Source organism: Heptranchias perlo, chromosome 36 (genome assembly GCF_035084215.1).
Source record: "Heptranchias perlo isolate sHepPer1 chromosome 36, sHepPer1.hap1, whole genome shotgun sequence".
Classification (NCBI taxonomy): Eukaryota; Metazoa; Chordata; class Chondrichthyes; order Hexanchiformes; family Hexanchidae; genus Heptranchias; species Heptranchias perlo.
In genome coordinates, this window is record NC_090360.1 from 18,016,483 (window position 1) to 18,160,661 (window position 144,179).

General features: G+C 44.8%; 1 protein-coding gene across 2 annotated transcripts; it reads right to left on the reverse strand.

The window, feature by feature from the left end:
- Positions 1 to 3,216: 3,216 nt before the first annotated feature.
- On the reverse strand, positions 3,217 to 112,635 carry zgc:154058 (Transmembrane protein 150A-like). Of its 2 annotated transcripts, none has more exons than XM_067972660.1 (8): positions 111,060 to 112,635; positions 110,627 to 110,750; positions 92,465 to 92,512; positions 65,956 to 66,039; positions 61,598 to 61,665; positions 45,069 to 45,196; positions 11,067 to 11,244; positions 3,217 to 6,232 (listed from the first exon to the last, which is right to left on the reverse strand). In XM_067972660.1, exons 2-8 carry the CDS (start codon positions 110,689 to 110,691, stop codon positions 5,988 to 5,990), a joined length of 816 nt encoding a protein of 271 aa, XP_067828761.1. In that variant the 5' UTR covers positions 110,692 to 110,750; positions 111,060 to 112,635; the 3' UTR covers positions 3,217 to 5,987. The 2 variants fall into 2 exon arrangements, with proteins under 2 accessions (XP_067828761.1, XP_067828762.1); XM_067972661.1 differs by lacking the exon at positions 111,060 to 112,635 and adding an exon at positions 110,866 to 110,981.
- Positions 112,636 to 144,179: the final 31,544 nt, after the last annotated feature.

A 144,179-nucleotide genomic window follows, 5' to 3' on the forward strand; every position in this document is an offset into this window, starting at 1 on the left:
GTTCAGTACTCATAGGATCATAGAATCGTAGAAAGTTACGGCACAGAAGGAGGCCACTCGGCCCATCGTGTCTGTGCCGGCCGAAAAGGAGCTATCCAGCTTAATCCCACTTTCCAGCCCTTGGTCCGTAGCCCTGTCGGTTACAGCACTTCAAGTGCTCGTCCAAGTACTTTTTAAATGAGTTGAGGGTTTCTGTCTCTACCACCCTTTCAGGCAGTGAGTTTCAGACCCTCACCACCCTCTGGGTGAAAAAAATTCTCCTCAGCTCCCCTCTAATCCTTCTACCAATTACTTTAAATCTATGCCCCCAGTCACTGACCCCTCTGCTAAGGGAAATAGGTCCTCCCTATCCACTCTATCTAGTCCTGTCATAATTTTATACACCTCAATTAAATCTCCCCTCAGCCTCCTTTGTTTCAAAGAAAACAACTCCAGCCTATCCAATCTTTTCTCATAGCTAAAATTCTCCAGCCCTGGCAACATCCTCATAAATCTCCTCTGTACCCTCTCTAGTGCAATCACATCTTTCCTGTAATGTGGTGACCAGAACTGTGCGCCGTACTCAAGCTGTGGCCTAACCAATGTTTTACACAGTTCTAACATAACCTCCCTGCTCTTATATTCTATGCCTCGGCTAATAAAGGAAAGTATCCTGTATGCCTTTTTAACCACCTTATCCACCTGTCCTGCTACCTTCAGGGGTCTGTGGACATGCACTCCAAGGTCCCTTTGTTCCTCTACACCTCTCAGTATCCTCCCATTTATTGTGTACTCCCTTGCCTTGTTTGCCCTCCCCAAATGCATTACCTCACACTTCTATGGATTGAATTCCATTTGCCACTTTTCTGCCCACCTGACCAGTCCATTGATATCTTCCTGCAGTCTACAGCTTTCCTCCTCACTATCAACCACATGGCCAATTTTTGTATCATCTGCAAACTTCTTGATCAAGCCCCCCACATTCAAGTCCAAATCATTAATACATACCACAAAAAGCAAGGGACCTCGTACTGAGCCTTGTAGAACCCCACTGGAAACAGCTTTCCAGTCGCAAAGACACCCGTCAACCATTACCCTTTGCTTCCTGCCACTGAGCCAATTTTGGATCCAACTAGCCACTTTCCCTTGGATCCTGGTGGCTTTTACTTTTTTGACCAGTCTGCCATGTGGGACCTTGTCAAAAGCCTTGCTTAAATCCATGTAGACTACATCAACCGCATTAACTTCATCGACCGTCCTTGTTACCTGCTCAAAAAATTCAATTAAGTTAGTCAAACACGACCTTCCCTTAACAAATCCACGCTGACTGTCCTTGATTAACCCGTGCTTTTCTAAATGACAATTTATGCTGTCCCTCAGAATCAATTCCAATAATTTCCCCACCGCCGAGGTTAGACTGACTGGCCTATAATTACTCGGTCTATCTCTTTCTCCCTTTTTAAACAACAGTACAATGTTAGCAGTCCTTCAATCCTCCAGCACCACGCCTGTAGCCAGGGAGAATTGGAAAATGATGGTCAGAGTCTCCACTATTTCCTCCCTTGCTTCTCTTAACAGCCTGGGACACATTTTATCCAGGCCTGGCGCTTTATCTACTTTCAATGAAGCTAAACCCCTTAATACTTCCTCTCTCACTGTATTTATCCCATCCAATATTTCACACTCCTCCTCCTTAACTACAATCTCTGCATCGTCCCCCTCTTTTGTAAAGACAGACGCAAAGTATTCATTAAGAATCATACCCACATCTTGCGCCTCCACACATAGGTTACCTTTTTGGTCTCTAATTGGCCCTACTCTTTCCTTAGTTATCCTCTTGCTGTTTATGTATTTATAAAACATTTTGGGGTTTTCTTTAATTTTACTTGCCAGTATTTTTTCATGCCCTCTCTTTGCTTTCCTAATTTCCTTTTTAATTTCACCCCTGCACTTTCTATACTCCTCTAGGCTTTCTGCAGTATTGAGCTCTCGGTGTCTGACATAAGTTTCCCTTTTTTGCCTTATCTTACCCTGTATGCACCTTGTCATCGAGGGGACTCTAGATTTGTCAGTCCCACCCTTTTTCTTTGTGGGAACATGTTTACTCTGAACCCCTTGAATCTCCCCCTTGAATGCCTCCCACTGCTCTGACACTGATTTACCTTCAAGTAGCTGTTTCCAGTCCACTTTTGCTAAATCATTTCTCAGCTTAGTAAAATTGGCCTTTCCCCAATTTAGAACTTTTATTCCTGTCTTTGTCTTTGTCCTTGTCCATACCATAACTATGCTAAATCTAACTGAATTATGATCACTACCACCAAAATGCTCTCCCACTGATACTCCTTCCACCTGCTCAGCTTCATTCCCTAAAACTAAAGCCAGAACTGCCTCCCTCCTTGTTGGACTTGCTACGTACTGGCTAAAAAAGTTCTCCTGAATGCAATTATAAGGATTATGCGTGTTCAGTTGCCAAGGCTTCTTGCTCTCTACAGATCCCCTCAGGCTAAAAATCACTTAATCAAACTTTAGTTCAATTTCTGTGAACCTGGCACATTTGTTTGTGGTTTGTGGTGCGTTTTGACGCTGCTGCCATACAGTGTGATGAAATAACATGTCTTTCCCTTGCATTTTTAGGTTGCAGTGGGATATCTTGTTATCGTTGGCCAGAGGCTACTTGTGCTTCAAAGGAACTGTGCCCTGTTTTTTTGAAAGATGCAATGTACTAATAAACACGATACCCTGCCCAATGTTATTCACCGTGTATTGTTCTGCTTTTTCCGCCTGGATTCCCCCACCCCCAATTTCTTCGCTCCTGAAGATTGCGGGGAGCAGCACCTCAGTGTTTCATCTAAGTGGACATTATTCATGTGTAAGCCAGAAAAAGGACCCTCAACGGGTTATTTTACCACAAAGTGCATCACAGCTGAGGCCGATCCTGTTCTCCCCTGATGCTCACACGCACTTGCATTCGCTGGAAAGTGATCGGGGCACTGAGGCCAACTCTAGCGCTCCCACTGTTACCCTGGCCAAGTTCAGCTAATTCAGCACACACTGGGAATCGAACTGGCAATCTGTTGGTTCGTTTGGCTCAGTGCCATATTTTGTTACCACCTGGGCTTTTCTATTGCTTCTGCATGAAGTAAGGGAACTGAAGCTGCTTTGTTGGTTCCCTGTGGAAATCTAGGAAATTAGGTCGCCATTTTGAAGTATAAGTACGTATGCTGAGACAGAGAGAACTTAATCCATGGAGATTGGCTATATTTGATCAAGAGCGTGAATTCTTTACACACAGTTGATGGGATATATCGATCAACCCAAGAAGATTGCTCAAAATGGCTGCCTCAACCCGATCACTAAGTTCTACAGCCCTGCTCGATCTTTTTCTACAAATGTTTGTCACTCAAATTGGGCAAGAGCCCAATTTTACCAGAATGTACTGAAGGAAGAAGAAGCAATAGTGCCCCTCCTTCCTTTGCTGGTGGTGGTTGTTGTTTTTGTATCTTCACGCTCTTCCCTTGGAGAATAGTGTGAAGTAGTGGACAGATTTGCGGGCTGATTAGCAATCTGACAGGGTGGCGTTGTCGTTGTTTTTGTATCTTCACACTCTTCCCTTGGAGAATAGTGTGAAGTAGTGGACAGATTCGCGGGCTGATTAACAGTCTGACAGGCCCGTGATGTGAGTGCTCCTTCTATGGCCGTCCTTTGCTGGTGGCCAAATATAATGCAACAGTTGGCTCTCTATAAGCCGCAGGGCTTCGGGCTGTGAGTAAGTGGCTGAAATTTGTCACTTGAGAAAGTTTCAGTGTCCTCCTTTAAGATAATCTCAGCACATTTGCTCGTAAGAAGTTGAAGAAATTTTTAAAAAGAAAAGCAAATTTCAAAAGTTTGCTTCTCAGATTTATGTCCAACAAAAACTTGCAATTTTACAGCATGTTTAACTTAGAAAAACACCCCAAGGCTCTTTACAGAGGAGAGAATGGAGTGGACACCAAGTCTTAATGGGGAGGTCAGGAGAGGGGACGGAAAGCTTGGTCCAAGAAGTGCGTTTGAGAAGGGTTTTAAAGATGGGAAGGGAGGTACAGAGATGGTGGGTTTGGGGAAGGAGTTGCAGAGAGTAGAGCTGAGGTAGCTGAAGACCGTGGAGCAGAGGGAGATGGGGGAGGGGAATGTACAGAACGTCAGAGTGAGGCACCAGAGGGCATGCTAAGGCTGGGGAAGGTTACAGAGGAGCAGAGGTTACAAGGCCTTGGAGGGTTTGGCAATGTACAACAAAGATTTTAAATTTCATCCATTGGGCATGTCCGCAATGGGTTGGATATATGGAATTATTACCTTCTCTGAAAAGTTAAAGTGGTTTTGATTGGATTCCAATACTACTGTGTACTGGCCCCTGAGGTACAAGCAGAATGTAACATTATAGTAGATAAACGGGAAAGTAGGGTTGAGGTCACAATCAGATCAGCCATGATCTTATCAAATGGCAGAGCAGGCTCGAGGGGCCGAATGGCCTACTCCTGCTCTTAATTCGTACGTATGTAGCAATTTCATATTTAAAATGTCACTTTGTATATTTTTAGATCTCGGATTTTTAAATGATGAGTTGGCTGGAATTGCAGTCTGTGTTTGCCTCTAGACAGGGGAGCTGATCGACATGCAACATTTCGGATAATTCGGCTGCTTGTTTTCACGGGTTTCCTGTCAGCTTGAATAAAATGTGCACACGTGCTTTAAACAAATCCAACTTCTAAAATTGACTTGTCTGTCACATACGAGAGTATGGCCTCATGGGTAGCTTAATGCTATCAGATGGCACCACAGAAAAATAGGACATAGCTCTCACTGCGCAGAGAGTCCCTGATCTCTTCAGAAGCTGATACTACAACAACAACTTGCATTTACATAGAGCCTTTAACACAGTAAAACATCCCACAGCGTTATCAGACAAAATCTGACACCAAGCCACATAAAGAGATATTTGGACGGGTGACCAAAAGCTTGGTCAAAGAGGTAGGTTTTAAGGAACGACTTAAAAGAGGAGAGAGAGGTAAAAGAGGCAGAGAGGCTTAGGGAGGGAATTCGAGACCTTGGGACCGAGACGTCTGAATGCACAGCCTCTAATGGTGGGGAGAAGGAAATCGGGGATGCACAGGAGGCCAGGATTGGTGGAGCGCGGAGATCTTGGAGGGTTGTACAGTTAGAGGAGGTTACAGAGATAGGGAGGGGCGATACTAATGGAGATGGACAGCAAGGATATTTATCAATGGAGGTGGGTGTAGACTCAATGCCAGATGCTTCTTTATTTGTAAAACTGAGAGAACTAAGGCCAGGCAGGTGCTCAGGGGGAGGGAGCATGGGGGAAGGAGGTATGTGCAGGGTCAATGAAGTGCACAGAGCCAAGGCCTGAGGCTCCAACTCTGGTCAACCTGCGCTGCTCTTGGACCGCTCCTGGTAAGTGGGATTGAAAATGTCTTAGAAACAGCATCTTGCCCCTCTCTGGCCTGGAAGCGGAGGATGACACAGAAACACACAGAATCAGTCGTTGAGTCGTCGATGTGTGAAATAAATGGAAATTGATTTTTAAAAAGTTAGTATTATAACTTCAATTTGGATGTTTAACTGTCCCATTTACAAAGGGTCAGTGCTACAAGCATCTCAAAGATATCAAGATCCTTTCTCAATACTCTAAATGGTCAATTCATTGCTCACATAAAATATATAATTCGTTCTTCTGTTATAAAAATCAAAGTTTTATAAAAAAAATGCAATTCCGTATAAATGTTCCAAAAATACCATTGGAAAAGGAAAAGCTTGGTCCTCTCGGGATGGCTTCTGTGTAACAGTATCCCTGATTGCTTCAAGAATCTGAGGTATCTAGTGATTTATTCTCCACATGGCATCAGGCAGTAATGCTCCACAAATACCCCGGACTCTTGGATTTTTATGGATGTTTTAAGGCAGAGTTACGGATGTGCCATAATAGTTCAACCAGCGTGTGAAGATCTTGAAGATTAGATCATGGCTATAGCTTCTTGGGTGCGGTTGATGCGCGTACTGGGGACTCTGTTGTTGTCTGATTTATGGGGGGTCCTCTTGCCTTTCTTTGCCAGCATTTCAAGGAAGGTGTTCTGAGTGATAGAGCCAAACTCCACAGCGAAGGTCCCGTAGAAAACCAGGATGATGATGGTGAAAACCCATTCGCATATTGCTGCCGCGTGCTGGAGCTGTGAGCTCTCCTGAATGAAGAAGACCCCACCTTGCAAGTTGGTTAAGGAATGTATATGGCAGGGTAAACTGGGTAATGGTGTTGCTATCATGGTGATTTTCTAGATTGCATTCCAGCTGTCCTTTCAGACCATATTCTAGGTGCTATTCCAGATTTGCTCTGCTTGACATTTCGGGTCACATTCCAGATGTTGCTCCAGATCACATTCTAGATGTTGCTCCAGGTCACATACTAGATGTTGATCCAGATCACATTCTAGATGTTAATCCCGATCACATTCTAGATGTTGCTCCAGGTCACATTCTAGATGTTGATCCAGGTCACATTCTGGATGTTGATCCAGATCACATTCTAGATGTTGCTCCAGGTCACATACTAGATGTTGATCCAGGTCATATTCTAGATGTTGATCCAGATCACATTCTAGATGTTGATCCAGATCACAGTCTAGATGTTGCTCCAGATCACATACTAGATGTTGATCCAGGTAACATTCTGGATGTTGATCCAGATCACATTCTAGACATTGATCCAAGTCACATTCTAGATGTTGCTCCAGGTCACATTCTAGATGTTGATCCTGGGCATATTCTAGATGTTATTCCAGGTCAAATTCTAGCTGTTGATCCAGATCACATTCTAGATGTTAATCCAGATCACATTCTAGATGTTGCTCCAGGTCACATTCTAGATGTTGCTCCAGGTCACATATTAGATGTTGATCCAGATCACATTCTAGATGTTGATCCAGATCACATTCTAGATGTTGATCCAGATCACATTCTAGATGTTGATCCAGATCACATTCTACATGTTGATGCAGATCACATTCTAGATGTTAAACCCAATCGCATTGTAGATGTTGATTCTGGGCATATTCTAGATGTTGATCCAGATCACATTCTAGATGTTAATCCTGATCACATTCTAGATGTTGCTCCAGGTCACATATTAGATGTTAATCCCGATTGCATTCTAGATGTTGCTCCAGGTCACATATTAGATGTTGAACCAGATCACATTCTAGATGTTGATCCAGATCACATTCTAGATGTTGATTCTAGGCATATTTTAGATGTTGCCCCAGGTCACATATTAGATGTTGATCCAGATCACATTCTAGATGTTGTTCCAGATCACATTCTAGATGTTGTTCCCGGTCACATACTAGATGTTGATCCAGGTCACATTCTAGATGTTATTCCTGGTCTCATTCTAGATGTTGATCCAGATCAAGTAATATTACACTTTGCAGCCTTAAACATACTTACGTGTTAGCAGCAGAATAATACATAATACAGCAGAATAATTCTAGATGTTAATCCCGATCACATTCTAGATGTTGCTCCAGGTCACATACTAGATGTTGATCAAGGTCACATTCTAGTTGTTGGTCCAGATCACATTCTAGATGTTGATGCAGATCTCATTCTAGATGTTGATCCAGATCACATTCCAGATGTTGATGCAGATCACATTCTAGATGTTGATCCAGATCACATTCCAGATGTTGATTCTGGGCATATTCTAGATGTTGTTCCTGGTCCCATTCTAGATCTAGTTCCAGATCACTTTCTAGATATTTTTGTACTGGAGGCAGAATGCCTGCATTCTAGATGTTGTTCCTGGTCACATTCTAGAAGTTGTTCTAGATTGCATTCTGCGTGACACTCTTAGGGATTCAATGGAAACCAGAAATGTAGCTCATCACACAGCGACAGCAGTCATCCCACGGAAGTGGAGCTGAAGCCTTGAACTAGAATCTTTCCAGTAAAACCAATATAAATTCCACTGTTAGAAACCAGCATGGAGCTTGTGTGAATACACAACATAACCATTTGTAGATTAATATTTTTGTCCTGCAAACTAGTAGGTTTCCCATGGCGATGCTCATGGTGGTCAGGGGATGCACTTTTTATAAGGACAGGAACATTATACAATGTAATGCACAATGTATTATTCTGCTGCTAACACGTACGTATGTTTAAGGATGCAAAGTGTAATATTTCTTGACATGAATGCTCGAGTCAGGCTGCAGATGAGAATATTGACTTTATTCACGGGGAGGTTGAATAAGAAGCTGCAGGCATTCTGAATCCAGTACTAAGTGCATTCGAAAGTGTGTGTCAGTACTAGCAGATTTTCCATGGCATTGCTCAAGGTGAATCAGAAGATATGCTTTATAATAGAAAAAGGAATGATAACAACAAAGTGTGAAAGGCGAAGTGTGACAGGAAGTAAGTGTGACACTTACAGGACATGTGCACTATATGCAAGGCTTTTATTGTGTAACATAAATAGATGCAGACGCTTTTCACTATACCTATTAATGACTTGGATGAAGGATTAGGAAGTTATATGTCCAAATTTGTAGACAACACTGAGTTTGGAGGCATAGTAAGCTGTGTAGATGGGAGCAGGAAATTACAGGAGGACATAGACAGACTAAGTAAGTGGGAAAACTATGGCAAATGGCGTTCAATAGGAGGAAGTGTGAGGTCATCCACTTTGGATCAGAGAAAGACAAATCGCAATATTTTCTTAATTGGGAGAGATCAGGAACTATGGAGGAGCAAATGACTATGGGTGCCCATGTACACAAAATGCAATCAAGATTGCATTTTGTATCTCAGTACTAGCTTTTAGTGATTTGTGTACATGGACACCCATAGTCATTTGCTCCTTCATAGTTCCTGATCTCTCCCAATTAAGAAAATGGAATATTGGCCTTTATCTCGAGGGTTGGAATACAAAAGTGAGGAAGTGATCCTTTCGTTGTTCAGAGCTTTGGTCAGGCCCCATCTGGAGCACTTTGTTCAATTTTCGGTACTGCACCTCAGGAAAGATATATTGGCCTTGGAAGGGGTGCTGAGCAGATTCACCAGAATGTTACTAGGGCGTAAAGGGTTAAATTATGAGGACAGGTTTAACAAGCATTGTTTGTTTACAGTTTAGAAGGTTGAGTGGGTGATCTAATCAAGGTCTTTAAAATGATAAAAGAATTCAATGGGCAGTTACAGAGAAACTATTTCCTCTGGTGGGGGAATCCAAAATAAGGGAGCATAATCACAAAATTAGAGCTAGGGCATTTAGGAGTGAAATCAGGAAGCACTTCTTCACACAAAGGGTAGTGGAAATCTAGACTTCTCTCCCCCAAAAGGCTGTGACTGCTCTGGTCAATTGAAATTTTAAAGACTGAGATCGACAGATTTTTGTTGGGTAAGGGTATCAAGGGATATGGAGCAAAGGCGGGTAATTGGAGTAGAGGTACAGGTCAGCCATGCTCTAATTGAATGGCGGAACAGATTCAAGGGGCTGAATGGCCTCCTCCTGTTTCTATGTTCCTACCAGGAGTTAATTCTCATCTTTAGTTATACAATGGCATAAAATTTCCACAAATGAACTATTTATGTTCAGATTTGGCTCTGAACTACAGTCTATGTGGAGAGGGAGAGAGAGAGGAAGGAACTTTAAATATGTTTATGCTGTTATGAACTTTGATGACACCTGGTTGGTGATTTTGGCTTCATACTGTTTCAGGGTTATAGTTCATAACTATCCCAGGCTGAGTCAAGAGGTCCAGAGAACAGATACTGACAGATCTCCAGCGTACATTAAGCAATACCATCTTACCGCTGTGACCAAGATACCGCCGTCTATTAAACACCTACAATGATCTTGTTTTAATATCTGCTTAAAACAGTTTGCACATCATTTTATTGCTAAGAAAGGTTTTTTTTCTACTTATTTCAGGATCAATCCTAAACCTAGTCTGATGAGAAGTGCCACCTAAAAGGGTAGGGATCTCACTGAGGCATATAAAGTATGAAATGGTTTAATTAAGGCAAGTCCAGAATGTTGGGGACACATACGAAACAAACATACAAAATTGACAGGCAGGAAAAGACCTGCTGGTCCATCAAGCCTGCCCCACACCATGGTGGCCGGTGCATCATGACTAAATAATTCCTCCCTCCCTCCCACCCTCTCCTCCCCGCCCCACTAATTCCATGAGTTCTCTCTGTTGACTGGGAGCCTTCACACTGGCCGTGCAAATCGGACATTGGGACACACGCTGTCCACGCTGTTCCAAAATTGTGGCCAGTGCGTGCCCGTATTTTCTGAATTGCGTTGCCAGCTCCCAGCCAGCAGTGTGGGCCCGTAGAATCACCGTGTCAAACCAGAGGACGTAAATTCAAATTGAAAAGAAAATTTGAAGCTGATATTAGAACTGTTTTTGCTCAAATGTGATAAATGTTTGTAATAATCTCCAGAGAGTGTTTTAGAGAGAGACGTCAGAAGCAGTCAAAATAACGGGTGGATAGTATGTTGGGAGTTAAGTTACTAGAGGGATGACCTTCAATGGGCCAAGGCTGCATCTGCAAATTAATTCATCTGTAAACTTAGGCTTAATAAAAACAGAAAGTGCTGGAAACACTCAACAGGTCAGGCCGCGTCTATAGAAGGGGATGGTGAAAACAAGACAAAGGGTGAGGTTGGAGGGAGGGATGGGGTCGGAAGAATGTGAAGGAGAAGAAGTATCAGGAGGGGCGTTGGTGTCTAAGAGTTGTTGAAGATTGCGGCCCTTGACACCTGAAAGAAAGTGTTTTGTTAAAGCGCCAGATGAGGCGAAGGATGAAATGGAACTGCGGACCAGGACAGCTCTGAGATAGAGTGAGTCGGTACTGCTGAAGAGAGAGGTGGAGAGCGGGCATGTGGCAGCGCATGGCGTTGAGCGTGGTAAACTTAGGGTGCTGTTGTACTACAGTCTGAGACTGGCTTAGAGGAATGTGTGGATGACTGGCCCAAGTTATACAGCTGCCTCCGCGCACTGTTTAGACAAAGTTCTCTGCATAAAGGATACTCAGAACAAGGGTGATGAAGGCCGCAATGGTCAGCAGGCCTCGGCAGTGGCCTATCCGGTAGTCCAGTGAGTTCTTTGCTATCCTGTAGGTGAGCACAGACTGCAAACAGATGAACAGCATACTGCTGGGAAATCCCACTCCAGCACCGACATAGTGTAGGACTTTGGCATTGTCAACCTGCAGACACAAGAGAACCAGTTGTTAGAAAGACGCCATTCTCTTCCCTCGACTTCACACGCTGCACTTTCAATTAGTCTTTCATCAGAATGTTAGTTCCAGTGAATGAAGCATTCCCTTCGCTTCAGGTCAAACTACACGGAAGCACCCTTTTCTAAAATCACATGATCAGCAGTTGCCATCTAAAGGTTAGCTCAATGACACCTATTTTCTGCCGTAAAGCGAATCAAAATATTAAAGAGCTACATCCTGTGGAGGGCATGCTGGTGCAGTGTGTTGATCTCACAGAATAGGGTGTTACACCGGAGGGCCGTTGTATATGGGCCAGTGTCAACCAACAACAACTTGTATTTATATAGCCCCTTTAACGTAGTAAAACGTCCCAAGGCGCTTCACAGGAGCGATTATCAAACACAAATGCGACACCAAGTCATATAAGGAGATTTTGGTCACCTATATTTAGGGAGGGAATTCCAGAGCTTTGGGCCTAGGCAGCTAGGATAAGAGATTATGATACCAGTAAGAGATGATTACAGCCTCTCTGATGGGAGTGACGGGAGGAAACAGATTCAAAGAACGAGGGAGACGGGGAACAGAAGGGATCAATGAAGTACAGCATGGAGTGGGAATCACAGCACACAGGAACTCCATCAGGAACACGTAGGGGCAGTTTGTAATGAGATGCACAAGCACCGTTGAGTAATGCACAGCAATCTTTAACAGCAGAGGGCAGTGTGCTCAGTGATCTCAACACATTGCACCAGCAACCGCGTGCAATACAAAGAGCTCCAGAAATGATCAATGATTATTACAGCAGTGTTCTTGTATCCACAGGAAATGTGCCCTACATATATACATATAAATATATAGATATATAGATAGATAGATATAAAAAGAGAAATCAGAAAAACTTATCATCTACAAAGGGATTGAAAGTGAAGTCCTGCTCTGCGATCCTCTGAGGACCCCAAAACATGTTAGGGTGCACTAAGCATATCGAGAATATATTTCACACAAACAGCAAGATTTGATTCTTCCCCATTAGGCAGGTTACCAGGTGTTGACAGAGATTTTCACAGTCTTGGGCCTGATAACAGAACCACTCAAGACTATCAACCTTGGCTCAGTGGGGAACACTCTTGCCTCAGTGTCAGAAGGTTGTGGGTGTCAAGCCCCATTCCAGTGACTTGAGCACATGATCTCAGGCTAACACTCCCAGTTCAGTATTGAGGGAGTGCTGCACTGCCGGATGTACGGTCTTTTAGATGAGATATTAAACTGAGGCCCTGTCTGCCTGCTCATGTAGATGTAAAAGATCCCATGGCACTATTCGAAGAAAAGCAGGGGAGTTCTCCTGGTGTCCTGGCCAATATTTATCCCTCAACCAACATCACAAAAAAACAGATGATCTAGTCACGTACCTCATTGCTGATTGTGGGACCTTGCTGTGCGCAAATTGGCTGCCATGTTTGCCTACAGTGACTACACTTCAGAAGTACTTAATTGGCTGTGAAGCACTTTGGGACGTCCTGAGGTCGTGAAAGGCGCCATATAAATTAAAGTTCTTCTCACTCAACCTGGATGTCGGCCCAACTCCTATACATGTACTCTTGCCCTGAACCCTTTCTCGTGTGATGGTTAGCAGCCAGCCCTGACATCGTCCTGCTGCACTCTCAATCCGCTTCATCACGACTATCAGCCTTTGTTCCTCTTTCCCCAGCCTTTGTAACAATTTCCCCATCCAAGTTTACACAAAACCCCGGAAATCAAAAAAAGCTCCAACAATTTACAAATAGGCGTCTTGCTATCATGAGGTATTTATAAACAAGGGCCTCGCCACCAGGGCTCCATTCAAAGAAGGGGACTTTCCTTTCAAGCTCCAGTCTTGTGTAAGATTGGAGGCAGTTGTGACACATTCAAGACTGCGGGAGTAAAGTTTCCACTGGTTTCCACCAGTAATATCAGTGCAATCCGGGCAGAATTGGCCGAACCAGCGCAAAAGATCGAGGAATTTTAAGCGTAAGTGAGTTACGCACAGAACCACTTACCTTCGTGTTTTCCACAATCTTTTACGCTGGTTTAAGATTCAATTCAAGTTATGGTGATAAACCCATTTTCAGCTGCATTAAGAAAACTGCACTAGGTTACCATTCTTAAATACATCAAGCAATACTTTTTAATGAAAAGAGAAAAAGAGAAACAATTCCGTTTTATTACGCCACCCGATTGCACTGGTCCGTTTTACGTTTGTGATTATGCAAATGAATTTTATGGGAAACTTGAATTGCAACCTAATCAGCGCAATTTCGAGTGCATTTTGGGCGCAATTTCCCGATTGCACCCAAAACAGAAAGTCTGGATGTCAGTCAAGCAGTCTGACAGCACAGAGGCAGTGGAGGGGTCGAGTGCGCTGCTAGAGAGGTAGAGCGGGGTGTTATTGACGTACCTGTGGAAACTGATCTTGTGTCTGCGGATAATGTCGCCAAGGGGTAGCATGTAGACGAGGGCAGAGTACTCTAAGGGTGAGGGAGGGAAGAGGAGGCATTGCTGGAGATGCATTGGCTGTGTTCGAGTGGGTAGGAATGGAACCGTCCAAGGGCACATCCCGTGGAGCTGGATGATGGAGGAGAAGCATTAGAGGAGGATGGCATGGTCAACCATGTGGAATGCTGCAGAGAGGTCGAGAAGTACAAGGAGGGATAATGAACCACAGTCATGGCCACAGCCACAGAGGATGTTGTTTGTGACTCCAGTGCTGTGAGGAAAACAAACTGGGTACAAATAGGAGATTACGGGCGAGATGGGCTTGGAGCGGGGCGATGAGGACCTTAAAGAGGAAAGGGAGATTGGAAATGAGGTGGGTGGCTGGCTAGTGGGTGAAGGGTGGGTTTTTTGAGGAGGGCAGCGATAACATGGTTTAGAAGGGGATAATGGCGGTAGGGTTGCCAACTCGGGTTGGAGCTATCCCTGGAGGTTTCACCACATGACTTCCCACCCCCACAGGTCTCTCCCAGTCAAACAGCACTTTTCCCATCTCCAATATTTTTATAGATAATAATAAACAAAAGTGTTCAAAGAAATTGAAAAGAACCCACAATTTGTAAAAATGCCCCTATATCTCCCGGGTTTGCTCCCAGCAGTGCCTAGGAGATTAATCTTTAGTTCCTGGAAATTCCAGGACAATCCCGAAAGGTTGGCAACCCGAGATGGGGGTCTTTCCATGCAGGGCTATGGGGAAAGAGTGGGTGAGTGGGATTAATTGGATGGATTCTTTCAAAGAGCCGGCACAGACATGATAGACCGAATGGCCTCCTTTTGTGCTGTAAGATTTGATGATTCTCTTTACAGATCCCGTCACGGACTTGCTGTGTATTTCCAGTAATTTTCTTTTTATTCCTACAGTTTGTATTCATTTCACATCATATTTTTTGGCTAGAATTATCAGGAATTTGAAAAATTGGTTCCCTCTATTCCCCAGAAAACAAATATTATTTTATAATGTCAACACTTAAATGTCATCTGACAACTGGCCTCTAAAGACTAGACAATAATAAACCTTTCCAGGGACAAGCTTTTAACTAACCTGCTGTTTGTGACTGTGTGTGTGGGGGAGAGGGGAAGTTGTATGTTTAGTTTCTGAGAAACAGCTGCATGTTCATTACTGTACTCGACGGCCATGAGATCTTTTGAGTCACACTGGGGTGTAAGGAGTTAGTGTGAAATGCTGGAAACCACAACCTAAGTGTAATCAGTGCACCAGCCACAACATTTAGCATCAAAACCTTTTCATTTTCTGTGGAGGATATTTAATGATTGCCTTCCGAAACATGCTTTCAAAAATGCCTCGAGGAATCTAATTATTTTTACGTGAGACTGTCGTAGTGCCTTACCGGAACCGGTTACTTTCATAATCATTTAACCTTGACCAAAAAAAGCCCACTTTTATCTTTCAGCTCGATCCTTTGATCTCATTCGAGCAGGCACAAGCCAGAAAGAAAAAAGTACCAAACTTTCTGTTCAGGCACCCTGTTGTTTAATATTGAGCCAGCAGATGGGAATCCGTTCAGACTGTAATCCCTTTGTTCCTTGATTTCATTTTGCACTCGCAATAAAGAAGCAACGAATGATTTTCACTTTTGAGGTGCCATGCTTAAGAACTTAGAAAACTCCATCTTGAGAAAGTCCTTGAGCTTCCTGGAGAGGCAAACAAGTTAGTAGCAAGTCTTAGTTAGAAGATAAGATGCTGCATTGAAAGAGGAACATTCTCTCAGACACCTTTTTATCCTCATTAAAGCTGCTTTTTGGAGCTAGTTTATAGAAACAGAATAGATTGAGGCTAATATATATGAACAATATAGATTGGGGTTGGTTTATAATAACAGTATAGACTGATATATATGAACAGTATAGACCATGGCTGTTTATAGTAACAGTATAGATTGAGGCTAATATATATGAACAATATAGATTGGGGTTGGTTTATAATAATAGTATAAATTGATATATATGAACAGTATAGACTGGGACTGGTTTATAGTAGCAATATAGACTGAGACTAATATACCTGTATATGAATAATATAGACTGGGACTGGTTTATAGTAGCAGTATAGACTGAGACTTAAAAATATGAACAATATTGACTGGGACTGGTTTACAGTAACAGTATAGACTGAGACCGATATACATGAAGATCATGGACTGGGGCTGCTTTGGATGGATAGTCTAGATTGGGGTTGCTAATTAACGGGGTAGCAGTGACAGTGGGTTCAATATCAATAAATAAAATGAGCATTGTGCTTTAATAGTAATAGTACAGACTAGATTTTGTGCTTTAATAGTAACAGTACAGGGTAGAGGCAGCTTTCTAAGGAAAATACAGTCTGGGGATGTTGCACTACAGGGAAAGTATAAAATGGCACTGGTGTATTCTCCTTAGAGACTAAGTGAAGTAGTGGAAGGATTCGTGGACTGATTAGCAGTCTGACAGGCCGCAATGTCAATGCTCCTTCCAGGGCCGTAACCATCTTTATACTGGATGATAGTCCTATACATTGGGAGGGTTTTATGGGCTCACACGAACAATATGATGAGGTGGGGGAAGTGACCCACACCCACCAGACACGAGTAGCTCCATGGACGTCAACCCAGAATTCAGAGCCGGAGCTCTGGTCTCCACTCACTAGGACTGTCTGGAGTGGGGTTTGAACCCTGCACTTTCTCACTCAGAGGTGGAAATGCTACCACTGAGTCAAAAGCTCATTCATGGAGTGGGATTGTTCAAAGGAACAGTGTAGATTGAGGCTGCTTTATAGGGACTGTGTAGAGTGGGGCTGCTTTATAGGGACTGTGTAGAGTGGGGCTGCTTTATAGGGACTGTGTAGAGTGGGGCTGCTTTATAGGGACTGTGCAGAGTGGGGCTGCTTTATAGGGACTGTGCAGAGTGGGGCTGCTTTACAGGGACTGTGTAGAGTGGGGCTGCTTTACAGGGACTGTGTAGAGTGGGGCTGCTTTATAGGGACTGTGTAGAGTGGGGCTGCTTTATAGGGACTGTGTAGAGTGGGGCTGCTTTATAGGGACTGTGTAGAGTGGGGCTGCTTTACAGGGACTGTGTAGAGTGCGTTTGTTTTATGAGGGCAACACAGGTTAGAGTTATTTTATAGGATCAGTGTAGAGTAAAGCTGCTTTATAGGTACAGAGTGAGTTTGTTTTATAGGAACAGTATAGATTGCGGTTGCTTTATAGGATCAGTGTAGAGTAAAGCTGCTTTATAGGGATGGTGTAAAGTGAGTTTGTTTTATAGAGTGGGCTGCGTTATAGAGGCTGTACTGCTAGAAGCACAGGCTCTGATATCTTGAGCAAGGTGGCACACTCCAAATCATTGACAGAATTCACTGACGGTGTGAAGGTGTAATTATGAGGTGTGTGTTGCCATTGCTTTAGTTTAGAAAAACACAGCTTTTGTACTTTCGCTTCATTCAAAGGCGCCATTTGTTGTGTATTTTAATTAATTTTAAAATAAAAGTCAGGCATGGAGTGTGATCCAATCCCTCAGGAATACCGAGCCTGCAATGGGTTCATTATTTCAGCTCTAAGCTGAACAATATTTAGGTATAATCCTTCAAGGGATTGGATGAAACAATCTAGATGGTGGTTATTATGGTATATTTACAGCCAGAAGGCAAACAGAACCAAAGAAAGGACAACAAAAGATTTAGTTTGCCCTTTTCTATATGTATTTTATTCTAGTTATTGGAGCTGTGTTAATAGATAGAGTTAGGAAGCCTGAAGTTATGAGCTCTGTTGTTTTTTTAATTAAGAAAACCAGGCCCACAATGCAGGGCCCCATCAAGGTTGAAAGAAGATGAGGTAAATTAAGAAGTAGTGATTAGGGGGACACTAAGATCGGGTTTTAAAACCCCGTAGATTGTGGGAAGAAGGGAAGACCGAGTGAGGAAAAAGGTTGGGAAACAAAGAGTTAGAGTAGGAGTTGATGAGGTAAATGAAAAAGAATGGCCTAAAGGAAAGGCATGAATGGGCTTGAAAGCTTTGTCAGTAAATCTGTCAGTCTGGTAAAAGCCAAAGGTGGAATTTCCACTTTTATTCCAGGAGCTCTCACTCTTTAATTTGTCAGACGTGACTTAAATAAACAAACAGAATCTGTACTTACATGTTAGGGCAAGTGTCTACCGCATAACCATTCAATGGAAGGCTCTGTGGCCACTGCCACTGATAACCTAATGGATCGGATTTTGCTGTGACTATAGCGGTGAGACTAACAGCGCTCACTGTTATTTATGCGCAAATCGGACAGTAACTTCTGGCGACCGCACATGCGCAGTTAAACGCGGAAATCCGGGAGTTGCTGTCCGAGATGTGCCACTCCTCTGTAAGCTGCGCGAAAATGATATCTCGCTGGCTTACTCCCCCAGTGTGAAGTTCCTGTACTGACATCGTAGACACGGACTAAACTCGCCACAAAAGGTTAGGGTTTATCCATTCCAGTCTAAGTACCTTTTTACTGGCATGGTAAGTCTTAATTACTGCCAAACAACCTCCCTGGCACTGAAAATTAACTTTTTACAAGTGTGGAGCCTCATTCCTTCAGCTTTTAATTATTGTTGGAAATTTTTTTAAAAATGTAAATAAAATTATTTTTCTTTCTGTCTCTTTTCTCTCTCGTTTAATCCAATCTGTCTATCCCTCTCTTTCTGTACCTGATTTCACCTTGAATTCACTATTCTAACTCACACTTCCCGGTTCAGACTCTGCGCTGCTCATTAATGATTCTTCAATCTGATTGGTTAGGGAGATACCCAGTCGCTTGCCCTGTTCACACAGGTCCCAGATGCCCTGTAGGGGACGCCGTGCTCTTTGGCTGTCCCGCTGACAGCAACTTGCCGTGCAAAACCCCGTAGAAAGTCTACGGGCAAGTGTAAGTCTGACCAACGACTAGCACCGTTCGTTTGCTGCTCACAGCAAAGTCCGGCACAATAAGGTGTCATCCAGAACCTTAACAAAAAACTTTATTACTTCCTTTCAAGGACCGGAAACTCAAGTAACTCTTGGACACCAGTCTACCTCCCGATCCCTCTTCCCGTTCATCTCCTTCTGTCTCGATCTTTCCCTCTAACTTCACCCCTTGCCGTATTTTCACCATTTCCTCTGACCTTCACCCTCTGACCCTGAACGATCTGCCTTCGGTTTCATTCCCCATTTGCCCCCACTCTAACGAATTCCGAGCTCAAGACAAGCTTGTCTTCTGCCGCCTTTGCCTTCAGGCTTTCTCTTTTGGCCGGTGTGGGTGGGGGGGCATGCATTGGACCCTTTCTACTGTCTCCAGCCTTCACTACCCTCCAGGACCCCACCCTCTAGCCTCTCGTGTTTTCTGAATCTTTTCACCAAGTACTGCCACCATGATATTGGCTATCTCAGTTTCTCCACTCCCCTTACTCACTCCAATCTAGCACCCTCTGAGCTTGCAGTGCTACATTCTCTTAGCAGGCCTGCTGACAAAGGAGGCGCCATTGTTATATGGCTGACGCCAATCACCGACTCCGATAACTCCTCCTACCTCTCCGTGCACTGTGACCCCACTTCTTTAAACACCCAAGCTAATATTTTGCTAACTGTGACCAAACTCATCTCTCCTGGAGATTTTCCCCCTACTGCCTCCAACCTCATAGACCCCTAACCCCATACGGCCAATCTTTACCTCCTCCCCATGATTCACAAAACAGGACTGTTTTGGTCGACCAATTGTTTCAGCTTGCTGCTGTTCCACTGAACTAATTTTCTCTTGACACTCGTCCCCCTCCGCACCGCCCCCCACCAGTCTCTATCCACCTCTCCTCTGCCGCTTTAATGATTTATCAGATTCTCCGGACCTCATCATCTTTTCACTAGGGACGTACAGTCTCCCCACACCTCCATCCCGCACCATGATGTCCTGCGACCCTCCACTTCTTCCTTGAACAGCGGCCCAACCAATCCCCGCCCACCACCACCCTCCTCAGCCTGACTGCGCTTGTTTTCACCTTGAACAACTTCTCTTTTGACTCCACTCACTTCCTCCAGATATAAAGGTGTCGCTATGGGAACCCACATGGACTTCAGCTATTCTTGTCTTTAGGTAAGGGATGTTTCTTACTCTCGCTCTGAATTTCATTAACTATGCTTCCAATTTCCACCCATCCCTCACCTTCATTGCTGACACTTCCCTTCCTATTGTGCACCTTCCTCTATCTCTGGAAATGAGCTTTCTACTGACATCAATTACAACCTGGAGTTTGCATCTTCCCAGTCTGCATCCTGTAAAGACTCCATCCCTTTTTCCCCGTCTGCTTCGAATCAGCTCTAATGGCTCCCACAACATGGCTGCAGAACCGTTGCCCTTTTTCTCAGCCAAAGATTACACCTATTCTATTGGATCATGGCTGATCTGTCCGATAGAAACATAGAAAATAGGAGCAAGAATGAAATGACTTAAGGCAGTCTCAACCCATTTACCTGGTTTTGATCCATGTCCCTTGATATGTAAACTTGAGCTCATCCAAAGCTCTGCCGCCCGTATCCTAACGCGCACCAGGTCCCGTTCACCCATCACCCTTGTGCTCGGTGACCTACATTGGCTCCCAGTCCTGCAACACCTCGATTTTAAAATTCTCATCCTTGTTTTCAAATCCCTCCATGGCCTCGCCCCTCCCTAGCTCTGTAACCTTCCTCCAGCCCTACAACCCTCCGAGATCTCTGCGCTCATCTAATTCTGGCCTCTTGTGCATCCCCGATTTTAATCGCCCCACCATTGGTGGCCATGCCTTCAGCTGTTTAGACTCTAAGTTCTGGAATTCCCTCCATAAACCCATGTTTATACAATCTGTCCTCATAATTTAAATCTTTAAGTCTTGGTATCATTCTGGTAAATCTGCACTGTTCCTCCTCCAAGGCCAATATATCCTTCCTGAGGTGCAATGCCCAGAACTGAACACAGTCTCCAGATGGGGTCTGACGAAAGCATTGTACAACTGAAGCATCACTTCCTCCCATTTGCATTCCAGCCCCCTTGAGTTACATGCCGACATTCTATTAGCCTTTCAGATTACTTACCCGTGCTTTTAGTGATTTGTCGACATGGACACCCAAATCCCGTTGCTCCTCCACAGTTTCAAGTCTCTCGCCATTAAGAAATATAGCACTGAAGTGTGGCCTGTGCACGCTGAGGTATAACCCATGCCAAGTGAGGTATAACCCACACACAATGAGGTATAATCCACACACACTGAGGTATAATCCACACACAATGAGGTATAATCCACACACACTGAGATATAATCCACACACACTGAGATATAATCCACACATACTGAGGTATAATCCACACACACTGAGGTATAATCCACACACACTGAGATATAACCCACACACACTGAGGTATAATCCACACACACTGAGGTATAATCCACACACACTGAGAAATAATCCACACACACTGAGGTATAATCCACACACACTGAGGTATAATCCACACACACTGAGATATAACCCACACACACTGAGGTATAATCCACACACACTGAGATATAACCCACACACACTGAGATATAATCCACACACACTGAGGTATAATCCACACACACTGAGGTATAATCCACACACACTGAGGTATAATCCACACACACTGAGGTACAATCCACACACACTAAGGTATAATCCACACACACTGAGGAATAATCCACACACACTGAGGTATAATCCACACACACTGAGATATAATCCACACACACTGAGATATAATCCACACACACTGAGATATAATCCACACACACTGAGGTATAATCCACACACACTGAGATATAATCCACACACACTGAGGTATAATCCACACACACTGAGATATAATCCACACACACTGAGGTATAATGCACACACACTGAGGAATAATCCACACACACTGAGGTATAATCCACACACACTAAGGTATAATCCACACACACTGAGGTATAATCCACACACACTGAGGTATAATCCACACACACTGAGGTATAATCCACACACACTGAGGTATAATCCACACACACTGAGGTATAATGCACACACACTGAGGAATAATCCACACACACTGAGGTATAATCCACACACACTAAGGTATAATCCACACACACTAAGGTATAATCCACACACACTAAGATATAATCCACACACACTAAGGTATAATCCACACACACTGAGGTATAATCCACACACACTGAGATATAATCCACACACACTGAGATATAATCCACACACACTGAGGTATAATTGACACACACTGAGGAATAATCCACACACACTGAGGTATAATCCACACACACTGAGGTATAATTGACACACACTGAGGTATAATCCACACACACTGAGGTATAATTGACACACACTGAGGTATAATCCACACACACTGAGGTATAATTGACACACACTGAGGTATAATTGACACACACTGAGGTATAATCCACACACACTGAGGTATAATCCACACACACTGAGGTATAATCCACACGCACTGAGGTATAATCCACACACACTGAGGTATAATCCACACACACTGAGGTATAATCCACACACACTGAGATATAATCCACACACACTGAGGTATAATCCACACACACTGAGATATAACCCACACACACTGAGGTATAATCCACAAACACTGAGGTATAATCCACACACACTGAGGTATAATCCACACGCACTGAGGTATAATCCACACACACTGAGGTATAATCCACACGCACTGAGGTATAATCCACACACACTGAGGTATAATCCATGCCCAGTGAGGCATAATCCACACACACTGAGGTATAATCCACACACACTGAGATATAATCCACACACACTGAGATATAATCCACACACACTGAGGTATAATCCACACACACTGAGGTATAATCCACACACACTGAGGTATAATCCACACACACTGAGGTACAATCCACACACACAAAGGTATAATCCACACACACTGAGGAATAATCCACACACACTGAGGTATAATCCACACACACTGAGATATAACCCACACACACTGAGATATAATCCACACACACTGAGGTATAATCCACACACACTGAGATATAATCCACACACACTGAGGTATAATCCACACACACTGAGATATAATCCACACACACTGAGGTATAATGCACACACACTGAGGAATAATCCACACACACTGAGGTATAATCCACACACACTAAGGTATAATCCACACACACTGAGGTATAATCCACACACACTGAGGTATAATCCACACACACTGAGGTATAATCCACACACACTGAGGTATAATCCACACACACTGAGGTATAATGCACACACACTGAGGAATAATCCACACACACTGAGGTATAATCCACACACACTAAGGTATAATCCACACACACTAAGGTATAATCCACACACACTGAGATATAATCCACACACACTAAGGTATAATCCACACACACTGAGGTATAATCCACACACACTGAGATATAATCCACACACACTGAGATATAATCCACACACACTGAGGTATAATTGACACACACTGAGGAATAATCCACACACACTGAGGTATAATCCACACACACTGAGGTATAATTGACACACACTGAGGTATAATCCACACACACTGAGGTATAATTGACACACACTGAGGAATAATCCACACACACTGAGGTATAATCCACACACACTGAGGTATAATTGACACACACTGAGGTATAATCCACACACACTGAGGTATAATTGACACACACTGAGGTATAATCCACACACACTGAGGTATAATTGACACACACTGAGGTATAATTGACACACACTGAGGTATAATCCACACACACTGAGGTATAATCCACACACACTGAGGTATAATCCACACACACTGAGGTATAATCCACACGCACTGAGGTATAATCCACACACACTGAGGTATAATCCACACACACTGAGGTATAATCCACACACACTGAGATATAATCCACACACACTGAGGTATAATCCACACACACTGAGATATAACCCACACACACTGAGGTATAATCCACACACTCTGAGGTATAATCCACACACACTGAGGTATAATCCACACGCACTGAGGTATAATCCACACACACTGAGGTATAATCCACACGCACTGAGGTATAATCCACACACACTGAGGTATAATCCATGCCCAGTGAGGCATAATCCACACACACTGAGGTATAATCCACACACACTGAGATATAATCCACACACACTGAGATATAATCCACACACACTGAGGTATAATCCACACGCACTGAGGTATAATCCACACACACTGAGGTATAATCCATGCCCAGTGAGGCATAATCCACACACACTGAGATATAATCCACACGCACTGAGGTATAATCCACACACACTGAGGTATAATCCACACACACTGAGGTATAATCCACACACACTGAGGTATAATCCACACACACTGAGGTATAATCCACACACACTGAGGTATAATCCACACACAGTGAGATATAATCCACACACACTGAGGTATAATCCACACACACTGAGGTATAATCCACACACACTGAGGTATAATCCACACACACTGAGGTATAATCCACACACAGTGAGATATAATCCACACACACTGAGGTATAATCCACACACACTGAGGTATAATCCACACACACTGAGGTATAATCCACACACACTGAGATATAATCCACACACACTGAGGTATAATCCACACACACTGAGGTATAATCCACACACACTGAGGTATAATCCACACACAGTGAGATATAATCCACACACACTGAGGTATAATCCACACACACTGAGGTATAATCCACACACAGTGAGGTATAATCCACACAATCTGAGGTATAATCCACACACACTGAGGTATAATCCACACACACTGAGGTATAATCCACACACACTGAGATATAACCCACACACACTGAGGTATAATCCACACACACTGAGGTATAATCCACAAACACTGAGGTATAATCCACACACACTGAGGTATAATCCACACACACTGAGATATAACCCACACACACTGAGGTATAATCCACACACACTGAGGTATAATCCACACACACTGAGATATAATCCACACAGACTGAGGTATAATCCACACACACTGAGATATAATCCACACACACTGAGATATAATCCACACACACTGAGGTATAATCCACACACACTGAGGAATAATCCACACACACTGAGATATAATCCACACAGACTGAGGTATAATCCACACACACTGAGATATCATCCACACACACTGAGGTATAATCCATGCCCAGTGAGGTATAATCCACACACACTGAGGTATAATCCACACACACTGAGGTATAATCCACACACACTGAGGTATAATCCACACACACGGAGGTATAATCCACACACACTGAGGTATAATCCACACACACTGAGATATAATCCACACACACGGAGGTATAATCCACACACACTGAGGTATAATCCACACACACTGAGATATAATCCACACACACTGAGGTATAATCCACACACACTGAGGTATAATCCACACACACTGAGATATAATCCACACACACTGAGGTATAATCCACACACACTGAGATATAATCCACACACACTGAGGTATAATCCATGCCCAGTGAGGTATAATCCACACACACTGAGATATAATCCACACACACTGAGGTATAATCCACACACACTGAGATATAATCCACACACACTGAGGTATAATCCACACACACTGAGGTATAATCCACACACACTGAGATATAATCCACACACACTGAGGTATAATCCACGCCCAGTGAGGTATAATCCACACACACTGAGGTATAATCCACACACACTGAGATATAATCCACACACACTGAGGTATAATCCAGGCCCAGTGAGGTATAATCCACACACACTGAGGTATAATCCACACACACTGAGGTATAATCCACACACACTGAGGTATAATCCACACACACTGAGGTATAATCCAGGCCCAGTGAGGTATAATCCACACACACTGAGATATAATCCACACACACTGAGGTATAATCCACACACACTGAGGTATAATCCACACACACTGAGATATAACCCACACACACTGAGGTATAATCCACACACACTGAGGTATAATCCACACACACTGAGGTATAATCCACACACACTGAGGTATAATCCACACACACTGAGGTATAATCCACACACACTGAGGTATAATCCACACACACTGAGGTATAATCCACACACACTGAGGTATAATCCACACACACTGAGATATAACCCACACACACTGAGGTATAACCCACACACACTGAGGTATAATCCACACACACTGAGGTATAATCCACACACACTGAGGTATAATCCACACACACTGAGGTATAATCCACACACACTGAGGTGTAATCCACACACACTGAGATATAACCCACACACACTGAGGTATAATCCACACACACTGAGATATAACCCACACACACTGAGGTATAATCCACACACACTGAGATATAACCCACACACACTGAGATATAATCCACACACACTGAGGAATAATCCACACACACTGAGGTATAATCCACACACACTGAGGTATAATCCACACACACTGAGATATAATCCACACACACTGAGGTATAATCCACACACACTGAGGTATAATCCACACAGACTGAGGTATAATCCACACACACTGAGGTATAATCCACACACACTGAGGTATAATCCACACAGACTGAGGTATAATCCACACACACTGAGATATAATCCACACACACTGAGGTATAATTCACACACACTGAGGTATAATCCACACACACTGAGGTATAATCCACACACACTGAGGTATAATTCACACACACTGAGGTATAATCCACACACACTGAGGTATAATCCACACAGACTGAGGTATAATCCACACACACTGAGATATAATCCACACACACTGAGGTATAATCCACACACACTGAGATACAATCCACACACACGGAGGTATAATCCACACACACTGAGGTATAATCCACACACACTGAGATATAATCCACACACACTGAGGTATAATTCACACACACTGAGGTATAATCCACACACACTGAGATATAATCCACACACACTGAGGTATAATCCACACACACTGAGGTATAATCCACACACACTGAGATATAATCCACACACACTGAGGTATAATCCACACACACTGAGATATAATCCACACACACTGAGGTATAATCCACACACACTGAGATATAATCCACACGCACTGAGGTATAATCCATGCCCAGTGAGGTATAATCCACACACACTGTGGTATAATCCATGCCAAGTGAGGTATAATTGACACACACTGAGGTATAATCCACACACACTGAGGTATAATCCACACACACTGAGGTATAATCCACACACACTGAGGTATAATCCACACACACTGAGGTATAATCCACACACACTGAGATATAATCCACACACACTGAGGTATAATCCACACACACTGAGATATAATCCACACACACTGAGGTATAATCCACACACACTGAGGTATAATTCACACACACTGAGGAATAATCCACACACACTGAGGTATAATCCACACAGACTGAGGTATAATCCACACACACTGAGGTATAATCCACACACACTGAGGTATAATCCACACAGACTGAGGTATAATCCACACACACTGAGATATAATCCACACACACTGAGGTATAATTCACACACACTGAGGTATAATCCACACACACTGAGGTATAATCCACACACACTGAGGTATAATTCACACACACTGAGGTATAATCCACACACACTGAGGTATAATCCACACAGACTGAGGTATAATCCACACACACTGAGGTATAATCCACACACACTGAGGTATAATCCACACACACTGAGATACAATCCACACACACGGAGGTATAATCCACACACACTGAGGTATAATCCACACACACTGAGATATAATCCACACACACGGAGGTATAATCCACACACACTGAGGTATAATCCACACACACTGAGATATAATCCACACACACTGAGGTATAATCCACACACACTGAGGTATAATCCACACACACTGAGATATAATCCACACACACTGAGGTATAATCCACACACACTGAGATATAATCCACACACACTGAGGTATAATCCACACACACTGAGATATAATCCACACACACTGAGGTATAATCCATGCCCAGTGAGGTATAATCCACACACACTGTGGTATAATCCATGCCAAGTGAGGTATAATTGACACACACTGAGGTATAATCCACACACACTGAGGTATAATCCACACACACTGAGGTATAATCCACACACACTGAGATATAATCCACACACACTGAGGTATAATCCACACACACTGAGATATAATCCACACACACTGAGGTATAATCCACACACACTGAGATATAATCCACACACACGGAGGTATAATCCACACACACTGAGGTATAATCCACACACACTGAGATATAATCCACACACACTGAGGTATAATCCACACACACTGAGATATAATCCACACACACTGAGGTATAATCCACACACACTGAGATATAATCCACACACACTGAGGTATAATCCACACACACTGAGATATAATCCACACACACTGAGGTATAATCCATGCCCAGTGAGGTATAATCCACACACACTGAGGTATGATCCATGCCAAGTGAGGTATAATTGACACACACTGAGGTATAATCCACACACACTGAGGTATAATCCACACACACTGAGGTATAATCCACACACACTGAGGTATAATCCACACACACTGAGGTATAATCCACACACACTGAGGTATAATTGACACACACTGAGGTATAATTCACACACACTGAGGTATAATCCACACACACTGAGATATAATCCACACACACTGAGGTATAATCCACACACACTGAGGTATAATCCACACACATTGAGGTATAATCCACACACACTGAGGTATAATCCACACACACTGAGGTATAATCCACACACACTGAGGTATAATCCATGCCAAGTGAGGGATAGTCCACACACACTGAGGTATAATCCATGCCAAGTGAGGTATAATTGACACACACTGAGGTATAATCTACACACACTGAGGTATAATCCACACGCACTGAGGTGTAATCCACACGCACTGAGGTATAATCCACACACACTGAGGTATAATCCAAACACACTGAGATATAATCCACACACACTGAGGTATAATCCACACACACTGAGGTATAATCCACACACACTGAGGTATAATCCACACACACTGAGGTATAATCCATGCCAAGTGAGGTATAATTGACACACACTGAGGTATAATCTACACACACTGAGGTATAATCCACACGCACTGAGGTATAATCCACACACACTGAGGTATAATCCACACACACTGAGGTATAATCCACACACACTGAGGTATAATCCACACACACTGAGGTATAATCCACACACACTGAAGTATAATTGACACACACTGAGGTATAATTGACACACACTGAAGTATAATCCACACACACTGAGGTATAATCCACACACACTGAGGTATAATCCACACACACTGAGGTATAATCCACACACACTGAGATATAATCCACACACACTGAGGTATAATCCACACACACTGAAGTATAATTGACACACACTGAGGTATAATCCACACACACTGAGGTATAATCCACACACACTGAAGTATAATCCACACACACTGAGGTATAATCCACACACACTGAAGTATAATTGACACACACTGAGGTATAATCCACACACACTGAGGTATAATCCACACACACTGAGGTATAATCCACACACACTGAAGTATAATTGACACACACTGAGGTATAATTGACACACACTGAGGTATAATCCACACACACTGAGGTATAATTGACACACACTGAGGTATAATTGACACACACTGAGGTATAATCCATGCCAAGTGAGGTATAATTGACACACACTGAGGTATAATCCAAACACACTGAAGTATAATCCACACACACTGAAGTATAATCCACACACACTGAGATATAACCCACACACACTGAGGTATAATCCACGCACACTGAGGTATAATCCACGCACACTGAGGTATAATCCACACACACTGAGATATAATCCACACACTCTGAGGTATAATCCACGCACACTGAGGTATAATCCACACACACTGAGCTATAATCCACACACACTGAGATATAATCCACACACACTGAGGTATAATCCACACACACTGAGGTATAATCCACACACACTGAGGTATAATCCACACACACTGAGGTATAATCCACACACACTGAGGTATAATCCACACACACTGAAGTATAATCCACACACTCTGAGGTATAATCCACACACACTGAGATATAATCCACACACACTGAGGTATAATCCACACACACTGAGGTATAATCCACACACACTGAGGTTAACGCTGCGGCCTTGGCCACTGGTGGTGCTGGAGTTCCCGCCGAAGGGGGTCTCCGCACATCTAATGCTCCTTCTCGTTTCCCACATCTCCCTCCTCCTATAATCTTTTCGGACTCACATGCACTCAGATGGTGGCAGCACACATGTCTTACTTGCTCCTCTCCCCGCTCCACAACTCAACCCATCTCCCTTTGTTATTCCAGATACCCAAGAACTGGAGCCGGCACCGTCCGAGGAGGAGGAGGAGGAGGAGGAGGGACAGTGACAATGAAGCCACACCATCACTCGATCGGTCACTCGCAGCCACCAGCTCAGATACTGACACTGCGCGTCCTATCGAGACTAGGTTAGAGGAGGGATTTGTACGTGGAGTAACATCGGCACAAGTGCGCAGGAGCTGGGGCGGGAGGAATGGATACCACAGGTGCCAGCTCGCTAGAGGGTGAGGTCGCACAAAGGTTCTGCTGCCGAGGAGTCAGATGAGGACTGCGATGGGCCAGGCTACAGAAGAAGGCTGATGGGCGTACACCACCAAATGCTTGGTGCACTGGAAAGCCTGCCAGAAAGCTTCCGCGCAATGACAAGCGGCATGGAGGAGTCCAGCTCGAACTTGGTACAGGGCTTTGCGCAGAGCTTGGAGCCCATTCTTACCCACATGGAACGGGTGGTCACCTCCATCAGCACACCTGTGGAACCCACCATGATACAGCGTCTGATGACTGATGTCACAGCTTCCATTGCAGCACAAACCGATGTCCAATGTCTGCATGCTTCAGTTGAAACTCAGACTGCTGCCATCACGGCTCTGGGCACCACTGTGGAACGGGGATTCCAGGGCATAACAGCACACCAGCAATCCGTTCTCCAGCCGTTCACCAGGATTGCTGAGGCGCCGCCCCGTGCGAGTGACAGTGGCACCATGGCAGACGAACCTGCTGTCCTCTCTCTGGACTACAGCATTCCTGCTCCCACCCCTGCCACTCCGCCAGTGCCCTTGCAGTTGCCTGTCAACCAGCCAGGCCAGACTGCTGCAGCCCATGCCGAAATGGCGCAGTCTGAAGCCGGGCCCTCCTGGCCCAGAGCTGCTTGAGGTCGTCATCCACGGCCATCTGCACGCTCCTCCATTGAAGGTCAGCAGCCTCCCACCACCCATGCTCCAGCCATTGGGGATGCACCTTGTAAGAGAACTCGGAAAGGCAAAGGCACATGAATGACAGGCACTGAGGGACTGCACAAGAGTGAGCAGTGTAATGTTGTATGCTTGAGTTAATGTGTTACGTTATAAATTTCTATTTGAAGTCGCAGTTGGTGGTGGTTTTTATTTTTGCAATGAGCTGCGGGAGGAAGCAATGAGTAATCATAAGGAGGACGATTTGATGGTCCTGTGGGAGAGGACGGGTGGGGAGTGTCGGACCGTTGATGACTTGGGAAGTGTAGTTGAGGTTACTGATATCGCTCATTAATAAGGTGAGCAGGCAGAGCCCTGTGCACCTTGTTGCCTCCTTGTATCTTCCTCCACTTCCTTCTCCATCTCCTCCCCCTCCTCATCAGCCTCTTCTTCTTCCTCTTCCTCCTCCTCCTCCTCCTCCTCCTCTGCCTCTGGCTCAGGGTCTCGCTGGATAGGCGGTGGTAAGGGCTGTCCTCTCATACAGGCGAGGTTGTGCAGCATGCAGCATACCACGACGAATCATGCTGAGTACTGCAGGGCTCCTCCAGAATGGTCCAGGCAGCAGAAGCATTGCTTTAGGACGCCTATGGTGTGCTCGATGATGTTTCATGTGGCCGCATGGCTCTCATTGTAGGCCTGCTCTGCACGTGTGCATACGTTCCTGACCAGAGTCATGAGCCACCCCACGAGGGGATAGGATAGCCCTTGTCGCCCAGTAGCCAGCCTTCGACTTGCCGAGCCAGTTGAAAGATAGGTGGGACATTGGACTGCCGCATAATGAAGGAATCATGACTGCTGCCAGGGTAGCGGGCATTGACCTGCATGATGTGTTGCGTGTGATCGCACACCAGCTGCACATTGAGGGAGTGGAATCCCTTTCTGTTCATGAAGATGGCCGAGTTGAGATGTGGAGCTCTATGCACGCAGTCAATGGCACCCTGCACCATGGGGAAGCCTGCAATGCGAGCAAACCCTCATGCTCGCTCGTTCTGCTTCTCTCTGACAAGAGGGAACATGATGAACCTGTTGTGCAGCTCCTACAGAGCCTCCGTGACCTCCCTTATGCAGCAGTGCACTGCAAACTGCAAGATGTTGCATGTATCGCCAGCAGAGGCCTGAAAGGATCCAGAGCCGTAAAAGTTCAGCGACACGATCACCTTGACAACCACAAGCAATGCTGTCCTTGCCGTGCTCTGAGGCCACAGTTACGGCTGCAGCAGTTGACATATCTCCGTCACAGCCTCTTTCGTGAACCACAGCTGTCAGATGCACTGATCTTCGCTCATGTTGAGGTAAGAGCATTGAAGGCCCTCATGGGATATGGCCTCCTGCTCAGTGCCCTGTGCCTCCTCCTCCACCTCCCTCTTGTCGCAGCTTGACCTGCTCTGCGTGGCCTCTCTGTATGCTCGCAGTGATGTTCTATGCCCAGCGGGAGCCTTAGCAGGCCACCCATGGTTGCCAGGAATCTTGTTCAGCACGCTGTTGTAAATGACACCAACAGTAATGTAGGACCTGCCAAACCACTCTCTCCAAGTAAAGGAAGCTTCAACAAACAATTGTACCAGCAGCCAGAAGCAGTAATCCAGCAACTAACCTGGAACACCTGCATGATCCCCTTAAATAACGCTGGTGGGGGGTCCTTCTGGCTGTCAAAGACATGTTCAGCTGTTCGTGGTTAAGACAGTGCGTTGGCTGGAACGCTGAGTGCCAAAATGGTATCTATCCCTTTAAATCAGCATTGCACTCTGATCTAATGCATATTCTCCTTACTTTACTTGATGCCGGCATTCGTCTGTGCGTGCCCAAACGCCTTTGCCAAGATGTCATCCGGTGCACATCATGCTAGAAGCGTGTGCACGCATTCCGGACGCCATTTTGGGACATTGGGAGGCCGCGTAGCGCCTCAAAAACGGGCGTTACATGGCCCAATATAGAGCCCATTGTTTTCACACTCTGAGATATAATCCACACACACTGAGGCATAATCCACACACTCTGAGATATAACCCACACACTCTGAGATATAACCCACACACTCTGAGATATAATCCACACACTCTGAGATATAATCCACACACTCTGAGGTATAATCCACACACTCTGAGATATAACCCACACACTCTGAGATATAACCCACACACTCTGAGATATAACCCACACACTCTGAGATATAACCCACACACTCTGAGGTATAATCCACACACTCTGAGGTATAATCCACACACACTGAGCTATAACCCACACACTCTGAGGTATAATCCACACACTCTGAGGTATAATCCACACACTCTGAGGTATAATCCACACACACTGAGCTATAACCCACACACTCTGAGGTATAATCCACACACTCTGAGCTATAACCCACACACTCTGAGGTATAATCCACACACTCTGAGGTATAATCCACACACTCTGAGGTATAATCCACACACTCTGAGCTATAACCCACACACTCTGAGCTATAACCCACACACACTGAGCTATAACCCACACACTCTGAGGTATAATCCACACACACTGAGGTATAATCCACGCTTACTGAGGTATAACCCACGTACACTGAGGTATAAGTCACGTACACCGAGGTATACCCCACGCACCCTGAGCTATAACCCATGCACTCTGAGGTATAACCCACACACGCTGAGGTAGGGATAGAGTGTAGATCTATACAGTGGCTAGGTATGGGGTGGAGTCTAGATCTATACCCTGGATAGGTATGAGATAGGATTAAGAAGATAAGAACATGAGGAATAGGAGCAGGAGTTGGCCATATGGCCCCTCGAGCCTGCTCTGCCATTCAATAAGATCATGGCTGATCTTCGACCTCAACTCCACTTTCCCGCCCGATCCCCGTATCCCTCGATTCCCTAAGGGTCCAAAAATCCATCGATCGCAGTCTTGAATATACTCAATGACTGAGCATCCACAACCCTCTGGGGTCAAGAATTCCAAAATATTCATGACCCTCTGAGTGAAGAAATTCCTCCTCATCTCAGTCCTAAATGTCCGATGTCCGACCCCTTATCCTGAGACTATGTTCCCTAGTTCTAGACTCTCCAGCCAGGGGAAACATTGTCTCAGCATCTACCCTGTCAAGCCCCCTCAGAATCTTATATGTTTCAATGAGATCACCTCTCATTCTTCTAAATTCCAGAGAGTATAGGCCCATTCTACTCAATCTCTCCTCATAGTACAACCCTATCATCCCAGGAATCAATTTAGTGAACCTTCGTTGCACCGCCTCTAAGGCAAGTATATCTCTCCTTAGGTAAGGAGACCAAAACTGCACACAGTAGTCCAGGTGTGGTCTCACCAAAGCCCTGTACAATTGCAGCAAGACTTCCTTACTCTTGTACTCCAAACCCCTTACAATAAAGGCTAACATACGATTTGCCTTCCTAATTGCTTGCTGTACCTGCATGTTAACTTTCTGTGTTTCGTGTACAAGGACATCCAAATCCCTCTGAACACCAACATTTAATAGTTTCTCACCATTTAAAAAATATTCTGTTTTTCTATTTTTCCTACCAAAGTGAATAACCTCACATTTCCCCACATTATACTCCATCTGCCGCCTTCTTGCCCACTCACTTAATCTGTCTATATCCCTTTGCAGACTCTTTGCGTCCTCCTCACAGCTTACTTTCCCACCTAGCTTTGTATCATCAGCAAACTTGGATACATTACACTTGGTCCCTTCATCTAAGTCATTAATATAGAATGTAAATAGCTGAGGCCCAAGCACCGATCCCTGCGGCACCCCACTAGTTACAACCTGTCAACCTGAAAATGACCCGTTTATTCCTACTATGTTTTCTGTCATTAACCAATCCTCTATTCATGCTAATATATCACCCCCAATCCCATGAGCCCTAATCTTTTGTAACAACCTCTTGTGTGGCACCTTATCGAATGCCTTCTGAAAATCCAAATATACTACATCCACTGGTTCCCCCTTATATACCCTGCTAGTTACATCCTTAAAAAACTATAATAGATTTGTGAAACACGATTTCCCTTTCATAAAACCATGTTGACTCTGCCTAATCATATTATGATTTTCGTGCTTAATAATAGATTCTAGCATTTTCCCTACTACTGATATCAGGCTAATTGGCTTCTAGATCCCTGTTTTCACTTTCCCTCCTTTCTTGAATAGCGGGGTTACATTTTCTACCTTCAAATCCATGGGGACCGTACTAGAATCTAGGGAATTCTGGAAGATCAAAACCAATGCATCCACTATCTCTGCAGCCACCCCTTTCAAAACCCTAAGGTGTAGGCCATCAGGTCCAAGGGATTTGTTGGCTTTTAGTCCCATTAATTTTTCTAAAACTTTTTCTTTAGTAATCTTAATTACTTTAAGTTCCTTCCTCTCATTAGACCCTTGGTTCCCCACTATTTCTGGTATTTTTTTGTGTCTTCTCCTGTGAAGACAGATATAAAATATTTGTTTAACATCTCTGCCATTTCCTTATTCCCCATTATAATTTCTCCTGTGTCTGCCTCTAAGGGACCCAGGTTTACTTTTGCTAATCTCTTCCTTTTTACATACTTGTAGAAGCTCTTACAATCTGTTTTTATATTTCTTGCTAGTTTACTCTCATATTCAATTTTCTCCTTCTTTAGCTTTTTTTTTGTCATCCTTTGCTGATTTCTAAAACCTTCCCCAATCCTCAGGCTTACTACTCCTTTTTGGCAACATTGTAACCTTCTTCTTTTTATCTAATACTATCCTTAACTTCTCTAGTTAGCCACGGTTGGATCACTTTTCCTGAGGAGTTTTTATTCTTCAAGGGTATGTATATTTGCTGGGAATTGTGAATTATTTCTTTAAATGTTTGCCATTGCTTATCTACCGTCATATCTTTTAATCTAATTTCCTAATCTACCTTAGCCAACTCGCCCCTCATAGCCAAATAATTGGCTTTGTTTAAATTTAAGACCCTAGTTTCGGACTTAACTACATCACTCTCAAACTCAATATGAAATTCTGTCATATTATGATCGCTCTTCCCCAGAGGATCCTTTATTATAAGATTACTAATTAATCCTGTCTCGTTACATAATACTAGATCTAAAATAGCCTGTTCCCTAGTTGGTTCTTTGACATATTGTTCTAGGAAACTGTCTCGGATGCATTCCATGAACTCATCCTCCAAACTACTTTTGCCAATTTGGTTTGCCCAGTCTATATGAAGATTAAAGACCCCACGATTATTGCATTACCCTTGTTATATGCTCCTCTAATTTCCTGATTTATAAGTATGAGATAGGGTTGATGTATACTTGAGTAGTCAGGGAATGAAGAGTCGATTCGTAGTTCAGTAGCTCAGGCCAATCTGGATTCTTAGAACTAGATCACTGCAAATGTGGAATGTAGCACAGGATAAAGTTAGTTTTTTGTGGCTGGGTGATGTGAAGTACATAATTACAGCATTGTTTGCCGAGCCTTGCTCAGGCTGGATCACTCAAAATGCTGGAACCATTTCCTGGCTACAACTTGGACTAAATTCTCTGCAAGCCGTTTTTTTTTGTTGGATCAGTGGGAACGTCTGTACTCAGTTGTTTCATTGATGTTCTATTTATACAGAGACGAGCAGTACATTATGGAGCTCGTGAGTGCCAACTTTACCACAGGCCGAAATATCCAGTACGCATCAGCTGGGCCAAATCAAACAGTCATAATCAAGCCTTTATTTGCATGTATAGGGGGACGCAGTGTGCAGTGAAGCAGGAGGTACTTGCAAGCAGTCCTGTGGGCCCACTTACCACAGAGACACGGCTTGGAGTTGCAACACGAGTCTAACTGAATGTGCCAACTCTCCGCTGCAACTGCAATCACAAGCTGCCCTTTCAGTATTGACTGCCGCCCCGTGCCACCTTCAGGGCTTGTGTTTACCTTCGGTAATAGTTCGGCTCTTGAAAGGATTCCCTATATGTTACATTCACTGAGAGTTAACAAGGGTAAAGGCTTGGCTATAGAATGTGCAGATGTTTGCAGAATCACTGGAATTTTAAAAAATTGTTGGTTGCTAAAATGTTTCTGCATTAAAGGGGCACTGTCTATTAAAGGGGCACTGTCTATTGAAGGGGCACTGTCTATTAAAGGGGCACTGTCTATTAAAGGGAGGGACGCTTTAAGAAAGAAGGAACTCACATTTATATAGCACTTTTGCACGTCCCAAAGCGCTTTACAGCCAATGAAGTACTTTTGTGCTCAAGTTTCCGGAGTGGGATTCGAACCCACAATTTAAACAACTGAGCCACGGCCACTGTCATTGCAGGAGAAAGAATTACAATATCGTGACTGCACGATCAACTATTTGAAAGCTAAGTATCCAAAAGCTGACAGGAGAAAACATGACAAATCCCACTGCTCCCATGTTTATTAGAATGAAAGAATTTGGATTTATATAGCAGCTCTCGCTGCTACGCTCCTTGGAACGTTTTCCTATGTTAAAGGCATGATATAAATCAAGTTGTTGCACAGCCAATTAATTACTCTTGAAGTGTAGTCACTGCTGTTATGTAGGAAAACACAGCATCCAAATTACGCACAGCAAGGTCCCACAAACAGCAAAGGAGATAATCGACTGGTTAATCCGTTTTGGGATGGTGTTGGTTGAGGTATGAATGTTGGCCAGGACACTGGGAGAGCTTTGAATAGTGCCATGGTAATAAGTGCATGCATTGCGTGCTCCAATAAAAAAATAAATAGTTTTCATGTTTCACTGTGAGTGATGGGCGAGACATAACCTCATCAGCAAGAATCAACCATTGCTTTGCATACACACGGTGTCAGCCTTGGTTCAGTGGTCGCACTCTCGCCTCTGAGTAATAAAGGTCGTGGGTTCAAATCCCACTCCAGAGACTTGAGCCCATAATCTAGGCTGGCACTTCTGTGCAGTACTGAGGGAGTGCTGCACTGTCGGAGATGCCGTCTTTCGGATGAGACGTTATACGGAGGCCTCATCTGCCCTCTCAGGTGGGAGTAAAAGATCCCATGGCACTATTCAAAGAAGAAGAAGGGAGTTCTCCCGGTGTCCTGGTCAATATTTACCCCTCAACCAACACAAATCATCTGATCATTAATTACATTGCTGTTTGTGGGACCTTGCTGTGCGCAAAATGGTTGCCACATTACAACAGTGACTACATTTTAAGGATACTTAATTGGTGGTAAAGCGCTTTGGGATATCCTGAGGTCATGAAAGGCGCTATATAAATGTATGTTTTTCTTTCTTTTATACAGTTTTTTGAAGTGACTTCAAGCAGAACAGCAGCCTGAAAATCGCCCTAATATTAGAACAGTAATAAAACAGAGCTGTTAAATAGCTTCCTTACATCTATCTTAAAGGTGATAATAAAATTAAAGACAAAAGTTTTTAAAATATTTCCTCTATGCCCATCTGTTCTCCAACCCGCTCTTTTACCTTTTCATCTCCCTTTAAGTCTCATTTTACATTATTATTTCTTAGCTACATTAGACGCTTTAACTTTTAATTTATTTTTCTTGTGTATTTTGCATTTCAGAATGGAATTTGCCTTTTCTCCAGGATCCCACCATCCGTTCTGGAGCTGGGACCCACAACTCCATAGATTCCGCTTTGATAGGCAAAATAACCCGATCTGTAGGTCAGAGGGTTGCAGCCAGTCTTGTGTTAGAACATTGCGCTTTGACCTGGTCATGTCACTGGGGCAACCAGGTCAAACCTCTGAATTGAGGTCATTTTGGGGTCAGTCTCGCGATGGAGCACTGCAATCAAGTTACCCCTCCACGGCAGACTCGGTAATCTGATACGTAAACTAGGTGGTACTCCAGGGCTCTGCCGACCACTAACCAGCCAGCCTGGTTCATTAATAGGACCTGCTTGGTGGAACCATCACTGGGAGATGGGATTTTTTTCCCACTCAGCTCCACATTATAACAAACAACAGCGGCTTGCACTTACACAGAGTCGATAACAGAGAGAGCATTCGAGGGTGCTTTACTGAAGGGAGGGGGAAAAAAAGATAGTATAAGATAAGGGTGACCTTGTAAATTAATGCCCTAAGGGCAGTCCCAGGGTGAGCATGCAAAGGGAAGTTTACCACTCCTCTGTGCAAGTGGGGTTTCAGTTGGCTAGACTCCAGGAATCCCCCTGCACACACCTGGGGGTCTCTAAGTTTTGACTTTTACCAACCTGGGCCTAAGCTCCCTGCATTTAGATAAGTGAGGTATGTCTCCACAGGGGGAGAATGGGACCCACCCCAACTGCCAGTTTCCAGAGTATTGGGATGAGGAAAACGTAGCAGAGGTTCGTAACACCTGGTCTCCATCCCCTTTGTACTTGATGCATAATTTGCAGACGTAGGCAGGAAGCTGAAACAATCGATAGTAAAACTCATTTGTGTCAATATTTTCATACTAAACTTCTGTTATGGAAGTTACACCGTCCCATCTTCCCAACCCCTAATCATTCCCGCTGTACATCACATTCACTGGCACTGGAACACAGTGAAAAGGATCAAATGCGCAGTGGGATGAATTCCCTACTGAACACCACGAGGGAGCCCCATCACCACAGCTTCAAGTAGAAGGCCCACCACCAACTTCTCAGGGCCACTAAAGATGGGTAATAAATGCCAGCCTTGCCAATGTCACCCATATCCCGAGAACAAATGGAAAAAAAAACTACAGTTGTGCGCAAGCATTCAGTGATCAAGAATCTGTGCTGGCTATTTACTTCAGGGGCGGGGGAGAAATGTCGTAAACGTTATTTTCTGCTTGGAATTTTTATCCGTGGGAGGACCATCTCCCTCAGGAGATAATTGGGGAAGAGTCCCTGGCAGTGCACATTGTACTTGGCATGTTGAAGAACTGGTCTTTCTCATTCCAGATTTTCTTGTGTTCTTACACTAGATGCAGAAACTGAAATCTAGCTCAATGCTGTCTGTTGTGCAGTTTTTGCCTCTCGACTGTCCTGTTTTAATCGAGACATCCTGATATTAAAACAGCGGCACTGGGAAAAGCGACAGAGGTGCACAAAACTTCCAAACTGGCAAAAAAACCCACACCCCCTCCCAAGCACCACTCCGAATTCCACCCTTTCAATTCACTGAGAGGTTGAGAGGTGTGGGGCACTTCATTCAAACCGAAACATGAGATTATGTCATAAATATAAGACAGTCACCAATAAATCAATAAGGAATTCAGGAGAAACTCCTTTACCCAGAGTGTGGTTAGGATGTGGAACTCACTACCACATGGAGTGGTTGAGGCCAAAAGCATAGATGCATTTAAAGGGAAGCTCAATAAACACATGAGGGAGAAAGAAATAGATGGTTATGCTGATAGGGTGAGATGAAGTAGGGTGGGAGGAGGCTCATGTGGAGCATGAACACCGGCATGGACCAGTTGGGCCGAATGGCCTGTTTCTGTGCTGTAAGTTCTATGTAATGTCAGTGAAAGGATTAATATCTTAAATATTATAGAAGGTACCAGTCTGTAGCAACTGGCAAAAAGAGCAATGTATCTCGAGATCCTTTCCCAGGTTTGTCTCATTTGAACACTAGGGTCTAGTGGAAAACAGTGAGGTCCATCCAAGGAGAAGACTAAGCTTCAGGAATCCCATTAGGCACTGAGCCACCTTCCACACCCGGAGAATCTCAGTCAGAACTAGCCGTGCAAGAGTAAACATGTCATAATCTGTTAATCAGGAGGTCCCAGCTTTCTCCGAAAGGATGGTGACCGAGTTTCTCCGGAGTCCCATTCACAGAAAAGTTATGACAAATAAAATAAATTTCTGATTCACAGTTAGCTTTAGATTCATCCTATTTTCAAAACACTAAATTAATGTCATGAGGATTCACACTCGCTCTGCATTTTAAGTTATTTACTTGACTTTAGATGACAAACAATCCAAGTAGTTGTGCTTAAAGAAATAGACAAGCTGTGCCTTTAAATTGAAGTGAACAGAGGTTTATTAGTAAAGGGAGAAGTTTGCCAAGTTCCTTATGTTAACTTTACGGTTAGATTGGAAAAAGCACTATATTTCAACATCTGCACGAGCACTATCTGTAATCCCATTCTCCAGAACTGACTGTTAGTGGGAGGTTCAAGGAAGTGATTGTGAAATGAAACATGTTATTTGGTGCCAATTCTGAGGAAGATATAATGGCAGCAGGCCTTGTAGATATGGCCTGTGTTCATTCTTATATGAAATAGGGAAATAAATAAAAGGGAACTTACCAAGCTCCTTACTATTACCAGCAATCCTGCTGTACTGCAATGTGAGACTGTGGCTTCGAATATTATTTTCATTTTGAAGTTGTCATTGATACTGATCTTGCCTCTGAGAGATAACATTGGTACCGCTGCTTAACTCTGGGAGTTTATCTGGTACTGATATGTAACTCTGGGAGTTGATCTAAGATCAGTGGATTAACACGGAGTGGATTTATGATCGGATCATTTACACTGGGAGTGGATCTAAGGGCTGGGGATTAATATGGAATGGATCCAAAATCTGTTAATTATTGCTGGGGTGGATCTAACGTTGAAAGTGGATCTAAGATCAGATGATTTACGCTGGGAGTTGGTCTAAGTATTGATGTCTGATCTGGGAGGAGTGCAGGTGAAGATTTGCAGCACTTTTCCTCAGGAGATGTAGCAGATTGGGTAGGTATGTGACAGAGAGACTTGGTGCACGATCTATGGATAGAATGGGTTGGAGGGGCAGAATGGACCTTTTCTCATTCCGTGCTTTCTTTTTATTTGTTGCAACTGAACAGGCTGTGAACATTTTACCTACGCACGATTCATTTACAGAAGCTTTCTTTGAATGTTTGCGATTCACAATTGACGTTCAAACGTAGCTTCTTTGCCTAAATCGCAAGTGGCAGCAGCTGAATATACAGTCGGTGCTGGATGTGCAGTGCTGTTTTGTCAACTGGCACATGGGATCCAAACCAGGTCCAAGGAGACAACACAGGCCCTTTAATACTGCTGCCAATGTAACAGCAGAAAATCAGCCCCCATCTCTTCCCTCATTTACTGCTGGCGAGCCAGTCAGTAAAGATTGTTTAAATAAGGTGTTCAGTGACTGATTGTGGATCGGCTGCAACCAATGGTGTGATTTATAGCTGGCACTCTGCCCATATGACAAACATTCTGGCCCAGAACGGGGATATAAACACACAAACTGCTACTGCCTAGCAAAAGGGTTACCTCATTTTGCAAAATCACAAGATCTTAACAAATGAGGACGGCCATTCATAGAAATATAGGAACAGAAGTAGGCCATTCAGCCCTCGAGCCTGTTCCGCCATTCGAATTGGATCATGGCTGATCTGTATCTCAACTCCGTTTACCTGCCTTTGCTCCATATCCCTTGACATCCCTCCCCATTCGACCCATCTTACTTCATCCATCCAGAGAGATCCTAACGCCTCTCCCATTGTAGTGTCCAATTGTTTTTTAAATGATTCCAGGGTTTTTATCTCTATTATTCGAACTGGAAGTTTATTTCACACGTTGATCAGTCTTTGGGGTTGATTTTGACGCCATTCGCCTAGTGTTAACAGGGTCGTTAACGGGGTCGTTAATGGCCTCCGAATGGGATCGGTGGCCTTCCTGCCCCGTTACCACTGGCGATGTGACTAGCACCATTTGTCCAAAGCGTCCGCCTGAATCCGCCAATCGGCCCCTTTTAATTTTAGTCATATATATTTATATGACTAAATTGTACCCCGATTGTCATTTTTAGGTAGAAACTGGTTGGAGTGCGGGCAGTGCACTCTCCGACCAGTCCCACAGAATGGGCGCCCAAAAGTCAAAATACATCCCATTGTGTGGGATATCCTAAAATTATCAGTTTGAACCTGTGTCCCCTAGTTCTACTCCCACAGTTTAATTTAAACTACAACACCGGGTTAACTTTTTCTATAGCTGTAACAATCTTAAGTATTTCTAGAAGATCACCTCTCAGCTGCCTCCGTTCAAGGCTGAAAATCCCAAGGCCCAGAAATTCAATGACGCTGTGCCCGTTTTACAGATGTTAAATGGGTGGCTTGGTGCCCAATGTGACGGGTGACATTCACGCGTCCATCCCATGCCGGAGGTGCGCCACCCGCCATATTGGTATAGGCATTAAAAGGGGCATCCAGGGCCCGGGCCTGAAACAGGCGTTGGGCTGTTTGCATATGCAAATAAGGGGAATATCGCCTGTATGATGCCTTGAAAATCAGGTCGACACGCAGCCGAACCAGCAGCCCGTAAAAAAATACTTTAATTGAATGTAGAGCCAGGAGGTGCAGTTGTGCTTTTTCTGGTTCCACATGGAAACCACGAGCCACTGCCAGCCACCACTCGCTCCCCCCTTCCCGATCTCCACCTCGACCCCCCCACTCCCAGTCGCCCCCTCTCAATCGCCCACCTCTTGATTGCCCCCCCCCCTCTCGATCGCCACCCCCCCCCCTCACAAGTCCTAACTGACCCATCAGCAATGTAGCGGCCACAAATTCAAATCTATTGTAAATGACGTCCGAGGGTCAACATCGGGTGGGCTTCAGGCGTACCAGTTCAGAGGAGTGAACCAATTTCTAGGCCCACATCTCTCCAGTCTTTCCTCATAACTCAGACCCCTGACACTGGGGATCGGCCTCGCGGCTCGTCTCTGCACTGCCTCCAGTGCTTGAATGTCTCTCTTGTTTCTTGGCTACCGAAAAGGGGCGCAGTACTCAAGGCGCAGACTGACCAGAGCACTGCACAATTTGATCATTACCTCCTCTGCCTTGTATTCTACTGTTTTGGCTATGTGTAGTTCAACATCCTCTGGTTTTGCTGATTGCCACTTTGTTGGACGTGTTTAGCGTCAAATCTATTAAGACCCCTGGCTCTTTCCCAGCTTCATCTTAGCTATTATAACATCATTCATGGAGTACACATGTTGTCTAATTTTGCTTCCTTTGTTTCGCACTTTACATTTGCTGCATTAAACTTAACTGCCATTGCTCCGCCCACTTAAAGAAGAAAGAAATTGCCTTTATCTAGTGCCTTTCACCACTTCAGGACGTCCCAAAGTGATTTCAGGTGTCAGCCGTGGTTCAGCACTCCCACCTCTGAGTCAGAAGGTTGTGGGTTCAAGTCCTGCTCCAGAGACTTAAACACATAATCTAGGCTGACACTACAGTGCAGTACTGAGGGAGTGCTGCGCTGTCAGAGGTGCCCTCTTCTGGATGAGATATTAAACTGAGGCCCTGTTTGTCCTCTCAGCTAGACGTAAAAGATCCCATGGCACTATTTCAAAGAACAGCAGGGGAGTTGTCCTGGCCAATATTTATCCTTCAACCAACATCACTAAAACAGGTTAATTGGTCATCATCAAATTGCTGTTTGTGGGAGCTTGCTGTGCGCAAATTGGCTGCCACGTTTCCTACATTACAACAGTGACTACACTTCAAAAAGTACTTCATTGGCTGTAACGCGCTTTGGGACATCCTGAGGTTGTGAAAGGCGCTATATAAATGCAAGTCTTACGTTTCATTTTTACAGCCAATCAAATCCTTTTGAAGTGTATTTGCTGTTGTAATGTGGTTACAGAGCTATTTATTTTAAATGGGTTGGCACGTCTTTTAAAAGAGTAGACGGACGAATGTTAGCACAGGGGATAAACATGCTGGCAAGGGTCATTTCTCAACGCACAAGTTTTCTTTATTTTTTTTACCTGGAAGTTTCCCACGACGACGAGGCCTGCGGCACAGATCCAACATGTGACCAGCGCTGCCGTGTTCAGTAAGGACTTCTGGTGTCTCTCCAACACCTGCGCGTAACGTAGCAAACCCACCAACATCACTGAAATAAAAGGACATCATGTCACAGCACCTCATTTATTTGTAACGTCTCACACGACAAAGATAACGATGAGAGGAAAATGTCTTTCTTCCCAAAGCAGCGCTAGGAGGGACCAATCCACTGAGTTTTACTCACCTTGCCGAAATTTCCAAAAAAGAGCCTTTTTCAGCATTTCTTAAGAGCTTCCCAAACATCGATCTCTTAGGCAATCATACCGTTCTTCACTTTTAACCCTGCTTTCTCACAGGGCAATTGCCTCCCACTGCCGTAACCAGATATTTACCTGGGAGTTTATTGCCTTTGGACTCTAATTAACTACCGCTTGGCGGGAATCCATTCCACCCATTGGAGGGGAAAAATATTGCGGCAGATTTTCTGGCCCTAATCTCCAGTGTACTGGCACTGCCTGGGTGCAACTGGTATAGGAACATCAGTGGGGGCCGGGGGAGATGGGAGGGCATGCTTGTAAAGGAGCCCGTTCAATTTAAATGGATGGAGAATCAGGTGGGCTCCCTGAAGGGCATACACGCCTTCCCGCCTAATTTTTCAATATTTGCTACGCCCAGGCGATCAGGGGCAAGAACAGGAGAATCTGACCCCCAGTAATTTAAGTGGCAATCAGCAACAACTGGCAGTTATATAGAGCTTTGGACAAGGCGCCTCACAGAGGCGTAAGGGGAAAAAATGGAATAAATTGGACGCTGGGCCAAAGAAAGGAGATATTAAGAGGGGGGGGACCAAAAGCTTGGTCAAAGAAAGAAAGAACTTTCATGACCTCAGTATGTCCCAAAGCGCTTTACAGCCAATGAAGTACTTTTGAAGTGTAGTAACTGTTGTAATGTAGGGAAATGCGGCAGCCAATTTGCGCACAGCAAAGTCTCACAAACAACAATGTGATAATTACCAAATAATCTGTTTTCGGGATGTTGGTTGAGGGATTAATATTGACCGGGACACTGGGGAGGACTCCCCTGCTCTTTCTCGAATAATGCCATGGGATCTCTTACGTCCATCTGAGAGGACAGATGGGGCCTCGGTTTAACATCTCATCCGAAAGTTGGCACTCCCTCAGAACTGCACAGAAGTGCCAGCCTGGATTATGTGCTCGAGTTTCTGGAGTGGGACTTGAACCCACTAACCATCCAACTCAGAGGCGAGAGTGCTATCATTAAGCCAAGGCTTAAGAGGTTTTAAGAGGTGAGTTTTAAGGAGCATCTTAAGGGAGGTGGAGGGGCTAAGGGAGAGAATTCCTGAATAAGACATCTAGGCAGCTAAAGGCAAGACCAGCAATGGTGGGGTGAAGGAAACGGGGTGTGCACAAAAGACCAGAGTCGGAGGGATAGGGAGTTGCAGCTCTGAAGGAGGTTACAGAGATAGAGACGGGCGCGGTCACAGAGAAGTTACACTGGAGGATGAGAATTTAAAATCCGACGCACTAGAGGACGAGAAGTCAATGCAGATCAGCGAGGACAGGGGTGAGGGGTCAGCGGGACTTGGTGCAGGATAGAATATGGGCAGCAGAGTTTTGGTTGAGCTGAAGTTTACGAAGGGTGGAGAATGGTGGACTGGCCAGAAAAGGTCCAAGAAAGATCAATTGCCACATGCATATTGGGCCCACCAACGAGAGAGCAGCAGGGAAGCCAATTTGAGACTTTATTTTTGGCTGGAACAGCCTGTACCCCTCCCTCCCTCTCTCAAAGGAGCGGCAAGATGCCACTCCAAAATTGTGCCTGCTCTGCAGGGCAGGTGATCAGTGGCGCTGGTACTGGAGCCAGTGGTCGCCAGAGGATTTGGGATTTAGTCAAGGCTAGGCCAGACAGGCAGATGAATGGATGACCCTCTCTGGCAGTGTAATGGCACCACCTACAGGGGAGTTTTCCCGGGTGTCCTGTTTCCAGTACCAGTACATCTCAGAACTCTTCCCACAAATGTCCATGCTGGCAGCAAGTCAGGTACCTCAACAAGAGCAGGGGCTCGGAAAACCTACTCTTCTACAAGTGGACGGTTAATAATCTCACCCACCCCTGCCAATGGACGCCCATTTCAGGTTTCCTGTACCAATGTGCATAACTTTACATTTATCAACATTAAACTTCGTTAGCCATCGCTTACCCCATCCGCATAATTTTCCTACTTGCCATTCACTTGTACTAGTTGCCTGGCCACCAAGCTTCATGTTTCTAGAAATACCCTTATCCATATCATTTATGAATAGTGGAAGCAGCAGGGAACCTAGAGGATTATTGTTGAGCTCCACCAGTAACTGTCTCCAGAAAGAACATAATCCATTTCACATCATCCTTTGCTTTCCATTTGTCAAGTCAGTCTACAATCCAGTTCGCTAATTATCTTTGATCCCTTGAATCTCAATCTTCTTCGGCATCTCATCAATTACCTGCTGAAAATCACATCCACTTGATAGCTCTCATTAGCTTTAATCCAGATCTTGGGAGTGTAATGCCAATCCCACATCTGTGCGAAACTGTTCTTTCCTTCTGCTGTCCTGAAGACCTATTGAGACACAACTCTCTCCAGTGGGCTTATGGTAGAGCAGAAACAAAGGACAATAGAATCATTTCTTCTTCTTTTTTGACTTGCCCCCTGAAAATTGGTTGCCTTTGGGTGCAAGGACATTGGATACCGCAGGCCTGGAAATCGATGTTCATCCAATTCTGTTTGCCCTCATGCTCCTTTCGTGGTGCGATTTTGCAACACAACATGTGCACGCTGACACAGAGAACCAACCCAGTGCGTCTAGTAAGCCATAAGAGAAGACAAGTGTCTACACAGATCATTTACCTTGAGAATGCCGTTGTCAGCAAAGGATTGGCAGTTATGTAGAGGAAAAGCGACTTCAGTTACCCCCTCAAAGAAATCTAGCTGGTTAGTGAGCTGTGACCTATTGCTTCTAAAATCATGCTGACTACTCCTAATGACCTCCGTGCTCTTTATAGCATCCTGTAAAATGGGGCTGCATCAATGACCCATAGCAACAATTTCATCGCAGATCAACAGATTTAAAAATTCTGTACTAATTGGATCAATGGGATCATCAACTTCTTCATCTGAAGTCAACACAACTTCACTGCTTTTGTCAGATGTACAAGTCTTGTTGAGGTGCCCATCAGAGAAATATGGAAAATCCCAAAAGTACCTTCAGTCCACCTTCCTAATAATTGTATCCAATAATGTTCTCCTCCAAGATACATGTCCAATTCAACCTTGAAGAAATCTACACTCTACAACCTCAATCATATTCTTCCTCAGTCCTCTCCTCTCCAACAACAGTCCCAGTCTATCTCCATTAAATTTTACTCATTCACCCATTATCATTTCAGCAGCTCTTCTCTGTACCTTTCTAGATCAATGACATTTTCAGAACTGCACAGTGCACATGGGTTGGGCCTGGCCACTGCTCTATATAATGGCAGGATTACTTCCTTTGATCTTCACTCCATTTCTCTTTTCCTGCAACCTACATCCCGTTAGCTTTTTGACAGCAGTCAGATATTGGCTTGATGCCTTGAAAGGTCTATCCACTATGACTCCCAGATCTTTTTCCTGATTGTTTTGGTCAATGTTTTTCCATGAAACCTACATTTCTTCTGCCTGTTCCATAGTCCTGAGTACATGACTCCATCTGCCAATTGTCTCCCCGCATCCCCAAACTGAGCCAGCCTGTAGCTTACCCTCATCTTCCTCGATATTAACCATCACGATATATGATCCTTTCTTTAAATGTACTTTTCTCTCTCTTTCAGCTCATCCAATGCCATACTCCTTGGGTGGGCAGAGGTGGGGGGTTGGGGGGAGGAGGAAACAGGACGGGCAAGCAATTAAGTCTCTCTCATTGTTGCTATGTAACCAGCCTCAGTCACCTGATTTGACTTCCCCCTACTTTCACTCTGTGTGGGATAGTATCTGGCTTCTGCTCAGCAACTCTCTCCCAATGCCTTTCTTGTGATCGAGAGCTCGTTTAGTTTAGAAGGGTGAGGGTTTCTTGGAGACTCCATTCCTGGTGCAGAATCTCACTCAACAGGGGTGGCGAAGGGTGGGAGGGAGATCAAAGAATCGGGCCTGGAGATTAGTGCCTCGATTCTCGGAACTCATGGCTTCCCAAAAATTAAAATTAAGAACCAAAAAATTGGGAGCGTTATGAATCGGGTGCATTAACCCCCACACCTTATTCTCCAATCCGCACTCCTATCGAGCAAGAGCCCTCACCAGGTCCACAGTCTCTCAAAATTTACCCCAAGGAGTGGAACCAGCAAGGGCAGTCCTGTGAAGGTGGAACACCAGGTGAGCCTGTGGCAGAGGATGGTGTGGCCAGCATATTTAATGAAGGAGAATATACTGAAGAGATAATGATATCTACCAATTACAGTGATATACTGAGGGGTTAATGCTAACTGATGATTATAATGCTACACTAATGAGTTAATGTGCATACTGATTACAGCAATACATTGATGGATTAATGAAAAGCAACGATTACAACGTTACACTCAAGGGTTAATAAAACACAATGAGTATAGTGTTACGTGGAAGGGTTAGTGATATGCGATGCTTATAGTGCTACACCAAAAGATTAATTATACGCAATGGTTACAGTACTTTACTGAGGGGTTATTGCTATGTGGCGAGTACAGTGTTACACCGAGGGGTTAATGATAGTCAAAGAATACAGTCTTACACTGAGGGGTTAATGAGTGCAGTGTTACACTGAGGGGTTAAGGATATTTGAAGAATACAGTCTTACAGTGAGGGGTTAATGATATTTGAAGAATACAGTCTTACACTGAGGGGTTAATGATATTTGAAGAATACAGTCTTACACTGAGGGGTTAATGAGTGCAGTGTTACACTGAGGGGTTAATGATATTTGAAGAATACAGTCTTACAGTGAGGGGTTAATGGGTGCAGTGTTACACTGGGGGGTTAATGATATTTGAAGAATACAGTCTTACACTGAGGGGTTAATGATATTTGAAGAATACAGTCTTACAGTGAGGGATTAATGATATTTGAAGAATACAGTCTTACAGTGAGGGGTTAATGAGTGCAGTGTTACAGTGAGGGGTTAATGATACATGATGATACAGCACCTTTCACTACCTCAGAACATCCCAAAGTGCTGTACAGCCAATGAAGTACTTTTGAAGTGTAGTCACTGTTGTAATGTAGGAAACACAGCAGCCAATTTGCGCACAGCAAAGTCCCACAAACAGCAATGAGATAAGTACCAGATAATCTGTTTTGAGGTGATGGCTGAAGGATAAATATTGGCCAGGACAGAGGAGAACTCCCCTGCTCTTCTTTGAACAGTACCATGGGATCTTTTACATCCAACTGAAAGGGCGGACGAGGCTTCCGTTTAACATTCCGTTTTTCCGAAAGACGGCACCTCCAACAGTGCAGCACTCCCTCAGTACTACACTGAAGTATCAGCATAGATTTTGTGCTCAAGTCTCTGGAGTGGGACTTGAACCCACAACCTTGTGACTCAGAGGCGACAGCGGTACCAATGAACCACGGCTGACACCTTGGTACATGATGGTTACAGTGTTGCAGTGAGAGGTTAATGATACTGGAAGGATACAGTGCTACACTCAGACTTTACTGTTACTCGATAATTACAGTGCTACACCGAGGGGGTTAATGGTACATGATGGCTACAATGTTACAAAGAGGGGATAATGATACATGATGTGTGCAGTGTTACACCAAGGAGTTAAATACATGCAGTGATCATATTTCTTCACCTATGTTGCTCAGTATTATTGGTACTTTAGGAACAGCAGCCAAAAAATATAGTCTGACATTAATCTGGGAACAATGGAATGCAGTTCATAAATCAGTTGTGATAAGGTGCATAATAACAGACCAAAGTCAGTTTTAGTCAACTTTATCTAGGGGAACTACTGGAGTTCAAAACAAAACCCATAGGAGTAATTCTGCAATCCCGCACTCCCAACAGGGACCTGTACTCGCAGGTATTGCAGGTTGGAGAATGCCACCATGTGGTATCACGAGCTCCAACCCGCGGCTGGGGGCGCAGGGCTGCAGAATCAGCCCCTCATAACATGGGCTCTGTGCTGCTACAATTCAGGCTACTTCCCAATGTCCCGTCTTCACGTTATCTCCAAAAGTCAACTTCCACGATCAAGCCCACATTTGCGATGAATTGGAACGTTTGCAAAATATCTGGGATAATGGGCCACAGGTGAACAATGAACCTTTAAAACATAAATAACACAGGATGCCACCCTACACTCCCCGATGTCTCAGAACTGGCAGAGAAACACCGCACTGACAGACAGTGTAGTTCAGGTTAAACTACTCATTCAAAATTCATTACCAAAGTAATGCAGGTAACCTGCTTAAAATCCACCCCTGGGTTCGGTCATGGACTTCAACTGAGTTGAGTTTCATTATGTCACAGAAAGGATAACAGCTGGGTGAGTTGGAGTGGATCATCTACATGGAGATTAACCATTGAGCTGGATTATGCCAAACAGAGAAGAGGAGAGCCTGGAACAGTTGGGTTACATTATGGGTTAGCAGAGAAATCACAAAGAACATGGCCTAAATTTTCCAAAGATTTGCCAAATGTTTTTGGATGGTTTCTGGGAGGGTGGGATGGGAAATGTGGTGGGAAGCTGATCCAAAGGCCATTTTTGTTTTCTACACTTCAGTTGGAAAACCGGCCATTCCGGAGGGCGCTAGGCGCTGCCCTAAGTGGGACAAGGCCGTCCGCTTGTTTGGCACCCCATCCACCACCTTAAACATCCACTCCCTCCACCACCAGCGCACCATGGTTGTAGTGTGTACTATCTACAGGATGCACTGCAGGTTTCTTCAGCAGCACCTTCCAAACCCGTGACCTCCACCACCTAGAAGGACAAGGGCAGCAGGTGCATGGGAACAACACCACCTCAAAGTTCCCCTCCAAGTCACACACCATCCCGACTTGGAAATATATCGCCGTTCCTTCATCGTCGCTGGGTCAAAATCTTGGAACTCCCGACCTAACAGCACTGTGGGAGAACCGTCACCACACGGACTGCAGCGGTTCAAGAAGAAGGCCCACCACCACCTTCTCAAGGGTAGCTAGGGATGGGCAATAAATGCGATATTCCTCCCCCCAACCTGAGGTGGGTGACCTGGAGCTAACTGAAATAGCGCCAGAATCCCACCAACTCCACGTAAACAAGCCTGACTGCGAAATATCTGTCAGGGTCAGGGTGTAAATCTGTGCCTATAAGTTGGGTGTCACATAGAGAACAATATTTGGATTGGAGGGTATGAAAAAGCTAAACTACAGGGATTCTAAAGACATCGTAATTCTGAGATTATCTGCCGTCCTGTAACTGCCCCAAGCTTGGTTGTTATTTCATATAATTAACTTATCTCCTGTGGCATTGCTCACTTGATCTGCCGTTGCAATGTTTAGCTGTTGGGATGGAACTGTGTTTGACCTGCCTCGTCCTTTTAAAGCCAATCTCGAGCTCCTGCCCTTGTAGAGAGGCCAGGTTATCTGAGTCAGAAAAACCAGCAGGAAATGACTAGCTTTCTTTCTTTTCATTTAATCATTGAATACTTTGAAGTGTGACAGACGTGCACTGGACAAGACTTTCATACACACGCACACGCATACACGCACACGCACACACATACACGCACACACACACACACATATATAATACAGGTGTAAACAACCAAGTGTGACAGAGTAAACATAAAGGAAGTCAGTGTGACATCTTCAGGAGCTACGTGCTACGTGCAAGACTTTATTATGGATATATAAATATAATATATATTAAGAAATATAACTTTTCACTTAATGTAGTCTTTTTCCATGTGACAGGAAGAGAGGATGCAATAGGGTGATAACAGTCCCTACCTCTTGGGGTCACAAGGTTTGTAGAGCTTGCAACGATGCAAGAAGGAAAGCCATGTGGAATGGAATATCCCAGAAGCCTGTATGGATTGTGCTGTAGTGCCCTGAATATGATCTGTTCCAGTCACAAAAGAGGAACTGCAACTCTCTTTAACATCTCCAGTTTCCCTCTTGCTTATCCTCACTAGCATCAAAGCTGCATTCTAGGCTTCATCATTCACAACCACAGAAATTACCAGAAAAGATGGACAAGTTTCCACAGGCTCAGAAACCTGGGCTGACTGCTGATGTTGTATTTCTCGTGTCAAACGCTTTGTAACAAACAATTTCCCTCAGCTGATATTTTTTTTAAATTCCTTCCTTAAATGGGCATTTATCGCCTGTCCCTGGTTGTCTCCACAGATGTAAAAACACCTCCCCTTGCTCCTGCATATTTAACACTTTACTGAGTGCAGAAACATTCACCAACAACAATTTGTTTTATACCGCAGCTTTAACATCGTAAAACATCCCAAGGTGCTTCACAGTAGCATGAACTGACACCGAGCCAAAGAAGGAGTCATTAGGACAGGTGACCAAATGCTCGGTCAAAGATGTAGGTTTTAAGCAGGGTCTTAAAGGAGGAGAGGTGGAGAGGTGGAGAAGCTTAGGGAGGGAATTCCAAAACTTAGGACCTAGACGGCTTAAGGCATGGCCGCCAATGGTGGGGTAAAAGAACAGGGGAAGTGATGCGCAAGAGGCCAGAGTTGGAGGAGCGCAGAGATCTCCGAGGGTTGTGGGGCTGAAGGAGGTTACAGAGATAGGGAGGGGCGAGGCCATGGAGGGATTCGAACACGTGACTGAGAGTTTTAAAATCGAGGCGTTGCCGGACCGGGAGCCAAAGTAGGTCAGCGAGCACAAAGGTGATGGAGAACAGGACTTGGTGCGAGTTAGGATATAGGCAGCAGAATTTTGGACGAGCTCAAGTTTATGGAGGGTGGAAGATGGGAGGCCAGCCAGGAGAGAGCACTGGAATAGTCAAGTCTGAAGGTAACAAAAGCATGGATGAGGGTTTCAGCAGCAGATGGGCTGAGGCAGGGCCGGAGACAAGTGATGTTACACAAGTGGGAGTAGCCGGTCTTGGTGATGGAGAAGATATAGGGTTGGAAGCACAGCTCAGGGTGAAATAGGACGCCAAGGCTGCGATCTGTCTTTTTCCACCTCAGACGGTGGTTGGTGAGCCGGATGGAATCAGCAACCAGGGATTGGAGTTTGTGATGGGGACCGAAAGCAATTGCTTCAGTCTTCCCAATAAATAATCAGTTCTCGCCGACAACGGGAAGCACTTTTGGGCAGATTTAATTCCTGTTCCAAGAACATGATGACATATTGGCCAAGACGAGCAGTCTGCACGGCAGCGCCAACTTTCACGGAGCGAAGGCTTTTGTTTGGACTATTATTGAAGTTAAAAGAAAAATAATTCTTTCACAGCAAATGTGATTTCGTGTCAAGATGAGGTCAACACTCGAGGTAAAGCAGAAACATTTCCACACTCACTCGCAGGATTTTTATTCTCCTAATAAACAGTGTAGAGGACATACACTGAGCATTTCCAAGAACCATTCAATGGTACTAGACCGGTGAGTTACACTGGATATACTACGAGTTTATTTCCCCATAAACCACAGCTCTCTGACATATTCCATTATGCAAAGGATTTTCGAAATACTTTAACTCTCATCGGTAGTTTATCGCCAGTTTATGTGCAGGGATGGCACGATTGATGTTTGCATCTCAGAGAGACGTTCACATATCAAGGAAACATCTCAGTGGGAAACACAAACCATTGAGTACAAACCAGCAGAATAGAGGCTATGCATATTTTACACAATACCTTAGTCTGGCTGAGTACCTACCACTGCAGATGTAGGGATCAACCAAAAACCTCACACAATTTATGTGGGTTATTTTTCCTCTCCCGGCCATTGCCAGTGTTATAAGAGCATAAGAACATAAGGAATAGGAGCAGGAGTAGGCCATACGGCCCCTCGAGCCTGCTCCGCCATTCAATAAGATCATGGCTGATCTTCAACCTCAATCCCCATATCCCTTGATTCCCCTAGAGTCCATTCTCGGGGCTTGTATCCTGACAGTCACATCACACTGGTGATGTAAACATCAAGATGCTACCACCAAGTGCCTCACTTGCAAGCAGTCACAACTGGTGCCAGCCCATGAGTGACTTGGAGGAGAACTTGGAGGTGAAAATGTTCCCATAATTATAACCATAGAGTCAGTTTGCCTTTAAGTCAGAAGGTCGTGGGTTCAAGCCCTGTGACCAACTTGCGCAAGTACCTAGCCTGACACTTCAGTGCCATACTCGAGGTCACCTCTTTCAGATCAGATGCTAAACTGAGACCCCGACTGCCAGCTCAGCTGGACGTAAAAGATCATTTTGGAAGTGTAGTCACTGTAATGCAGGAAAACATAGCAGTCAATTTGCACACAACAAGGCAATGAGATAATGACCAGATAATTAGTGATGTTGGTTGAGGGATAAATATTGGCCAAGACACTGGGGACTAACACATAGACTAACGCCAACAGCCTAAATACGAATCTAGGTTAAAACAGTAACTAGCAATAACAGCCTGAAAATTAATCACAGTCCGGCTGGTTGGCATTTATCTCGTCTCCTATTTCTATCTTCTCTGCCCCTCTTGAATCACTTCTGGCAATAAGAACCACTAACCATTAAACTCACTCAACACTGAACACTGCTTAACATTGAATTCACTCAATGCTAAATATGGTAAACATAAAAAAGTCACTAAACATAAAACTCACTAAACACTAAATTCGCTAAACATTAAACTCACTAAACATTAAATTCACTAAACATTAAACTCACTAAATTCACTAAGCGGTAAATTCACTAAACATAACTAAACATTAAGCTTATTAAAACATTGAAATCACTGAACGCTGAACACTAAATACAGGAAAACTCATTAAATACTAAACTCACAAAATATTGAATTTGCTAAAACTAACAAGCGTTAAACTCATTAAATGTTATATTCAGTATCAGCTGTGGCTCAGTGGGTAGCACTCTCGCCTCTGAGACAAAGCCTATGGATTCAAGCCCTGCTCCAAGACTTGAGCATATAATCCAGGCTGGCACTGCAGTACTGAGGGAGCGCTGCACTATAGGAGGTGCTGTCTTTCAGATGAAACTGCAATCTAGGGCCATTTACTGGTGGGTGGGAATGGTCCTAACATTTGATTGAAAGAAGAGCAGAGAGTTCTCTCAGTGTGTTGACCCACCAAAAAACAATTTAACCAGTTATTCATCTCATTAGGTGTGTGTAGGACCTCGCTATGTACAGACAGCTGCCATGTTTACCCACATAACCACGGCAACTAAAAAGTGATTGATTGGGGGGAAGTAGCCACTCAACACCAATGAGGTGTAAAAGGTAACAAGATGCAAGAGGCCAATGATACGGCCCAGGATAAAGGAGAACCAGTACCTAAAAAACAGATGATCTGGTCATTATCACATTTGCTGTTTGCAGGACCTTGCTGTGCCCAAATTAGCTGCTGCATTTCCTACATTACAACAGTGACTACACTTCAAAAAGTACTTAATTGCTGCAAAATGTTTTGGGGCGTCCTGAGGTCATGAAAGGCTCTATACAAATGGTGTGGTGTGGGAATATAAGAACAGGAGTAGGCCATTCAACCCCTCAAGCCTGCTGCGCCATTCAATCAGGTCACGGCTGATCTGTACCTCAACTCCATTTACTCGCCTTTGCTCCATATCCCTCGATACCCTTACCCAACAAAATCTATCGATCTCAGTCTTAAAACTTTCAATTGCCCCCCTGCACCCACATTTTGCGGGAGAGAGTTCAGATTTCCACTACCCTTTGTGTGAAAAAGTGCTTCCTGATCTCATTCCTAAATGGCCTGGCTCTAATTTTAAGATTATGTCCCCTTGTTCTAGATTCCTCCCACCAGAGGAAATAGTTTTTCTGTGTCTACCCTATCGAATCGCTTTATCATTTTAAAGACGTCAATTGGAATTTAATTGGCCTTTTACTGTTGGGACTTAGATTTAAATCTGACAGCCTGATCAGATGAGTCTCCTCCATCCGCTTGCTGTAAGAGTTCTATATTAGGCTAGTCTCAATCCAGTTCTTAGTGGCGATGCACAGTACAGAATTCTCACCAACTAATGCCATCACTCAGAGGGGCCACTATGATGACTGGTTTGGGTGGAAATGTCACAGTGGTACATTTGAGACCCTAAGGTTATATGCTCAATGCACGACCATCTGTCTCAGAGTAAGAGTGGGAGTTTGCCTGAAATAAAAACAGAAAATGCTGGAGATACTCAGCAGGTCAGGCAGCATTTGTGGAAAGAGAAACAGAGTTAACGTTCCAGGTCGATGACCTTTCATCAGAACTGGAAGAAGTTAGAGATTTAACAGTTAATAAGCAAGTTCAGAGTCAGGGAAAGAAGGGGGAGGGGAAGGAGAGGAGGAAAGAGCAAAAGGGAAGGTCTGTGATGGGGTGGAGGACAGAAGCAATTAAATGACAAAAGGGATGAGGGTGCAAGGCAAGGAGAGTGGTAATGGGACGAGTAAAGAAACAAAAGATGGGTCTAGAGGAGCTGTAAATGGCAATATCAGAACCAAAAAACAGCAGCTGCTGCCTGAAAAAATGGAAGCAGTGGTTATGATCTGAAGTTATTGAAATCAATGTTGAGTCCAGAAGGTTGTAAAGTGTTAATCGAAAGATGAGGTGCTGTTCCTCGAGCTTCCGTTGAACTTATTGGAACAGTGTAAGAGGCCGAGGACAGAGAGGTCAGAGTGGGAGTGGGACAGGGAATTAAAATGGCAAACGACCGGAAGCTCAGGGTCACGCTTGCGGACAGAGCGGAGGTGTTCAGCAAAGCGATCACCCAGTCTGCGTTTGGTGTCCCCAAAGTAGACGAGACTGCATCGTGAGCTGTGAGTACACAAAGTTGAAAGAAGTACAAGTAAATCGCTGTTTCACCTGGAAGGAGTGTTTGGGGCCCTGGACGGTGGGAAGGGAGGAGGTGAAAGGGCAGGTGTTGCATCTTCTGCGCTCACACTGGAAGATGCCGTGGGAAGGGGAGCAGGTGTTGGGGATGATGGAAGAGTGGACCAGGGTGTCGCGGAGGGAATGGTCCCTTTGGAATGATGAAAGGGGAGAGGAGGGAAGCTGTGTTTGGCGGAAGTGGCGGAAATGGCGGAAGATGATTCGTTGAATGTGGAGGCTGGTGGGGTGGAAGGTGAGGACAAAGGGGAACCCTATCGTGGTTCTGGGAGGGAGGGAAGGGGTGAGGGCAGAAGTGTGGAAAATGGGATGGACACAGTCGAGGGCCCTGTGAACTATAATGGAGGGGAATCCACGGTTGAGGAAAAACGAAAACATATCGGAAGCACTGGTGTGGAAGATGGCATCATCAGAACAGATGCAACGGAGACAGAGAAACTGGGAGAATGGAATAGATTTACCCCTGGGGGAGGGCGTGGAGATACTTGGCAGAACATTTTCTCAGGAGATGGAACAGGAGGAATTGTACATGGGCTGTAGAAAGAGCAAATAGCCTTTTCTTAAGATGTGGTGTCAGCCTTGGCTCAATGATACCACTCTCGCCTCTGAATCAGCAGGTTGTGAGTTCAAGTCCTGCTCCAAAGACTTAAGCATAAAATCTAGGCATGACACTTCATTGCAGTACTGAGGGAGCACTGCACTGTCAGAGGTGCCATCTTTTGGAAGAGGCCCAGTCTGCCCTCTCAGGTGGATATAAAAGATCCCATGGCACTATTTCGAAGAAGAGCTGGGGAGTTCTCCCCAGAGACCTGGCCAATATTTATCCCTCAACCAAAATCACTAAAATAGATTATCTGGTCATTATCCCATTGCTGTTTGTGGGAGCTTGCTGTGCGCAAATTGGCTGCCGCATTTCCCACTTTACAACAGTGACTACACTTCAAAAGTACTTCATTGGCTGTAAAGCTTTGGGACGTCCTGAGGTCGTAAAAGGCGCTATATGCAAGTTCTTTCTTTCTCATTCCCTGTTTTCTTATGTTACATTCTTTAAGTCTGTTTATACACTTTCGACATGTCTGTGCACTTTTAAGATTGTGAAGAAGTTACTGAGATGCTTACAGTCTCAAATATAACTAGTCTGTTTATGCAAACTGTCCACATTACTGTCTCATTCCCCCAAGGTCAGGAGGCAATCCCCTACAGACACAGTTAATTGATCAATTATTGTATGTTGCTTTAATCTTAGGGCACGTTTGACTATGTGCAAAATCAAGCAGAGTCACAAACGCTGTTTGTGTTTTGTTACTGCACCTTGACCTCGGCTTCACGGCACAACGCACAAGTGAGTCTCCCGCTGCAATCTGATGATAGCTCTCAGGAAGATAATTGACATACCGCAGTGAAGCCACAATGTGGCAGGAAAACGGTTTGTGCCTGTGACTCACCCACGCTTGTGAATTTTCTACTTGCTTCCACTCTTTTCAGCTGTGGCTCAGTGGTAGCACTGAGTTAGAAGGTTGTGAGTTCAATCCCACTCCAGGGGCATGGGCACATAATCTAGGCTGACATTCCCAGTGCAGCACTGAGGGAACGCTGCACTGTTGGTGGTGCCGTCTTTTGGATGAGACGTTAAACCGAGGCCCCGTCTGCCCTCTCAGAAAATATCCCTTGGTACTATTTGAAGAACAGCAGGTGAGTTGTCCTAACCAATATTTATCCCTTAATCAACATCGCTAAAACAGATTATCTGGTCATTATCACACTGCTGTTTGTGAGACCTTGCTGTGTGCAAATTGGCTGCCGTGTTTCTTACATTACAACAGTGACTACACTTCAAAAAGTACTTCAATGGCTGTAATGTGCTTTGGGACATTCTGAGGTTATATAAATGCAAGTCTTTCTTTCTTTCTATGACCAGTGTCCAAATTAAATAAATTGTTCACTTCCACCTCCCTTCCTCTCATGAAGGCATTGACTCTTTGGGACCTCATCCAGATGGTCATTATTCACGTGTGAGCAGGAGCAGAGAGTGTTTGTCCATGCAGGTATCATAGCTCAGCCTGAGACACACTCAATGGCACACCCAATGGTACATCCAATGACATACCCAATGGCATACCCAATGGCATACCCAATGGCACACCCAATGACACACCCAGTAGCATACCCAATGGCACACCCAATGACACACCCAATGGCACACCCAATGGCACACCCAATGACACACCCAATGACACACCCAATGACACACCCAATGACACACCCATTTCTGGATAACGATCAGGAGCAGGAACCCTGGGTGTCATTTCCACTTCTGGACCAAGCGACACTGTGGCCGATTGTAGTCCCCAAATTAATTCAGCAAAGACTGGGCGTCAAACCTGGTATATGTGACTCAAAAGAGGAATTTCCCCTATCTATATATTTTAATCGTTCTCAGGATCTGGACAACACTGGCAAGGCTTCACTTATTGCCCAACCCTAGTTTCCCAGAGGGATTTAAAGCTACAACAGGTAGGGGCAGGTTCCCTTCCCTGAAGGGAATTTATGATGATCTGGAAGCTTTCACAGTCACTTTCTGCTGCTGGCTCACAATTTACCAGATTTATTAAACTCAGCTTGCCATGGTGGAATTTGAACTCACAAATTCTAGGTTACTATAGTACCGATAACAACTAGGCTACTGAACGCCAAGCTGAAATCAAACCCAGGTGTCACAGGCAATGGGAGAGTTCTCTGACCCATTGATTTCTCACGCCGGGTATGTGGGTTCTCTGTTACTGAGGGAACCATAAAAGGCTTGGAACAGTTAATTCCAGATAAATACATACCTGCCTTCAGCACTGGCCAAATCACTTCCCCCTCTCTCCCGTTATATACAGAAGGTTTAATTGTAAATATCTGATCCAAGTGCTACATTTTCCCCAATCGTTGAATATTTACTGCTCACTCAAAACAGCCCGTTCTCTGCCAACTATTGCCTGGACACAGTCTGATTACTTCTGTGTTTCTGTTCAGTGTCTAGTTTTGTTCAGACTGAGGCACTCAATGGATGACTTGCCTGGGCTGTGGGAAAATTATTTGGAATGAGGCGATCTTATCTTCTTACTGGAACTCTTGTTTCCTGGAACTCTAGGGCCCCAGGCAAAGTGGTGATGCATTTATGTCATGGACTAAATTAATTCCCTTGGGCAGAAACTCAAGGAGAAATCTGGTCCACCCCCAAATTGTTTGTGTTTGGTGTATAACTTTGGATTCCCTTGGATATATACAACCATATTAATCAGGCTCTGTCTAACGCAGTTTAGAGCTCACAGAACTTTTCATCCTCCAAAATAGAAACATAAAATCAAATTTATTTCAAGTGAAGAGTGTGTTGAACGAGTGGTACAGTCACTCACCCTGCTGCTGTTGTGCTTTGGTGCAAGACTTACCCATGAAGGAGCTCACGCTGCAGATCAGACTGAAGAGACAGCTCTCGGGAGGGAGGGTACCACACTTACTGTAGGGGAAGGGGGAGCAGAGAGAGATAAAAGGTACTGAGCATCACAGGAGTTCTTGTGAAAACAAAAAACAGCAGCTGCATGAACTTTCACCTACTTCTAATTCTGCTCGGGTTCCTGAAAGGGACGTTTAGGAATTTCAGTCTCTGGAGGAGCCAAAACACTCCGATCGATAAATTTCCAGTCCGAGATAGAGAGAAAGAGCGAGAGAGAGAGAAATCAAGAGAGACTGGGAGAGAGGGAAAGAAAAAGAAAGAGAGAGAGAGCAAGAGAGAGAGAGAGGATGACAATGAGACACAGACAGAGTGAGAGAGAGATGAAGAACGAGAGAGAGAGACAGGAAAACTCTTACCACTCCCTGAACACTCAAAGGCTTCCTCTTTCTAAAGTTTCACAAAGCATTTCATAACGCCAGCTGAAAATCTGTTGATGATAGAATAGAGGCAACTATCACCTACTGTTTATCACTGATCTTTTTCATCTCTATTATTTGTGTATAATAATGCAGAAAACCAAAGAACTAATTAAAGAACTAAAACGCAGCCGTGATTTCAGAGCACCACCCACATTCACTAAATCAATATGAATATTTTCCAGTTATATGTTATTCTTGTGTCCCTGGCAGTCTACTCACTTATTTAGGCCTCTTGGTTGCCATGACAGCTTTTCCTGCTATGAACTATGGGTAATTGATGGGACCGAGGAATAATAGTTTATACGGCAGTGACACCAGTTAAATGAAAACAGCTGGACCTCAAGTCCATTTCCACTACTGTAAGGAGGTAACGGGCCTGTTTATCACACAGTAGTGACAGATGTGGCTTGATGTGTCTGTTTATCACACAGTAGTGACAGATGTGTCTGTCGTTTCATCCGTTAGAAGATGACTTCCCGGAAGACAGATGACTGGGGCTAGGACAGCGAGACACCGAAAGAATGCCTGCAGTTGCAGTCCAAACTCCATGTTGGAAAGGTTCCTACAAACCCTACAATAGGGAGTCAAACCCGCCCAATCAGTGATTGTTGCCATGCTACTGGTAAGTCCCACGAACATTGGCACCTGTTTTCATCGAATTATACCACACAGAAGGAGGTCATTCGGCCCATCCTGCCTTTGCCGGCTCTTTGAAAGAGCTATACAATTAATCCCACTCCCCTGTTCTTTCCCCAGATTTCGCCTTCTCAAGTAAATATATACAATTACCTTTTGAAAGTTATGATGTGGAGATGCCGGTGATGGACTGGGGTTGACAATTGTAAACAATTTTACAACACCAAGTTATAGTCCAGCAATTTTATTTTAAATTCACAAGCTTTCGGAGGCTTCCTCCTTCGTCAGGTGAACGATGTGAAAATCATTTTCACATCGTTCACCTGACGAAGGAGGAAGCCTCCGAAAGCTTGTGAATTTAAAATAAAATTGCTGGACTATAACTTGGTGTTGTAAAATTGTTTACTTTTGAAAGTTACCACTGAATCTGCTTCCAATCCTCTTTCAGGCCACGAATTCCAGGTCATAACAACTCACTACGTAAAAAAAAATTCTCCTTATTTCCCCTCTGTTTTTTTTTGCCAATTACCTTAAATCTGTGTCCTCTGGTTACCGACCCTTCTGCCAGTGGAAACGGTTTCTCCTTATTTACTCTATCAAAACCCTTCATAAATTTGAATACCTCTATTAAACAACTGCTGCAAGAAAACGTCAGGAGACTTTTGAATAACTACATGTGGAGACTGAATGTTTTGATCCTTTCTGGGCATGGAAATTGTTCTGCTGATGCCTTTAATGATCGGGCTAGTCGTGCAGTGTAATGAGAGGTACAATGAAACAATAGGGAGTGAAGAAGGCCCTTTAACCTTTAAAAATAAGGTAATCTTATTTTGAGAAGTGAATGCGGAGAAATAACTTAAACATTACAATTTTTATAGTCTAATCGTGCTGGTTAGATAATTCAATTGTGCAACAAACGTCAACCCTTGGTAGCGATGAGCTGGACCAGGCTGACCTGAACTGGACTGAGAATTGTAAGTTTTCACTGGGGAAGGTTTCGATAGTGTGCTCCCACGGTAAGACGTGGAACAGCCCAGAACGGTTATCAGTAAGCAAGACATCACAATATCTTAACAGCATTTTTTAGATTCTGTTTATTTATGAGGCTCCCTCTGTGAGGTACAAGGAGAATAATCAAAGTCTCGGGCAACATTAAAACCTCTTCGGCAGAAAATCTACAGATTGCCTTTCAAGTGTCTCCACGGAGAAAGCAAAATGTTTATCAGATGAATAACAGAGGGAGAAGGAAATGAAAGCTCTCATTGTCTCTCACTGGAAGTTTGAACTGAACTTTGAACCTTCATTGAGATATAAGGGAACATATTTTGTGTGATTTTCCCATACTTTATGCAACTGGAAACTCAACGGGAGATGCTCGCATGTCGAGGCTGAGATCGTTCTCACAGGATCTCCACCTATAGCACACAGCCCGACATTCAGCTGTCAGATGGGACGAGGGGGCGGGAAGACTCTCCGAAAACAAGCGTGAGCTTCATTTAAATATTGTAATGACATGTAAATTAATGCTAATTTCGTATTTTCCCACGATTCACACCGTCCATATGCATCAGGCGTTGAGGGTTGGGGCACTGAGGGGAAGTCAGCAAAATGCATCCAGACATGGGGACAGACTTAGATGGAAGAGGGTGTAGGATAGAGCTCACAATGGCTCACCATGCCCAGCACCAGACCATCATTCTGGCAGCAGGCAAGCTCTCCTTCACTCATTTCCTTGTAATTTCTCCTGCCTTTTACTTGACCGCCTCTATTTCGTCTCTGGATTCTTGTTCCCTCTGGTTGCATCTTTACACATTCTTGCCACTTGTTCTCCAAGTGATGGGGAGTTAGAATTAAATCACAGCACAAATGTATGACCTTAGTTTGGGTGAAGCCATTCTTTGTATACTGTCATTTTGTTGCACACAATATTGGACACGCTGGCAGTGATTCTCTGCCCCTTTCTCTGGCAAGCTCCCAGTGCCAGGCCCAATATGGGCCGAGTTCTTGCCTGCAAAAATTACCATGGGTAAAATCACCAATGATTGGAAATCCAGTGAAGCTGGTGTGTGGACAAAGTGGTAAATCCACCACACTCTGGATGCAGTGGCCAACCATTGACCAGATGTGGAACAGGCTCACCACACATTGAATAAATATCAATGGGACATCTACCAGATATTAACCAAACACACTGAAGATACCAACCAGACATCCACCTGATCAGGAAACAAATATTAGATATTGACTAGACACATACCAGAGATCCACTGGACAAATACTGGACATTGACCAAACAAATACCAGGGTCCACTGGACAAATACTGGGCATTGACCAAACAAATACCAGGGTCCACTGGACAAATACTGGGCATTGACCAAACAAATACCAGGGTCCACTGGACAAATACTGGGCATTGACTAAACAAATTCCTGGGATCCACTGGACAAATACTGGGCATTGACCAAACAAATACCAGAGATCCACTGGACAAATACTGGGCATTGACTAAACAAATTTCTGGGATCCACTGGACAAATACTGGACATTGGCTAAACAAATACCTGGGATCCACTGGACAAATACTGGGCATTGGCTAAACAAATACCTGGGATCCACTGGACAAATACTGGACATTGACTAAACAAATACCAGAGATCCACTGGACAAATACTGGGCATTGACTACTAGGGATCAACTAAGCATGTACCAGACAACAACTAGAAAAAAAGGCAGAGAATGATTAGACATACACCAGACATTGACTGGACACATAGGCAGACAGAATTTAGACAAACGCCAGAGATTGGCTAGACAAATACCAGGGATAGACTAAGATCATGCAAGATATTGGCCAGGTCAGCCAGAGAATCTTGATGCTAAGCAGCACAATCATTAATGGTAATTTTTCTATGAACATCTTAAATATTAGAAAAGCGACAATCTTAAAAAGATCACGGTAGGATCGTTGTCTGTTGCCATCTAAATAGCATGAGATGGTGTCGAGCAGGACATTACAATGTTAAAACAGGTCATTGAACTGAGCAGCACCATATCAAAACAAGGCCCTGACCTGAGAGAACACCAGAAAAGAAGAAATTTGCAGGGCTATGGGGAAAAAGCAGGGGACTAAATGAAAACTCTTCCAAAGAGCCGGCACAGACATGATGGGCCGAATGGCCTCCTTCTGTGCTGTACGATTCTATGAGTACTAGTGAGTAGCAATAGACACTCTCTTACCTGACCAATGGGATGTCATCTAAGGTACAACATCCTTTGGGATCACCCTGCAGCAAGCCCTCATCACATGACTCATTGTAGGTCCTACAGAGGCAATAGAAAGATGTCAGTGAGCCACAATCTTCAAGGTCACCACTCACACTGATGCTGGATGCAGAAAGGAAATTCATTTTCCCTTCCCTGAGCAGTCAGTCCTCTCCTCTCATGAGTGCAGAATGCAACATTAGAGAGCAAGTTCTATATCCCCCGTTCCTGCTGAGATTCCAGGGCAAACTTTGACAGGAAAGGTACAAAAGCCAGGGAACTTATTACATTATCTATTATATTTATATCAGAGCTTCACTCCAGACATCATACTTTGAATAGAATACCAACAAATCATTACTGAACTATCTTAAATATATGCATATATAAAACACACACGCACAAAGATGAGGAAACCGTGTTTGTTTCCTGGCTTTGAGTTAAGAGAGAAAGAAGCAAAGCAGTTGCCATTCTAGACAAATGTCAACATTTATTAAATTCTAATTGACCCCACAACCTACTCAGATCACTTCTCCATGGAGAACACTTGAATTATAGCCTTAAAGGGCCAGGCCAGATATAGAAGCTTAATATTACAATCATGATCCAAAACCCAGATGACCCATGAGACATAGTGGGCCTGAAATTCCTGTGTTGGAGAGGGCATTTTTCCTGTGTGGGGGGGAAAGAGACACGTCTTCCACCTTGGGTCCCGGCAGCAATTAATGCCGTTCTGGGCTACCATGGGAACCCACGCCAGCGGAGAGCCTACTAAAGGCCCCAAGGATGTAAAGAAACTAATATAATTGATCCCAAAGGGATCAGTTACCTTCGGACTGCCATCCTTTCCTCCCAGCAAGGGAAAAAAAATTCTAACACTTACATCCTCGACCCAATATGGAGCTCGAACTGGGTAGCGCTCTGATTTTATGACACATCATCAGTGCGGGTGCCTCTGTTTCACCTCCAATGGCATAAGTCGCCTGACCCAACTATGTAAATGAGCACGTGTAGACGAGACACCAATGTCGCTGTTTGGGAGTCATACTTCAGGTATCTGTCCAATCAACACAGGCCGAGCATCGCCAGCAAGGGCGTCTCTCACACCCCCCCACTGCACCCCACACCTCACTCCCCAACCACCCCCCCCCACCACACCCCCAATGGAGAGGCGAAGGAAATCGGGGATGCGCAAAAGGCCAGAATTGGAGGAGCGCAGAGATCTCGGAGGGTTGTAGGGCTGGAGGAAGGTTACAGAGATAGGGAGGGGGCGAGGCCATGGAGGGATTTGAAAACAAGGATGAGAATTTTGAAATCCAGGCGTTGCAGGACCGAGAGCCAATGCTGGTCAGGAGGCACAGTGGTGATGGGTGAACGGGACCTGGTGCGAGTTAAGATACGGGCAGTTAGGATACAGGATCCCTAACAAAAATCGATCAATCTCACTGCTTCCTCTCTGCCCTATTTAACACTTTGGTACGTCTTTCTGAACAGGAGGCAGAAATATCTGTTGTTGTTGTAATGGGTATAATAGGTGGCACTACTGCCTCACAGTGCCCGATAGGCGACACTGCAACACAGACATGGGTTCCACCAGTGCAGCACATTGGGCGTGCAGCTCCGTGTATAAAGGTACAGGCTGCAGCAAGCTGCAGGACAGCCTTCTACAGCTTCGAAATAATCATGACTGCTTTTTACAGAGACACAGTGTGCAGCAAACTTATCCTAAATAAACAGATACCCTTACGTACAGACTCAATATGGAGACTGAGCAGTAAATAAAACTGCTTATAAAGTGTCTCAGTAAGGGATAGAGCTATTCCTTTGCATAAGGTCAAAGAGCAAACCACTATTGCTTAACAAAGGGTAAAAATATTCTTATTTATATAGAGTCTGAATAAGTGGGTTCGAGCAATTTCCAATTAAAAGGTCATCATGAGGTAACAGCAGTCCTTTTTTAGACTCTCACTAAATGGTATAAACCTAAATGCAGTGGTGCACCCGGACCTGGGGAACACTTCAGTCAGTCCTGATCGATTCCACGTTCCAGCATCTTACTATAAACAGGTCTGTGGAAACGAGGACTCAGGAACACAGCAATTGCCAAGCTTTAAGTACAATGGGAACCACACAAAGCTTCATTTCTTTCCAAGCTCCGTTCCAGCATCGCCAGCCCTCCAGGAATGCCCTACAGTCTCCAGGAATTGAAGATTAATCTCCTGGACACTGCTGCGAGCAACTCCGGGAGAAAATATCATAGGAGCATTTTAAAAAAGTGTTTTTTTTTCTATTTTCTTCCAACACTTTTGTTTATTAGTTATTGGAGAGGGGGGAGAAATGGCTGTTTGAGTGACAGTGAAGAATCATTCAATAGGGTAATGAAGAGTTTGTTCACTTTCCTATTGGCTGGGGAAGGCATTGCGTGCGAGGATGGACGTGTCAGGCGACCAATGTGCCGGAGTGCGGGGGCAGGGCGGTTGGAGGAGGTACGTCAGCGATGAAACCTCCAGGAATACATTAGAAGCCCTATTCCCTTCAGACTCAAATAGTTGAAGCATTGACTCCTCGAGCCTGAAAGCATTGCCAACCAAAATGTGCACAACTCATCCAGGTAGTCCCACTCCCGGCCCTTTCCCCATAGCCCTGCAAATTTTTTACTTTCAAGTACTTATCCAATTCCCTTTTGAAAGCCATGTTTGAATCTGCCTCCACCACCCCCTCGGGCAGTGCATTCCAGATCCTAACCTCATGTCACATTTGGTTCTTTTGCCAATCACCTTAAATCTATATCCTCTGGTCCTTGACCCGTCCACCAATTGGAACAGTTTCTCCCTATCTACTCTGTCTAGACCCTTCATGATTTTGAATACCTCTATCAAATCTCCTTGCAACCGTCTCTGTTCCAAGGAGAACAACCCCAGTTTCTCCAGTCTATCCACGTAACTAATGTCCTTCATCCCTGGAATCATTCTGGTAAATCTCTTCTGCACCCTCTCTAAGACCTTCACATCTTTCCTGAAGTGCGGTGCCCAGAACTGGACACAATACTCCAGTTGTGGCTGAACCAGTGTTTTATAAAGGTTCATCATGACTTCATTGCTTTTGTACTCTATGCCTCTATTTATAAAGCCCAGGATCCCGTATGCTTTTTTAGCCACTTTCTCAACCTACCCTGCTATCTCTCTGCTCCTGTACTCCTTTTAAAGTTGTGCCCTCTAGTTTATATTGCCTCTCCTCATTCTTCCTACCGAAATGTATCACTTCACATTTTTCTGCGTTAGATTTCATCTGCCAAGTGTCCGCCCATGCCACCAGCCTGTTTACGTCCTCTTGAAGTCTATCACTGTCCTCCCCACTGTCTACTACACGTCCAAGTTTTGTGTCATCTGCAAATTTTGAAATTGTGCCCTGTACACCCAAGTCCAAGTCATTAATATATATCAAGAAAAGCAGTGGTCCCAGCACTGACCCCTGGCGAACCCCCTAACCTCCCTCCAGTCCGAAAAATAACCGTTCACCACTTCTCCCTGTTTCCTGTCCCTTCGCCAATTCTGTATCCATGTTGCTAATGCCCCCTTTATTCCATAGGCTGCAATCTTGATGATAAGCCTACCATTCGGTACTTTATCAAATGCTTTTTGAAAGTCCATATGCACCACATCAACTACATTGTCCTCATCTACCCTCTCTGTTACCTCATTAAAAAACTCTATCAGTTTAGTTAAACACGATGTGCCTTTAACAAATCCGTGCTGGCTTTCCCTAATCAATCCACCCTCGTCCAAGTGACTGTTAATTCTGTCCCGGATTATCATTTCTAAAAGATCCCCCATCACTGAGGTTAAACTGACTGGCCTGTAGTTGCTGGGTTTATCATTATATCCTTTTTTGAACAAGGGTGTAACATTTGCAATTCTCCAGTCCTCTGGCACTACTCCCGTATCTACAGATGTTTGGAAGATTATGGCCAGTGCTGCTGCAATTTCCACCCTTACTTCCCTCAGCAACCTAGGATGCATCCCATCTGGACCGGGTGACTTATCTACTTTAAATACAGCTAAGCTTTCAAGTACCTCTTCTTTATCAATTTTTAGCCCATCCAATATCTCAACTATAACTTCCTGTACTGAGACTGTGGCAGCATCTTCTTCCTTGGTAAAGACAGATGCAAAGTACTCATTTAGTACCTCAGCCATGCCCCTCTGCCTCCATGAGTAGATCTCCTTTATGGTCCCTAATTGGCCCCACCCCTCCTCTTACTACCCGTTTACTTAACATGTCTGTGGAAGACTTTTGGATTCCCTTTTATGTTGGTCGCTAGTCTATTCTCATACTCTCTCTTTGCCCCTCTTATTCCCTTTTTCACTTCCCCTCTGAACTTTGTATATTTTGCCTGGTTCTCACTTGCGTTATTAACCTGACATCAGTCATACACCCCTTTTTTCTGCTTCATCTTACTCTCTATCTCTTTTGTCACCCAGGGAGCTCTGGCTTTAATTGCCCTACCATTCTGCCTCGTGGGAATGTACCTAGACTGTACCTAACTATCTCCTCCTTAAAGGCTGCTCATTGTTCAATTACAGTTTTGCCTGCCAATCTTTGATTCCAATTTACCCGGGCCAGATCTGTTCTCATCCCATTGAAATTGGCCCTCCACCAATTGAGTATTTTTACTTTAGAGTGGTCCGTGTCCTTTTCCATAGCTATTTTAAACCTTTTGATACTATGATCTCTGCTCTCTAAATGCTCTCTCATGACACTTGCTCCACTTGGCCTACCTCATTCCCTAGAACCAAGTCTTGCAATTCGTCCTTCTTCGTTGGGCCGGAAATGTACTGGTCAACAAAGTTATCCTGAACACATTTCAAAAATTCCTCCCCCTTTGCGCCTCTTATATTATTATTGTTAACCCAGTCTACATTAGGATTGTAAACAATTTTACAACACCAAGTTATAGTCCAGCAATTTTATTTTAAATTCACAAGCTTTCGGAGGCTTCCTCCTTCGTCAGGTGAACGATGTAGGATAGTTGAAGTCCCCAGTTATCACTACTCTATGGCTTTTGCACCTCTCTGTAATTTCCTTGCAAATTTGCTCCTTCCTACTAGTTGGTGGCCTATAGAATACACCCAGTAGTCTAATGGCACCTCTTCTATTTCTTAACTCTACCCAAATAGATTCTGTCCTTGACCCCTCCAGGACATCCTTTCTCTTTAGTATTGCAATATTCTCCTTAATCAATACTGCCACGCCCCCTCCTTTCTTTTCTTCCCTATCTTTCCTGAACACCTTGTATCCATTTAGTACCCAATCCTTCCCTTTTTTGAACCAGGTCTCCGTTATCGCCACAACATCCCATAGTCGTATTCCCATGTGGCTATTTGCGCCTGCAGCTCACCAACCTTGTTTACCACGCTTTGTGTGTTTACACACATGCACTGCATCTTTGGAATTCTCTACTCCAGAGAGCTGTGGCTGCTCAGTCGTTAAGTATATTCAAGATTGAGATCGATAGATTATTGGACTCTAAGGGAATCGAGGGATATGGGGATCGAGCAGGAAAGTGGAGTTGAGTCGAAGATCAGCCATGATTTTATTGAATGGCGCAGCAGGCTCGAGGGGCCGGATGGCCTACTCCTGCTCCTAGTTCTTATGTTCTTATGTTCTTTCCTGCCCCAATCTGACCGACTGCCATTTTAAATTCCAGATTGCAAGGACACCCGCCCCCAAGCCGGTGGGGTCCTCTTCAAATGTGCAAATCGGGCTCCGATGACGTAATTGGAGCCCGATCTGCGATTTTAACCTGAGGCCCGAGAGGGCGAGCAGTGGTGGTTTCCCCACCAAGCCATACCTGCCGGGAGCTGGACTCAGGGCCAGAGGAGGCCCAGCTAGGTACCTTTTTAAATTGTTTTTTAATTTTCCTTGTGGGCCAAGAGGAGCAGGCGTGGGCCCCACAAGGAAACCTTGGGCCTCTCTTGCCCCGGGGCTCCCCCTCCCTCCCCCGCTCGCGGTCACCACTGAACAGCACCCCCCCATCCTCACCACTTCCCTGACAGCCGAGGGCCTGGCGGAGGCGGCTTCCTGCTGCCTGAATTCCCGCTCCCGCCCGCCAGGCAGCGATTCCTGCCTTTTCGGGCGGGAGTTGGAGCCTGAATATGGAAACGGACTCCGGTAGTTAAAATCTCACCGGCCCTCGGCATGGGAGCTTGTCGCTCCTCCACAACCCCCCCACCCCCCACCCATGGCACCACACACTTCAATCCAGCCCCGAGTTAAAATCAAGGCCTATGATCCAGTGGAATTATACGGTAACGGTCTGGCGGAGTCCAAGTTAGCTGATGATGCTTCACTGTGGTTGGGACTCTTGGAAAACTAAATTATGAGGACAGGTTGCAGAGACTAGGCTTGTATTCCCTTGAGTTTAGAAGACTGAGGGGTGATCTGATCAGGGTGTTTAAAATATTAAAAGGATTCAATAGGGTCGATACAGAGGGGGGAATCAAGATATAATCTTATAATTAGAGCTAGACCATTTAGGAGGAAATCAGGAAGCACTTTTTCACACAAAGGGTAGTAGAAATCTAGAATCCTCTCCCCCAGGGGATGCAGGGGGTCAATTGGAGCTTTCAAGACTGAGATCGATAGATTTTTGTTGGGTAAGGGATATGGAGCAAAGACGGGCAAATGGAGTTAAGGCGCAGATCCGCCATGATCTAATCGAATGGCGGAGCAGCTCAAGGGGCTGAATGGCCTACTCCTCATCCTAATGTTCCTAAAACCTTAATTGCGGAGGATCTTACTTAGGATGTGATCTAAAACATGGATGGAGTGTTCACTGTTTCACAAATTCTTTTCTCAATTCACTTAAGAGAAGCCTCCTGTTGCTGGTTTAACCCAGCACCATGTGTAAATTATGGAAATAGTGTGGGCGGCGTTTTTCCAAAATAGTTCATCAATCAGCGTGTAAGCTATTGCTACAATCTACAAGATTTCCCGACAAGTTAAAACAAATCTTGATGTGGGAGTCAAGCGTAAGAGGGTTTAAAATGGGGAAAGCTGCCAGTGTGTTTGTTTTTTTCAGTGGTAGAGGTCAATTGACACATCATTTGGTCCCTCTGCGCAGTGTTCCTTGCTTGCTTTCCAGGAGATTTAGGGACATTTATAGACTTGTATAAGGAATTTTCAGGGCTTTTGCAGGGACGAGCAAAATTCACAAGCCAAACTGGATAATTTGCCCCAATTTCCTGGGATTAGGAAGTTAGAAATAGTTGAAGTACAGAATTCTATGACAGTTTCAAATGTTTTTCTCTTGTTCATTTAAATGTCTTGTTCAATTATGAAGGATTTTGATAGAGTAAATAGGGAGAAACTGTTTCCACTGGTAAGGGGGGGGTCGGTAACCAGAGGACACAGATTTAAGATAAATGGGAAAAGAACCAGATGGGAGACGAAGAGAATTTTTTTTATACAGCGAGTTGTTCTGATCTGGAATGCGCTGCCTGAAAGGGTTATGGAAACAGATTCAATAGTAACTTTTAAAAGGTAATTGGATAAATTCTTGAAAAGAAAACATTTACAGGGCTATGGGGAAAGAGCGGGGGAGTGGGACTAATTGGTCAGCTTTTTCAAAGAGCTGGCATAGGCATGATGGGCCAAATGGCCTGCTTCTGTGCTGTATGATTCTACCATTCTATGATTTTTCACTGATGTTACTGAAAGGAAGACCAACAGAACAACAGAGGCTTAATCTCCAGTGAAGAACTATAGAAGAACACAGAAGGAAGCCGTTCAGCCCATAGTGTCTGTGCCAGCTCTTTGTTAGAGCAATCCAAAACTAATCCCACTGCCCTGCTCTCTCTACAAAGCCCAGTATCTCATTCTGCTTCAAATATTTATCTACTTTTCTCTTAAAAGATATAATGGTCTCTACTTCATCAATTCCCAGAGGTAAAACATTTCATGCTCCAACAACCCTCTGTGTAAAATAAACTCTCCTAACCTCTCTCTCTCTTAGTGACAATTTTAAATTGATGACCCCCTCGTCAAAGACTCTCAAACCAGAGGGAATAATTTTTCCCCATCCCCTGTATCTCAACCATTCAGAATTTTAACAAGCCTCTATTAAATCTTCTCTTAGCCTTCTCTGCTCCATGGAAATAGTCCTAGTATCTCAAGAATTCATAAAAATGAAAGCGTACAAAATTGGAGGCAAGTTTGTGACATGGGTTGGAAATTGGTTGGGAGATAAGAGACAGAGTGGGGATAAAGGGGAAGTACACTGATTGGCGGGCTGTATGTAACAAGTGGTGTTCCCCAGGGGCCTCAGCTTTTCACCATATATATCAATGGTTTGGATAGAGGAATAGAGAGTTGTACATCCAAGTTTGCAGATGACACTAAGTTAAACGGACTATTGCAAAGAAGCATACCGACAACTGGACAACCAGGAACACTACAGACGGTTACCCGCAGACCCGACCAAAGAACACACCCACCAGCTCAACAAACTGATCAAGACCTTCGATCCAGACCTTCAAAACATCCTACGCACTCTCATCCCACGTACTCCCCGCGTGGGAGACTTCTACTGCCTCCCAAAGATACATAAAGCCAACACACCCGGACGTCCTATCGTATCAGGCAACGGAACCCTGTGTGAGAACCTCTCTGGATACATCGAGGGCATCCTGAAACCCATCGTACAGGGAACCCCCAGCTTCTGTCGCGACACTACAGACTTCCTACAAAAACTCAGTACCCACGGACCAGTTGAACCAGGAACACTTCTCACCACGATGGACGTCTCGGCACTCTACACCAGTATCCCCCACGATGACGGCATCGCTGCGACAGCATCAATACTCAACACCAACAACAGCCAATCTCCAGACGCCATCCTACAACTCATCCGTTTCATCCTGGATCACAATGTCTTCACCTTCGATAACCAGTTCTTTACCCAAACACACGGAACAGCCATGGGGACCAAATTCGCACCCCAATACGCCAACATTTTCATGCACAAGTTCGAGTAGGACTTCTTCACTGCACAAGACCTCCAACCAACACTATACACCAGATACATCGACGACATTTTCTTTCTATGGACCCACGGCAAGGAATCACTAAAGAGACTACACGATAACATCAACAAGTTCCATCCCACCATCAAGCTCACCATGGACTACTCCTCAGAATCAGTTTCTTTCTTGGACACACGAATCTCCATCAAAGACGGGCACCTCAGCACCTCACTCTACCGCAAGCCCACGGACAACCTCACGATGCTCCACTTTTCCAGCTTCCACCCTAACCACGTCAAAGAGGCCATCCCCTATGGACAGGCCCTGCGAATACACAGGGTCTGCTCAGACGAGGAGGAACGCGATGGACACCTACAGACGCTGAAAGACGCCCTAGTAAGAACGGGATATGACGCTCGACTCATCGATCGACAGTTCCGACGGGCCACAGCAAAAAATCGCATAGACCTCCTCAGGAGACTAACACGGGACGCAACCAACAGAGTACCCTTTGTCGTCCAGTACTTCCCCGGAGCGGAGAAACTACGCCATGTTCTCCGCAGCCTTCAACATGTCATCAATGAGGACAAACACCTCGCTATGGCCATCCCCACACCTCCACTACTCGCCTTTAAACAGCCACCCAACCTCAAACAGACCATCGTTCGCAGCAAATTACCTAGCTTTCAAGAGAACAGCGTCCACGACACCACACAACCCTGCCACGGTAACCTCTGCAAGACATGCCAGATCATCGACACAGATACCACCATCACACGAGAGGACACCACCCACCAGGTGCATGGTTCATACTCCTGTGACTCGGCCAACGTTGTCTACCTCATACGTTGCAGGAAAGGATGCCCCAGAGCATGGTACATTGGCGAGACCATGCAGACGCTGCGACAACGGATGAACGGACACCGCGCAACAATCGCCAAACAGGAGGGTTCCCTCCCAGTCGGGGAACACTTCAGCAGTCATGGACATTCATCCACCGACCTTCGGGTAAGCGTTCTCCAAGGCGGCCTTCGAGACACACGACAACGCAAAATCGTCGAGCAGAAATTGATAGCCAAGTTCCGCACCCATGAGGACGGCCTCAACCGGGATCTTGGGTTCATGTCACGCTACACGTTACCCCACCAGCGAACAAATGTTATCTGTTTTTAATATAACGGGTCAGTTGCTGTCTTTTCTATGTTTCTACCTCTCTATCTCTGTTTTTTTTTGTTTGTTTTTTTTTGGTGATTTGTATATTCTGTGAGACCTGGCAGGTAACACCTGTCTGTCTGCACACTGATTGCCTTGGCAACGGGCAGTTGAAAAAACTGTCTGTTCTCACCAAGCATTGTTCTGTGAATTATAAATGCGATTTCATTTCGAGGATTTCATTTCACATCGTTCACCTGACGAAGGGGGAAGCCTCCGAAAGCTTGTGAATTTAAAATAAAATTGCTGGACTATAACTTGGTGTTGTAAAATTGTTTACAATAAGTTAAGAGGCACAGTGATGCAGATGGGTGTTACAAAGGCAAAACTGTAGCAAATGGAGTTCAATGTGGGGAAGTGTGAGGTCATCCACATTGGATCCAAAAAAGACAAATCAAAATATTTTCTTAATGGTGGGAAACTAGGAATTGTGGAGGAGCAATGAGATTTGGGTGTCCATGTGCACAAATCACTATGAGCTAATGGAGAGGTATAAAAATGGCTAATAGACTGTTGGCCTTTATCTTAAGGGGATTGGAATATAAAGGAGAGGAAGTGATGCTTCAGTTGTACAGAGCTTTGGTCACACTATCTGGAGTACACCATCGGTTCTGGGCACCGCACCTCAGGAAGGATATATCGGCCTTGGAGAGGGTATAGCAGAGATTTACTGGGATGATACCGGGGTTTAAAGGGTTAAATTATGAGGACAAGTTGCATAAACTTGTCTTGTATTCCCTTGAATTTTTTTTAAATGATAAAAAGATTTGATAGGGTAAACACATGGAAACTATTTCCTCTGATGGGGGAATCCAGAACAAAGGGTCCTAATCTTAAAATTAGAGCTAAGCCATTTCGGAGAGAAATCAGGAAGCATTTTTTCACACAATGGGTGGTGGAAATTTGGAACTATCTCACCAAAAGGCAGTGGATGCTGAGACGATTGAAATGATCAAGACTGAGATTGATAGATTTTTGTTAGGTACATGTATATCAAGGGATATGGAGCAAAGGTGGGAAAATAGGGTTACGATGTAGATGAACCAGGATCGAACTGAATGGCGGAGCAGGCTCGAGGAGCTGAATGGCCTACTCCTGTTTCTATCTTCCTATGTTCTTAATCCAAATCATCTATTATATTAAGCCCAAAAGTAGACCCAGCACTGACCACTGAGATGTATCATTTCCAAAGCTTCACTAATCTGAACAACACCCATTAACCATTGTTTCCTGTCCATCACCCGACTTTCTATCTATGTTGCTACATTACTTCTTATACTATATGCCTTAGATATTTGTGATAAACCTTCTGTAAGACACCTTTACAAACTCCTTTCAAAAATCCACATACACCACATCAACTGCATTCCCTTTATCTACATAGTCACTTCTTCAAAAAACTCGATTAAATTTGTCAAACACAACTTGCCTTTAAGAAATTTGTGCTGGCTGTCCTTGATTAACCCTTGCATTTCTAAATAGTCACTAACCTAACATGTCCCTGAAGAATGCAGAGTTAGTGAAGAATGGTACAATCACAGTGAGATCGCAAACCAGTATAAAGCACCATTATTAGATCATTCTGTTCATCAACTTAACGGTTCTAATTTTTCACATTTTTAGATGAAAATATATTTTGCTGTAGCAGAAATATGACATCATATCAATAGAATATGAAAAAATATCACCTGCATCATCACACATGTTAAAGGGTTCATTCTATGGTTGCAATCAGTACAGTGGCTAGAACACCTTTGGTTTCGGCCTGCTTTCGTCTTCTCCTGGGCTGTCGGATTCTGAACTACAGCTTTTCTGTTTTCAAATCGGACATGCCTTACCCCCCCACCTCCCACCCCCCCTTAGCAGCTCAGTTAGTCACACAGTCTCTGTGTCTCTAAATATCTTTAATTTCTTTCACTTTGCTTCTTCCTGTTGTCTCACTTTAACCATTTAAACTTCTCCTGTTTTCCACTTAGCACTTTATAGGTCATTCTGCTTGCTCTCTCGAGCGTGCGAGTGGGTGTGTGCAAGTGGGTGTGTCCAAGTGTGTGTGTGCGAGTGTGTGTGTGCAAGTGTGTGCTTGTGTGTGTGTTTCCCCTCCCTCTTCCCCTGTGTTCTGTTCCTTTTTAAATGCGGTTCATCTGTATTTTTTCCAATTCTGATGAAGGATTTTTGCGTGATCCTTCCATTGACTGACCTGCTGAATGTTTCCAGCATTTTCTATTTCTAGTTCAGATTTCCAGCATTTGCATATTTATTTCTATTTATTTGTGGAAATTTGCACAGACGTAAAAAGAGCAAGTCGAGGTATGTTCGGTATTGTTAGGCAAACTTGGCAGATTGGACATTGTTCCGTTGGATATTCATTAACCATACAGAATGCAGGCAGGGAGGCTGAACAGTGTCAGACCTGTTTGAGTTGATACTGTGTGTAATGTATCTATTGCAATGTTTAAATCATATAAATCCCATTCATGAGGGGATCAAAACCATCATGTCAGCCTACTTTCAGGTAGAGAGGTATGAAGATTTTGGAAATGCTCACTATGTTCAGGAAGTATGTATAAGAATTTAACAGCCTATCCCGCACCAAGTCCTGCTCACCCGTCTCCACTGTGCTCGTTAACTTACATTGACTCCCGATCCCCCAATGCCTCCAAATTTAAAATTCTCATCCTGGTGTTTAAACACATTCATGACCTTGCCCCCTTCCTATCTCTGTGACCTCCTCCAGCCCTACAACCCTCCGAGATCTCTGCGCTCCTCCAATTCTGCACTCTTGCACCATCCCCAATTTTAATCGCTCCACCGTTGGCGGCCGTGCCTTCAGCTGCCTGGGCCTTAAGCTCTGGAATTCCCTCCATAAACCTCTCCGCCTCTCTACCTCTCTCTCCTCCTTTAAAATGCTCCTTAAAACCTACCTCTTTGACAAAGCTTTTGGTCATCTGTCCTAATATCTCCTTAAGTGGCTCGGTGTTAAATTTTGTTTGAAAATCACTCCTGTGAAGCGCCTTGGGATGTTTTACTACGTTAAAGGCGCTATATAAATGCAAATTGTTGTTGTTGTTGTACAACCCCTATTCCCTTTGCCTCACTATCTGCGGCCATGCCTTAAGCTGCCTAGGCCCTAAGTTCTGGAATTCCCTCCCTGATCCTCCCCGCCTCTCCACTTCCCTCTCCTTCTTTAAAGCCCTCCTTAAAACCCACCACTTTGACCAAGCGTTTAGTCACCCCTCCTGCCCTTGGGGAGAGGCCAGATTATCAAGATCAAAAAAAACCCAGCAGGAAATGAATTCTTTTTTTAAAATACATTTGGCACTTTGTGACGGATACGTGCTGGACGATACATTAATGGACCTCTTGTGGAGCTGGTCGCAAGATTAAAGGATCTGCTGTTTTATAAGAACAGGAAAATTCTGCCATGTATGTTGGTGTGTGTCCATTTTAAGGCTTTAAGATGTAATTGCTCTGCATAAGAAAAGAATTGCAGGGCTTTGGGGAAAGAGCAGGGGAGAGGGACTAATTGGATAGCTCTTGCAAAGAGCTGGCATAGGTATGAAAGGCTGAATGGCCCCCTTCTGTGCTGAAAAATTCTTGATTCTATGATTCTTATATCTCCCTCTATCTCTGCGTCAATTTTTTTGTCTGATCACCTTTCTGTGAAGCGCCTTGGGATGTTTTCCTACATTAAATGTGTTATTTAAATGCAAGTTGTTGTTCTTGTAGAAATGCTCTCTCTATTCAGTGAGAATGTGTAAGAATTTAGAGATGCTCCCTATGTTCACTGAGTATGTGTAAGAATTTAGAGATGCTCCCTATGTTCAGGGAGCTTGTGCGAGAATTTAGAGACATTCCCTATGCCTATGGTGTAAGTATGAGGATTCCAGAGAAAATTCCTATATTCAGGGAGTTGGTGTGAGGATTTCAGAAATGCTGCCAATATCCATGAAGTGGGAGTAAGGATTTCAGAGATATTCCCTCTGTTCAGTAAGTAGATGTGAAAATTCAGAGATACTCCCTAGTGAAGGTTTTTAGCAGTCCCCATATTTATGGGACAGGCGTGAGGAATTTGGAGACGCTCCCTAATGCTGTCCTGTTAGCCTCCAACTGGCATTAGGCCTATTTAGGCCCATTTTAAGGAATTAAATATTTGTTGTAAAAACATACAACTTTGCATCAGCTAGAGGCCAATTCTCCTCAATACCTCATGCTGTGGCTGACAGCATAAATACTACAGGCAATAACAGCTTGCAAAGGCTTGGAACAATTATGACTGTTTTTCAAAAAATTATTGCAGATATATTTTGTGCCAATCTACTAAATCATAGAATTAGGGAATACACTGAATAGGAGGCAGTGGCAATGCTTTTGTCTATCACTGGCATGGAGGGCAACAGCCTGCGGATCTGGACAGAGACTGTTTTACCATGGTTCGGAGTTTAAAAAGACAGTAAGTCCCATTTCAACAGAATGTGCTAGTTTTGTACCATCTTAGAATCATAGAATCATAGAATGGGGTTACAGCATGGAAGGAGGCCATTCGGCCCATCAAGTCTGTGCCGGCTCTCTGCGAGAGCAATCCAGCTAGTCCCACTCCCCCGCCCTATCCCCCTCACATCTCCTCTCAACCTTCTCTGCTCTAAGGAGAACAACCCCAGCTTTTCCAGTCTATCTGCGCGACTGAAGTCCCTCATCCCTGGAATCGTTCTAGTAAATGGTGAAGGTTATTCACTTCACCTGCTTGACGCTGACTTTTAACCTCTTCAGCACTGAGAAGAATTTTTTAGCTATTAATAGCCACACCTGACATCTTCCAAACTCTGCAAAGAATAATGCCCCAGCTCATGGAACCCAATCATGGATAAAGAAGCTGTTGCAATATCTGAACAACACCTGCTATCTTGTTGCCAAACTGGTTTCAGAGCAAAGTAGTCAATTTGAGATACTTCCAAGATCATGGCCCAGGAACGGAGTCATTCTCTCGGTGTCCAGTGCAAAGCTGGTGCTTCTTGGGACCTCTCCAGCCTTCAGTATCTTATACCTTATCGATATCTTATACCTTATCGATACCCTACACCTCATCGATATCTTATACCTTCCTCATCGATATCTTATACTTATCGATATCCTATACCTTATCCATCTCTTATAACTTATCAATATCTTATACTTTAACAATATCTTATATTGTATTAATATCTCATATCATATCAATATCTTATACCGTATCAATATCTTATTCCATATCAATATCTTGTACCGTATTAATATCTTGTACCATATTAATATCTTGTACCGTATTAATATCTTGTACCGTATCAATATCTAACCTAACTCAGCATATATGGTGAGCTGTTAGATGGACGTAACAGAGGATTCAACACTGAGCCAGGATGAATCTGTTTGCCATCTTACTAAGTTATGCAAAGGCCCAACAGGAGGTGTGGCTTGGGCCCACTCGGTTTCCCTTCTTCATTGATGGTTGTCACCAAAAGTGACTTTGTTCCTTTATTGAGCTGTCTCAGATACTAACAATCTCCAATCCCAGTGAAAAAGCCAATTTTTTCTTGTGAAACATTGACACATTGGTTAAAACACTGGTGATTGCGCATATCTACATCCACCTCTACTCTACAAAGACCACAAACTCCCTTCAGTTACAAGTATTCAGCTCTTGACAACCATATCTGAGCTACACAGTGGCAACAAGTGATGAAGAATTGGCTGGAATTGTTAGTAGAGGAACTGGAATCCTCAACAAGGTTCAGCTCTACTTGTCACTATTAGAAACTTGGGTTCCTACAAAGCCTAAACCCATCCAGTGCAGGATTACTGTAGCCTCATGTAACAGGCAGAAGATAAACCCTGAGTCTCACTTCTGGACTGAGTACAATTGAAAAATATGGGGGGTAATTTTGACCTTCACGACTAGGGCAGTAAACTGGGTGAGTGGATCGTCCGTCTGTTATACAGCCCATTCGATTTTCATTCCCATTCATATTAGAGCTGGGGGCCTGATCATTTTAGGCCTTTTAGACCTAGACATTGGTTCACGTTGGCCTGCCGAACTGGGCACTAGGAACGATCCCTGCACCGGTACTGGAAGGCCCTAGGCACACCCGATATTGGGCCTCGGGCCTCATTAAAATGAGACCGGCAGCACAAAGCGAATCGGAAATTGGATTTTGGGCTGCTGCGTCGCTGGGAGCAGCCCTCACGTAGGTCCTGGGAGGGGTGAGGAGGCGAGTGGAAGGGGAGCAAAGCGATCGGGAGAGGGAGCGGGTGATCGGGAGAAACGGTCGAGAGGGAGGGGGCGATCGGGTGCAGAAGGGGGCGATCAGGAAAGGGAGGGGGACAGCGATCAGGAGAGGGGCCGAGCCGGAGTCGGCAACGGTCTTCAGTACTGCATGGAGCTGGGAGGAGCACTCCCGTTCCTTCAGGCTCCACATTTAGATAAGTATTTTTTAACAAATTTACCTTTTTAGTGGTGGTCTCAAGAGTTCCCTATAAGTATCGCTGGTTAGGCCGCATGTAGACCACGTTTTCCTGTACCCATGACAAGACTTTACAACCTGAGTCTGTTTTCTGGACACAAGTTGGATTGTATTCCTTAGAAAAATCAGTTCATGTCTTATTAATTTACATTCATTTTTCTATTTTGGTATGCCTTATTTTCTGAGCGCAGTGTTGACTTGTGGTCACGTCACACAAGAAGCAAATGTTGTCTTTGAAACATGGACAACTAACCAGCCTGAAAATTCCAGGTCAATCAGATGTCCTTTATAATAAAGTTAATGTTTCAAGATTCTCAAGTTAAACTTTTAGAAGTCGCTTTCATCAAATTCTTATTATTATTCCTCCCAGGTAAAGAAAACAGAAGAAAGTTTAACATTACACCAGAAACTAACATCAGTTGTGTGAAGAAGTTACATTTTCAACAGGGTTAGTGTTGAAGTCAGGACACTTCATTCCCACAGCAGTGAGCAAACTGCCAGAGCTTGTCAGGTAACTGAATGTGAACACGTCTCAGACAAAGATCTCCAATACACCTTGTAAAGATCCCAGATAAAGAATGGCAATGCACTGGGTACACATCAGAACCTGAACCCTCCCTGACACTGGGTACACAGCAGAACCTGAACCCTCCAACGCACTGTGTACACATCAGAACCTGAACCCTCCCTCCCACTGGGTACACATCCCCGATTTAACCCTCAACCCACTGTGTACACATCCCAGACTTAACCTTCAACCCACTGTGTACACGTCCCAGAGTGAACCCTCCAACCCACTGTGTACATAACAGAACCTGAACCCTTCAACCCAGTGTGCACACATCCCATCCTAATCCCTTCAACCCAGTGTGCACACATTCCAGACTGAGCCCTCCAACACAGTGTACACATCCCAGATTGAGCCCTCCAACACAGTGTACACATCCCAGATTGAGCCCTCCAACACAGTGTACACATCCCAGATTGAGCCCTCCAACACAGTGTACACATCCCAGATTGAGCCCTCCAACACAGTGTACACATCCCAGATTGAGCCCTCCAACACAGTGTACACATCCCAGATTGAGCCCTCCAACACAGTGTACACATCCCAGATTGAGCCCTCCAACACAGTGTACACATCCCAGATTGAGCCCTCCAACACAGTGTACACATCCCAGATTGAGCCCTCCAACCCACTGTGTACACATCCCAGCCTAATCCTTCCAACCCACTGTGTACATATCAAAGGCTGATCTCTCCAATGCACAATGTCCATACCCCAGACAGAGTCCACAATACACATATCCCAGACGGAGCCCCCCAACTCAGTGTGTGTACGCTCTCCAGGTATAGACCTCTAACCCTGAGCCAAGCTCGCACCTGGTTTGCCAGCCTACAGGGTGACAGGGAGTTCCCCACCAGATTATCCCGCACCATGTATTCTAAATGAGCAACGGGCACACACAGCAGACCTCAGTGCCCAATTATATGGATATCCCTTGCACTATTGCTCATCAACCCTATGGATGCAGAATATCCCACAGCACTGTTGGATCATGATATCAGGATTATAGGCATTTTGGCTGCACAATACAATAACTATGAAGAACATTCTCACGTATAGCCAAGTAATATTTCACAGAAACCAAATCGAAATTATCTGCAGAATTACAGATGGCACAAACCATATTATTTTAGATACAGTCTATGTTGAGTGTACCATTTGTGATTTCAGACCACAGAGAGCTGACGCCATTCTTGATACAGTCTGCTAGGCCCAGGCTCCATTCATGATACAGTCGGCATGATACAATCAGAATGCGCTGGATTACTACTAAAATAATATGCTCAAGTAAACAGTTCCAGGTTTAACTTTTAAGGCATGCTTGACCCCTCTGTTCACATCCCTAAGTCATAAAGGAAACATTACAGTTGAAGAGCAGTCGTCTCCCCAGTGAGTGATTGGCTGGATGGCCGCACTGCTCTGTCTACACAATGGGACTGAAACCACCCAGGTTGCTGGCTCCCAGCCACGTTTCTTAATCCAGTTCAGTGACTGCAAGCCCTCAAAGAAGCTTCAGGTTAAAGGCAGGTATCCAAACTAGTGCATCAGTATTATGAAGGATTGCACAGTTCCTTGGATTTACTTTGATAGCATTGGTTTTTTCTCAGTGGGAGATATTTTCCTGTAACTGGACAGCTGCCAAGGATGAATTGTGGAGAGAGTGAAAGAAAGAGAGACTTATTTGCCTTTCACGATCTCAGGATGTCCCAAAGTGCTTTACAGTCAATGAGGTACTTTTGAAGTGTAGTCGCTGTTGTAACATAGTGGCAGATATGCATGAAGGAAGTAAGGGGGACATAAAATTGGAACAGAGGAAGAGTATGCCACATGCGTAAACTTTTCATTAAGCTGTGTGAGCAGTGTTGGGGGGGGTGGAGTGGGTGGGTGGTGAGAGACGCCCTTGTTGACGATGCACTCCCTATGATGTTTGGACAGATACCTGAAGTGTGACTCCCAAACAGCAACGCTGATGTCCCGTTTACACGTGCTCATTAACAGAGTTGGGTTGGGCCGCTTATGCCTTTGGAGGTGAAACAGAGGTGTCCAAAACATAATCTGTTTTTAGGTGTTGGTTGAGGGATAAATATTGGCCAAACTAGGGAGGACTTTCCTGGTCTGCTTTGAATAGTGCTGTGGGATCATTTACATCCACCTGAGAGGGCAGACAGGGCCTTCTTTTAACATCTCACCCGAAAGTCAGGACCTCTGACAGTACAACACTCCTTCAGTGCTGCACTGGAGTATCAGCCTCGATATTTGTGCTCAAGTCACTGGAGTGGGACTTGAACCCACAACCTTCTGACTCAGAGGCAAGAATGCTGCTAACTGAGCCACAGCTGATTAGGAAAAGAAGGCCATGTCTTCCAGGGGAACATAAGAACATAAGAAATAGGAGCAGGAATAGGCCATACGACCCCACGAGCCTGCTCCACCCTTCAATAAGATCATAGCTGATCTTCGACCTCAATTCCACTTTCCCGGCCTATCCCCATATTCCTTGATTCCCTTCGAGCGCAAAAATCTATCGATCTCAGTCTTGAATGTACTCAATGACTAAGTATCTACAGCCCTCTGGGGTAGAATTCAAAAGATTCACAACCCCCGAGTGAAGAAATTTTTTCTTATCGCGGTCCTAAATATCCGACCCCTTATCTTGAGACTATGACCCCTAGTCTAGACTCTCCAGACAGGGGAAACAGCCTCTCAGCATCTACCCTTGTCAAGCCCTCTAAGAATTTGGTATGTTTCAATGAGATCACCTCCCATTCATCTAAACTCCAGAGAATAAAGGCCCATTCGATGTTCCTACAGGCACAGGCTGTGTAAAAGAGGCCAACTGACTTTTCGGCAGCCAGAATCTAGCCTTTCTGTCCACCTGTTTTATGTTTTGTTATTGCTTCATAATTTTTTTACTATCTCCTCCCTCTCCCTTTCAGGTTAGTGGCTTTCTCAGTGGTTAAGAATCTAGTACAACATCTCTCTGCAACCTCAGATACCAGCGTGTCAGAGATTTATAAGTGAGGGTTTTACGATGTCATTCCATGTAGTATCTCTCTGCTCTTCAACAATCCCACTTACTTTCTAAAAGCAGGATCTATTCTTGAGAAATGAAATCAAATTAGCCCAGGTGTCAGCCGTGACTTAGAGGTAGCACTCCCACCTTTGATTCGGAAAGTCGTGGGTTCACGTCCCACTCCAGAGACTTGATACACGTAATTCAGGCTGATACACAAGAACAGGAGTAGGCCATTCAGCCCCTCGTGCCTGCTCTGCCATTTGATAAGATCATGGCTGATCTGTGATCTAACTCCATATACCTGCCTTTGGCCCATATCCCTTAATACCTTTGGTTGCCAAAAAGCTATCTATCTCAGATTTAAATTGAGCTAGTATCAATTGCCGTTTGCAGAAGAGAGTTCCAAACTTCTACCACCCTTAGGGTGTAGAAATGTTTTCTAATCTCGCTCGAAAGGTCTGGCTCTAATTTTTAGACTCTGCCCCCTACTCCTAGAATCCCCAACCAGCGGAAATAGTTTCTCTCTATCCACCCTATCTGTTTCCCTTAATACCTTATAAACTTCGATCAGATCACCCCTTAACCTTCTAAACTCTAGAGAATACAACCCCAATTTGTGTAATCTCTCCTCGTAACTTAACCCTTGAAGTCCGGGAATCATTCCAGTAAACCTACGCTGCACTCCATCCAAGGCCAATATGTCCTTCCGAAGGTGCGGTGCCCAGAACTGCTCACAGTACTCCAGGTGCGGTCTAACCAGGGTTTTGTTTGACTGCAGCATAACTTCTGCCCCCTTGTACTCTAGTCCTCTAGATATAAAGGCCAGCATTCCATTAGCCTTATTGATTATTTTCTGCAACTGTTCATGACACTTCCATGATCTATGTACCCAAACCCCGAAGTCCCTTTGGACATCCACTTTTTTTAACTTTTTACCATTTAGAAAGTACCCTGTTCTATCCTTTTTTGATCCAAAGTGGATGACCTCACATTTGTCTACATTGAATTCCATTTGCCACAGTTTTGCCCACTCACCTAATCAATCAATATTGCTTTGTAATTTTATGTTTTCATCTACACTGCTTACAATGCCACCAATCTTTATGTCATCGGCAAACTTAGATATGAGACTTTCTATGCCTTCATCTAAGTCGTTAATAAATAGTGAACAATTGAGGCCCCTGCGGGACTCCACTAGTCACATCATTTCTACCCCAGTGCAGTACTGAGGGAGCGCTGCACTGTCGGGGGTGCTGTCTTTCAGATGAGATGTTAAATATAGGCCCCATCTGCCCTCTCAGGTGGATGTAAAAGATCCTGTGGCACTATTCAAAAGAAGAGCAGACTTCCTGGTGTCCTGGCCCATATTTATCCCATCAACCAACATCACTAAAAAGCAGGTTATCTGGTCATCATGTCATTGCTGTTTGTGGGAGCTTGCTGGGTGCAAAATGGCTGCAGTGTTCCCTACATTACAACAGTGACTACACTTCAAAAATAGTGGTTCATTGGCTGTAAGGCATTTTGGGATGTCCTGAGGTCATAAAAGGCTCTGTATAAATGCAAGTTCTTTCTTTCTATACCATGTCTCAGCTTGCTTGTTAGGGAGGGTAATGTAAGCTTTGTCTTGTATTTAACACATTCTATATTTTACTTGAAACTTTTAAAAGGACAGCGTAAAAGAGGTGCCTGATGGTGGCACTGGATGTTAAAAGTGTTCGATTCCCCAGCTCTGCACCTTGATCAGTACAAATTTAAGCAAAAATAATGTGTCAATCTGCAGAATGAAAAGATTGGCATCTGGGATTCATCAAGTGTCATTGGGCGGTAAGTCTGAAATGGTCCATTGACAAAAACCACAACCATCTTTTAGGTGAAGCATTCTGATTTACTCAAATGTTCCACTGACTAAAAATTAAACAATCAAATAGAAAGCACTAATTTAAAATTTCAGTAATCAGAAATCACCAGCAATCAAATCACTAAAAAATAAAATTTCAGACCCCTTTGAAGTTCATGTTGGTTTCTCATAGTCCTAAAATTAATATTTACACAGCATAATAATCATATAAAAATTAAACAATTCTACAACAAATCACTAAACTTGCCCATACTCGATGGTGGGCAAATTATTGGAATCGATTCTGAGGGACAGCATAAATTGTCATTTAGAAAGGCACGGGTTAATCAAGGACAGTCAGCATGGATTTGTTAAGGGAAGGTCGTGTCTGACTAACTTGATTGTATTTTTTGAGCAGGTAACAAGGAGGGTCGATGAAGGTAACGCGTTTGATGTAGTCTGCATGGATTTTAGCAAGGCTTTTGACAAGGTCCCACATGACAGACTGGTCAAAAAAGTAAAAGCCCATGGGATCCAAAGGAAAGTGGATCCAAAATTGGGTCAGTGGCAGGAAACAAAAGGTAATGGTTGATGGGCGTTTTTGCGACTGGAAGGCTGTTTCTAGTGGGCTCCCGCAAGGCTCAGAACTAGGTCCCTTGCTTTTTGTGGTATATATTAATGATTTGGACTTGAATGTGGGGGGCTTGATCAAGAAGTTTGCAGATGATATAAAAATTGTCCGTGTGGTTGATAGTGAGGAGGAAAGCTGTAGACTGCAGGAAGATATCAATGGACTGGTCAGGGAGGCAGAAAAGTGGCAAATGGAATTTAATCCAGAGAAGTGTGAGGTAATACACTTGGGGAGAGCAAACAAGGCAAGGGAATACACAATAAATGGGAGGATACTGATAGGTGTAGAGGAACAGAGGGACCTCGGAGTGCATGTCCACAGATCCCTGAAGGTAGCAGGACAGGTAGATAAGGTGATTAAGAAGGCAGATGGAATACTTTCCTTTATTAGCCGAGGCACAGAATATAAGAGCAGGGAAGTTATGCTAGAACTATATAAAACATTGGTTAGGCCACAGCTTGAGTACTGCGCACAGTTCTGGTCACCACATTATAGGAAAGATGTGATTGCACTAGAGAGGGTACAGAGCAAATTTACGAGAATGTTGCCATGGCTGGAGAATGTTAGCTTTGAGAAAAAATTGGATAGGCTGGGGTTGTTTTCTTGGGAACAAAGGAGGCTGAGGGGAGATTTAATTGAGGTATATAAAATTATGACGGGACTAGATAGAGTGGATAGGGAGGACCTATTTCCCTTAGCAGAGGGGTCAGTGACCAGGGGGCATAGATTTAAAGTAATTGGCAGAAAGATTAGAAGGGAGCTGAGGAGAAACTTTTTCACCCAGAGGGTGGTGGGGGTCTGAAACTCACTGCCTGAAAGGGTGGTAGAGACAGAAACCCTCAACTCATTTAAAAAGTACTTGGATGAGCACTTGAAGTGCCGTAACTTGCAGGGCTATGGACCAAGTGCTGGAAAGTGGGATTAAACTGGATAGCTCTTTTTCAGCTGGCACGGACACGATGGGCCAAATGGCCTCCTTCTGTGCCATAACTTTCTATGATTCTATGATATACTAACTTACCCATGTACTAACCCCATTCAAGACCAGGAGAGTGTGGAGTTGGCCTAAAATTATATTTTAGTGGTTAAAGCACTAAATTTTGTTTAATTTTATTGAACTTTTATTGAAAATAGTTTATTTTAGTATGGAAAGGACAGCTGAAAGTCTGCAATGTGTGCTACGTGTACAATGTGGGAGGTCCTGGATGTTGGGTGTGTTGGGATGACCACACATACAGGGAATGTCTCACTGCTTATGCTCCAGTTCAAGGTTATTCATATAGAATTTTTTTACCCAGCGAGTTATTATGATCTAGAACATCCTGAAACAGTGGAAGCAGATCCAATAATAACTTTCAAAAGGGAACTGGATAAATACTTGAAGGGGAAAAATTTGCAGAGCCATGGGGAAAGGGCAGGGGAGTGGGATTTTATTGGCTAGCTCTTTCAAAGAGCCAGCACAGCCACAGTGGGCTGAATGGCCTCCTTCCGTCCGATTTAATTCTATGATTCCATGGTTCTTGGGGGCTGAAGTATCCGTGGAATGCACATTCCAGGAGGTGGTCACCCCATAGGCAGAGGGTTAGTGAGGGAAGGAACTGGAACTCCATCCATGGAGATAGGAAGAGGAATGGGAGGCAGTGTAGGAATCCCCCAAGCATGTTGAATTGACAAAGAGGCATTCAGTTCTGAACACCTGTGACAATGACAACAAGTCAGAGGAGAGCAGCCATGAGCTAAACCACAGCACTGAGGACCAAAGACCAAGAAACACAATAGTAATGGGTAGAAGGATTAGAGGGGAGTTGAGGAGAAATGTTTTCACCTAGAGGGTGGTGGGGGTCTGGAACTCACTGCCTGAAAGGGTGGTAGAGGCAGAAACCCTCAACTCATTTAAAAAGTACTTGGATGAGCTACGGACCAAGTGCTGGAAAGTGGGATTAAGCTGGATAGTTCTTTCTCGGCCAGCACGGACACGATGGGCTGAATGGCCTCCTTCTGTGCCGTAACTTTCTACGATTCTACGATATACTAAGGCGGAGGACTAGACCGTTGCTTTTGTAGCCTCAACTGAGAGTCGAGAATGATGAGTTGCCTCCTGTGTGTCAGGGTAGATGTGTGGATGCAGAAGATTTTGGAGTCGGATGGGAAACAGTCAGAAGTCATGATTTGTGTTGGAAGCAACGACTTGGGATTGAATAGGTTTGAAATCCTAAAAAGGAGTTTCAGAAATTAGGAGATAAATTACACAGCAGGACCTCAAGGGTAGTAATTCATGGTTAGGCCTGCTCACACAGTATAGGAATAGCAACATAACAGAGGTAAATGCCTGGCTGGAGAGATGGTGTAGGAGGGAAGGGTCCAGATTCCTGGGCATTGGGACCAGTTCAGGGACAGGTATGGCCTGTACACAATGAGGGAGCTTCATCTGAACGGGGCCAAGTCCAATGTCCTCGTTGGGACAGCAACAAACGCAATGGGAGGAAGTGGAGACCAATATGAGGGTGAGAATGGAGAAAAAAAAAATGAAGCAAAAAGGTTAAATGAGCGAGGGATGTAGGAAAAGAAAAAGAGAAACACAAGGAATTAGTGAAGAACAGATCAGAAGGAGGAGAAATTTAAAAAAGAGATGTTGCCAAAAAATTGCAGTCAGGATTGAGTGGTATGTAAGTGAATTCACAAAGCATTGAAAACAGAATTGGAGAATTAGAAGCATTAATCGCGATGGAGGGACACGATATCAGTCCTGATTTTCCTCAGACTTTCGTAATTTTGCCAGAAGTGCGACAGAATCCCCATTTCCGTCTGTAAACGGGGATTGCGTTTCACTTCTGATGAAGTTAGGGCCGCCCAGTAACAGGAAGTCAGGACGCTGCATGTGGCTCCCAGCAACGGTTTGAACAACCCTGGACTAAGGCACCAAACCAACCAAAACCAACCCACTCCAAAAATGCTCCTCAAAACAAAACCCTATAGAACCATATCATCATACAGCACAGAATGAGGCCATTCAGCCCACCGTGCCAGTGCCGGCTCTTTGAAAGAACTATTCCAATTAGTCCCACTCCCCCTGCTCTATCCCCATAGCTCTGCAAATGTTTCCTTTTCAAATATTTATCCAATTCCCTTTTGAAAGTTACTATTGAATCTGCTTCCACCGTCCTTTCAGGCAGTGCACTCCAGATCGTAATAACTCGCTGCATATAAACATTTCTCCTCATCTCCCCTCTGGTTCTTTTGCCAATTATCTTAAATCTGTATCCTCTGGTTACCGACCCTCCTGACAGTGGGAACAGTTTCTTCTTACCCATCATAATTTTGAACACCTCTATTAAATCTCCCCTTAACCTTCTCTGCTCTAAGGTGAACAATCCCAGCTTCTCCATTCTCTCCACATAACTGAAGTCCTGCAACCCTGGACCCTTAAGATAAATTTCTAAACAAATTTGTGGATTGGCCCCATGATGAACAGCTGATACTTCCATTTACAAATCTAGTGAAGTGTACTGACTGACGCTAGACCAGGGGACCATAACCCGTCTGCATTACTCGTTAACAAAATGCATGCTGCAGATTGGCTGAATGTTGCTTGTCAGATCCGTTGGATGCTGCAGGATAGACGTACATTTGGAAAGCCCAAAGGGGCCAATACCGATTCCCAATCATTCTATTGCAAAGAAGTAAATGCCAAGGTACATTACCAGTTATCCACAGGGCAAACATGGTGATTCCGCACAGCCACCGCATACCTGTTCAAACAAATCAGAGATCAATCAGTTAACTGATCAGACAATCAAGGCAATTCCTACTGTGGTCTTCTCTGTGTCACAAGTAGTTCAGGAACACCTGATGAGAGCTGGCTCATACACATGGCAACGTAGGAACAGGAGGAGGCCATTCAGCCCCTCGTATCTGTTCTGCCATTCAATTAGATAATGTCTGATCTGTATCTTTAACTCTATCTACCTGCCCTGGTTCCGTAACCCTTAATACCCTTGCCTAACAAAAACCTAACAATCTCAGTTTTGAAATTTTCAATTGGCCCCAAGCCTCAACAGCTTTTTGGGGAAGAGAGTTCCAGATTTCCACTACCCTTTGTGTGAAGAAGTTCTTCCCGACATCACCCCTGAATGGCCTTGCTCTAATTTTAAGGTTACGCCCCCTTGTTCTGGACTCTCCCACCAGAGGAAATAGTTTCACTGTTTATGAGTTGCACCTACACATACATTTTTACATCCAATAAAAATAAGAGAGACATAAACACTGGTGTGACTTGTAGGGTTTTTAATCAAAGTGGTAATGATAACTCATTTTTTAAACAGGTGTGAGTCATGCACTGGATTTTATGGTAATTCAGTTAACGAGTAAAACCTAATCAGGATCTGCGTTGTATAACTTCACCTTGCAGCCATAACAGAATCATTTCTGTACAAAATGTTCTGTTCTGGAAAGAAGGGCATCATACACACAAGGGCCTCATATCCTACAGTGCCCACCATATCAGCTTTGCTCAGTGGTAGCACTCTTGCCTCTAATAGCATAAAGGTTGTAGGTTCAAGTCCTGCTGTAGGACTTTAACCTATAATCTAGGTTGACACTTTAGCACAGTACTGAAGGGGTGCTGTCTTTCAGATAAGATGTTAAACCCAGGTCCTGCCTGCCTGTTCGAGTGGATGTTAAAAACTCCCATGACCCCCTTTGAAGAAGAGCAGGGGAGTTCTCCCTGGTGTCCTGGCCAATATTTATCCCTCGACCAACACCACTAAGACAGATTAACTTGTTATTTATTTCATTGCTGTTTGTGGGATCTTGCTGTGTGCAAATTGCCTGCCATAGCTGCCTACATTACAACAATGGCTACACTTCAAAAGTACTACATTGTCAAACACTTTGGGACATCCTGAGGACGTGAAAGGCACTAAATTAATGCAAGTTCTACTTCGATTCCAGATCTTGCCTGGCAATTACTAATTAAGAAATCCTTGGTTAGCAAGAGATCACCGGTCACCACCTGTTCTGGGTGACCTGCTTTTCAAATGGAGACAAAGCTTTAGAAAGCTGGACATGAAGTCGAGGAAAATAAAGTTTGCTTTAGACAAAAATGCAAGCGTGTTTTATTTCTGTCTGACTCCCATAAAATGATTGAAAGCAAAACCAACTTATGAAACCTGTGATAACCTTCCAAGTTTGTGCTTTCCATTCCTTTTAGGCTTGGCAGTAATAATAACTGTTTATCTTACAGCTGGCTCCCTGTGATAATGACTCAGCTGTCGGCTTAAACATCACCTTTTTACTGCAGTCTACAAATATTTAACTATGTTCGGGTTACAGCCAAAGAGGCAGGTTTTAAATCCAGACGTGAGCAAAGACTATTACATGAAGGCAATCACCAAGGAATGAAAGGGAGTCACTGGTACACCAGCCAGCCGCCGCAGTGTGTGATCCCTGGATGGTCCCATGCCCGTTGTCCTCTATCCTAATCTCACTCACTCGGAGCTCATTTTAACTTTGGGCGACGGTGTGAAACGGGCGATGTTGGATCAGCCGACCGTTTCGCACCTTGTCCGACTTTCCTTTCCAATTATTGTATATTGCATCACCCATTTATCCATAATTGTGCCTTCATTTTCCCAAAATAAATGTTTCTTTTCCCGCTAACTTTTTCGACGGAATTTCTCCCCTCCCATCCTGAAGCCTCCGGGGTTGGCCTTCCGACTGCTTATGCCTGAATTCCTAGGCCTTGGTGTAGCTGTTGCCACTGGGTTGAGGCCGAATCATTTTGCTCTGCACTCTTAGAGCTGGCAGAGAAGGGAGACTGTTATCCCTTCCGTGTCGGCCAGATTGAAATGTCAAATTCCAGAGATGAAAGTTCTAACCTTGGATAAACTCAGTGATAACAAAGTTTGAAGTGTTACAAAATGTGCAGCATGCCTTGGAGCGTTAACACACTGCATCACAGAACAGCGGGAGGCACATTAACACCTGGATATTCCAAAGCATGGCTTGCCGATCGCAGTCTCTGTGATGGTCAGTCATATTCCAATGGCCAGTCGCCTGAATTTGATCATGCCCGATGACAGGCGCAAAATAGTCAGCACAATGGACTCATACGCCAGAAGAGAGAGGCCCATTAACCGCCCTAAATTCCTCCTCAGGCCTCGCTGGAATAAATCCAGCCAGCTGCAGGCTCCTCGGAGGCCGCTGGTTAGGCCGCTGCAGAACCTGAAAAGTTAGTCGGCGCTCACTTCAGGCGGTGCCAAGGCAGCCTAAAAAGAGCCCCTGACAAACTTAGCAGCGGCCCGAACGCACACGCAAATCGGGCGCAGTCCAGCGCTCTGCTCAATTAATCATCATTGGCCCGGGCACAACATTGTTAAATTCATGCCCCACTGCACGCACTCCTGGACCGCAGAAAAGATTTACAAGAATGCTACCAGAATTCAGAGCGAAAGAGAGAACTTATATTTATATAGCACCTTTCACGACCAAGGATGTCCCAAAGCGCTTCACAGCCAATTAAGTACTTCCTTTGAAGACCAGATAATCTTTTTTAGTAATGTTGGTCAGGAAGAGTAGTTATAATAGGGGACTTCAATTATCCTAGACTGGAAAAATAACAGTGTAAGGGGCAAAGAGGGGGAGGAATTCCTGAAATGTGTACAAGAAAACTTTCTTGATCAGTATCTTTCTGGCCTAACAAGAAAGGAAGCAGTGCTGGGGCACGTAGTGGGGCAAGTGGAGCATGTTTCAGTGGGAGAGCAATTGGGAAACAGTGATCACAATATTATTAGGTTTAGAGTCGTTATGGAAAAGGACATGGTACAACTGGACTGTGTGAAGGTTTATTTCACCTAATCATTGAAACAATAGCATCTCCGAGAGAGAGAGAGAGAGAGAGAGAGGACAGAGGCAGCAGCAATGATTTCAGGTAAAAGGAATTTAGTCACTGGATGTAGACATTCTAAAATCACCACTGGACAAGAGAATGAACTAGCAACCTGAGCGACAAAATACCAGAGAGCGAGGAATTCTGACTCGCTACATGACAAGTTATTAAGACACTGGATAGTGGCACTCTACCTGCCCCTTACCCCAACAATGTTCTGTGATCCCACATAAATCCAGCACCAGCCCTGCCCTTCAGGTTTTACTTCAAACCCATTGACACAACGAACAAAGGAAGAAACAAATTTGTCCAGAAAAGAGGAGTAAAACAAAACTTTCTTCACACAAAGTCTTACAGCACTTGTGAAGTATGATATGATAAAGAGCTGTTGAACACCATTGACCATACTGTTGTGATCTGTCAGAGGGCGGGGGACATAAATTACATCAGTAACCTGGTTATATGTGGATTAGCAACCCTGAGGTCAACACGGCAGATTGTGGAACTGAATTCAGTGAATCTGGTCATTTGTGAGTTAACACCAGGAAAATGACCTGGTGTTAACTCACCTGGATGATCATAAAAAAAACCATTGATTCACTAATGTCCTTCAGGGAAGGGAGCCTGCCACCCTTCCCTGGTCTGGCCTACATGTGACTCCAATCCCACACTATATGGTTGACTCTTAATTCCCTCAGAGCAACTAGGGATGGGCGATAAATACAGCCTTACCAGTGTCACCCACATCCAAAGAACAAATAAAATAATAATCTTTATGTTGACATATCGTACTGTAGTTTGTGGTCTGTGTTAAATTTGAGCCTAAAACACTGTATAAGCCTTTTCTATTGATCCAAAGGTCACAACTACTTGTGTGTTTACAACATCTCTTGTACTGTTTGATAGTGAACAGGACAGTGTAGTTTGTGATACAAGCATGAAACCGCCATTAAAACATCTCCATTTTGAATTATTGTCTGGGGCAAACACAACCTCTCACAGTACACCTTATAGATAAATTACACACAACCTCTCACACAGAATACCTTACAGATAAATTACACACAACCCCGCACACAGTACACCTTATAGATAAATTACACACAACCTCTCACACAGTACACCTTATAAATTACACACAACCCCTCACACAGTACACCTTACAGATAAATTACACACAACCCCGCACACAGTACACCTTATAGATAAATTACACACAACCCCTCACACAGTACACCTTATAGATAAATTACACACAACCCCGCACACAGTACACCTTATAGATAAATTACACACAACCCCGCACACAGTACACCTTATAGATAAATTACACACAACCCCTCACACAGTACACCTTATAGATAAATTACACACAACCTCTCACACAGTACACCTTATAGATAAATTACACACAACCTCTCACACAGTACACCTTATAGATAAATTACACACAACCTCTCACACAGTACACCTTATAGATAAATTACACACAACCCCTCACACAGTACACCTTATAGATAAATTACACACAACCTCTCACACAGTACACCTTATAGATAAATAACACACAACCCCTCACACAGTACACCTTACAGATAAATTACACACAACCCCGCACACAGTACACCTTATAGATAAATTACACACAACCCCTCACACAGTACACCTTATAGATAAATTACACACAACCTCTCACACAGTACACCTTATAGATAAATAACACACAACCCCTCACACAGTACACCTTACAGATAAATTACACACAACCCCGCACACAGTACACCTTATAGATAAATTACACACAACCTCTCACACAGTACACCTTATAGATAAATTACACACAACCTCTCACACAGCAGACCTTATAGATAAATTACACACAACCCCTCACACAGTACACCTTATAGATAAATTACACACAACCCCTCACACAGTACACCTTATAGATAAATTACACACAACCCCTCACACAGTATACCTTATAGATAAATTACACACAACCCCTCACACAGTACACCTTATAGATAAATTACACACAACCCCTCACACAGTACACCTTATAGATAAATTACACACAACCCCTCACACAGTACACCTTATAGATAAATTACACACAACCCCTCACACAGTACACCTTATAGATAAATTACACACAACCCCTCACACAGTACACCTTATAGATAAATTACACACAACCCCTCACACAGTACACCTTATAAATTACACACAACCTCTCACACAGTACACCTTATAGATAAATTACACACAACCTCTCACACAGTACACCTTATAAATTACACACAACCTCTCACACAGTACACCTTATAGATAAATTACACACAACCCCTCACACAGTACACCTTATAAATTACACACAACCTCTCACACAGTACACCTTATAGATAAATTACACACAACCTCTCACACAGTACACCTTATAGATAAATTACACACAACCCCTCACACAGTACACCTTATAAATTACACACAACCCCTCACACAGTACACCTTATAGATAAATTACACACAACCTCTCACACAGTATACCTTATAGATAAATTACACACAACCCCTCACACAGTACACCTTATAGATAAATTACACACAACCCCTCACACAGTACACCTTATAGATAAATTACACACAACCCCTCACACAGTACACCTTATAGATAACATACACACAACCCCTCACACAATATACCTTATAGATAACTTACACACAACCCCTCACACAGTACAGCTTATAGATGAAGGCTGTATATAGTAACAGCATTAGTCCCAGCCAGAATGGAGATGATTAGGTAATTCCCAAGTCAATCACTGCTATAAGTGACTGGGATTGATTTTACGCACATCATTTGTTTTATGTAACTATCCTCCACTCACTGCATTTTGCTGGAGAAATAATCCTGCTTTAATCAGGAGACTTTGCTGTAGTTTCGGTCATGAGTTCTGTTTGTTGAGGGTGCATTCAGACTGCTTGAATAGACTCTGTTAGCTGAGTAAATAGACTGTTTGCTGTAAAATAGACTCTGATAGAACAGAAAAGTATACCTTATAGATAACCTACGCACAACCCCTCACAGAGTATACCTCATAGATAAATTATACACAATCCCTCAGAGTACATCTTATAGGTAAATTATACACAATCCCTCAGAGTATACCTTATAGATAAACTACACACAACCCCTCACAGAGTACAACATCTTACAGATTACAGGCAATATTTAAAGGGTTTATTGCATTTGCTAAAATTACAAAGGAATGCCATATGATCACGCTATCCACCCGCCAAAATCACAAACAATAATTTCTGGGTTTAGCTTCTAAACGATTGCCAAACGTTGAATTATCAGGAAAACTAGTAGGAAATGTGTTTTATTTATGATGGAAAATAAAATTTAGTGCAATAATTATAATATGTCATATTTTCTCCTGTTATTTTCCCATGGTTCTGTGGAAAAAAAGATCACAAACTGCGAACCATTTTCAGTGCAGGCCGTTTTGTTTGCTGTAATTTTTCTGAGCGCATTAACTCTGAACATGTAAGGTAATCTTACCCCTATTACAGTGTCATGAAATGCTGGTAACTTGGCAGCTCAAACCAGACAGAGGAAACTAATATTTCATCTCAGCTTGGACTGCACCAACCAGTTCCAACATGAGAACATTTAATCAACGCAGCCCCTCTAATACTTTGTAGTAACAATCTATCATATGAGGTATTACAGCAATGTCTTGGAAATATTTAAATGCCAACAAAAGTGATTAAAATTGCAAATGTTCATTAAGGGATTTGGAGATCTACGTAAATTCTATTTTTTTAAAAACATTTTCCATGTGTTACTTTGGACACACCTCAAAGGCTTGAGTAGAGAAAGGACATCTGGATACACTGATGTTTAATTCAACCCAGCTCGAAATTTAGTGCAAATCATAGGTTTCCTGAACAGTACCTCTACCTGTTTTAAGTGATCAGCCTAAATAAACACCTACACATCAAACCAACCACAAAGTGAGCTGTGCACGTCTCAAAAACCAGGCTACACTTAGCACCTCTCAGGCTGGCTGGGGAGATGTGTTTTTCTGTGAAGTGCATTTGTAGTTACTGAGTGCTTCTCATTCCCAGCTACTGCGAATCATCGGGGGAGATTTCCAACTTGGCGCCCGGGCGTGAAACTGGCGTCGCGGATTGTCCGCTCGTTATAGAAACCGCCCGAATTTCAATTCCTGTGTCAGTCGTGTCTCAGTCAGTTCCCAGCTCGCCTCTGAGTCAGAAGGTCATGGGTACAAGTCCCACTCTACTTGACTTGAGTACGTAATCTAAGTTGACAATCCAGCGTAGTACTGAGGGAGTGCTGCACTGTCGGAGGGTGCTGTCTTTCCAATGAGACTTCAACCGAAGCCCCGTCTGCCCCTTCAGGTGGACATAAAAGATCCCATGGCACTATTTCAATGAAGAGCATGGAAGTTCTCCCCGGTGTCCTGGCAAATATTTATCCTTCAACCGATATCACCAAAAACAGATTATCTGGTCATTATCTTCTGCTGTTTGTGGGACCTTGCTGTGTGCAAATTGGCTGTCACATTTCCTACATTACAACAGTGACTACACTTCAAAAATACTTCCTTGGCTATGAAGCGCTTTTGGATGTCCTGCGATCGTGAAAGGCGCTATGTAAATGCAAGTTCATTCTTTCTTTCTCTAACGCTGACAGCGTCAGTGAAGCAAGAGGTTTGGTTAATTGGGTCAAGGGGTTGTAAACCGTGCAGTAAGAATTCCTCCGGTCGTCTTGCGTAGTAACGCAGTAAATGAGTTTGTGAAGATTTCCCTTGTTCTATCCCACCCACCGCTGGGAATTTCCCTGTGTGGGGTGGGGTGGGGGGGTGGGGGAGGGTTTCTCCCGGCCGGAAGCTGTAACTTCGGCACAAACCCCAGATCCACAGCGTAAATGGGGTTTCTGCCGATCTTCCGCTGAAGTTACGGCAGCCAACCCGGCCGCGTGTTTACAGTTCACTAGAACTCTTCGTAAAACGTACCTACGACGTTGCTGAGAAGGGCAGGATGGTGGAACTCTTAACTAGTGGAACTCTTAGCCAAATCCGTCCAAATCTCAACCCTTCTTTTCCGGTTTGGTCGCTGCTGAAGAGTTCGCTGTGCTCCCACCTGGTCAACCCTCACACACACACGCACACACTTTATTTGCTTCAGTGGTTTGTTCGGTGTGTTTGAAAGTGTAGTTTGCTCCAATATTGTTGAACCTTTAGTCAACTCTGTTAGCTGCCTCACCTTTGACCCAGATAAGGTCACCCTGACTACAATGTTTGTCTTCAACTGAAGAGTGAAAAACTCATTTCTGCCCTTGCAGAATCTGTCCATTGAACAACGTCCTTTAATGCTGCAATCTTCTGGGCCTTGTCACGTCTAGCCAAGCCTGGGAATTGTTCTAGGTCTCAGAAAGGGACCCTAGAAACCTGGCTAATGGGACGGATTCATGAACGACCAAAAAAATTGATAAAATTCCATGCTTTCCCTGTACAGTGAGATGTGTTTGGCTGCAGCCTCCCAACTTCCAGGTCTCTCTTAGCCCTCTGTTCCTGCTTGTAGTATGTTGGATCTGTTCCTCTGTGTAAATCTTTAATTGGATTTACAGACAGCGTTTGATAAAGTTCCACATGTGCATTTTTTAAGGATAACCGAATTCGTAGCAAATTAGCTAACTGGATGGAAAACTAATTTGGCGGTAGAAAACAGAAGACGATGGTAAAGAGCTCTGTTTTGGAGTGTTGAGTGGTTGAATTTGGCAGGGTTCTGACTGCCCTTCTTTTCACAACACACATTTGTTGGAGGCAAATACTTCCTGTAATATCACAAAATTTAATGATGATACCCAGTTATGTGGCTAAGTGACCAGTATAAGGAAGATAGACAGCAGTAAAGATTATATAAAATTTATAGCACAAATGCAGCCGTTCGGCCCAACTGGTCAAAGCCGGTGTTTATGCTCCACATGAGCCTATTAAATTAGATCTGAACCAATTAAATGGGCAGGATGTCTGAATGGCCTTTTCAATGTGTTTTTACATTGCATTTTACGTGAGTTCATTCTTCTGGTACTTAGCAGCAATTTATTCCATTGATAAATGTAAGAATAATTCCTAAATTCACAGTAAATTCAATATACTGTGAGAGCTGAGGCTGGTAGCTACAGTTCGGGTTCCAGCCAGGCAGAACTCTGTTTACCTTGCTTGGCTCCCGTCTGGCTGGAAGTTTAGCTGTTTGGGATCAGAGGGGAGCACTGCCCATGCCTCAATAGATGAAAACACAGGGCCCAAAAGTTAGAAATGTTCATTTCTTTTTAGACAGCGAAGAGGAAAGAAATTCTTCCCCAAACCATTTTAATTAAAGTCTGGGAGGTTTACAAAAGTGTCCAGGGAGGTGGTGGGGAGGTTGGGAGGGAGTCCAAATGAGCACTTTGCAAACCAGGTTTGACTCCGGACTGGATTTACACTCCATGCAATGTCAAATCAGAGTGCTATGAGACTAGCCCATCCACAGAATCTCACTGAGGGTTGCCAACTCTGGTTGGACCTATTCCTGGAGGTTTCATCAGATGACCTCCCGCCTCCAAACGCCCAGCCCCCGCTCTCCCACCCGGCCCATCCATCCTTGTGACGGACCATCATCCCCCCGACCAATTGGCAAGCGGACAGACTCTTCATTACCCAATTGGATGATTCTTCACCGTCGGTCAAACAGATTTCTTTCCCATCAGAAGCAAAATACCGCAGATGCTGGAAATCAGAAATAAAAACAGAAAATGCTGGAAATACTCAGCAAGTCAGGCAGCATCGGTGGAGAGAGAAACAGAGTTAACGTTTCAGGTCGATGACCTTTCGTCAGAACTGGTCAGAACAGCAATTCTGACGAAGGGTCATCGACCTGAAACGTTAGCTCTGTTTCTTTCCCCACAGATGCTGCCTGACTTGCTGAGTATTTCCAGCATTTTCCGTTTTTATTTCAGACTTCTCTCCCGTCTCTAATATTTTAATCCCGAACAAACGGAAGCGTTCAAAGAAAATGAAAGAATCCAACACAATTATTTTAATGCCCCTGTCTCCTGGTTGCTCGCAGCATGAGATCAATCCCGGAGACTTCAGGACAATCCTGGCGACTCTATTCTCACTGCTCTTCGCTCTGGAGTCAGGTCGGGCTCCTGACCCTAGATTTACAATGGGAGTTCAGCAGAAATCACTTTGCACCAAAGTTTAACGCCTCACTAAAACCCTTGCACGGTGAAATCACACTGCATAACACATCCATATGAAATTCCTCCGTCTGCTGTTTCAATTAAATAACATTAGCCTAAGTGCACTAATGCCTCTATTTAAATTACGGACAGAGAATTACATAGAATGTACAGCACAGAAACAGGCCACTCGGCCCAACTGGTCCGTGTTCCACACGAGCCCCCTCCCACACCTAACCCTATCAGCATCCCCTTCTATCCCTTTCTCCCTATTATACTTATCTAGCTTCACCTTAAATGCATCTATGCCATTCCACTCAACCACCACATGTGTTGCACATTCCAACCACTCTCTTATGTTTGTTGCTAATATTACACAGCACAGTTTCACCCCACTGAAGGGATTCATTTGTATTTCTCAAAAATGAAAAGAGGTGCACTTATAAATGTTTTCTTCCTATTAGTTCTACGTTTAAGTGGGACACCCCAACAAAATAATCCATTGCTCGTAAAAACTACAAAGCAGCCTAGACTACAATTCTACTTGTGCATCTGGCAAAATATTAAACGCAAGCTAAAGCAAAAGGAGAAGACGCAAGCAGCTTGTGACCAAGAACAACATGCATTTATATAGCGACTTTAACATAGTAAAAGGTCCCAAGGCGTTTCACGGGTGCGATTATCAAATAAAATTTGACACTGAAACACATAAGGAGATATTAATACAGGTCAACAAAAGCTTGGCCAAAGAGGTAGGGTTTAAGCAGGGACTTAAAGCAGGAGAGGTAGAGAGGCGGAGAGGTTTAGGGAGAGAATTCCAGGGCTTAGGAACTAGACAGCTAAAGGCAAGGCCGGAAGTGGTGGAGCGATACAGATCGTATAGAGAGTAGGTGACAGTACAGACTATATAGAGAGTAGGTGACAGTACAGACCATCCCAAAAGTCGGTGACAGTACGGACCTGATCCACAGTAGGTGAAGTACGGGTCACATCGAGAGTAACTGATGGTACGGACCATATAGACAGTAGGAGACAGTACAGACCGTATCGAGAGTAGGAGACAGTACGAATCGTATCGAGAGTATGGCACAGTATGGTCCTGATCCACAGTAGGTGAACTATGGACGTATCGAGAGTGGGTGACAGTAGAGACTGTAGTGACAGAAACGGACAGTAGAGACCGTAGCCAGAGTAGGTAAAAGCACAGACCGCATTGAGACTTGGTAAGAATAGAGGCTGTATCGAGAGTAGGTGACAGTACAGACCGTATCGAGAGTAGGTGAGAGTATGGACTGTATCGAGAATTGGTGAGAATACAGACTATATCGAGCACGGAAGACATTAAAGACCGTATCGAAAGTAGGTGACAGTGCGGCCCGTATCGAGAGTAGGAGACAGTCCAGACCGTATTGACAGTAGATGACAGTACAGACTGTATCGAGAGTAGGTGACGGAACAGACCGTATCGAGTATGGGTGACAGTAAAGAGCGTATCGAGAGTAGGTGACGGTGCGGACCGTATAGAGAGTAGGAGATAGTACAGACCGTATAGAGAGGAGCAGATAGTACAGACCGTATAGAGAGTAGGAGATAGTACAGACCGTATAGAGAGTAGGAGATAGTACAGACCGTATAGAGAGTAGGAGATAGTACAGACCGTATAGAGAGTAGGAGATAGTACAGACCGTATAGAGAGTAGGAGATAGTACAGACCGTATAGAGAGGAGGAGATAGTACAGACCGTATAGAGAGGAGAAGATAGTACAGACCGTATAGAGAGTAGGAGATAGTACAGACTGTATAGAGAGTAGGTGACAGTACAGACCATCCCAAAAGTCGGTGACAGTACGGACCTGATCCACAGTAGGTGAAGTACGGGTCGTATCGAGAGTAACTGACAATACGGACCATATAGACAGTAGGAGACAGTACACACCGTATCGAGAGTAGGTGACAGTACAGACCGTATCGAGAGTATGGGACAATATGGACCATATCGAGAGTAGGGGACAGTACGGTCCTGATCCACAGTAGGTGAACTATGGACGTATCGAGAGTGGGTGACAGTAGAGACTGTAGTGACAGAAAGGGACAGTAGAGACCGTAGCCAGAGTAGGTAAAAGCACAGACTGTATTGAGACTTGGTAAGAGTAGAGGCTGTATCGAGAGTAGATGTCAGTACAGATTGCATCAAGAGCAGGTGACAGTACAGATCGTATCGAGAGTAGGTGACAGTATGGATTGTATCGAGAATTGGTGAGAATACAGACTATATCGAGTACAGAAGACATTAAAGACCGCATCGAAGGTAGGTGACAGTGTGGCCCATATCGAGAGTAGGAGACAGTCCAGACCGTATTGACAGTAGGTGACAGTAAAGAGCGTATCGAGAGTAGGTGACGGAACAGACCGTATAGAGGGTAGGTGACAGTACGGTCCTGATCCACAGTAGGTGAACTATGGACGTATCGAGAGTGGGTGACAGTAGAGACTGTAGTGACAGAAAGGGACAGTAGAGACCGTAGCCAGAGTAGGTGTCAGTACAGACCGTATCGAGTATGGGTGACAGTAAAGAGCGTATCGAGAGTAGGTGACAGTTCAGACTGCATCAAGAGCAGGTGACAGTACAGATCGTATCGAGAGTAGGTGAGAGTATGGACTGTATCGAGAATTGGTGAGAATACAGACTATATTGAGTACGGGAGACATTAAAGACCGTATCGAAAGTAGGTGACAGTGTGGCCCATATCGAGAGTAGGAGACAGTCCAGACCGTATTGACAGTAGATGACAGTACAGACTGTATCGAGAGTAGGTGACGGAACAGACCGTATCGAGTAAGGGTGACAGTAAAGAGCGTATCGAGAGTAAGTGACAGTACAGACCGTGTAGAGAGTAGGAGATAGTACAGACCGTATGGAGAGTAGGTGACAATACAGACCGTATCAAGATTAACTGACAGCACAGACCATATAGAGATTAGGTGACAGTACAGACCGTATAGAGAGTGGGAGACAGTACAGACCGTATCGAGGGTAACTGACAGTACAGACCGTATAGACAGTAAGGGACAGTACAGACCATATAGAGAGTAGGTGATAGTACAGACCGTATAGAGAGTAGGAGATAGTACAGACCGTAGCCAGAGTAGGTGACAGAACAGACTGTATGGAGATTGGGTGACAGTACAGATCATATCTAGAGTAGGAGATAGTACAGACCGTATGGAGAGTAGGTGGCAGTACAGACCGTATCGAGAGTAGGAGACAGTACAGACCGTATTGGGGGTCCTAGTGCAAGAAAATCAAAAAGTTGGTATGCATGTGCAGCAGGTGATCAAGAAGGCCAACGGAATGTTGGCTTTTATTGCTAGGGGGATAGAATATAAAAACAGGGAGGTATTGCTGCAGTTATATAAGGTATTGGTGAGACCGCACCTGGAATACTGCATACAGTTTTGGTGTCCATACTTAGGAAAAGACATACTTGCTCTCGAGGCAGTACAAAGAAGGTTCACTCGGTTAATCCCGGGGATGAGGGGGCGGACATATGAGGAGAGGTTGAGTAGATTGGGACTCTACTCATTGGAGTTCAGAAGAATGAGAGGCGATCTTATTGAAACATATAAGAATGTGAAGGGGCTTGATCGGGTGGATGCGGTAAGGATGTTCCCAAGGATGGGTGAAACTAGAACGAGGGGGCATAATCTTAGAAGAAGGGGCTGCTCTTTCAAAACTGAGATGAGGAGAAACTTCTTCACTCAGAGGGTAGTAGGTCTGTGGAATTTGCTGCCCCAGGAAGCTGTGGAAGCTACATCATTAAATAAATTTAAAACAGAAATTGACAGTTTCCTAGAAGTAAAGGGAATTAGGGGTTACGGGGAGCGGGCAGGAAATTGGACATGAATTTAGATTTGAGGTTAGGATCAGATCAGCCATGATTGGCCTACTCCTGCTCCTATTTCTTAGGTTCTTATGTTCTTATGTATGGAGAGTAGGTGACAGTACAGACCGTATCGACAGTAGGAGACAGTACAGACCGTATCGACAGTAGGAGACAGTACAGGCCGTATCGAGAGTAGGAGACAGTACAGACCGTATCGAGAGTAGGAGACAGTACAGACCGTATCGAGAGTAGGAGACAGTACAGACTGTATCGAGAGCAGGAGACAGTACAGACTGTATCGAGAGTTAGTGACAGTACAGACTGTATCGAGAGCAGGTGAAAGTACAGACTGTATCGACGGTAGGTGACAGTACAGTCTGTATAGAGAGTGGGTGACAGGACAGCCCGTATCGAGAGTAGGAGACAGTACAGACAGTATCAAGAGTGGGTGACAGTGCAGACCGTATCGAGAGTAGGAGACAGTACAGACCGTATCGAGAGTAGGAGACAGTACAGACTGTATCGAGAGTAGGAGACAGTACAGACCGTATCGAGAGTAGGAGACAGTACAGACTGTATCGAGAGTAGGAGACAGTACAGACTGTATCGAGAGTTAGTGACAGTACAGACTGTATCGACGGTAGGTGACAGTACAGTCTGTATAGAGAGTGGGTGACAGGACAGCCCGTATCGAGAGTAGGAGACAGTACAGACAGTATCAAGAGTGGGTGACAGTGCAGACCGTATCGACAGTAGGAGACAGTACAGACCGTATCGAGAGTGGGTGACAGTACAGACCGTATCAACAGTAGGAGACACTACAGACCGTATCGAGAGTGGGTGACAGTTCGGGCAGTATAGAGAGTAGGTGACAGTACAGACCGTACAGAGAGTAGGAGACAGTATAGACCGTATAGAGAGTAGGTGACAGTACAGACCGTATCGAGAGTAGGAGACAGTACAGACCGTATGGAGAGTGGGTGACAGTACAGACCGTATAGAGAGTAGGAGACAGTACAGACCGTATGGAGAGTGGGTGACAGTACAGACCGTATAGAGAGTAGGTGACAGTACAGACCGTATCGAGAGTAAGTGACAGTACAGACTGTATCGACGGTAGATGACAATACAGACTGTATAGAGAGTAGGCGGCAGAACAGACCGTATGGAGTGTGGGTGACAGAACAGACCGTATCGAGAGTGGGTGACAGTACAGACTGTATCGACGGTAGATGACAATACAGACTGTATAGAGAGTAGGCGGCAGAACAGACCGTATAGAGAGTGGGTGACAGAACAGACCGTATCGAGAGTGGGTGACAGAACAGACCGTATAGAGAGTGGGTGACAGAACAGACCGTATGGAGAGTAGGAGACAGTACAGACCGTATGGAGTGTGGGTGACAGAACAGACCGTATCGAGAGTGGGTGACAGAACAGACCGTATCGAGAGTGGGTGACAGAACAGACCGTATGGAGAGTAGGAGACAGTACAGACCGTATGGAGTGTGGGTGACAGTACAGACCGTATCGAGAGTGGGTGACAGAACAGACTGTATCGAGAGTGGGTGACAGAACAGACCGTATGGAGTGTGGGTGACAGAACAGACCGTATGGAGAGTAGGAGACAGTACAGACCGTATAGAGAGTGGGTGACAGTACAGACCGTATGGAGAGTAGGTGACAGTACAGACCGTATGGAGAGTAGGTGACAGTACAGACTGTATAGAGAGTAGGAGACAGTACAGACTGTATGGAGAGTAGGTGACAGTACAGACCGTATGGAGAGTAGGTGACAGTACAGACCGTATGGAGAGTAGGTGACAGTACAGACCGTATGGAGAGTAGGTGACAGTACAGACCGTATGGAGAGTAGGTGACAGTACAGACCGTATAGAGAGTAGGAGACAGTACAGACTGTATGGAGAGTAGGTGACAGTACAGACCGTATGGAGAGTAGGTGACAGTACAGACCGTATGGAGAGTAGGTGACAGTACAGACCGTATGGAGAGTAGGTGACAGTACAGACCGTATGGAGAGTAGGTGACAGTACAGACCGTATAGAGAGTAGGTGACAGTACAGACCGTATGGAGAGTAGGTGACAGTACAGACCGTATGGAGAGTAGGTGACAGTACAGACCGTATAGAGAGTAGGTGACAGTACAGACCGTATGGAGAGTAGGTGACAGTACAGACTGTATAGAGAGTAGGAGACAGTACAGACTGTATAGAGAGTAGGTGACAGTACAGACTGTATAGAGAGTAGGAGACAGTACAGACTGTATCGACGGTAGGTGACAGTACAGACTGTATCGAGAGTAGGTGACAGTACAGACTGTATAGAGAGTAGGTGACAGTACAGACCGTATGGAGAGTAGGTGACAGTACAGACTGTATAGAGAGTAGGAGACAGTACAGACTGTATCGACGGTAGGTGACAGTACAGACTGTATCGAGAGTAGGTGACAGTACAGACTGTATGGAGAGTAGGTGACAGTACAGACTGTATAGAGAGTAGGAGACAGTACAGACCGTATCGAGAGTGGGTGACAGTACAGACCGTATCGAGAGTGGGTGACAGTACAGACCGTATCGAGATTGGGTGACAGTACAGACCGTATCGAAAGTTGGAGACAGTTCGGGCACTATAGAGAGTAGGTGACATTACGGACCGTATAGAGAGTCGGTGACAGTACAGAATGTATAGAGAGTAGGTGACAGTACAGACCGTATCGAGAGTGGGTGACAGTACAGACCGTATATAGAGTAGGTGCCAGTTCGGGCCGAATCGAAAGTAACTGACAATAGGACCGTAACAAAAGTGGGTGACAGTGCAGACCGTAACGAGAGTAGGGGATAGTATGGACCAAATCGAGAGTAGCTGACAGTACGAACACTATCGAGAGTGACAGTATGGACCGCATCAAGAGGTGACAGTAGGGACCGTATCGAGAGTAGGTGACAGTACAGACTGTTTCAAGACTTAGTGACAGTAGAGACTGTATCGAGAGTAGGTGCAAGTACAGACCGTATGGAGAGTAGGAGATAGTACACAGTGTATAGAGAGTAGGTGACAGTACACAATGTATCGAGAGTGGGTGACAGTAGAGTGTATCGAGAGTAGGTGACAGTACAGACCGTATAGAGAGTAAGTGACAGTACAGACCGTATGGAGAGTAGGTGACATTACAGACCGTATGGAGAGTAGGTGACAGTACAGACTGTATGGAGAGTGGGTGACAGTACAGACCGTATCGAGAGTGGGTGACAGTACAGACCGTATCGAGAGTAGGTGACAGTACAGACCGTATGGAGAGTGGGTGACAGTACAGACCGTATGGAGAGTAGGTGACAGTACAGACCGTATGGAGAGTAGGTGACAGTACAGACCGTATGGAGAGTGGGTGACAGTACAGACCGTATGGAGAGTAGGTGACAGTACAGACCGTATGGAGAGTAGGTGACAGTACAGGGTGTATCGAGAGTAGGTGACAGTACAGACCGTATGGAGAGTAGGTGACAGTACAGACCGTATGGAGAGTGGGTGACAGTACAGACCGTATCGAGAGTTGGTGACAGTACAGGGTGTATCGAGAATCAACAATACATTCAGTTAGTAAAGAAGCAATCAGCGGTTGCAGTGAAGAGAGAAAATAGATATTTATAGAGTCGAGAGAGGTCAGTGGTTGTTACAGTGCAGACAGTAGAGAGCTGGCAGTACAGGCAGTGCAGAAATGATAGTGGAAGGGATGATCGGAAGACAGCAGTCCAAACAGAGAGAGGAATGAAGTGGAGATGGTGCAGAGCCTGTGGGAATGTGTGTGCCGGATACTCACACGACCCACAGCGCAGTGATGGTGGAGACGGACAGACTGACGGGCAGGATGACCCAGGCTGTCATTCCAGGCGGCAGGCGGTGTCTGACACGGTCCTACGCATGTGGACGGGATCGACCTGTCACTGCAACAGAAGCGGAGAGGAAAGATCAGAATCGATGCATTAAAGGTGCAGAGGAAAAATCCAGGAACATCATCACCCAAAGTCTGTCCGGAGCCAAACTTTTTATATTGTTTACTTTTTTGCTTCTGCTGAAAATATCCCAGGTTCATCCCCAGATCCTGGAGCTGGGCTGTTGGGTTTTTTTGTGCAAGGGGTCGATTCAACTCTGCTCAGTCCCCGGGGAGGGGTCGGGTCGGGGTTGGGGGACTGAGTGGCGCTGAGTCCAGCCCCAGGAAGATGCAGCCCCCTCCCCTGCCCACCATCACTTACTGATGTCGGTCTCTCCCCCACCCCCGACGCTCCAGGGTCCCCCCGCTGCTCCGCACCAGACCGGCCGGGACTCCAGCAGCTCCGACCCGGCTGCAGCGCCTTCGCACCGCTTGTCAGTGCAACCCACCGGATCGTCACGGCTTATCCAGCGCTAGAGGGCCCCTCTGAGACTGAGGGAGGGACAGGCAGAGCTGGAGGGAGAGAGACTGAGAGAGGCAAACAGTGAGGGAGACTGAGACAGAGGGAGACAGACTGAGAGAGACTAACAGTGAGAGAGACTGAGACAGAGGGAGACAGACTGAGAGAGACTAACAGTGAGAGAGACTGAGACAGAGGGAGACAGACTGAGAGAGACTAACAGTGAGAGAGACTGAGACAGAGAGAAACAGACTGAGAGAGACTAACAGTGAGAGAGACTGAGACAGAGAGAAACAGACTGAGAGAGACTAACAGTGAGAGAGACTGAGACAGAGAGAAACAGACTGAGAGAGACTAACAGTGAGAGAGACTGAGACAGAGAGAAACAGACTGAGAGAGACTAACAGTGAGAGAGACTGAGACAGAGTCTCAGAGAGGCAAACAGTGAGAGAGACTGAGAGACACTTTTAGAGATGCAATCAGCGAGAGAGTCTCAGAGAGGCAAACAGTAAGATAGAGACTGAGACAGAGTGAGAGAGACACTCTTAGAGAGGCAAACAGTAAGATAGAGACTGAGACAGAGTGAGAGAGACACTCTTGGAGAGGCAAACAGTAAGATAGAGACTGAGACAGAGTGAGAGAGACACTCTTGGAGAGGCAAACAGTAAGATAGAGACTGAGACAGAGTGAGAGAGACACTCTTAGAGAGGCAAACAGTGAGAGAGTCTCAGAGAGGCAAACAGTAAGATAGAGACTGAGACAGAGTGAGAGAGACACTCTTAGAGAGGCAAACAGTGAGAGAGACAATGAGAGAGACAGACTGAGAGAGGCGAACAGTGAGAGAGAGACGATTAGAGAGACAGACTGTGAGAGAGTCTCAGAGAGGCAAACAGTAAGATAGAGACTGAGACAGAGTGAGAGAGACACTCTTAGAGAGGCAAACAGTGAGAGAGACAATGAGAGAGACAGACTGAGGGAGGCGAACAGTGAGAGAGAGACGATTAGAGAGACAGACTGTGAGAGAGTCTCAGAGAGGCAAACAGTGAGAGAGACTGTGACAGAGAGAGACACTCTTAGAGAGGCTAACAGTGAGAGCGTCTCAGAGAGGCAAACAGTAAAAGAGAGACTGAGAGACAATTAGAGAGACAGACAGAAAGAACAAGACAGAGAGACAGTGAGAGAGAGACAGGGAGAGGCACACAGAGAGAGGGGCTGTGAGGGAGAGATTGTGAGTGAGAGACAGTGAGAGAAAGAAAGACAGTGAGAGAGAGAGAGACTGATTCAGACAGAGCCAGAGAGAGAAACAGAGAGACAGGTGAAGAAAGAGAGTCAGAGGCTGTGAAAGAGAGAGACTGAGAATGAGCTAGTCAGAGAGAGAGACTGAGAGGTACTGAGAGACAGACAGACAGTCAGTGAGAGAGAGACTGATAGAGACAGTCAGAGAGAGATTGAGAGAGAGAGAGACTGAGAGAGAGAGAGAGAGTCCCTGCTCGGCTGGAGGGTAGAGACAGTGAGGGGGAGGGAAGAGAGCCCCACCACCCACACACCCCTGTCAGGGTTCGTCTAATATTTCCACAAGTGTCAGTAACCCACCTTTATCAGTGAGAGGAGGAAATTGGAAAACACTTTTCAAACTTTTACCTAGAAATAGAGAAATCCAGCAACTTCTTAACATGTCAGTGTGTGATTTCTGTTCCCCTTTCAGTGTCCACTTTGTGTTTTATTTAATTAGTGATGGATAACATGGAAGGATAGTTCTCACGTGATCACCTGCTACTCGGGTATCAGCTATGGTTCAGTGAGTAGCCCTCTCACCTCTGAGTCAGAAGATTGTGGGCTCAAGTCCTATTCCAGAGACTTGAGCAAATAATCTAGGCTGACACTCCAGTGCAATACTGAGGGAGTGCTGCACTGTCAGAGGTGCCGTCTTTTAGATGAGATGTTAAAACCTAGGCCCTGTCTGCCCTCTCAGGTGGACATGAAAGATCCCATGGCACTATTTGAAGAACAGATGAGTTCTCCCAGTGTCCTGGCCAACATTTATCCCTCAACCAACATCACTAAAAATCAGATTCTGTGGTCATTTATTTCATTGTTGTTTTTGGGATCTTGCTGTGAGCAAATTGGCTGCCACGTATCCCTACATTGAACAGTGACTACACTTCAAAAAGTACTTCAGTAGGACATTATGAGGTGGTGAAAGGTTATATAAATGCAAGTTCTTTTACTAACGGATGAGCCAGGCCTACCTTGATTCATCCATCCAGAGCGACTCTGTACTCTCCCCATTGCTGCATCTAATTGTTTAGATGGTTTTCACCTCCACCGCTGTCTAGTTCAAGGAGTCCATCCAAGTGTCTATCACTCTCTGTGTGTGAAACCTCCTGATATCAGTCCTAAAGATACCTTTGACTAGTTTGAACCTGTGTCCCCTTGTCCCACTCCCATAATTAAATTTAAAGATCAACCTTTTCCATTTCCTTAATTACGGTATATAAAATCATCTCTCAGACGCCTCTTTCCCAGACTGAAGAACCCAAGCATCCTTGTGTATCATGTGATCCAACCAAAAGTGAGCCTGTGATTACCTTACTGACTGATACAGGGGATTAGCAAAGATTCCACTTATGGGATTCTGTGCCCCGACTTGGGTAATGCGACTCTCACTTGGAAATCTCTGGTGGCTTCGCTACCAGCTAGATAAACACATGAGGGGGAGAGGTTATGCTGATAGGGTGAGATGAAGTGAGGTGGGATGAGGCTCGTGTGGAGCATAAACACTGGCATGTCCCAGTTGGGCACAATGGCCTGTTTCTGTGCTGCCCATTCTAGGTAATTCTATCTCTGGAGAGTGGGTCATGGTGGTTTTATAAAAGAAGAGACTATCCCAGACCAGGGTGTCCAACCTTTCGGACCCGGGGACCAGATATGAATGTCAAAACCAGCGGGTGATTATCCAGAAATGTGAGCCCTCATATGTGGAAAATTTTATACAGCTTCACACATGAATATTCAGGCCTACATAGTCAAAAATTGAAACCTCCCATACACACAAAAAACTTGCCTCCACAAGACAAACATTCCAAGCCTCCAAACACAAAATATTCCAGCCCACTCCCTCTGCTCACTGTCCACATGTCCATTCTTGTATCCCCCATCTTTCCCCTCTCCCAAAGCTTGAAAGCTGGGAAGATTCAGCCTCAGCTCTGTAAGCCTCCCATGTTGAAGGATTGGTTGGTGCAAAGAGCTGCTCCCTGGTTGGTCTATCTCCACCAAATCAGGCGGCAGCCTTTTCTGATCTCCCTTTTCCTAGGCCCAGGCGATTTAAAGGGCTGCAGCTGGGGTTACCAACCCTCCAGGATTGTCCTGGAGTCTCCAGGAACTAAAGATTAATCTCTAGGACACTGCTGCGAGCAAACCGAGGAGAAAAATCATAGGGGTATTAAAAAAATGAATGTTTTTAAATTTTCTTTGAACACCTTCGTTCATTAGTTGCATAAATATTGGAGATTGGGCAAAAAAGGCTGTTTGACTGACAGTCAAGAATCATCCAGTTGGATAATGAAGAGTCTGTTCGCTTTCCAATTGGAGTGGGAAGGCATGCAAGGATGGACATGTCGGGCGACCAATGGTGGGAGTGTGGGGGTGGGGCGGTTGGATGTGGGAGGTCACGTGATAAAACCTCTAGGAATACATCCAACCAGAGTTGACGACCCCTAGCTGCAGCTGAGCCTTTCATCACAATCTTACTACTTTTCACATTAAGCACACAAAGTTGCTTTCCACCACAATTCACTTTGGTCTCCCAGTGAAACTAGCCGGTGTTGAAACCAGCCTTGTGCGTTTAACATGAGAAGAGGCGCGGGGCGAATGAAAGGTGCCCACGGGCTGGATCGACCCCTCGGTCACCCGTTGGACCCTGCCATCCTAGACCATCCAATCCAACAATAACAACAACTTGCATTTATATAGCGCCTTTAACATAGTAAAACATCCCAAGGTGCTTCACAGGAGCGTTATCAGACAAGACTTTGACACCGAGCCACATAAGGAGATATTAGGACAGGTGACCAAAAGCTCGGTCAAACAGATAGGTTTTCAGGAGCGTTTTAAGGAACAAGAGGGAGGTAGAGAGGCAGAGATGTTTAGGGAAGGAATTCCAGAGCGTAGGGCCTAGACAGCTGAAGACACGGTCGACAGTGGTGGGGCAAAGGAAATCGGGGATGCGCAAGAGGCCAGAATTGGAGGATCGCAGAGATCTCGGAGGGTTGTGGGGCTGGAGGTGGTATTACAGATAGAGAGGGGCAATCCACACAATGCAATGACCACACAGGAACTTTTTACACCATTGTGTGAACACAAGAGTTTTGCACAACATCCTACAGCTTGGTAGATAACAATCAGAAGAAACTCCTAATGTGATCAAACTAATTTGTTATTCTAGTGAACCAGTCACCTCATGGGTCTTGTGATAACACAGCTATTTGTTTTAAGTAGATTCTCTATTTGCAATGAGTGAAAGGTTTCTAATTTAACTGACCAGGGCCAGAATTAAGCAACAATTTGTTGGCATTCGGATTTTGTGAATTATAATACAAAGAGCACAGATTGAACAGATGGCTGAGTGATAGCACTCTTGCCTCTGAGTCAGAATGTCATGGGTTCAAGCCCCACTCCGGAGACTTGACACATAATCCAGGCTGACACTCCAGTGCAGTACTGAGGGAGTGCTGCACTGTCAGAGGTGGTGCCTTTCAGATGAGACACAAAACCAAGGCTCTGTGTTTGGTCACATTTGAATGTTAAAGTTCCCATGGTACTATATGAAGATGAGCAGGGGAGTTCTCCCTCGTGTCCTGGCCAATGTTTATCCCGCAACCTACAACTGGAACAGATTATCTGGTCATTATCTCGTTGTTGTTTGTGGGATCTTGCTGTGTGCAAATTGGCAACTGTGGCCAAAACACCCCCGCTGCTCTTGTTCACATAGTGCCGTGGGATCTTTTACATCCACCTAAGAGGGCAAACTGGATCTCAGTCTAACATCTCATCTGAAAGACGGCACCTCCGACAGTGCAGCACTCCCTCACTACTGCACTGAAGTGTCAGCCTGGATTATGTAATCAAGTCTCTGGAGTGGGACTTGAACTTTCCGACTCAGAGGGGAGAGTGCCCAAACTGACACTTTAATGGAACCCGTGTTGGACTGTCAGTGTGAATCCTCGAACCTCACCCCTCAAATGAGTGCATGTTGGGAATTTTGTGTGCATGGTGCCCATGATTTTCTGTTCAATGATGGAAAATCATGAGGTGGGGGGTGGCCATGCCTGAACTCCCAGTACGCACTCCTGGTTGGTGAAGCACCATGCAGGAATGCAGGTTTGGAAAAATTACCTCATATAATGCATGAAAAAATGGCATATCAGCCGATCACCATGAGCAATGCCACGGGAGAACGGCTAGCTGACTTTTTTTTTAAAAAGTGAAGTAAATAAACAGAAGAAGGTCCAAACCAGAGTCGAGCAATCCGAAGCTCAGCTATCACACAGAAAAGGGATGTAAGCTACAGGGTAAAAGATGGTATCAAGGAATAAAGCGGAGAGATAGAAGGGCAAATTATCCGAGTACATGGTAATAGTGAGGCCTGGAGACAGCCACCAGTGTAGGCGGTGTGGGCTGGCAATGGGCGAGGTTCCTGTCTGCCAACACGGGCTTCTGAATTACTCCAGGACGCCAGGTTGAAGTTATGAAATATTTGCGGGCGCTGAGTAAATTACAGGCCCAGGCCTGAAGACATCTTGGCGCTGGGCCTGATCTGTCAGTGGGAATCAGATCAGCTTCAGTCACACATCAGACGACTTGTTTCATAGCTGAGGTTCTGGATTGTAAAGTGGATGAATAGCAACAGTTTACAATTGTTCATTAACCACAGCAGCACATTAATCTGTCCTCTGCGTTTTCCCTCATTTGACTGACTGTTGGGGATTTCCGTTTGTAATTGTTGTATCTTCACCCTCTTCCCTTGGAGAACAGCGTGAAGTAGTGGGATGATTTGCGGACTGATTAACAGACTGACAGGCCACGACGTGAATGCTCCTTCCATGGCCGTAACCATCTTTATACCAGCCGATGGGGCGGTTAAACATATATGGCTGGAGGGTTTTATGGGCTCGACAACCCATATGATGAGGGTAGGGGGGAGTCACCCACACATACCAGACACAAGTATCCTACTGGATGCCAACCCAATTCAAAGCCGAAGCTCCGGTCTTCGCTCACTGGGACTGTCTGGAGCGGGGTTCGAACCCTGCACCTTCTGACTCAGAGGTGGGAATGCTACCATTGTCGGTCTACAGTTAATATGCACTAATGCATTTCCCTGCTTGGTTAAGGGTATCACCCTGTGCACTGTGCAGAGTAAGAGGGCCCCATCTTCAACTTCCTGTCCACGCCAATTCAGTTGATTTCAGGCGGAGAGCAGTAATTGTACTCCAGCGCTGCAGAATTAGAGAAGGGAAAGGTCAGTCAGGGTTCCCACCCCTCATCGCTATCCATGCTGGAAGATGTACGATGAGGACAGGATGGGCTCGGCTGTGATGCTGCCCAAGGCCATTCAGCCAACAAATACCCATTGTGTAGGCTTACACATTAAGAATGGGCACATAGGTGAGGTACTATGGAACCATATCCCAACACGAATCAAGTCGAGGGTGTTACAAACTGGATAGCCACATGGTGAAGCATAGAATACTAGAACCTGATCTTCAGTTGCTTCCAAACCTTTATTCACAGAGATCCACATTACCCCCTCCAAACCCTAGATAAGCTCTCATATAAATGGATACGAGAGTCCCCAATTGATACGCACCACCTGAATACAATTAACACTAATTAATATAAATCATATGGATACAATTAACAGAGGGCAGGAGGTTCACATGTAGGGGTGAAGGGGGTTGCAAGGCAGGTGAGTCAAGGCCATTAGGGAATTTGCAAATGAAGACAAGGAGCTACATTTACATAGCGCCTTTAATGTAGTGAATGTCTCAAGGTGCCCCGCAGAGGAGAGGACAGATTCTGAACAGCAGTAGATTTAGTGAAGGTGACCAAAGCGTGGTCAAAGAGAAAGGTTCTGGAGGAGGCCTTTGAAGGTGGGGAAGAAAGGTAGCGAGGCAGGGTGTTTAAGGAGATACTTCCAGAGTGTAGGGCTGAGACAGCTGAAGGCTGCTCCATCAAGGGTGAAGCGGAGGTAAGAGAGGACACAAAGGAGGTCACAGGTGGAAGAGCAGTGGGCAGGGAGCTCACATGTAGGGCTGGAGGAGGTTGCAAGGCAGGTGAGTCAAGGCCATTAGGGAATTTGCAAATGAAGACAAGGAGCTAGAAACTCATCTTGAGGGCAATGCAAATCAGGCAGTATCTCCGCCCATTATACTCCCTGCCCAATATCGTTCCATTGACCGCAACGGAAGTGATTATCGGCCAGGGTTTTATAACATGCAGTACTACGCGACCACGCAAAATGAATTTCTACCTGAAGGATTTTGAATTGAGTGTATTGGGAGAGATATAAGCAGAGTTAATACTTTCAGGAGAGCAAGGGATAAAACTGGAGCAGTAAAAAATGAATATATTCATTTAGAAATAAGGGGGAATTATATTGAAGGAGATCGAACTTGCATTAATGATATAAAACAAACTGCTCACTTCGTCACATCCAACCAGGCGACATATTGTGGGGTAAATTTTTAGAGACTCAGCCCCTAATTCTCTGATCTGTGCTGCTATTTAGCTGGGAATGGAGCATCCCAATACTCAACCCTGTGAGTTCACTAGGATCATTGCAACAACAATCTGTTTGAAGAGGTCATGGGGGAAGGGGGAAGTGCCATATGCCCAAAATCACTGCGAGCCCCGGGGCTAAATTGACATGGGGGAAATTATAAAGAAATATCCCTGGATCATTATGGTATAATCATTGAGGAAATCAGTGTTAAAGACAAGGCCAGATTCTCTTTCATCTGAATGGGCAAAACTCTCAGGCCCTCAAAACCCTCATCGATCCTCACAAGTAATCTCTTCAAATGATTCAGAATTCCCAAAAGAAGAGGGAAAGTTGTTCCAATCTTAGCTACTTTATTGGATTATCTGGCAAGCAGGAAGTAAGGTCATTGATTAGAATTGGCCAGATGACCTGGGGAGTCAGCAGTTTACGGTTAGTACAGAATAGGGGAGCCGACCCTCCAGGGTTGCCCTGGAGTCTCCAGGAATTTAAGACTAATCTCCAGGACGCTGCTGTGAGTAACCCGGGAGAAAAACCATAGGGCCATTAAAAAAGGGTGTTATTAAAAAATGTTGTTTGAATCACTATTGTTTACTAGTTATAAAAATATTGGACATGGGGAAAGAAGGTTGTTTGACTGACAGTCAAGAATCATCCAATCGGATAATGAAGAGTCTGTTCACTTACCGATTGGCGTGGGAAGGCGGTTCACCGTGAGGATGGACAGGTCGGGCGACCAATGGGGGGAGAGTGGGGGAGGGGCGATTGAAACCCGTGATGAAATCTCCAGGAATATGTCCAACCAGAGTTGGCAACCCTAGTACAGAAGGATGAAGATATCGGCATTGTAGGAGGCACAGACCAACATGTCTTTGAGCAGAAGACAGCCAACGGATGGCAGTGAAAGGGTGCAGCTTATTTCTTAAGGACAGACCTAGTAAGCCAAGCAGTGGAGGGCTGTTATTACTAAGGGGGCAATATGATTGCTATTGAAAGGCTGGATGTAACTGAACGATGTGGGTACTAATCAGTAACGATAAGAGCACCTAAGTAATAATTAGCACTGATACTAGATGGACCCACAGATAGTGAGCTGTTTGCACAATAATCAAGGGAAATTTCACTATCCCAGGGGTAAAGTGCAAGCGATTCCATAGAGACAATCAGTAGCTGCTTAACACAACGTGGGAAAGAAACAAACAAGCTTGCAATTATATAGCCCCTTATCACATCTCTCAGGGCACCTCAAAGCACTTCGCACAGTAAATTACTTTGAAGTACAATCAGTGTTGATTGTAGACAGATTCAGCAATCGGGTTACGTGCTGCAAGGTCCCACAGACAGCAATGAAATGATTGAAAGCTATGTTGGCGATATCAACTGAATATTTTGAGCCAGTTTTTACAAATGATGGCGGAAAAAGAGAGTGTCGGTGTACTAGAGGCGGACGTGCAATGATGTGAGATATCTGTAGAAAAGGAATTGGTTCTGAACAAAATGAGTAGAACTAAAAATGGACAAGACACTGGGTCCTGATGGCTGTACCCTAGACACAATTTTTCAGTATTAAATATGGAAAGTGTGCCTGGGACTGAAGGGAAGCCAGCCTAACACTTCTGTTTAAGATGGGAGAGAAGGTTAAACCCAGATAACTATAGATCAGTCAGTCCATTTGTTGTAGGCAATAATAAGCCATAATTTAAGATCAAATCAATGAGCATTTAGAGACGTCTAACCCCTATTCTGTCTCCTGGCAAATTTTGGGCCGAACTATTTTGGTGTCAGCTTTGGCTCTCCTCAGAAGTCAAGAGACTTGAGCACATAATTTAGGCTGACACTCCAGTGCAGTACTGAGGGAGTGCTGCACTGTCGGGGGTGCCGCATTTCGGATGAGACGTTAAACCGAGGCCCCGTCTGTCCTGTCAGGTGAACGTAAAAGATCCCAGGGCACTATTTGAAGAAGGTCAAGAGGATTCTCCCCAGTACCCTGGCCAATATTTATCCCTCAACCAACATCAGTTATCTCATTGCACACTCACAAGGAGCAGATGCCAGGCAATTGCCCACACAGATCATTGGAAATGTGACATCAACCCTCCACAGAGGCCTGAAGAATAACAGAGGGTTCAAATCCTGTTTAGCTTCAGTGGAGTCGGTTTTGACTCTTGGTAGCCGACTGGCAGAGAGTGACAGCCGACCAGCAGAGGGCAACAGCTGACCAGCAGAGGGCGACAGCCGACCAGCAGAGGGCAGCGACCGACCAGCAGAGGGCGACAGCCGACCAGCAGAGGGCAGTGACCGACCAGCAGAGGGCAGCGACCGAACGCCCGTAGCAGCGGCGAAGAGGCAGCCGCGATTTTGAGGCCCCCGCCTCATTTTTGAAATTGCCAGGTGAGCTGCAGACGCCAAACGGATGTTCCGACGCAACTCGCCGGTCCTCGGCCTGAGGAATGTCGGCCGGCAGAGGCCGCGGTAACGGCAAGGCCGGTCTGGCAGCAGCCCGTGGTATATTTGTGGAGCCTAGAGACGCACTCCTGCTCCTTCCGGCCCCACAAAAATACTATTTGCACGGGGAAGAGGCTTGCCGCTTGTTTCAAGCAGGCACTTTGGCCACTGAAAGGTTGCAGTAGGCCGATCGTTGGGGTTAACGAGACGGTGAGCTCACCGACCCCAGTTTTAGGCCCTTAACGTCCTGTTAACACCGATTTTTCCCCGAGTGAAAATTGGCCTCAGTGACTTTTATTTACAGTTAATCTTCTCCCAATTTTCTCCTTCTCTCCTGAAGTCATCAATTGTTGCTGGGATACGTCGTCAACAACAACAACAACAACAACAACAACAACAACAACTTGCATTTATATAGCACCTTTAATGTAGTAAAACGCCCGAAGGTGCTCCACAGGAGCGTTATCAGACAAAATTTGACACCGAGCCACATAAAGAGATATTAGGACAGGTGACCAAAAGATTGGGCTTAAAGGAGGAGAGCGAGGTAGAGAGGCGGAGATGTTTAGGGAGGGAATTCCAGAGCTTAGGGCCTAGGCAGCTGAAGGCACAGCTGCGAATAGTGGAGCCAAGGAAATCAGTGATGCGCAAGAGACCAGAATTGGAGGAACACAGAGATCCTGGAGGATTGTAGGGCTGGAGGAGGTTACAGAGCTAGGGAGGAGATACCAGCTGCTCTGCAGTACCTCACCCAAATGTCCATTCTTCACGTTTGACCCTTGATAATGAGTCAACTGCAGATGGCATCGCACCCAGTCCTCAGCCACCATGTACTTTCCAGCTGGGTTCACTGGTTACCAATAAGTATCAAGAACCTTGTCTGCTTTTTCCCCCCTCCCCTGGGCTAGGGGACCAACGTAGTGCTGCAGCACGGACCATGAAAAGAAGCTGAGATCTTCAGGTCGTATGGCTTAGTATGACATCAGGCCAATGCCAGGCCAATCGTGGGCAACTCTTTCAGTGATCGGTGATCAGGAATAATGGCAAATTATGCAGTTTGTCTAAGATGTGCAGTGATTATCAACCCCATCATTTTCAACGCCCTGTAAATAGTCATTGGCACCAAATTGAGGACTGTATCAGACAGATTAAATACCAGAACGAGCCAGTGGTCTCCTCTGACATCCACCATGTTGCTGCAACATATTCCATCAGCAATGTGATCTGTGTGATGCAGTGAGAACCATTAAACTGGAGGGGTTATCCATCCTTGGACAAAGTTTCATATTAGTTGTGACAGACATGGTCAGTGATAAAAATGTGTCCGTGATAGAAGCAGAAATTTCTGTCTTTATTTCACTTTTTTTTTTAAAAATGGTAGCTCAGGTCAAAATGGAGGCTGTTCTCTCTTCACTCATTTTCAAAATGGATGACCGGAGACTGTCGGCCGGCCAGAGGCTTCGGGTTGAATTCTCCTGTTTATGGCGGGTTAGCAACGGGCAAGACTTCCTGCCCGCCCGCACCAGTTAGGAGCAGTAATATTGCTTCTGATTGGGTAACCACCGCTGACAGGGAGGAAATACAGTGCTGGTGCGGCCTTTAAGAGGACAGTTTGTTTAGTGGCGGAATTCAGGTGGTAGTTGTTAACGCCCCATTTTACTCAGTTAACAGGCTACAAATCAAAGGGAAATCCAGTCCCTGGTCTGCTTCAGGAACTGTAGTCCAGCTAGAAACACAAGAAAAGTATTAGGATAGAATATAAAAACAAGGAGGTATTGCTGCAGTTATATAAGGTATTGGTGAGACCGCACCTGGAATACTGCATACAGTTTTGGTCTCCATACTTAAGAAAAGACATACTTGCTCTCGAGGCAGTACAAAGAAGGTTCACTCGGTTAATCCCAGGGATGAGGGGGCGGACATATGAGGAGAGGTTGAGTAGATTGGGACTCTACTCATTGGAGTTCAGAAGAATGAGAGGCGATCTTATTGAAACATATAAGATTGTGAAGGGTCTTGATCGGGTGGATGCAGTAAGGATGTTCCCAAAGATGGGTGAAACTAGAACTAGGGGGCATAATCTTAGAATAAGGGGCTGCTCTTTCAAAACTGAGATGAGGAGAAACTTCTTCACTCAGAGGGTGGTAGGTCTGTGGAATTTGCTGCCCCAGGAAGCTGTGGAAGCTACATCATTAGATAAATTTAAAACAGAAATAGACAGTTTCCTAGAAGTAAAGGGAATTAGGGGTTATGGGGAGCGGGCAGGAAATTGGACATGAAGCTGAGTTCGGATCGGTCAATGCCCTGTGGGTGGCGGAGAGGGCCCAGGGGCTATGTGGCCGGGTCCTGCTCCGACTTCTTGTGTTCTTTAGATTTGTGGTTGGGATCAGATCAGCCATGATCTTATTGAATGGCGGAGCAGGCTCGAGGGGCCGATTGGCCTACTCCTGCTCCAATTTCTTATGTTCTTATGTTCTTATGAACTGTAACAGTTTCACAAGATTGTATCACATCCAACTTTGTTTTCAGATCTGGTAAATTGGCCAGGAATTTCCTGGAATGTTTCAGTGTAGGTATGACGTAAGAGCGGCATTGCGTTGCTATTTTTGAGCAAATTTCCGCTTGCCTGATTTGTGCTGGATTTACACTGAAATGTCGCAACTCGCCAATTTCCTCGATCGTTTGCGCCGCTTCCAAGATACGGCCAGCGAACCGTCTGCCGCTCATTTACATAGCCCCGCCTCCCACGCAAAAGGCCAGCCGGAGTGAGTTTCCCAGGTTTATGAGCCGAGCGCGCTGGTGTAGATCTACGCCCAAAAGTTTAGGCGCAGTGCGGCCCGAAGTCACCTGATATCAGCGTAAGTGAGATTTCTGGAGTTTGCTAGCGATTTTTAGCTTTGAATTTTTGTGACTGAGACCTGTCCATTACTTAACCGCAGTGCCATCAGTCTCAGTGCACCAAAAATTATTCGGACACCAGCTCCCCCCAACGCATTCAGAAGGACTATGCAGCTGGAATGGGCTTCCCATTGGGGATACCCCTGTTCTGCATAATAACGGAAGAGGAGCAGCAGAGGCAGGAGGCTCTGAGAGTGATGCACCATGGCAGAAGACAACAGCCCACCCACTATGACCCCTTATAGGTGACAGGTGACAGCCCCAGGACATTGCTGCAGGAGTTCCTCAGGGCAGTGTCCTAGGATCAACCATCTTCAGCTGCTTCATCAATGACCTTCCCTCCATCATAAAGTCAGAAATGGGGATGTTCGCTGATGATTGCACAGTGTTCAGTTCCATTCGCAACCTCTCAGATAATGAAGCAGACCGTGCCCGCATGCAGCAAGACCTGGATAAGTGGCAAGTAACATTCGCACCAGACAAGTGCCAGGCAATGACCATCTCCAACAAAAGAGAGTCTAACCACCTCCCCTTGACATTCAACTGCATTACCATTGCCGAATCCCCCACCATCAACATCCTGGGGGTCACCATTGGCCATACAAATACTGTGGCTACAAGAGCAGGTCAGAGACTGGGTATTCTGCGGCGAGTGACTCACCTCTTGACTGCCCAAAGCCTTTCCACCATCTACAAGGCACAAGTCAGGAGTGTGATGGAATACTCTCCACTTGCCTGGATGAGTGCAGCTCCAACAACACTCAAGAAGCTCGACACCATCCAGGACAAAGCATCCCGCTTGATTGGCACTCCATCCACCACCCTAAACATTCACTCCCTTCACCACCAGCGCACTGTGGCTGCAGTGTGTACCATCCACAGGATGCACTGCAGCATCTTGCCAAGGCATCTTCGACAGCACCTCCCAAGCCCGCGACCTCTACCACCTAGGAGGACAAGGGCAACAGGCACATGGGAACAACACCACCTGCACGTTCCCCTCCAAGTCACACATCATCCCGACTTGGAAATATATCGCTGTTCCTTCATCGTCGCTGGGTCAAAATCCTGGAACTCCCTTCCAAACAGCACTGTGGGAGAACCTTCACCACACGGACTGCAGCGGTTCAAGAAGGCGGCTCACCACCATCTTCTCAAGGGCAATTAGGGATGGGCAATAAATGCTGGCCTCGTCAGCGACGCCCACATCCCATGAACGAATAAAAAAAAGTTTGCGGTTGTTTTACACTAGTTATTTACATTCTGGTCTAGGCAAATAAGCTCCAAAAGAAATTTCGGCGTAGATTCCCTTTGGTATGATTGGTGCAAATTTCAGTGTAATTTCTGCATAAGTGAGATCCAGGAAATTCCAGACCAATTTTGTCAGACTGGCACATCCATTCTTCATTAGGTTTCAATATCAACCTTCAATCTCCCATGCCTTGAACGTATGGTTGTGAGCAACACCCAGTGGTGAAGCTTTGTAAGACAGTGCCTGGAAAGATCCAGGCAAGCAGTGTCTCCAAACATGAGAGGGTAAGTGGGATTGGAGAGGAGAGAGTGAGAGAGAAAGAGAAAAAGGATAAGAGACAGGAAAGCAATATCGGTAAAAGGAAGATCGAAACAACGTCTGCAAAAGAGTGAGAGAGAGAATGAGATGGGAAGCCATCATCCATTAAAAGAGAAACAGGGAGTGAGAGAGGCCGTGTCTCTGTAAAGAGGGCTTGCTGTAGGCTTGTTGGACCAAAAGTAAGTAGGGGAGCTCTGGAACCCTGCAGCCAACCTGCAGGTGGCACTCTAAAGCCACATTAAAATTGGAATGATGTGGAGATGCCGGTGATGGACTGGGGTTGACAAATGTAAAGAATCTTACAACACCAGGTTATAGTCCAACAATTTTATTTGAAAATCACAAGCTTTCGGAGGCTTTCTCCTTCGTCAGGTGAATGTGGGAATCCTTGAACGTTTCGCATTTATATTCAGAGAACAATACCTGGTGATTACAGATAATCTCTCCAACTGCCCGTTGTCAAGGTAATCAAAGTGTTCAGACAGAGAGGTGTTACCTACAGGACCACCGAATACACAAACGGCCAGAACACAAGACAGAGAGAGATTGGAAGGCAGGGGACAAGATAAGGCCAGCCCATTTAGATTCTTCCTTGCACAGATCAGTTACAATTCAGCTGATCACAGACTCTCTCCCACTTGTTGAAGCTCCTTAGGCAAAACTCGGCAGCCGATCCCTAGGGATAATGACATGAAAGTCCTGCAGGTCAAAAATCTGGGCATTTTGGGAAACCCAATGCTGTATATAAAAAAAAAGTGGGATAAAAGTGAGAATGAAGTAGTTGTTCATAGAGAAGGGAACGAGAAGTTGAAAATATAGTTAAACAAGCTGAATAGTTCAGCACAGGATGGGAGGAGAAAGCCTCCGAAAGCTTGTGATTTTCAAATAAAACTGTTGGACTATAACCTGGTGTTGTAAGATTCCTTACATTTGTCCACCCCAGTCCATCACTGGCATCTCCACATCAAGGTTTGCTAAAGGCATGGTGAAAAGCTAAATTAAAAAGTAAAGATAGAAAGGATATAGAAGGATGGAACGGAACAGGAAAGAGGAGGGAGAGTTAGGGGAGAGAAAGGTGCTGTGTGAGAGGGTGCAAGAAACAGCAGGAGTCCCTGATAGACCAGGAAAAGGGGACAGGCCGTCCAGAATATAGAAAAGTTCAGGAGAAACGAGTGAAAGAGAGGGTCTGAGATAACAACAACTTGCATTTATATAGCGCCTTTTACGCAGTGAAACATCCCAAAGCGCTTCACAGGAGCGTCATAAGACACAAATTGACACCGAGCCAAAGAAGGAAATATTTAGGAGGGGTGGCTAAAAAAATAACAACAGGGTTGGATAATTAAATAAATAATATGGAAGGCTCAGAATTAAATAAATAGTATTGGAAGCGAGAAATTAACTTAATAAAATGGGAGGCCAGGCATTAAATAAATAATATGGGGTGGGGGGAACCTGGCTAGAAAAATTCAAGGTATAACTCGAGATACAGAATCGAAGGTGCCACCTAGTGTAGGGAGGTCTGCAATGTCTGTAGTGATAAGTAGATACGTTTAAAGGCATTTCTAGACATCTTAAATACTTACAGGTGTTCCCTCGAGGCGTGAGGGGGGCAAAAAAAAGCTTTACATTGAAACAAATAAGATTCTGAGGGGGCTTGACAGGGTAGATGCTGAGAGGCTGATTCCCCTGGCTGGAGAGTCTAGAACTAGGGGGCACAGTCTCAGGATAAGGGGTCGGACATTTAGGACTGAGATGAGGAGGAATTTCTTCACTCAGAGGGTGGTGAATCTTTGGAATTCTCTACCGCAGAGGGCTGTGGATGCTCAGTCGTTGAGTATACTCAAGGCTGAGATGGATTTTTAGACTCGAGGGGAATCAAGGGATATGGGGATCGGGCGGGAAAGTGGAGTTGAGGTCGAAGATCAGCCATGACCTTATTGAATGGCGGAGCAGGCTCGAGTGGCCACATGACTTCTCCTGCTCCTATTTCTTGTGTTCTTATATTACATCCAGGTGTGACAAAGGAATTAAGTGTGACAACAGGAAGTGTATGCAGATGCAAAACTTTCAATATATTGTATAGATATAGGCTCTGAATTTTTCTGGCACCTGGGGTAAAAGGGTAAAGGGGGGGGGGTAGAAGAGCCCCTTCCAGGCCATAAATTCATGTGGGACCCACAAACACCATTGATACCAGTGTCTAGGTCCATGGAGAGCCGCAGTTGGGGCCCACCGTGGCATCCAGGTGTGGACATTCCAGAAAACTGGTGGCAACATCAAGCAAATCAGCTCGTTTATAAAGGAGGCCGATCACCAACATTTAAAAAGAAAATTTGTGCCAGTCACGCTGGCTTGTCCCCTAACCCCAAGTGGTTTTCCAGCACCACATCTTCCTCCATCCCTCCCTCCTTCCTTCCCTCTCTCTTTCCCTCCCTCCCGTCTACACCAGAAATATTTAGACTAGCCGACCATGCGCTCAGAGCGGAGGTCAACGGCAGATTGGAGGAGCTTTGGCCCCATGTTACAACACCAAACAAACCCGCATTTATATGGCAGCTTATTGAATCTCTTCGAGACATGCCAAAGCACTGCTCGGACAATGAATTGCAGTGGCTTTGAATTATTTTGCACACAGCAAGATCCCACAAACAGCAATGAAATGAGTGGAATCTCTGTATTTTGGCAATATTGACTGAGGGAGGAACATTGGCCAAACCACCTCTCTGGTCTTCTTCACATAATGTGATGGGATCTCCAACATCCAGCTGATTATGCCGGTGAAGAATGCCTCAGTTTAACATCTCGTCCAAAGTTTAGCTCCTCCAGCAGTGGCGCACTCCCTTGGTACTGCACTGGAGTATCAGCCTGTATTATATGCTCAAGTCCTGGAACAGAGATTGAATCCATGACCTCCTGACCCAAAGGTAAGAGCGCTGCCAACCGAGCCAAGCCGACAGGTGAGAAAGGAACAGAAACAAAAATTCATTACCAAAAAATTCTCTTTAACTAAAACTAGCATAATTTCAGAATTAATGGCATATAAAATAACAATCGAAAAGATTTAATGCAACTAAAATTTCTATTTTATTATTCATTCTTGGGATGTGGGTGTTGCTGGCGAAGCCGGCAAAAAATATACTTTATTCATAAAATTTGCAACAACACATACAATACAGTTGTCATATCACATTTCAAATGTACACAATACAGATTATACAATTTGCAGGTTACATAAAGTACAGTTCAAATATGATTCCAACAATACACTTACACATCGTACATGATAATTACAGTGCATGACACTCTCGGGTGCCTCATTGCATTACAATCAACACAGCTTATTGATTACAGACTCATTACTGGTACATTACATTTCATTACATAATTTGTATTTTACATTCTGCCCGAGGGGGTTTTTCCCTGATTTCAGCCCCTCAGTATACAGTGGCAGGAGGGCTCTAGACGGTAGCTTTTCCCCACAGAGCCTTTGCGGGGGCCGCACCCAGCATCAGTGCGTCCCTGAGCATGTCGTCCTGGACTTTGGAACGTGCCAGTCTGCAACACTCGGTCGAGGACAGCTCCTTGCACTGGAAGACCAGCAAGCTTCGAGCAGACCTAAGGGCGTCTTTCACTGAGTTGATGGTCTCCCAGCAGCAGTTGATGTCCGTCTCGGTGTGCGTCCCTGAGAACAGCCCGTAGAGCACAGAGTCCTGTGTTACGGAGCTGCTCGGGACGAACCCGGACAGATACCACTGCATCTCTCTCCAGACCTTCTTTGCAAAGGCACATTCCAGAAGGAGATGGCTGACGGTCTCGTCTCCACCGCAGCCTCCTCGGGGACAGCACGCGGTGGCGCAGAGAGTCCGGGAGTACATGAAGGATCTGACGGGAAGGGCCCTTCTCACCACCAGCCAAGCTAGGTCTTGGTGCTTGTTTGAGAGCTCTGGCGATGAGGCGTTCTGCCAAATGACATTGACAGTCTGCTCGGGGAACAAACCGACAGGATCCACCATCTCCTTTTCCCGTAGGGTCTCGAGGACGTTACGTGCGGACCACTTGCTGATCGCCTTGTGGTCAAAGGTGTTTTTCTGCACAAACTTTTCTACGAAGGACAGGTGGGGCGGAACGGTCCAACTGGACGGAGCGTTCGTGGCAGAATGGCCAGGCCCATCCTTCGCAACACCGGGGACAGATAGAACCTCAGCACGTAGTGACACTTTGTGTTTGCGTACCGAGGGTCTATGCACAGCTGGATGCAGCTGCACACAAAGGTGGTCATCAGAATGAGGGCGATGTTGGGCACAGTTTTCCCCTCTTTCTCTGGAGATTTGTACATCGTGACCCTGCGGACACGGTCCATTTTTGATCTCCAGATAAAGCAGAAGATGGCTCGGGTGGCTGTCGCGGCGCAGGAGCGAGGTATGGGCCAGACCTGCGCCACGTACAGCAACACCGAGAGCACCTCGCACCTGATGACCAGGTTCTTGCCCCCCCCGCAATCAAGAGGGATCATCGATCCCACAGTCCCAGTTTCTGTTTCACCTTAGAAATACGCTCCTCCCAGTTCTTGGTGCACGCCCCGGCCCCCCCGAACCAGATCCCCAGCACCTTCAGGTAATCCGACCTGACGGTGAAGGGGACAAAGGATCGGTCGGTCCAGTTCCCAAAGAACATGGCCTCGCTCTTGTTACGATTTACTCTGGCCCCCGAGGCCAGTTCGAACTGGTCGCAGATGCTCATCAATCTGCGGACCGACAGCTGATCCGAGCAAAAGACGGCGACATCGTCCATGTACAGGGAGGCCTTGACCTGAATGCCTCCGCTGCCTGGGATCGTCACCCCTCTTATGTCCACATCCCTCTTGATGGACTCAGCAAAGGGTTCGATGCAACACACGAACAAGCCAGCATTTATTGCCCATCTCTAGTTGCCCTGAGAAGGTGGTGGTGGAACTGAGTGGCTTGCTAGGCCACTTAAGAGGACAGTTAAGGGTCAATCACATTAGTGTGGGACTAGGGCTCTCATGTATAGGCCAGACTGGTAAGCACAGCAGGTTTCCTTCCCTAAAGGGCATTAATGGACCTGTTGGGTTTTTATGACAATCCAATAGATTCATGGTCACTTTTACTGATACAAGCTTTTGTTTTTAATTCAATATTTTAATTAAATTCAAATTCTCAAACGGTCATGGTGGGATTTGAACTCATGATCTCTGGATTATTAGTTGAGGCCTTACTGGATTACTAGTCTAGTAACATAACCACTACACTACATGAACTACAACACTAACTGTAAAGCTGCTCTGGAAAATTCAGTAGACTTAGATTCGCGATGCTTAGGCCGTGCAGAAGTTCTCTGTTTTGGTGTCTTGCCTGTGAAGTTGTCAGACGCCAAATGCCATTGTTTAAAGTGAAAACAATGTCTCATCCATCTTTCAGATGAGACATTAAACCGAGGTCCTTTCTGCCCTCTCAGGTGGACATAAAAGATCCCATGGCCACTATTTCGAAGAAGAGCAGGGGAGTTTTCCCATTGTTCTGACCAATATTTATCCCTCAGCCAACAGAACTAAAAACTGATTATTTGGTCATTATCTCATTGCTGTTTGTGGGATCTTGCTGTGCGCAAATTGGCTGCCATGTTTCCTACATTACAACAGTGACTACACTTCAAAAAGTACTTCATTGGCTGTAAAACACTTTGGGATGCCCTGAGGTCATGAAAGGCTCTGTATAAATTTAAGTTCTTCCTTTCTAACAAAAACTCGTGCTCTCCAACAAGAGGGAGGAGGCTGTTCAGTCCTTGAATCAGAATTCCTTCGGGGCCCGGCTGCATTCTGGGCATAAAGCAGCTGAGAGAGCAGCGGAGGGGGTAGAACCTGGAAATGCTCCAACTCCAACCCCAAGAGGAGAATTCCTGCTGAACGCAGGGGCAGGTAGAAGTTCCGTCCGCCCAATAGAAGACCTCATGTGAGGCAGGGCAGGTGCCCAGTGACCTGGATGCTGAAAAGACACCAACATCCAGATCAATGAAAGGGTGCAAGTGGGATCCACTGGGGTATCCCGGCTCTGGTCTCCCCCTGGAGCACCCACCGCCCCATGCTGGCACAATGAACATGGACCTCCAAATAAAGGGGCCGGTTTCCAACCATTTTTTAAACTCCGGTCGTGCTGAATTGCTCTCCTCCCCATTGCCTCCCCCCGATCTCCTCGCAGACACCCGGCATGTGCCCATACTGACCCGGGCACCTGCCGGAATTATTACAATTAGCTGACCCCATCTTCACCTCGGATCTTCCGGGGGGTCAGAGACGGTGGTCAGCAGCGCCGCACCAAGGATGACGGAACAGGATTGAGGAATTTCAGCCTCGGTATTGTTATCCCGTCTATCAATCCCAAGTTCTCTAAATTGGTAGATTTTTCATCTAAAAAAAAAAGGAAGTCGCAAAGTGGCAATTGGATTTTCAACAGATCAATCAGATAATCACTAACCCCAAAAGTTACCTCAAAAAAAATCTGTCCTCATAATTTAACCCTTTAAGCCCTGGTATTATGCTGGTGAATCTGTGCTGCACTCCCTCCAAGGCCAATATATCCTTCCTGAGGAGCGGTGCCCAGAATTGAACACAGTGCTCCAGATACAGTCTGTACAACTGAAGCATAACTTCCTCCCCTTTGTATTCCAGCCCCCTTGAGAGAAACACCAACACTCCATTCGCCTTTTTGTACCTCAGCATTAGCTTTTAGTGATTTGTGTACACGGACACCCAAATCCCTTTCCTCCTTCACAGCTCTCACTTTCTCACCATTAAGAAAATATTTGTCTTTCTCGGATCCAAAGTAGACGATCTCACTGAACTCCATCTGCCACAGTTTTGCCCACTCACTTAGTTTGTCGATGTCCCTTTGTAAGCTCCTGCTCCCATCCACACAACTTAAAGTGTCACCTGCAAACTTGACGATGAGTACGATCTTCTACCTTGTCGGTGGCTGGCAGGGGTCCACAAGATGGCGCCATAACCAAAATATTGCCTGCAGAACTGAAAAGAGCATCTTTGCCTTGTCTTTGCTTTGCATCGTACGAACTCGCAACCCCTCACCCACCAGCTCCGCGTGCTGTGCTGTATGTGCTGTAACACTGTAAACACAAACAGCTAACTGTTCGCGTTCACATATATTCCCGGCGACAAAGGACTGCCGTTAGGGTTCCTTACTGACTGCCAAGCTCGGAACCTGCACAGGTGGAAATACTTCAGGCCTCTGAGCTGTGGTTTATGGGGGCCCCATCTGAGGCAGCCCGGATATTCTTCAGTGTCAGGGCTGCTTGTCAGAAGCTCACATTTCCATTAAAATTAAAATATGGAAGAACGTGGGCTGTGCAAGTCTGTTTTCCTGATACATACTTTTAACAGGCTAGGTTCTGTTCCAGAAATGCGCAGACAGGAAATTTAATGTAAACACGGAGAAAACAGCCTGCTTTTACTAAAGAACCAATTAAGTTTATGTCACGAAACGAGGCCATTCGGCCCACCGTGTCTGCGCCGGCTCTTCACTGGAGCAATCCAGAACTCATCGCACTGCTCCACGCTCTCCCCACAGCCCTGTGTCTTCCTCTGCTTCGGATATTTATCTACTCTTCCCTTAAAAAATGCAATGGTTTGTTGCCTCAGCTGTTCTATGTGGCAGAGCACTCTATGTTCCAACGACCCTCTAAGTCGGGGGCCACCAATGTAGGATTGGTTACCAAAGCCCTCTGGCATCCCATTTTATTGAACGCTCAGAACAACTGGGCACCTGTTGGCACCCCCCCACTTTCACAAGATGGTGCGATCCCAAAACATCTACGGCACCAAGAGGCTGCTCACCTGTTGTGAGGCAAGCCCATCAAAGGAACAAAGTTAATGAGGCAATAACCCCATTACCCAGTCAAAGCACCTTAACAACATTCCAGACAGTCAGTGCTCATTTGACATGGGGCCTGCATGGGTCCTCTGTCATAGACAGACAAAGTCTAACAAGTCTATAGGAATTCTTTGAAAATGTAGCAGAATCAGAGGACAGTGATACAAGAACAATAACAGCTTGCATTTATATAGTGCCTTTAACATAGTAAAACATTCCAAGGTGCTTCACAGGAGCGTTAACAGACACAAATTGACAGCAAGCCAAAGAAGGAGCCATTAGGACCAAAAGCTTGGTAAAAGAGTCAGGTTTTAAGGAGGGTCTTAAAAGAGGAGAGAGAAGTGGAGAGGCAGAGAGGTTTAGGGTGGGAATTCCAGAGCTTAAGTCCTAGAAGGCTGTAGGCATGGCCGCCAATAGTGGGGTGAAGGGAATGAGGGATGGAAAAGAAGCCAGAGTTGGAGGAGCGCAGAGATCTCGGAAGGTTGTAGGGCTGGAGGAGGGTACAGAGATAGGGAGAGATAGCGAGGCCATGGAGGGATTTGAACACAAGAATGAGAATTTATTGTCGAGGAGTTGCCAGACCGGGAGCCAATGTAGGTCAGCGAACACAAGGGTAATGGGTGAACGGGACTTGGTGCGAGTTAGGATGCGGGCAGCAGAGTTTTGGGTGAGCTTAAGTTTATGGAGGATAGAATCAGAAAACTTTTTAAGGTGCCTCATAAGACTCTTGTGACTATAGTAAAAGCTCCAAGGACAAAGAAAGATGTAATTTGGATAATAAATTGGTTAACATAATTGGAAACAAAAGGAAATAGTCGATGGTAACAATCCTAATTGGAAAGAAGAGCTAACAAAGTGCCCACAGGTTAGTTCTGCTGTTCATGATATTTAGAAATTATTTCAATTAAGGTATTAAAAGTGGAAAGTCAGATCTTTGGGAAGCAAAACCTTCAGAGCGAAAGGATAATGATTTTTAAAAGCTATCGGGGGTTGGCAGCAGAGCAGGTGAATACATGCAAAATTGAATTTAATATTGAGAAATGCAATATATATCATTGGTAAAAGTAGCAAACAATATCTGGTGGATATATTGTAAACAATTTTACAACACCAAGTTATAGTCCAGCAATTTTATTTTAAATTCACAAGCTTGGAAAGCTTGTGAATTTAAAATAAAATTGCTGGACTATAACTTGGTGTTGTAAAATTGTTTACAATTGTCAACCCCAGTCCATCACCGGCATCTCCACATGGTGGATATATCATTAAATAAGGTGTTGAGAAAAGATCTGAGTCTAATTAGGATTGTCCAGGTAGACCATGGCGGGTTTTTGGTCATGTTCATTCCCACTTTCCTACATAACAGTTGGCCAAACAGTGAAAGTTTTTTCAATATCAACATTTGGGGACGACACCAAATTGGGAGGTAGAATTAATACTGAGAAAGACCGTGGCAAAATACAAGAAGATGTTAACAAACTTGCAGAATGGGCTTGTAAATGGCAAATTAATTTCAATATAGGTAAGTGTGAGATGATGCATTTTGGTAGAAGGAATAAGGAGGCCACATACTCCTTGGAAAATAAGAGTCTAAATGGGGTAGAGGAAGAAAGGGATTTAGGGGTTACAGATTCACCAGTCATTAAAAGTAGCAAGGCAGGTCAACAAAGCCATAGAAATTACAAACAAAGCTCGGGGTTCATTTCTAGAGGAATAGAATTGAAAAACAGAGAAGTTATGTTAAACTTGTATAGAACCTTGGTTAGACCACACTAAGAGTACTGTGCACAGTTCTGGTCTCCATATTACAAAAAGGATATAAAGGCACTGGAGAAGGTGGAAAAAAGATTTACAAGGATGATACCAGAACTAAGAAGTTATAACTGTCAGGAAAGACTGAATAGGCTGGGGCTCTTTTCTCTAGAAAGAGAAGGCTGAGAGGTGACCTGATAGAGGTCTTTAACATTATGGAGGGGTTCGATATGATAAATGTAGAGAAGATGTTTCCACTTGTGAGGGAGTCCAAAACTAGGGGCCATAAAGATGAGATATCACTAATAAATCCAGTAAGGAATTCAGGAGAAACTTCTTTACTCAGAAAGTGGTTAGAATGTGGAACCTGCTACTAAATGGAATAGTTGAGGCGAATAGCATCGATGCATTTAAGGGGAAGCTGGATAAGTACATGAGGGAGAAAAGAATAGAAGGATATATCGATAGGGTGAGATGAAGTAAGATGCAAAGAGGCTTGTGTGGAGCATGAACGCCAGCATGGACTAGTTAGGCCGAATGGGCTGTTTCTGTGCTGTAAATTCTATGTAATTCTTTTTAAGTGTTTACCAGCGTTCGCAAAGGCAAATGAAATGTTGAGATGTGGAAAATTCACCGAATGGTTGAAGAATGTGACACAGAGAGTTTACAAAGTATTTGGTCCAGTTGTGATGACCATATTTGCCAAGAGGCAGTGGAACTGATTTAGAGTAAAGCACCAACGGTGATTCTGGGTTTTAGATCATTGATTTACGAAGAAGTGCAGAGGGAGTTAAGTCTATTCTTATTGGTGAAAAGGAAACTTAAGAGAGGTACAACTGAAGCTTTAAAAATGATGAAGGGATTGAACAACATGGACATGGAAGGCTTTTCCGCCTAAAACCAGCATAGGAAAATGAGGGGATATGAGGCAACAAAACAAATTATTAGCTGAACTTAACTCAGATTCTCCACATTTGTGAGGGGTGATTCCACAATCCAATGCTCCCAGCGGGAAGTCATGCTCGCAAGGGGATGAATCATGGGAAATTCCTAAGAGGCATTCCCTGCAAATGTCATTCCCCACTGGGAGTGCTAGGTCATGGGGTCACCCATATGGTGTATGACTCCATACAGTTCAGTAAATACTGATGGTAGGTGAAATGGTTACGGTACTGGGCTGGACCAGCAACCCGGAGGTCATGAGTTCAAATCCCACCAAGACAGGTTGTGAAACTGAATTCAATAAATGAGGTAATTTGTAGGCTGGCACCAGACAAATGACCATGGATCGTCATAAAAACCCAACTCATTCACTAATGCCCATAAGAGATGGGAGGTTACCACCCATACCCAGTCTGGGTTACATGTGACTCCAGTCCCACACAAAATGGTTGACTCTAAATGCCCTCTGAAGTGCCGAGTAAGCCATGCTGTTGTAAATAGTTGCTAGCGCTCTCAGCGAGTAAGTCCACCATTACCTTGTCAGGGCAACTAGAGATGAGCAAGGATGGCAAGCATTCTTGCCAGTGTTGCCCACATCCAAACAACATATATATATATTAAAAAAAAGTTGCAACATTCAGAAATAAATTGGATTGCTTTCTGATTCAGCAGGGAGTGGATGAATACAAATCCAGCCAAGAAAGTAGTCATAGTGAGTCCAGATATAGGAGTTGGGCGAGGGAACAAGCTGGATGGCCCTTTTTCTCATCCTACTTTCTTGTGAAATTCACAGAGCCTAGAGAAATGACCCCTCTTACATACAACATGACCCTGAGCGGCTGGATGTTTTGAGCCCTGGAAGGGCTCTTGGAAGCAAGCCAAGCTACTCAGACAGAAAAAGCAGGCGGTTGTGAAATCCAGTTTCAGGATTGCAGTCAGGTCGTCGATGAGACTGAAGGTAAATTCAATTCAAGCACGTCTGTCGCATTGCAAAAGCTGACAGAGGAGGATACGTGTTACACAACAAGTGTAAAAGTAACAGGCGTTTTTCACTAACTGTGAGTAATGGAAGGAGAGCAATAAATGAATCCAATTGTCCTACATGTATTTTGGGGAGTGAATTAAAAATCCAGGCAAAAAGTGTAGTTCTACCAGAGCAAAGAATTTAAATAGAACAGCTTCCTCCAGAATAATCCATTCTGGTTTAAGCTTGCATTTATATAGCGCCTTTAACGTAGTAAATCGTCCCAAGATGCTTCACAGGAGCGTCATCAAACAAACGTTTGACACCGAGCCATATAAAGAGATATTCGGACAGGTGACCAAAATCACTGTTAATTTAGGGTGGGTGCAGCACTAACTCATTGGACAATGAGCTGACTTCCCACTCTTTCTCGAAGCCATAACTTTCATAGACTCTTACAGCACAGAAGGAGGCCATTCAGCCCATCGTGCCCGTGCCGACTCTTTGAAAGAGCTATCCAATTAATCCCACTGCCCTGCTCTTTCCCCGTAGCCCTGCGAATTTTTCCTTTTCAAGTATATATTCAATTTCCTTTTGAAAGTTACTATTGAATCTGCTTCCACCACCCTTTCAGACAGTGCATTCCAGATCATTACAAAACCTCTAGGCCTAGTTAAGTGATGATGTGGAGATGCCGGTGATGGACTGGGGTTGACAATTGTAAACAATTTTACAACACCAAGTTATAGTCCAGCAATTTTATTTTAAATTCACAAGCTTTCGGAGATTTTCTCCTTCCTCAGGCAAATGTTTCAAGATCTCCTTGAAGCCTACGCATTTATACATATTGAACAATAATACATGGTGTTTACAGACTGCCCCTGCAACTGCCCGTTGCCAAGGCAATCACCGTGTTCAGACAGAGAGGTGTTACCTGCAGAACCTCCGAATAAGTGATGGTCACAGAGGCTGTTACAGCTGAGGTCGATCCTGTTCTCACCAGCAGGAGTTCGATGCGTAGTGACCAGGAGCAGAATCAGGAACCCAGCCTGATTATCCCCTTTCTTAACCAAGGGTTAGCGAGACCAACTGTAGCATCCATCTGAGAGGGCAGACAGTGCCTTGGTATAACGTCTCATCTGAAAGACGACACCTCCGACAGGCCCCATCTGCCCTCTCAGATGGACATAAAAGATCCCACGGTATTATTCGAAGAAGAACAGGGGAGATCTCCCTGGTGAGCTGGCCAATATTTACCCCTCAACCAGCATTACTAAAAAAGATTATCTGGTCATTTATTTCATTGCTGTTTGTGGGAGCTTGCTGTGCGCAAATTGGCTGCTGCATTTCCCACATTATAACAGTGACTGTACTCCAAAAGTACTTCATTGGCTGTGAAGCGCTTTGGGACGTCCCGAGGTCATGAAAGGCGCTATATAAATGCAAGTCTTTCTTCCTTATCATCACATCTTTCTCTTATTTTCCTTAAATAACCAGTCCAGCCCCTCTTTGTATGTTATACCTCCTTACATTACACACACAAACATTATTCTTTCACCGTCTTCATTTTCTGTATAGATGACTCTTTTCTTTAAAGAAAGAGATGGGTGAGTATTTTAGAAGGTTATGCATTAGCGTTAGACGAAGTAGGGTGGGAGGATGCTCGTGTGGAGCATAAACACCAGAATAGACCAGTTGGGTTGAATGGCCTGTTTCTGTGCTGTAAATTCCATGTAATTCTACACAATACTTCATACAGAAAGATCCTCCATTACCTTTACATTTGCTTAAATGTAAATGAGATTAACCTAAAATTCAAGCAATATTCAACAATGGACATTTTTCCAGCTCTGATAAATGATGCAGTACAATGTAACTGTAGAACGGGGCATGGTAAAGGAACAGGAAAGCACATGGGATACACCAACAGAATAAAAATGATTGTTTTTGAAAATGTGAGCTGTGCTATATTCTACTTGGAACTCACTTTCTCTCCACTTTTCACTTTATCTACCCTATCAAATCCTTTAATCATCTAAAACACCTCAATTAAATCACCCCTTTAATCTTCTTGACTATAGAAGATTAAAGGGTGATCTAATTGAAGTGTTTAAGATGGTTAAAGGATTTGATAGGGTGGATAGAGATAAACTATTTCCTCTGGTGGGGGAGTTAAGAACAAGGGGCAAAACTTAAAATTAGAGCTAGGCCGTTCAGGGATGATGTCAGGAAGCACTTCTTCACACAAAGGGGAGTGGGAATCCATAACTCTCTCCCCCAAAAAGCTGTTGAGGCTGGGGGGTCAATTGAAAATTTCAAAACTGAGATTGATATATTTTTGTTAGGCAAGGGTATTAAGGGATATGGAACCAAGGCGGGTAAAGATACAGATCAGCGTGATCTAATTGAATGACAGAACAGGCTCGAGGGGCTGAATGTCCTAATCCTGTTTGTATGTTCCTATATTCCTTTCATGGTCACCACCTTTCAGTTGATTCTACATTGCAAAACATTTTGAAGAGTGCTGGAGAAAGGTCACAGTGACCTTACTTTTCTGGCACTGGTTTCTGCTAAGGTTTGCAGAACTGCAGTTGTTACTAAACGACTAAGGGAGGCAAACAACTCTAAGTGGCCAGTAGGATCTAAAACCACATTCGCTTGGACAGAAAGCACAGCCACTTCTTGTTTAAATATATATTTAAGTCATAATTTGAGGGATGCATGTTTTATTAAACATCTGGATACTATCTGTTATAAAGTGGGCTTTATCCAACATCTTTTTCTAACGTGAATGGCTGACACGATGCTTCATAAGCAAAACCTCATCTCCTATGAAGCAAAATCTGTATCACTTCTATACTGAGTTAGCATGGCCCATGGCCAGCAATTAACCCTGATCACTGGACATTGCTTGCTGAAGTTCACATAGGATGTCCACTACATCTCCTGTCAACCAGACAGGTAGAGGATATCACAGCATTAGACCATTGTGTCCAGGCTAAACTACTAATCAGATTAATTTATAATTAGATGATTCAACAACAACAACTTGCATTTATATAGCACTTTTAACGTAGTAAAACATCCCAAGACGCTTCACAGGAGCGTTATGAAACAAAATTTGACACCGAGCCACATAAGGACATATTAGTACCGGTGACCAAAGGCTTGGTCAAAAAAGTAGGTTTTAAGAAGCATCTTAGAGGAGGAGAGAGAGGTGGAGAGGTTTAGGGAGGGAATTCCAGAGCTTAGAGCCTAGGCAGCTGAAGGTACAGCCACTAATGGTGGAGCGATGAAAATCGGGGATGTGCAAGAAATTGACAGAAGTGAAGATGTAGACAATCTCTTATAAAGAAGTAACTTACAATTAAATTCAACTGGGATAAATGTTTAAAAAGAGTCCATGGGATGATTTTAACTGCCGGGCAGAGTGGGTCAGCTACCCGAACATTTCGGCGGAAGGTTTGGTGGGTTTCCAGGGCCACGCCTCATTAATATACCGCCAGCGAGACGCATGCCTTGAACGGGCAACTCTCCGGCTCCCGGCCGATGCAATATTGGGTGGCCCAGGGGCCGACTCAGCTGGCAGGAAGGTATGTCTTAGAGAGGGGTGGGGGGAGGAGCCCAGGATCCCAGTGGCCCACATCATTCTTGCGAATCCACACAAATAATTTTAGACTTAACCTTTTTGTGGCCTCTTCTTCTTCACCGCCATGTATCACTGAGCGGAATGCCCACGATGCAGTAGGCCATTAACATTAAACCAGGGTCCTTAAGTAAATCATAGAAGCCCAATTTGCATAGATTAATGAGGCTCCTGCCTGATCGAGGTTTGGCACCTGGGCCGCCCATTGGAAGGCCCCAGGAAAAATGGCGGTGAGTGAGAATGGGCAGGTAAGTCAACTACCTCGATTTTAACTCTGCTATCGACCCGGGTAAAATGGAGTCGAAATCTCCCCTCGTAATTCTGCCAGTGCCCCTCTGCCAACTGGTGAAATGACACAGTTTCTCATAGAGTATTAAACCACCTGCAGGAGGAATTCTAAGCTCCTGAACTTGGCATCGCTCAAAAGCCCGAACTTAAGAATAGCCACCAGGCCTGATATTTATATATTGGATTCCTTCGATGAGGAAGCAACCTCTTTGAAGATCACCTTGAGCAGCCAACCTTGAGGACCTTACAAAGCAGAGACAGTTGACGAGTTTGCTTGTTGACACAGTGGTCACAATGATCTCGGGAAATCAAGCAATGGACTGCATATTCTGGCAGGTAAGTGCCATAAAACTCGATGCAAACAACAGACACTCAACCTTCTGCTTGGTGAGGGTTTGACAGAATGAGGTGGTAGTAAGGAGGGTGGCATTGGTTTACACCAGTGTCATCTGTGGCTCAGTAGGAAGCACTCTCGCCACTGAGGTAGAAAGTTATGGGTTCATAGTCCCACCCCAGAGGCCTGAGCACAAAATCTAGGCTGACACTGCAGTGCAGTACTGAGGGAGTGCTGCACTGTCGGAGGTGCCATCTTTCATATGCGACATTAAACCGAGGCCCTGTCTGCCCTCTCAGGTGGATATTAAATATCCTGTGCCACTAATTCAAAGTCAAGCAGGGGAGTTCTCCCTGGTGTTTTGGCCAATATTTATCCCTCAACCAACATCACTAAAAAAAAGCAGATTATCTGGCCATTATCACATTGTGGTTTGTGGGACCTTGCTGTGCACAAATTGGCTGCTGGGTGTCCTACATTACAACAGTGACTACACTTCAAAAGTGCTTCATTAGCTGTAAATTGCTTTGGGACGTCCTGAGGTTGTGAAAGGTGTTATATAAATGCAAGTCTTTCTTTCAGTCCAGGGCACTTTCCCTATAGGGCAGCATTTCTGGAAGGAGACCAAGGAAGAGGGTTTGAGGACACAGTTAATTGTTACTGCCTTTGGCTGTGCCAGCCCTATTGGTGCCTGTTAACTGCAGGTGTCCTTGGCACAACTCTGCAACTGACAGCACATGGAGATGGTTTTACAAGTTCATTGTCAGGCAGGACCACTTCTGCCTTTAAATGTGGGTACAAGGTACCCGCAAGTGGGCACAGTCGGACTCTGGTGCAGGCTGATCCGCCTGGCATTCTTCCATTGCTCTTCATCTTCTTCCTTCAAAAACAGAAGCAAAGGGAGAATTCCCATTGGAAAACCCCTTACTCCAATACCAAAAGAATGATAGATCCAGAACACCTGGCACAAAGCCTCCTGACCAACAAAGTGGAAACAGGAAAGAAACAAAAAAAGTTCAGAAATAGCCTCAAAATGCTGTTGCATAGGACCCCTTACATATACTTCCATAAACAGCTCGCCATAACAGCCCTGGGTTCCCAGTTTATACGTGCAGGTAGATTTGATCTCCTGGAATGGTTTCAATCGCCTGAGGGCGAGGGGGGGGGCCGGAGAGGAATTTTCCAGATTTTTTTTGTCCTCTTATTAGCCCTGGTATTTTTTCCTTTTTTTGCCTCTCCCAAGAGATTACATGACTGCGAGGAGTGGAGGGGAAGGGAAGTGTCTAGTCATTGATGCTCCAGCCAGCATGAGAGTGGGGCAATCTTGATGGACCTTTTCCTGCCCATCAATTTCCTATGTTCCTATGACTGGCATAAACATCAGGAAATTGTGAGGCTCTCTAAATTATATCGTTGGAGCCTAATTTTGATGAAATTAACAGCAAACTGGTGGGCACTTCTGCTTCCAGTACAATATCTGACCAGAGAATCGGACAGGCGCTAAATGGGTGTGACTCTAGTGTCACCGATTTGTGCCACTTTTTTATATCAGTTACTCCCATTGATCGGTGTCACTGATTGAAAAATCTACCCTCAGTTTTCAAAAGGCAAATGTTAATCTTTCTTTAATTAGATTCTTTTATCTATTTATTTATCAGGTCATGAATCGAAATATTAGATTTTCAAAAGCCATTCGCAACCCCTCAGATAATGAAGCAGTCTGAGCCCGCATGCAGCAAGACCTGGACAACATCCAGGCTTGGGTTGATAAGTGGCAAGTAACATTCGCACCAGACAAGTGCCAGGCAATGACCATCTCCAACAAGAGTGAGTCTGACCACCTCCCCTTGATATTCAACAGCATTACCATCGCCGAATCCCCCACCATCAACATCCTGGGGGGTCATCATTGACCAGAAACTTAACTGGACCAGCCATATAAACACTATGGCTACAAGAGCAGGTCAGAGGCTGGGTATTCTGCGGCGAGTGACTCACCTCCTGACTCCCCAAAGCCTTTCCACCATCTGCAAGGCACAAGTCAGGAGTGTGATGGAATACTCTCCACTTGGCTGGATGAGTGCAGCTCCAACAACACTCAAGAAGCTCGACACCATCCAGGACAAAGCAGCCCGCTTGATTGGCACCCCATCCACCACCCTAAACATTCACTCCCTTCACCACCGGCGCACTGTGGCTGCAGTGTGTATCATTCACAGGACGCACTGCAACAACTCGGCAAGGCTTCTTCGACAGCACCTCCCAAACCCACGACCTCTACCACCTAGAAGGACCAGAGCAGCAGGCACATGGGAACACCACCTGCACGTTCCCCTCCAAGTCACACACCATCGTAGCTGGGTCAAAATCCTGGAACTCCCTTCCTAGCAGCACTGTGGGAGAACCGTCACCACACGGACTGCAGCGGTTCAAGAAGGCGGCTCACCACCACCTTCTCA

Excerpts from the sequence above, each read along its gene's own strand:
- zgc:154058 (XM_067972660.1), bottom strand. The coding sequence starts at position 110,691 with ATGACAGCCTGGGTCATCCTGCCCGTCAGTCTGTCCGTCTCCACCATC. Across the intron at positions 92,513-110,626 it reads ATCACTGCGCTGTGGGTCGT|GTATGCGGTGGCTGTGCGGA; the intron begins GTGAGTATCCGG and ends TTGTTTGAACAG. Across the intron at positions 6,233-11,066 it reads CTTCATCACCCTTGTTCTGA|GTGGGGTCTTCTTCATTCAG; the intron begins GTATCCTTTATG and ends CCAACTTGCAAG.